This window comes from Hydra vulgaris, chromosome 11 (genome assembly GCF_038396675.1).
Source record: "Hydra vulgaris chromosome 11, alternate assembly HydraT2T_AEP".
Classification (NCBI taxonomy): Eukaryota; Metazoa; Cnidaria; class Hydrozoa; order Anthoathecata; family Hydridae; genus Hydra; species Hydra vulgaris.
Genome location: NC_088930.1, coordinates 45,042,169 through 45,186,347, shown reverse-complemented (window position 1 = coordinate 45,186,347; position 144,179 = coordinate 45,042,169). Strand labels below are relative to the sequence as shown.

The window sequence follows — 144,179 nt, the reverse complement described above, 5'->3', positions numbered from 1 at the left end:
ATATATATATATATATATATATATATATATATATATATATATATATATATATATATATATATATTTAATGTTAAAATCGGTTAATTTGTTTTTTTATTGCTTTAAAAAAATAAAAGACGTTTCCCGCTTGCGAATCATTGTATTTTATGAACATCCGTCACTGTTCAGTACCAGTTTTTTTTCTGAATTATACAGACTACTATACGGTTAATTAATATTGTAAAAATAAAACAATAAAAATAAAAATTATCATTCGATATTTTTTTTTCAAAGGAGAACAGCTAGTTTGACCGAGCTTTCAATAACATTTCTAAAGTTCGGTCATTATATTCCAATCAAAAATCCGCAAAAAGTATGTTGAGCAAACATATTTATTTAGATGACTCTTGAATATACTAAATCTAAATTACTTTCAGAGTTTCGAAGCTAATTTAAAGTTTAATAATATATAAAATTTTTAAATTTTTATAGATTATTTTTATAGACGAATTATTCCAGAGCGGTGCAATTAAGTTTATTTTTTGATTGCAAAACAGAAGATCGTTTAACAAGAGCTATCATTTTTCTTAACTTGAATATTATGCCGGATGATTAAATAAGTAATTGATCAACAGTTTCATCGGTTGACGCCTCCTCCTCGCTACATTCTTTATCATCTGAGCTAACGTCTCCTTTGTCATAAATGCATGCAATTTCTTCTTGATCGTCAGATGAAATATTTCCATTAGATTCGATATCGCTTTCATTATAATTATTGTAATATATAAGATCTTCATCTACATCTGCTGTGCTATCTAATAAGTTATACGATGGTTTAGTCCACAATTTGATTCCATGGTTCAAAACAAGATTTTAATTATGACAAATGCATGAAAGTCGTAAAGCAATAGATCCCATCGCCTTTTTCATATCTTCAACGTTGTCAGTTGTAATTGAAATAATTTTAGGTTCAATTTCAAGTTTATTAATTTCTTTTTGTACAAATGCTGTAAGTCTATTACTTAATTGCCTTCCGTAAAACCTACAAAAGCAAACTATTTTTGATTTATATTTAAACTTTTTTTGTTAAATAATGCGCTGTTATGCAAAGCCAATACAATCCAACTCAATTTTTCCACAAATCTGTTGCTAATGCTATGTAGGTAACTGATTTAAGCTTAGCTTTAAGATCATTCTTGTATTGATAGTACCGCTTACTCAATCAATTAGCTATTGTCTTTCGATGAGGCGACTTGTAACCCAGTGAAAAATAAAACCGCGTCCCACATGGGTTCCGCGTGGGTTCCGTGTGGGATTGATGGGATTTATGTGGGACGGATTTTCCCATGTGGTATCCGTATGGAAATTTGTCACCTTAAACCCATGTGGGTAATCCCACATGGGTTACATGTGGGAAACATATGGTATTTACACACATTGGAAATCCCACGTGGGTTTCCTGTGGGATTTGCATGGGAATTAATTTAAAAGCTGGAAACTAAAAAAAAAATTTTAAATCGACATTGCATTGCGTTAGGGGTCGTCCATAAAGTACGTACGCCAAAAATTTTGAAATTTGACCCCCCCTCCCCCCTGTTGCCATGCGTACTTTTATGTCCCCGACCCCCCCCCCCTTAAAAGTACGTACGTTTCTCAAATACCCCCCCCCTCAAATATCCCCCCCCCATCCCTCCTTTTTTTTTTTTATTAATTAAAAAGTTTAATTAAAAAAAAAAAAGACGGAGGCTACCTTAGATACTTTATACTACCCCAAAGCTCTTTGCTTACGCATTTTAAAAATGTCTTTAAGTATAAATGCAAATAATAATTTAAATAAATTTAAAATTTGCCAATGTAAGTGTGTATTTGTGCGAAAGTTTATGCGGCGGCAATAGTCGACGGAGATCCAGGTTCGATTCTCGGTGAAATCTCGGAAAACTTTTTTTATTTTTTTAACGAATCAAATGTAAATAAACTATACTTAAGGTGGACGTTTTTTTCAGGCACCCCCTCTTTAGTAAGTAAAAAACGAGTCTAAGGTGAGATCAGTAATATTGAAAACAAAGGGTAAAACCCAGTGGGAGGGAGCAACAGCAAATTTTGTGCCCTTTTGCTATTTTAAGAAGCTTTTTATTTTAGCAAAACCTAGCGGTCTTTGAGACGCCATTGACACGTTTTTTTTGGGGTGACTTCGTCCCATCAACCACGGCCCTCAGGTCTTACTCAGGGCCAGTATATAAGGGCGGGCATGTGTGCATGGGCCCCCTCAGGATTTTTTGATGTTTTGATTTTTGATGATAGAACACTTTCACACAACGTGCAAACTTAAGTTTGTTAATATGCCAAATGAGGTGGCCTTGCAAAAAATTTGGATGGCGGAGGCCATCCAAATTTTTTTCCAAATCCAAAAGTTATAGCCATGCAAAATTTACACCCCTCTCATTTTGGGGGTCGGGAGGGTAAGCGTTTTAAGGCTTTTTGTTCACAGGCCTCCGCCATCCCGATATCTTGCAAGGCCTCCTCATTTGGCATAGGTATAAACAAACTTAAGTTATGAGTTTGCACGATGTGTGAAAGTGTCCTATCTGCAACATCAAAAAATTCTGAGGGCGCCCATACATGTGTGTGCATAGAGGAAAACTAGACCCTCTACTTCATATACCATACATCTTTTTATGTTGGCAAACTAGAATCTTTAGTCAGAATGTAACTTTTCTATTGATTAGCTGGTTAATTGTGATAAATTAGAAAATCGAAGTACGTACTTTTAAATTGAACCCTCCCCCCCCCCCCTCCCATACGCTTTGGTACGCTTTTTGAAGACCCCCCCCCTCCCCCCTATGAGCGTACGTACTTTATGGACGACCCCTTACGTTTATATTGTGTGAAAATATTTTATATTAATAAAGAGAATGGCAAGCAAGTATGCAAGTACCACGAATAATTTTCCTTTATAGTCTTCCTTTATAGAAATAAGATTAAGATTTGTGCAAATAGACGTATTATTAGGAGGATAATATAATAGTTATTTGAATATAGATCTTGAGTAAATTATTTGCAAACAGTTAACTGATGCAAGTTGAAATGTTGTCAAAAACAAATCTTGGATGCATGGGACACTGCAGTGTCCCACAAAGAAATGCAGGTCTGAAAGTCAAAGAATTCCCAATTTTCTTTATTAAAAAAAAGAAAAAAATAGGATGGAGATGGGTTTCTGTAACTTTTTTTATGCTCCAAATCTTTTAACTTTAGATAAAATAAGGTCCTTAAGACTTAAGGGACTTACGAACTACATTGAGGAACAAAAACAGGATATTTACAGAAACTTTTCAATTTTTAATCTGGAGTACCACAGTGTTATTGAGAATAAAGCCTCTGGGTCCAGTTTTCAAAGTAATATGATCTAAGTAATGTTTAAATAAAATAATATGCTTTAAAATGCATATAGTTATACATATAACTCCTGATAGTTAACTATATGTATAACTAGTTATACATATAATTATTATTAATATATAAAATATACATAAACTTATTTTTTAAGGTTATGCTTGAACAAATTAGTACCAATTAATTCAAATTCAAGATTTAGTTAAAGTTCAAGTTAATGTTCTTATTTATTCATTGTTTTTGTTAATTTTATATTTATTTGTTCAAATTTATCAATTAGTACTATATTTTACTACAGTAAGAATGTTTATCATTGTTGAACGTGATTTTATTAGTAACTTAATTTTATTTTCAACATATTTTGACAACACCCTTTATATTTTAAATGATGACAGCTTTACTTTTCTATTGATATTAAATTTATTATGTTTCAATAACTCAAATTGAATCTTAACTGAATTATTGTAAGCTTTGTAGGGGTTTGTTGTATATCAAATGGTGTTGTAAATAAAGTAAAAATAATATATATATATATATATATATATATATATATATATATATATATATATATATATATATATATATATATATACATATATATATATATAATATATATATATATATATATATATATATATATATATATATATATATATATATATATAAATATAAATATAACATTAAAACAATAAAATTGATACAAAATTTCACTTTAAAACGAATACCATTAACATTGCGATGATAATAGCATTAGGAAACTAGTATTTATGTATTATTATTACTATAAAATACTATAAAAATATATGTAATACTATAAAAAAATAGTTTTTTTCTTACACTTTCTAAAGAGAAATATGGCAAATTGATTACTTATTTTACTTAAATTGTAGGGTTATCTATGCATAATGATGTCAGATGATGACCCGGTTTATTGAACAACTTCACCCTTTATCAAACTCAGTCAATTTTTTGCCATCTCCCATTGAAAATGATGTCAGTTTTTGTTATCGTATTATGATGGTATATCTGAATTGTTAATATAATATAAAAAATGCATATACCATCAATTTTTTTCTGGTTCAATTATACATTTATTCTCAACAGTACTAAAAGTAAAAAAAAAAAAACATAAATTGTTCTTTCAGATAAGCAAGCTAATTTCTGAATTTAAATTGTTTTTCCTATGATCCTCTACAGTTTTAAGCAACAAAAGCAAGAAGTTTTTAGACCACATTGTTGGTGTAAATACCTCTAAAACCTGTTCATAGCTAGCATAAATTGTTTTACTTTTTTTTTAAATAAAATATTTTACTTTTTTTTTTAATTCAATTTTTTAATTGACATTATTTTGGTCTCAACATCCCCTCCCCATTGTCAATTATTGTTAAACTCACACTGCCCCTCTATCTACTGGCATCATTTATGGATGATCCCATAGCCTAAATACTATATATATATATATATATATATATATATATATATATATATATATATATATATATATATATGTATATATATATATATATATATATATATGTATATATATATATATATATATATATATATATATATATATATATATATATATATATATATATATATTATTTTTACTTTATTTACAACACCATTTGAGATACAACAAACCCTTACAAAGCTTACAATAATTCAGTTAAAATTCAATCTGAGTTATTGAAACGTAATAAATTTAACATCAATAGAAAAGTAAAGCTGTCATCATTTAAAATGTAAAGGGTGTTGTAAAAATATGTTGATAGTAAAATTAAGTTACTAATAAAATCACGTTCAACAATGATAAATATTCTTACTGTGGTAAGAATTAGTACTAGTTAACAAATTTGAACAAATAAATTTAAATTTAAAAATGAACAAATAACTTGAACTTGAACTAAATCTTGAATTTGAATTAATTGGATCTAATTTGTTCAAGCATAACCTTAAAAAATAAGTTTGTATAATAAATTTTATGTATAACTAGTTTACATATAGTTAACTATCAGGAGTTATATGTATAACTGCATGCATTTTAAAGCATTTTATTTAATTTATATAATACTTTAGATCATATTAATTTAAATACTGGACCCAGAGACTTTATTCCCAATTACACTGTGGTACTCCAGATTAAAAGTTTCTGTAAATATCCTGTTTTTGTTCCTCAATGTACTTCGCTAGTCCCTTAAGTTTTATGAACCTTATTATATATAAAGTTAAAAGTTTTGGAGCCTAAAAAAAGTTACAGAAACCTCCCTATCTCCCCCTTATTTTAATTTTTTTTTTTAATAAAAAAAATTTGACTTTCAAACCTGCATTTCTTTGTGGGACACTGCAGTGTCCCATGCATGCATGCTTGGTTTTTGACAACATTAGAACTTGCATCAGTCAATTGTTTGCAGATAATATACTCAAGAACTATCTTCAAATATCATATAAACATGTTAGAGAATGTTCATATGATATTTGAACATCACAAATTTAATAATATTGTTGTGATATGTTATATAAATAATTCCATAATAGATTATGATATGAAAATAAGATAGGATATGAAGGCAATGATCAAAGAATAAATTTACTTATAGAAATTTAGATGTTTGTTTATTAGTTTCAGAATATTATATTATGTGTGACCGCGGCCTTCTTTAATAACAAGCCTTGACATCGTGCAACAAAGTTGTTAAACTGAAGGCTAATTCCTAATACTGTGTTTACATTTTATTCTATTAACATTAGACGAAAGTTTGTTTTCGCGCTTTTTTAATAAATCTTTAAAATGTGATTAGTTTATAAATTAGATAGCCCAACATCAAGACGATAACGTTGAAAGGTTCAAGGCGTTAACATTGTAAGGTAATAATATTGTCAAACTAACGATAAGTTTTTTTAATAATTAAAATGCCTTAAAAATGCCTTTAAAATGCTGTGTATCTCTTTGCAAGTCGAACTCTGTCAACTACAACAAAAAAATCAATTTATACAACTACAATATCAATTACAACTACAACAAAAATATCAATTTATAAATTCCCGAAGAATCTAGAGGAGAGAAAAAGATGTAGTGAAGCTATCCCAAGAACTGGTTTTATTGTTACAGACTATACAGCATTATGTCAACTGCATTGGCCAAATGAAGCACCTTTTGAAAGCAAATATGGGAAGCAACGACCTTTAAACCCACCATCTGTTTTTAAAATATTCCGCCTAGTTGTTTAGCCACACCAGCAAGTAAAGTTAGAAAAAATGTAACTTCAAGCGGTTTTCGAAACATTTTACCAGATGAGTTAAATGATTTTCTAAAAGAGGATGAACTTATATTTGACAATATTCAATTTTTGTTAAGTGATAATAACGATGTTATTGTTTTCCAGCTTAATAAAAAAAGTTTGCACATACAATCAAAAATGTACAAACTTGGTGTTCCATTATTTACTTTAGTAATTTTCAATGATTATTCATTTGTAGCTAACCATAATGGCACAATTTGTAATATTTCATATTTAGCTGTAAACAAATTAAAGTTAATAAAAACAAAATCAGCTTTATTTGAAGCAGTTAGATTTTTGAAAAATAAAGAAAGTTCGCTTCAGTCAAATATTCTATTCGAACACCTTAATGCTATGAGAAAAGTTAATGTTGGTGAAGTTTTATATACTTCAGATATTATATGTAGAGCATATGAGTATTTTGCTATGCGACGAAGTTTATATGATTGTTTGTGTATTGACTACAAGTTGCCAAGTATAAGGACTTTAACCCTGTTGAGATATATTGATAAAACTTTTTTTTTGCTTGAATCAACTTTTTTTGGTGTTTTTTATTGTTGGTGATTTTTATTGTTACCATTTTTAGCAAAAAAAATTAAAAATACAGTTATCTTTCTAATATATAGATATATACTTTGTTATGGTTCTGCTTGTTATTGATACTATTTAATATTACATAAATATTCTTAATGAAATTTGAAATACGAAAAATATGATTATCTTTTAACAACTTTTTGGTTTTCTTTTTATATTTCCGTCTTTACTAGAGATTATTATTAGAAAACATAGACTGCCATTACACCCTACCTAATATAAAAATATATCAATATAAGTAAAAGTGAAAGTTTAATCGGCCTTCAGTTTTTACGACATTTTGCGCGATGTCAAGGCCTGTTATTATAGAAGTCTACATCATTGAAAAAGTAGGTTTTTACATTTTTGTTTTTGTTTTTTTGTTTAACTACTTATCCTTATTGATCACTTTTTTTCAGGATTCTCCTCAGGGGTTCAAGATCATTACGCATAATATGTGTTCAATTACGCATAATACGTTAGTCATTGTAAGTAATAAATTAGGAAATAATTATTTGTGAAATATTGTAGTCATTAATGACTTCAAACTGGCTAATAATTAAAATTGCTCGACTAATAAGGTTCCTTATTAAAATTGCTCTCTCTCTCTCTCTCTCTCTCTCTCTCTCTCTCTCTCTCTCTCTCTCTCTCTCTCTCTCTCTCTCTCTCTCTCTCTCTCTCTCTCCCTCCCTCTCTCTCTCTCTCTCTCTATATATATATATATATATATATTTATATATATTTGTATTTATTTTTTTTTTTTTAGAAAATGTTTGAAGAAAGTTAGAAGATACTAAAAACCTCGGTATTATACAAGCCGAAGCGATTTAATTAATTCAATTGACAAAAAACGGCGTGTAAATCGCAAAAGAAAAAATAATATTTTTAATATTCGTTTTGGATGTATTGATTAATAGCATTTATTTTAAAATAAATTCATTTTGCAACACGTTTTTTAATTTTATAAAATTTCGTCATAATAGTTTAAGGTAAATCCCACATAGGTTATAGGTGGAAAACATCACATGTAAAAGATCAAAAATGCTACACGTTTTGAATACCAAATGGGATAAAGTAGCAAATACCAGATTAAGTTAAGCCTCTCTGAAAGCTTCGATAATTAATTTCAAATTACTATTTAAGTAATTTTTAAATTAAAAGATTTTTTAAAATTATCATAGAAGTATTCGGACTTTCATTTGTCTAGTATTGACTACTTTTATACCATTTGGATTAAAATATGTGGCATTTAAGATCTATAACATGTAGTATTTTCCACCTATATCCCATGTAGGATTTACCACATAAAACCCATGTGGGATTTACCATATGAAACCCACATGGGACAAAATAATAATCCCCATATGGGTTACATATGGTAAAAACCCACGCGTATCCCATATGGGATTTACCGTATGGAATCCATGTGGGATTTACCATATGAAACCCACATGGGACAAAATAATAATCCCCACATGGGTTACATGTGGAAAAAATCCACGCGTATCCCATGTGCGCTTTTTCACTGGGAATGCGGAGCAAGAGTGTTTAAAAGGAGTTGCACACCAGGTTTATGAAAATCATTGAATATGCTATCTTGAATAATGCAATTTATTATGGCTTCATTTATTTCATCTCTGTTCTGCTTTCCGAGGAATTGATCTTGAGCAATTTTTTTTTTTTTTTTGAGAATCGTAAAGGTACTCCGGTTTTTATGAACATGAAAAATATGTTTCCGCAGATTTGACTCTGGCCCACATACAAGCTTTCCATTTTCTAGACACATCAAACAAATATACTTATTAGTTTCGGAAACAAATGAAAATAGTGACTTAATTGGGAATGGCTTCATTTTACAGACTGATTTTATAATTTGATCACCGTCAGTATTAGAGTTCGAACCTATAATATAAAAAAACCTTGTTATATTTCACGTATTAATGCAAATTAAAGACCGATTTCAAACATGTAAGAATGTGCTCCGCGATGGAGATCTTAAGAAAACTATATTATGTTCATATAATTTTGTAAAAAATTATTTTATAGAAGATAACGATAATAAAGGTTGTTTTACTTTATCAAATTGGCGACGAAGATAAAAAATTTAAAAAAATTAAAAAAACAAGAGGATTTAAATAAATATTTAAATATTTACCATGGCGATAAAAAACCTTAATCTACCAAACGTTCCACCGTTTTCATGTACGGAAGGTGCGGGCAAGTTATTTTTTAGCTAGAAACGCTACATTAAATGATCCGAGTTACTTTGCGATTCACTCATAGTTACAGATGATAAGCAAAAACTTTCGTTACTTCTTACTTTAATTGAAGGACAACACTTACGAAATTTATGAAAACATTATACCGCAAGATACGCTGATCACATACCAGCAAGCTGTCGACGCTTTTAATGTAATAGCACTTCAAACCCCAAGTAAACCCGAGCTATGAAATTTTTATCTTCCCTAAAATGGCTCAACGTACAGACGAAACCACTCAGCAGTTTTTTGTTCGATTACACGAACAAGCGAGTTTAAATGCGAGTTTGCCGATAAAGATAAAGAAATTAAACAACAAATTGAGCTTAGTACAAACATTTCAAAACTTCGTAAATACGGTGTTCAAAATCCTAATGAAACTTTACAAGATTTGTTAACTACTGCAAAAATATTCGAACTGATGGACAATCAAATAGAAGAACTAGGGAAAGATACGAATAAACAAAGCGAAGTAAATACAGTCAAGAAAATAAACTTACCACTAATCTGTAAAGAACCACATGAGATTATAAATAAGTCGCTGAAAAAAAATTGTTATTGATGTGGAACTGAATTCCCACACACTAAATTAGTGCGTAATTATTGACTAATGCATGTTTAGCTTTAGGGAAAACTTGCTACTCCTGCGGGAAAATTGGATATTTTGCAACAGTCTGTAAAAGTAAGAAACAAAAAGAACAGAATACAACAACACATCGAGAGAAATACCAAAGAAATGAACAAATCTATACGAAACCAATAAATAAAATTTACAAAGATATCAATGAATCCGAAAATCCTTGTGTAAATTTAAATCAAGGAGACTTGTACTCTGTAAATGCTAACAAGATAAATACTGACGCAGTCGAAAACTTCGAGGTAACGATTAGTATAGAAAATATACCAATAACCGTTTTAATAGATTCCGGAGCTTCTATCAATATTCTAAACTTTAAAACATTTGAAAAGATAAACAGTTTAATCAAAAGACCGCTTCGCTTATATAAATCTAAAACACAGATTATTACTTAAGGAGATAACAATCTAAAACTTAAAATTGAAGGGCAAATCAATGCCGTGATAGAAAGTCAAACGAAACCCCTTCAGTTCACATTCCACGTGATTAAAACGCACCACAAAAATCTATTATCTGGAAAGGACGCCAAATTAATCGGTTTAATACAATTGAATAAAGCTCTAGTACATACTGACGTCAATGAGAAACTTTTAAACAAACAAAAGACAATACAAAATAATTATGGCGACGGTAAACAACAAATTTGCCATTCCATGCAGAACATTAGCAAATTAAACAATACTCTCCTTCTAAATGTTCCAAAACGATTACAACCACTAATAAACTCATACAAAAGTTCTGTTTTTAGCGAGAAAATAGGAAAACTTTTTAACTACCAAGTTAAGTTGAAAATAAATGAAAGTATACCACCAGTCGCACAAAGAGAAAGAGCAATTCCTTTTGCATTTAGAGAAAAAGTTAAAGATGAACTTACAAAACTTGAAGCTTGAAGAAGCTTGAAAACTTGAAGAAGGAATAATTGAAACAGTAACAAACGAAGCGACACCCTGGATAAGTCCAATGATAATTGTTCCAAAAAATGACGGTAACCTAAGGATTTGCGTAGACATGCGAGCCGCTAACAAAGCTATTGGAAGAACGCCTTTCTCGACTCCAACCCTAGACGATGTTATTATAAAACTTAAAGACTCAGCCGTTTTCTCAAAACTAGATTTAATGAAGGCATTTCACCAGCTCGAACTTGCGCCGGAATCGAGATCAATTGCTACTTTTCAATCCGAAACTCAAATTAAACGTTTCATAAGACCTAATTTTGACGTAAATTCTGCGCAGGAGGAACTACAAAACGCTTTACGAAAGATATAGAAGGAACTCTTAATATTGCTGACGATGTTTTAATATTCGCTTTAAATGCAAAACAACACGATTCAATATTATATAAAGTATTAGAAAGATTAAAACAGAGAGGTTTAACTCTAAACTTTGAAAAATGCTTATTTGGAAAAGAAAAAGTCAAATTTTTTGGATTTATATTTTCAAAAGAAGAAATGCAACCAGATCCTGAAAAACTTGATAATATCAAAAACATGCCTATACAAGAAAACACTAAAGCTCTCCAAAGCTTTCTCGGGCTTATGAACTATTTAAAGCGTTTCATTCTACACTACAGTACAATTACTTATTCTTTAAGAAACCTTCTTCATAAAGATTCATCGTGGAACTAGAACTTTGAGTACCAGCGATCGTTCGATAAACTGAAAAACGCTTCGATCCCAACAAAGAAACTACAATCTTCACCACTGCAAGTCTTGTAGGCATATCGGCAATCATTGTACAAAACACGCCAAATAAACAAGACTTTAAACTCATATCTTATAATTCAAAAGCACTGTCACCCGTACAACAACGCTACTCTACGTTGGAAAGAGAATGTTTAGCTATAGTGTACGCCTGAAAACACAACAGGACATACCTGTTTGGACACCCTTTTAAAATGTACAACGATCACGAAGCTATTGTGAATGTTTTAAACAACCCAAATGCTACAGTACCACTTCGCATTGAGCGTATGACTTGACGATTACAGGGATATTCTTTTGATTTATACTACGTCCAAGGAAATCATAATATATCTGATTATCCAAGTCGACACCCGGTAGACTCTTGTGACAACGAAAAGCTAGAAAAATATGTCAACTTTACTGCTGAATACGCATGTCCTAAATCCCTTTCACTACTAGATATTCGAAGAGAAACCAAAGCCGATCCTATTCTACGAATACTCACAGAGCTAGTCGCCACTAATACCTGGTATAAACTAACACATCCAAATTGTCCTCCAGAAATAAGAAAGTTTCAAAAAGAGTTACTTGCTTACCGTAAGATTAGCAAAGAACTTACAGTAAATCAAACATCAGACTATAAGCAAATCACATAATAGTCACATGGGGCTCGAGAAAACCAAAGCACTACTTAGACAGAAAGTTTACTTTCCTGGCCTAGACATTAGGGTAATACAATATATAAAATAATGTGCAATTTGTCAAGCACTTAGTAAACAAAATCTATCAGCCAAACTATTAATCACACCAACACCATAAGAAGTTAAAAAAATTTTTGAGGTTTTTTAACAGTTCTGTTGACAAAAAAAAGAATTACTCAATGCTGCTCTTTTTTTTTTTAAATTTGATTTCCTTTTTTATTTTTGTAACTAATAATGTAATTTATTGCTAGAAAAAGACTCCCAATATCATGTTTTTACTTTAAGTTATTAAGAGCATTGTTGTGTATTACGTTGAGAAATTCTTGTATCTGTTCAGGATATTTTATTTTTATGCTTTTTATTTGATGGTATGTCAGAACATAATTAATGTTTTTCAGAAAGTTCAATTTCTTTCCAAAAAAAATATTGCTTAATACTTTAGATAAACCAAAATATTTGTTATCATTGTATTACTAAATACTTATATATAAATATATAAATATATATATATATATATATATATATATATATATATATATATATATATATATATATATATATATATATATATATATATATATATATATATATATATATATAACTTATCATAAAACTCGTATTATTTTATTTTTTATTTAAAAATAACTATTTTTGTCATGTTTCTGTTCTGTGTTATATTTCAGTGAACGTGATAAAGGTGTTAACTACCGTAATAAAACTACTGTAATAAAAAACCAATCAAATATACCAGCAGTTCCGTATTATCGGCAGGGCACACCCAGCACCGGGAGCGCAATTTTATTATGGGGCCTCCTATGTTTGGTTGCCCTCACGTATAAGGGGCCCCACAATAAAATGGAGGATATTTTTTTTTAATTATTGTTTCACTTTTTGATTTGTCACACTGTCACAAAGAGCCTCACCTGGGGGCCATGTGACAGTGGGTAAACGAAGGGGTCTTAACTTTTTGTAAAAAGATACATGGTCTCTTATATACCGTTTATAGAGTATGAAAGGTATATAGAAGACTTTAAAGGTATTAATTTTTATTTATAAAATTTTACCTCTAACAAGTTAACATGCTTATAAGCATCCTTGTTAATAGAAACACTCCTAAGCATGTTTACGGTCAAATTTTTTTACAAAAAAGTTTTATAAATGAATTTGGATAATAAATATTTTTGATAAACACTTAAAAAATGTTATTTTCCAAAATATACAAAGTGTTTGTTTTTTCGTTATAAATCTCATTTTAGATCAACAGCAAAACGTAGCAATATATACTTCCCCTTGCTTTTTTAAAATAAAATCTTATTTAGAACGTGTGTAACTCGCAGACGGTATCGTAAAAACATTTTAAGTTTTAACATTTCATTTCCAACCGCAGATTGTTGTGCGTTATTTACGGAATGAAAGTATATAGACATTTATAAAAATAAAAATGTCTACACACATTCAGTATGAAACTTTGTAAAGAAGTTATTATTGGAAAAATTATAAAAAAATTTTTTAATGAAACTATTTTTACTTATACTATATTATACTATACTAACTTTTATATTTGTAGCGTATAATATAATTAAATTAAAACTTAGTATATAAACATAATAGTAATAACTACAAATATAAAAATAAGGTAACAAAAATAAATGTATAACATTTAATGTGAAAATTATAATTACTCAATTCATGTTACATATGTTCGCTAATGTAACAGGATAAAGTGGAGAAATTTTGATGTATAAAGCTATTTTATTTTTTATAGACATTAGTTGCTTTTATAGCGCATATAAGCCATGCATGTCGATGCCCTGTAGATATATCTATAATACAACAGTTAAAAATTTGTTTCAGACTTTTAAAGTTTTTATATAAAACTTGTATAACAAAATACTCAAAAATGACGAAATTTTTTTTTTGTAGTTATTTTAGGTGCTCTCAGAAGTCCTTACGTTCTTATCACAGAGCACTGCGGGAGAGCATTTAGCAGGAAGTTCACGCCTCGTTCCGTACCAGTGTCGCTAATTGGGCTAGAGCTGGCGTCGAACCTAGGACCTCTGGGTTCGACGCCAGAACTCTAATCACTTCGCCACGACTGCTCATAAGCGACTTAATATGGTAAATTTGGCATAATGATACGGTAATTTTGGCAAGCTTACGGAAATAAAGAAAAATTCATTAAAATAAGGAATTGATAAATTTAAAATGTCAAAAGAAACTGCTTTTTACAATGAACTTATTACACCCAATTGGTGGTTTATGGAGTTGCAAGCCCTATTTTATTATTTAAACGCGACAAAAGCAGCCACCATTTATTGTATATTTTCCAATTATACTTCAAATAAGTGTTAACATGATTTCCTGCTAAATCGACAATTGCCCTAAACTGCTTTTCAATATGTACGTTCAGCGCATCCTTAATATGCATATAAACAAATATTGTACATGTATAATAAATGTACATATAAAAGAAAAAAAATAATATTTTTAAAATAATATCGCTTACCACTGCTATGCGTGATGCAACTGTTTATGAGAAGGTTATCTTGAGTAACAGTTATGAAGAACTTAAAATATTATGACAATTACTTATGTAGTTATTAAGTTTTAATATTTAAAGAACTGTGAAAAAGAAATGACTTTATTCCAATAATTACTACCTTTTGTAATTAAAACTCCAATTTGTCTGCTTACAGCAGCAGTTTAAGTGTCCGTAAGAATGTCTAAACCAAGTCGTTACAAAAATATTTGTAAATATGGCCATTAACAAAAAACATGGGCTAGAGAAAAATATTTATTCCGAGCTTTTTATTTATTGGAAAAGAGTTTTTATATACTCAATTTTAATCAAATTTAAAATCTATTTTCTTTAAAAAATTTAATAACAGTTTTATCTATTTGTAAAGATGAGACCCCCTTCTGTTTATACAGTTACAATCCCAACACCAAATCTTAAGATCTTAAGAGTCAAATATTAAGATCTTTACACAACTGTTAATTATTCTTTTGAAAAATAGTATTAATTTTCAGAAATGTTAGGGAAGGGTCACGTGAAAGTAATGAGAGTTTTATGAAAACAACAGGTTCTATCAAGATTAATCTTTGTAAATTTTTTCATGCTCGCTTTTATATCTTTTTTATTTTTTTCGCAAAGATTTTTTTGTCATTTTTTGTCATAAAAATTTTGTAATTTTTTTGTCATAAAAATTAAGTTGACGTACATGTTCACATTAAATTTCGGGAAAATCAAACATGTAAGTCCTATTTGGTACATTGTTAAAATGATAATATTTTTTATATATGCTAGTTCACGACAAGTTAACTAGCTTACATAAAAAGTTTTTTTTTTCCTTTAAAGACGTAAGATCGTGCGCAACCTCCGGGTCAAGCTTGAGGGGTGGGTGTGTCGTACCTCCCTAAGATAGTAAAACTTTAATTTATTGTTAGTAGGGAATTTTCAAATGGAGGAAAGCACAAAAAAAAAAACAAAATAAAAAACCTTTAAAAAACAGTATACATTAAAACAAAAGAACAAGAGGCATCAGATTCACCATCATTTTCTGTTCTTTTAACAATAAAACTGTTTTTAATTGAGCTTAGTTTTTAATGTCGAGATCAAGATCTGCAGGTTTTTTAAAAGAATTTTTAACTGACGCTAAGACCCTTCTGAGTAGCTTTTGTAATTTTTTGGAACTCCACCCCTTTCTAGAGAATAAAATAAGGGCACATTTGATTGCTGTATAAAGATTCAACCTTATATAGCAATCAACTTTTTTGTTTGATTACTGCTCAAGGTTGAACCCTTCAAAAAATAAGAAATTGTATTTTTTTTTTGTTTTTTTGTTGTTGAGATTTTTAATAGTGGATAGCCACCTTAAAACCCATTGGATAAGGACTGGTAGAACTACTGTTTATGCTTTTTTATAAGTTGAAATATTTGTCATCACCGAGTGAGATCTGACCGAAAAAGGTAGAAACTATTGTGGTGGTGCCGGTAACTTTTGGAATTATACCTGAAAAATTATCATGAAAGTAGCTAAAACACCAAAGTGCGTTTAATTGGCTCTTTACTTACAGAGAAATCTTTTTCTAATATAACATAATAAAACAGGGTGTTTTGAATAATTTTATTTTTTAAACATATAAAAAAAAAGCGTTTTATAAAAAATATTCATGAAAAAATAAATTAAACAAAATACACGATTTAATTTTAAATTGATTTAAATACGAGTGGTGTTGCGTGGTATTATACTGCAGCGTAGAAAAGTTTTACAATTTGAACACGCGACGATTCCTTTTATCAACAAACCAATTACAATTAACTAATCAATAGCCTCTTCTTTAACTAAAAATGTTATTATGTAGTTACGTATAGGGTTAGGACTATTGTAATTGTAATTGTAAAAATTAAATACAATTACACATTATTATACAATAATATTGTATTGTATTATTACAGAAACAATAAAAAAAATTTATTTAGGTATTGTATTGCTGTGATGAAAAACAATTACAATAAAGTTCGAGAACTATTGTATTGTATTGTTTTATTGATATAAAATTACAATAACGATTGTATTGTTTTGATGAAAACAATTATAATAGGTATTGTAGTGTATTACTTTACATTAAAGTAGAAAAGCTAACGTATTTTAACGTATTTATATTCATATCTGACAAACTTTTATTTTTGCTATTATTTATTTTTTATTTGCAATATATTGCAAATTTTATTTTTTACATATTTAGATTTCGCATCACCTATCTTGTCATGTATTTCTAAGCTCTAAATGGCCGCAAAATATTGCCTGTCTGATGATAGCCTTACTATTATAAAAAATAACATTTATAAATTATTTTATTCAGCCCTTTTATTTTTTCCTTTTGATTTTCATGCTGCAAAGGAACTTAAAATATATACGAAAATTAACTTTAGTAACACAAACAGTTAAACATAATAATTCTTCTTAAATAAAAATGTTAATGTCTTTTATTACAATAACAAAATCATAACTTTTGAACACAAAAAAAATTGCGCATGAATTTTAAAACGTGTCAATTTAAATTTAGTGTAAGAAAACAAAAATAGTAAAAATTACTAACTTGTTGCCCTCACATTTGGAGTAGGGATGGTAAATGTTTTAAGGTATTTTTGTATCCAGGCTCTAATCACCACAACTTTTATTTCTTTATCTACTTATAAATCGTTTTTATGCTACAGCTCGGGATATAGGTATACTACACGGCGGCGTAGTAAAGTATACTTTGTCATTAGACATACGTGGCCGAGGTGCCCAATTTCTGTTTCTTTGGAACAAAAACATTTTCTAAAAAAAAACAAAAAAACTCTTTAAATATATCTTAGGGCTCCTAAACCTTACGTTGGTTCAGTTGTTTGTGGGACCGTAAGTTTTGCTTTTACTGTAGCCTTACGGTAGCTAGGCCACTGATACTGCACGCAGAGAAATATATTTGCGTGAAAAGCTCTAAATTTTTTATGCCCATATAGAAGTACCCTAGTTGTTTAAAAACCAAGACTTTTAGAGTCAAAGGATATTCTTGAGCAGGTAGCAAAAAATCTTTACAAAAATAAAGCCTCCTCTTAAAAAGTTCGAGGCTCCTTAATTTTCAGGGTATGGTGTTATAGCCCCCATAATTCGGGACAGGTTTAAACTTTCTCTCCTTAGTTTTTAAATAATAAATGAATTTACGCAAAAAACTTGTAAAAAAGAACTAACAATTATGCCAATTATTTTCTTTTCGAATAAACTTCCCTTTCTGAGTCTCCCATGGGTATATGCGCCTTCTGCTAAATGCCTTATTTTAGCTTTGTCTAAACTAGTCCAGACCTTTCGAATGGTTGGCCAGAGAGTGAATATTTTTGAGACGGTTTGATTCAGAGAATGGTTATTAAAGCTAAAACTATCATGGACCGGAATTAGAAAGGGTTTTAATGTGCGGAAACCTATTATTGATATTTTCAAACTTTATAGGGAAGAAGTGCCTAAAACCGCACAAATCAAATGTTACGGGAAACTAAATGTTAGTACCTTAAAGTTTTACTTTTTTGCATTACTTTTGTACAAGATGCTGTCAAAGTTATTGTAAAATATAAGTAAATTTATTTACTTACTTTATATAAATTACTTTTAATTTACTTTACAAATTATATAAAATGTAAGCTTATGTAATTTAAATTTTATTTTATATAATTTATTTTAAATAAATATTTGTTATTACTTTTAAAATAAAAAAATCCTACTTAAAAAATATCATTTTATTTGTAAATTCAATTTATATTTGGTAGCATATTACTTTTATGTAATTTACTTTCATATGAAAGTTAATTTTTTTAATATAATTTTTTTTAATTAGTTACTTTTATAGGTAAATGGAAATTACAGTTTTAGGAACTTAAAAAAATTAATTACTAGTACGGAAATGTAAATTCACATGAAACGTTTAAAGTTACTTATGTAATTTATTTTTTGATAAAAATTAACTCGTGTAAGTAAAAAAAAAGTAATTTTGAGACATCTCTCGTCTAAATTCATCTTTCAGTTAAATTCGGGTCTTAAAAGTCTACTTCGCCGGTCCTTAGTTTTAAAATTAAACATCTTGAATTGGGAGAAAACAAACTGAAAAATCAGTTGAATTTGTTGAGTTAATTTTTTTTTAAATAATAAAAAGTTGTTGTGCAGTAGGTTACACTAACAAAATAGAATAAAAATCGAGAACATAAGTCTTCCTAAAGATGTGAAGAAATCGTAGCAACGTAGCAAGCAATGGTTTCTAAAATGTTCTAATCCTTATGTTTGTTTGGCACACTGGTGGGTTACTTTGCATCTTGATTTAGTATTGGTAAATAAATATCAAAGTATCAGTATTTTTTTTACCCTAAAATAACCACAATAAAATGTAGATAGCAATGTAAGGCATCATTTTATTTAAATAGAGATCTAAAAGAATATAATAATAAAGTAAAATCACCTAAAAGACATGTTTTGCAGATATTTTTCCGCTGTTTTTTTTTATTAACTTTCAAAGAAACTGTAGGATATAAATTTATTGTTTAATAACATTTTCTTGAACTCGCGTATAAGAAATAATAGTTTGTTTCCCCCAATTCACGTGACTCCGACTGAATGGATACTACAGGTGCGGATCCAGGCCACCCCGTAAGGGCGGGCGATTTTATGTTTTTTGATTTAGTGGATCCTGACAATCTAGGAAGTGGGAGGTTTTTATACTATAGGATATAAGGGCTGATGAACCAAAGCAATTTCTTTAAAAATCTATTTCTGAATATAAGAATACTGCTTCATACATCTGACTACAAAAACTTTGTTCCAAAATCGGATGCTTCTACTGCAAAAGACCCAGAAATTGAACATGAAACTATCATAGATTATGGCTTAAACAAATATATTAAGAATGGACCTGCAGACTTTAAAAATAGAACTGGATGGTGTAGTAATCAACAGCCAAGTGCATAAACATGATCTTGTAACATTCGACAACAAAAGGGTGGACCTCAAATAACTAGCAATCTGTTTACAACAAAAGTTTAAGTCTAAGAGCTTTTAAGTTTAAGAGCTGTTTAAGCTGTTTATGCGGTAGTGGTGAAGTGGTAGAGTATTCACCTCATAAGCGAGAAGTTCCAAATTCAATCCCCACCACGTCCCTGGTAGTGACGCACTCAACATGTTCCTCCGCGAAGTGGCCTTATTCGTCAAGACTCGTGTTTCGAAGTTATAGAGTTAAGAGAGGGTTGTAACCACAACTAAAGTAGCTTTTATGACCATAAGGAGGTGGAAAGTCAATCATGATTCCAATGACTGTAACAAAATATAACAAGAAATTGATTGCAGCCGTGGCGCAGTGGTTAGAATTTTCGCTTCCTGAATCCAAAGGTCTGAAGTTCGACGCTCTAGCTCAATAAACAATTGAATCATATAGCAATTGACATATAGTGACATATAGTGACAATTGACTTATATAGTAATTGATATATAGTATAATAGAAATTCTCAAGGATTGTGTGGTAACGTATGACATCATATTTATCATTTAATGTTTCAAATAGTATCGCAACATTTATTTAAATAATTGTGTGGTATCGTTTCCGTAATTTAATTACTTATCTAGTATTGTTATTTTAATTCAACTGATTATGTGGTATTGCTTCCGTATTTTAATTTCTCATCTTGTATGTATCTTGTATCTTGTAGCTTTAATTAAATCTGGCGTGGCATCGGAGTTCTCCTCTGGTATAGTCTTTTGATCTGTGTTCAACATTTAACAACTAAAGTAAACCAATCATCATTCATTATGCCTCATTATCATTCATTATAACATCATTAACTAAAAATTATTAACTAAATCTTACTTGTATTTTTTTGATAATAAAACCAAAGGGTCACATTTAATTTTTTTTAATTGTGACTATGCGACCATTCGATACCATACCATACTTTTTATTATTGGTATCGTGTGGTATCAAACCGATACTGATGACATCGACATTAGTATATAAGCGGTATCACACGATACGAGACCACACTTGTCGGTATCAACTTACATAATACCGATTATCTAGTGTCTAATATACAATAAACTTTAATGATGATAATTATTCAAGTAAATAACAAATAAAACGCTTAAGGTTCTATTCTTAGTTTACTTTTATCTTAATCTATATTTATGATCTTTCAAAAAAAAAAATGATGTAATGATGTTTATTGATAACACAAATTTATTTTGTTCATCGCAATCCATAAAAGGATTTGTAAATGTATTAGTGCTGATTTAGAAAACCTAGACAACTAGCTAAAATTAAATACATTATCTGTGTAATCAGAAAAAACAAAATACATTTAACCTTTCTGGTCCTTGTAGAGTTGATGTAAGCCTTGGAACCTAGAAATATCTAAAGTTTAGATCATCATGCTTAAGAGTATATATACACTTCTGAAAACTAAACTGGTTTTACCTATATATATATATATATATATATATATATATATATATATATATATAGTAATTAAAAATGGTGCCAAATTTATCGCTCAGCCAAATTTATGTAATTTTAACCTATTATTATTTTGTAGGTTTGTTTCAAGAAAATGGTCATTTTAAGCTTTTTTATAAGTTTTTCTTATACAAAAATAAATTACTCTTTAGTTTATTTTTCACGCTGAGCTTGTATTTGTAATTAAATCAGTTAAAAACTACGGAGACAATTAACAAACTATTTAATCTAGACGAACAAATATTTAAGTACTACATTCAAATGCAGAGAATAAAATTAACGTTAAAAATCTTATAAAAACTTTTTTTTGGGTTTACATTAATCATTTTTTTAAAACTTCAATAGTAATTCAAAAGAAAATAAACAAATTCTTAATTTTTGTGATCCATTGGAGTAAAATTATATATATTTTTTTTTTGTCGTTTATACAATAGAGAATTTTTTAATTATATAGAATAAAGTAAATAAAGAAATAAATTTTTTTGTTTATTAGTTTTAGAAAAGTTTAGGTTTGAATGATTTTGGAGATTAAAATCGAGAGTTTTTTAATGCATCTTTATAAATAAGTACATTGGTAGATCCAATCTACCCTGATAATGCGTTTTTGTAAATAGGAGCAGTACTTATGTACATCCCATCTACCCTAATAACGTTCTTCCATAAACTTCAAATCTTGGTAAAATTGTTCACCTTGCTTCTCATTAACAGCCTCAAGTTTTTCTGAAAAGCTAACAAGATGGTTATGCAAAAAATGTAGTTTAATACTTATGTAAATCCCAAGTGCTTTGTAGTTCTCTGATATTTTCTGAATAACTTAAGCGTCATTACTTGAACATGTATTTCTAAGAAAGTTCTTGACAACATATTTGAATGATAACCAAGAATTCTTTTCAAGGTCTGACATAGTCTTAGTGGACTGTTCATCTTTGATAAGCTGCCAAATTTTAGGACCATCAAACACACCGCCTTTGATTTTTGCAATTGAAAGTCCAGGAAATTGTGAGGTGATATACTTGAAACAGTCACCTTCAGTTGACAATGCTTTTACGAATTGTTTTATGAGACCTACTTTTATATGCAGAAGTGATAATATTATTTTCTTCCTGTCAACAAGTGGCTTATTTAGAACGTTAAGATTTCCTGGTTTAAGATCTGATCGAATACCTAATACGAACTACGCTATATAAAATTGCCATTGTGTATAAGAACATACTTCTAGCTCTGCTTCGAGCTATTAATAAACTCCATTCATCTAGATTTGTAGTCTGTAAATTTGTTCTTTGTATATTGAAAGCCCTTATTACCTTCAGTTATATCTTCGGTAAACCAGGAATAATATTGTAAAACACAAATCTGATGTTAAATTCAATGTACTGCAGAAATTTTCTCTAGTTCAAAAATATAATACCTTAATATAATATTTTACTCCTTTTTCAAGCAAGTTTTTCTCATTTAGTCTCATTTAGTCAGCTAAGATTTCTGAAGATTTATTTGAGAAGCCCAAACTACGTGCTAAATTATTTAACTCATACTGATCAAATTTCCTATGAATTGAATGCTTAAGAATACTATATAAGGATATGTATATATATACAGGGCCGTCCCAAACGGGGATGTAGAGAGTGTCCCCCCCCCCCAAAAAAAAAAAAAAACACAACTATTATATATGTATTTGAGTTAGCACTTTTGTATACTTAGCATTTCAGTTGACAAGTTTTGAAGTATAGTTGGGAAATGCCAAATGTCAAGGACTTTTTTTTTTGTGTGTGCCTCTAGTTGGCAAAAAACACATACGACCCCCCCCCCCCTCACCTCATGAGAGGCCTTTAAATTTGGTGCAGTTTGAAAACACACTTTATAGAAATACTTTACAAGAAAAAAATGCAATTAATCACTATTTCGTTTATTCAAAACATAACTACGGAACACCTTGGAGTGTTTTTAAAGTATATCCGAATATTGTTTCTTGTTATTTGCTTATTATTAGAGTTAAAAATTTTAAAAACTGTTTTCGCATTTACACATTTGTTTTTTATGTTCTTTGAGAAATATTTATTTAAATTAGCCACGCTTCTCATGCTTTTTTTAATTCTTGCTATATTTCTAAAAGTTATGTGTTTAATATTCAAAAAAAACGTAACTCTTTTTCTGATTACTTAAAAGATAATTGTTAAAGATGTTTCAATGGCTCTATTTTATTCAAAAGAAAACTTTAAATAATATAAAATATGTAATGCTCTCACTTCCTATTTTAGACATCTAAAATAAAGATATCAGATAAATCTTAACGATGTGATCGAAATTTATAAACTGCGTACTTTGCTGTGTCAACAAAGTTTCTTAGCAATTTCAGAGTGGATTGCTTGAAGGTTAAACAAAGTACCGATATTTAACCGATAAAATAAAGCAAACAGTTAAAGACATTTAAAAATTTCAATATTGTTAAGTTAGACCATAGAATCTCTTCAAAAAATTTTCATATGCTTGATAGCCTAATATTTATACTTAATTTATATATTTTTAAACCTTTTATACGGGACAATCGATATTTCAAACTTTTTGTGCAAAAGAGCAAATTCAAATATAAGATGTGCTCTTGTCGAGAACATAACAAACAGCTAGAGTCAAAATTATTTTGGCGCTGCGTTAGGTGACTTTATTTCTCATTAAATGATAAATCCTTCCTAGTGGTTTTATGACGTGTTTTAGACGTCGAAAACACGTTTTGTGCTTACTTAGTAAGCGGTGTTCTATATAATAAAACTAACTTTTTGTTTGATTAATTGTATAGAACAACTTTTTGTTTTGCTTTACAAAAGAGGAGCTATATGTAATAATAGCCATTTTAAAAGTTTACAATTTAATACAATTTAAAATAATGAATGTAAATCATCTAAAACCAAGTAGAAGTTCCTGTAGAAAAACGGTTGTGGAAACTCACCTTAAGAGCGTTAAAATAATGGTATATTGGGCGTTATAATAGAGCTTTCATGGTAGATCGCTATGATAGGTTTATATACTTCGCAGAATGATGGAATAAATAATTATCAATAATATTATAGAAAAGTTTATCGTGAAAGATCAAAGAAAAACTGTTGTGATAATGTATAGTAGTACAAAGTGGGGTGCGAGAGGATGCGTCAGAAACAATGTAGATTTATGATGTTAGAGACATGTAAAATCCTGGAACAATGTAGAGTCAGTAAAATAAAAAGGTGTAATACTTGAAATATAATGGTTCAGTATTGACAACACATTAAGTAGCCGGAACAACATGGAAACCTAAAAACTGAAAATGATAGAGGCCGTTCAGATATTTAATCATAAATGTTGTTTTGTTTACTTTTTAAACAGTATTTTAAACTTTGCATGGGTTAAACAACAAAAACTAGACAACAATAAACTAAAACAGCTAACTATTTTGAAACTTTATAAAAACAAAAAAATTTATATATCATTTTCAATAAAAACAATCAAACAATCACGAATCAAACATTTTAATTTTCATTAAAAACAGACGAAATTATCCAACAATAGATAATCTTTAAAGTTGAAAAAGAAACAATCAGTTTCAAAGAAATGATCTATTTAGCGTCCTTGAGAAGAATTTTGATCGTTCAAGTTTAAAAGTTGCGTGTTATTTTTTCCATGAGAATTTGCTATACTTTTGAAGTTGATTTTCCAATGACATTTTCTGGTATCATTTCCTGGTCATTTCCGTGTCAAAACACTAGTCGTTTTTTTTTTCCGTATACAATTTGAGTAAAAATAGTTTGTATGTACAAACTTTTTTAAATAGTGTCAACGTTTTAATAACATAACTCTAAGAAAATAAGATTGATTTCAAACAAAAAAAAGTCGAGCATAAAAACATTCTTTTGCTGCTCTCCGTCATTTTTTTATTCATATACTTAAATAAGAACTCATCTTGTGAATTAACATCTTTCGTTAGCAAACTAAAATTGCTTCGTGAGTTCTTTCAAATAAAACACCTTTTTTTCTTTTCCCGCGTTTTAAGGATCCTTCTAATATACGGTCCGACGTAACATCGTATGAAGGCTTTTCCAATACAAGCTCAAAATCTTCTCCGTCTTTTCGACTATCAGCAATTACACCCCAAATTACAATTTTGTTTTCAGATAATGAAATATGCGCGTCAAAAATGCGCACTTCACATGTACGGACGGTGTGTCTTATTGTACACCTTCTTATTTTACCAGGTATCCCTTCTAATAAAGTAATATCCCAGCTACTAACGCATGAACTTGGTTGGCCATCACTCGGGTATAAATTAACTTTGAACAAGTTTCGTTTTAAATCAAAGCTCTTCGTCTGTGGAATTTGTTTTTCAGCTAAACTTATGTCAAAATCGTCCCAAGAGCATTCTGACAAACGGTTAAACTCATTTAAAGACTTTTTCAGCAGAAAACAACCATTTACACGTACTGTGTTTATAAACTTGTTTTTTTTTTTAGCCATTTATAAGTACTTTGTTAAAATAAACTTTTGTTAAGTATTTTTATTTCTATACAAAAAATAAGTTGTTCACAAGCCATTTTTTTTCAATTAAAGAGCAGGCTTGTTTGCACACGCCTGCTCATGAAAAAAAATTTGTGGAATTTTAATGATAACTTTGTCGAACCAATAGGAACGAAGAAAGATTTTTTTACACGTTTGTTTAATTTTTTATTCGAGTGTTATAGAAAATGTCGGGTTTGTAAAACACATCTCTGTCTGCGCCGAACAGGTTTTGAAGTTTTTCCAAATATTGTTAAGTGAACTTCATTTTTTCACTGAACTAATCCGCAATATGACAAGAATGCTTTGTTTTTTATTTTTAATTGTGCAACGAACAAATAGTAAAAAAAATCCGATCTCAGAAAGAGATAAAGAAATAAAGAATTTGTTAGAAATTAAAATATTTACGTAACAGCTTCGAGTAAGTTACTGGTGTATTTCAAAAGATTTATTATCTGGTAAAGTTTACTTATTATTTTTCCAGATAACAAAACGTGGTTAAATTTATTAACTAAATTTTTTTTCTTTTCAAATTAATTAGCTTTCATTCTAAGATTTAAATATAGTTTTTTTAAACAGTGTCAGTCAATAAGAAGTCAAGCAAAATGTGTACGTTTATTGAGATAAACGTGTCAATCGTCGAGAGAAATAGGTTAGTTGTTAAGAAAAGCTACTTTTAACACTTTGTCTTTAGTTTCTAAAAACAAATTACGGTACTAACATTTAATTGATTTACGAAATAAGCGCGCATAACGTCAAATAAGTAATGCTTATATAATTATTGTTAAATGACTCATTTTAAACTGTATAGCAAACAGTAATTTAAAAAACAACTAAAAAATAACATAAAAAAACTATTTAAGTAGATAATAGACTTTTTTTAATTATTACTGTTAAAGTAATGGCTAAACATAAATAGAAACTTTTGAGTCAACCAGATTATTGCGAAGCAATTTAATATTGCTTCTTAGTAACTATGTTTTTAAAAACAAAGTTGTTAAGTAATTTAAACAAAAATCAAAGTTGTTAGAAAATTTAAACCATTTTATCAATTCTTAAGATATCAAAGTGAAATACTTTTTTTTTGTGATGATAATACTTCGTATGTATACTTAATCTAATCTCAATCATTTTTATTCCACTACCCCTCTACTTTCCAAATATCTGGATAAAAACTAATTTATGTAATAGAAACTGCTTAATGGAAATTTGTGTAATAGAATTTATGTAATAGAAACTGCTTTTTCTGGGGAAATTTTTTTATTTATAATCGGTGTAAAATTTTTAAAACGCACATATTTTAAACATTTCTTCTAAGTAGATTTGAATAAGAGACGCGTCATCGTAAATTCTTAAAATAGTATCAGTAGAATAAAAAATTGCTTTGCAAGCATAACTTTCGTTAAAATCTACTCGAGATACGTAAATAGAGCGGATATTGCTATTAATTTTATAACAATAATAATATGTCATTTTTAAAATTATTTAAATAACTCTTCTTGTCATGACAAAGTAAACGAACAATAAATTTCCTGGCGACAGTTCGATATCACACACTCGCTCGCGAGACGCTTAAGTAAACAACTGCTGTTTACAGAAAAACATTTATTGATTGTTTTACAAAAACGTTTAGTTGCAAAAATAAATTTTAAGAATAAGTTTGTACGTTTCGACTTAAAGATACTTAAATGGAAAACTTTATTAAAAAAGTTTCCCTTCGACAGAATACTACCAGTACAAAAGATGTTCGTAAAAAAGGTTTTACATTAGTTAAAGACTCTCTTTACCATTTTAAAAGACTTTCGACGTGTTCATGGGATGATTTTGATATTAGTTTGGCAGAAGATAGTTACTGTATATCAGAAACATTAAATATAAAGGAAAACAAATTCATTTTAAACTTGTATCCTAGTGAAGGACAACCATGCGCGTGTGTATGTACCTGGGATATCACCTTGTCAGAAAGTGTCCCAGGAAAAACTAGAAAATGCAAAATTTCTCATAGAGTTCGATCTTTAGAAGTACGCGAGTTTTTTGGTCGGATTTCTCTCATAGATAAAGAAATAAAAATTTGGGGTACAATAGCAGATAATCGAAAAAATGGAGAAGATTTCGAACTGATTTTAGAAAAACCAACGCATAAAATATCAAACGAACTTATTCTTGAAGGTTCATTAAAACGTGGATACTTAAAAAAACCCGATTCACTTGAACGGACACATGAAGTTATTTTAGTTAATTAAATTGATTTTTAGATAACCTTATTGTTTAACGCGTCATTAAGATTTTATGCTTTGTAAAATTAAAAAGCATCAGTTAAAAAAACTTTATAATAGCAATGCTGGCATGTGCTATTTTATATAGAAAACTTATTTAGAAAACGAAAAAGATTTGTAAAAATGTATTAATTTATTTAAATAAATGTTATTTTTAAAATTTAATCAGTGAAATCTTTTGCGTCATTCAAATCAAAGTATATTTAAAGTTTTACTTTATTTAAATGAATCAAAACCAGCTTGAAATATTCACGTTTTTATAAACGTTGTTTTCTGTAATAAAAATTTATTTGTAATTATGTAAACGTTTGTCACCACTATCGCGTAAAATAACGACGCTCACGTTTAAAAAAAAATTTTGTACCGAACTTCATTTTTTAATTATGCACCATTATAACGCCCTAATGTATTTGAATAAAACTTTTATCAATGTAGCTCTATTTTTAATCCGAACTCAACTTTTTCTTTTTTTAATCCGAACTCAACTTTTTCTTTTCACAATTTAAAATAAAATTTTACATTCAGTATTAAATATATCATTAATATTTAAAAATACTTTCTATCTTTCTATAAAAAACATTAGAGACAATAGCAACTAAATAAAAGTTAAGTAAACATTTTTGTCCACTCAAACTTTTTAAGGTTAAAATTAAATTATTTTTTTAACTTTTTTAAAAGATTTATTTTCTTTTGTTTATATAAAGTTAAAGTTGTAATTAGCTCCATGTAATTAGCGTGAGATAAATTTTCTTACGCGAAATAAATTAATCTCACCTCAAAAGGTTTGTACCACCTTGAAAACCTTTTGTAAAATTGCGAATGAAATGGGCTTGATGATAACACTGGAGTCTACTACTTGCTCCTGTCATCATTTTAAGTTTTATCATTTATAAATGTATACATATAAATATATTTATTTACAAATGTATTAAAGTTATGTATATGTAAAATGTTTATATAGTGACGAAATAAAATAAAATAAAGCAACGATGTTAAGAGTTAGGACGGGGGCGAACACACTTTTAAAAAAATTATTATTATCATTTTAAAAAAATCTACTTTTACTACAATATTTTCTTTTAATAATTTTATAATTTTATATAGCGCTATTTAGCTTTATTAAAGTACTTTATATTTATTTAAAAAATTGTAAAATTTAATAACTAAACATAAAAAATTAAATAATAAATCTCTGCTGGTGCTTTAATTTTTTATATGTTTTTGTAATTTTCAATTTTACAAACTAGTTACTATTACTTTTCATGGCTGTTGCCATGACTGGGTAGCAACAAAACAAGTTATTACTTCTGAAACCCTATCGTTAATCGCAATTTAATGATACAATATCTGATCGTTAGACACAATTCACTAAGTACAGAGTCCACATCCGTTTACATAAAAGTGCAGGAGTCTTACACATACGGAATACTCACTTTAATGTTGATTAAGTTAATATAGGGTAGATGAGGGTATTATGAGCTCCTTGGTAATATGGGCATGTTGATTAAGTTAATATAATATAAAACTTTAATAAACTTTTTTTACGTTTTAATAAAATCTATTTATTTTAAATGAATGTAAAAAATCAATTCTTATTATTTTTTAAATTTACCGCAATAATTAATCTTTAACTGTCAAAATAATTGGATATTAAAAGCTCTTCAAGAAAATCAAATATTGGTTAGTCTGATTATAAATTACTAAGACAATTATTAAGACAACAAATATGACTGTAAATAGAGATAAAGCAATTTTGATTGCTGATACTTTGAAAATGTTTATTGACTAGCATCATATCATAGAAATCACGTGTTAACAAATATCTCCCGGCAACAAAGCTATTATATGCAAGGAGCAGACTCTGCTTTTATAAATTAATTTGCCGCTTTAAAAACATCGTTTTTATTAGCAAAGAAAAGATGATAAGTGCCGACACTAGACATTTTAAAAAAATTTTTCTTCGCACATTTATTTGCGTTGTCATTTATTTGACGACTCTTAGAAAAATAGTTTTTTTATTAAGGCTTTCTCAAAGTCTGTATAGGAAAAATTAAAAATTTTAAAATTTGCAGTTGTTGAAAATAATGTTAACAAACCGGTTTGTGGTAGCATACTTTTTATCCTTTGACTTGCAAAATGCCATATATCAACGTATAGATTCAAAGATAAGTTAAAGTATGAATAAAACTTCATATAAACAGCAACGAGTGCTACCAATAATGAGGGGCGAGGTTTTTTGTTTATGAGAGCTAAGTTCCACTTAGAAAGAAAGAACAGGTTTATTGTTAATTTAAGTTCGTCAAAAGAAGCATAATTATAAGAACAGTTTGTTTTTTTTTTCAAGAAAGAAGATCTTTTAGATCTACATCTTTTTATTTTTTTGTTTTTTCTAAAGAGAAGATCATACGAGGAGCCTATTTGCAAAGCACGCTAAATCCGAGGAAACTGATTTTGAGAAAACAACGAAAAACTAAACAACTCTTACTTGCCATCAACGGAAATTGATATTTTCTTTGTCAATTTTTAGGACCAAAATTTTTTTTATTGGTCTAATATTTAAATAGATGATAGATTTTAGTATATAAATTGTGGATAGAGAATTAACTCAAAATTTTTATTTTTGTTACTTAAAACACTTTTTGCAGATGTGCTCCTTATATGGTCATTAGCAAGATACTTAACATTTAACATCTTAGCCTTTTTAATATCTTTCTTAATTAACAGTTACACATTTTTATATAATGGTTTATAACGTTTTCCAAAAGTTCCGTGTTCAGAGATCGGAAGAGAGGTAGGGTGGTATTTTTTACTTCTTCTTTCCCATCTTTTTCAAAATTTAAAAAAATAAATTATACAATATAACACAAGTTATAAATAAAATTTTTAATTTGCTCCATCAAATAAAGTTTAGCGCTGTGATCCTTGGCGTTTACTTGGAGCTTTAGTTATAAACTCAATTTGTAATTGTTATAAATAATCAAATTTTTAAAAATATTTTTCAGACATTTCTCCTGTTAAAAAAAACTTTTTAAATATAAGCCTTAATATTGTGCAAAGTAAATAACTCTAAAGTAATTCGAAAACAAATCAAAACGTTTTTAACTAGTCATGTATTTAATAATAAGCCTAAAGTAATAACTATAGATTTAAGGAAATGTAGGTAATATACAAAAAGTCACCAAACTATAATATATAAAGCCAAAACATATAACAGTATCTAAATTCATCAGTATTATTGATGTGCCGGGTACTCGGTTTGGACCCGGGGACCCGGAAATTCGCCTGTTTTCCCGGGTACCCGGAATCGGCCATTTTTTTGCAGTACCCTGCACCGGGTATCTTAAAAAAAATTTTTAATAAACACCTTTACCTTAAATGCTGTAGCTATATGTTTAAGTGGTATTTTGGGTTGTGTCGAAATATTATTAACAGGATTGCTTTTAGTTTTAACTTCAACCAAACTTCGTGATATAAGTCTAAGAGTGTTATGGAATCAATAACCACAAAGCCCTGTTTACTCAATGTACACGTGTCTTACTGAAACCTTTTTTTTCAGTTTATTCACACTACAGTTGAGAAGGTCAACTCTTTTTTTTTTTTTTTTTTTTTTGCAATTCTTTGTCTCTCTTAATCTTTTTTTCCGTAACATAACTTTTATAATCAATATAAATTATATATAATACCACAGTTATAAAACTAAAATTAGTTAGCCAAAACAGTATTTTTTGAAGTTGATAGAGTTAATTTTAATTTTAAAGCATTCTTGATGATTTTAGCGTTAACAACGTAAATCGGCAAGTTAGGGATCGTCCATAAAGTACGTACGCTCGGATGCGGGAGAGAGGATCTGCAAATAGCGTATATGAGATGGGGGAAGGGCAGGGGCAAATTATAAAAGTAAGGAGATACTAAATTTGAAAAAATTTAATAAAATGTTGCGTAGGTAAGTAGGTTAAAAGCGTATGTACTTTTAGGAAGGTGGAGGGTACTCAAAAAAGCGTATATCAAAATACGGGGAGGGGGGAAGTTGACATAAAATCCTACGTACTTTATGGACGACCCCTTATTCAAAATATTTATTCAAATTTTTATTCAAATTATTTTGTGAAAAAACAATTCAGCGCAAGAGATTTCTCAAGCTTTTACTCAACCTTTTTGATATGGACTCTGTGTCAGGTACCCGGATTCGGACCCGGTTTTTCTTCTGAGTACCAGGAATTGGGGACTCGGCATAAAGTGGTTTTAGCACATCTCTAGTATATATAACTTTAGTTAAGCAGGTTGTTTTAAGGAGACAATGTTTTAAATATTTGTTTAATATAAAACTTATATAAATCAATAACTTATTTAATACGTCTTTCTTTTCTTTCTTTAAAAAAAAAGTTTATTTACATACATTTATTTCTTAAACTGGAGTATTTATCATTCAAACTATCAAAGATAAGTGATAATATTTAAAGAAATAGATATATGTGAAAATATATTTTTAAAAAGGCTCTTAGTAATTTCTAATGTTGTTTTAAATAAATATTAGTCAAAAACAATTGAGAGCTGGGTTTTTTAACATTAAGTGTGACACTATTTATATTCTTATAAAATAATTCATTTGGTAAACTCAATATAATCCGAAAAGTTTCTAGCCCTATCTAGGAATAAAATAAGGGATGGTGGAGGGGTGAGGGGTAGGGGGTTAAATTTTAAAAAGTACCGACTGCTTTCTAAAACAAAAAATCCTACTCTAACTTGAAAATCGACATCTTTGGGGGAAGAGTATAACACCTCCACACACCCCCGTAGAGTCGTCTCTGCATGCTGCATTTGAACAATCTTGCTACAAGAATGGAGAACATGAAGTTTATTGAAATTGTATGTAGACACCAATGGTGCTAATAAACGGCATGATGTATCAAGCAGCTGTTTTTTAAATTCTTTCGAAGAAGTAACTGCAGGTACAAAGTAATAACTTGGGATAAAAAAAATTTATGTGCGAAAAGCAAAACATTTGTTACTTGCTTTGTTGCATTAATATTTAAAAAAACTTTATATTTATATCAATAGTAATACAGTGTAGTTTCACCTTGTTAACACCAAGTTGTTTCACTTTATTGGAATTAAAAATCCATATATAACCTATTTTAAAGATTTTTAGAAACCTTTGTCTACGACGAATAATATAAGTTACTAGAAGTAACTGTTCTAGTAACTTATATTATATATAAGTTACTAGAACAGCAAAACCTGTTTTAGAGAAACCAGAAGCCTAACTTAGAAATAAGTCAAGCTGTTTGTCATGTGGAATGAAGTTGTACGTTTTTGAAAGAACCATTAATTTTGACATTTTAAAAATATTTTTGCTTTTATACTATAATAATAAAGCTAGAATTTTTCTTGGTTCATCTTGCTTATCTTTAAAAAAATAACTTTGAAATAACTTGCGACTGGCCCACTCTGCATGGTCAGCTTTACTAAGTTTTAAAATGGTAATACAAAAGTAACATTATAATGTTTTACTTTTATTCAAAACAATGATAATGTTTTTTTTTTCTTTTTTTAGGTGCTTAAAGAAGTCATAACGGTCTCATCACAGAGCGCAACGGAATAGCATTTAACCAGGAAGTTCACCTTTCCTTTTTTACCAATGATGCATATGCGGTCTACCCGGCTTCAAACCATGGACATCCAGTTCCGAACCTCTAACCACTCTGAAACTATAACCACTACACCACGGCTCCCATTTTAATACTCCTATTAACTTTACGAATCATTAGTTATTTATTTATTATATTGCACTGAATACTTTATGTAGTGCTATGGATTATAATTGGAAGTAAAATAAATTGGAGGGGATGTATATTTAGTAACATGCACAAAAAGTTTATAAAAGTAAGGAAACTTTTATTAATAAAGTTGAATCCAATAAAAAAAAAATTACTGCCAAGTTAAAAAAAAATACATCTAAACGAAAACTTTTTGTTTAAATATCACATTATTTACTTTAGGATTGAAATTACTGAAAATATTAGAACTCTATTTAAGACAAGAAATAATTTAAAGCATCTATGCTACTTCATTGTTACATAAACGAATAATTAATATGAAAATATTATTAAGTAAGTTACATGGAATTTTGAATTGCAGATCCTTTGTTTTCACCAGAAATACGCAACTTAATTTATTATTACCTGTTTTTTTCATTGGAATTCGGGAAATAAATTTACTTAATAATAATAGGCGTTTAATATATTGTTTATATTTTACGTCGATTTCTTTGCTTTGATTTTAAATAAAAGTTGAACGTACATGAAATACCCAACAAGTTTTATAGTCAGAGCGAGAGAACAACATCAATCAAAATATAAAAAAATAAAAAAATATAAAAGAGATTCTCGATAACTATATATATACGATACCAACTGAGATTAATTATCTATTAAAACTCAGTCAGAATGTTGTTTTATTGTCAAAAAATTGAGTTTTGATTTATTATTTTAAAATTGTTTAAATTTTTAAATTTAAATCTTTTTTTTAGAATAATCTTTGCTTTTAAGATAGGGGGGCAAGTTATCAACATTCGAGGGCGATTTAAATGACTCCGAAATATCCTAGCAAAAACGAGTTTTCAAGCACCGCCATTAGATATTTGCCTGTGGTGAGAGATTAGATTGCAATGTACCCAGTGGGCACGGGACCGAAAAAAGAACATTCAAAAGACGTCCAAAACGTTTAAAAGATATCCAAAAGATGTCCATAACGTTCAAAAGACGTCTTTTTTAGATCCCGTGCACACTGGGTACTGTCTTTTTTTAATTTACGTTTGACTGACTGTTTTTTTGAAAATAAAACAATTTATACAAGTTGTAAGTCTTTTTTAGAAAACTAAAAAATGTTTTTAAAAAACTTTTTTTTTAAACGTTTTCAAAAAACTTTACTAAAAAACTTTACTTTACTAAAAAACTTTACAAAAAACTTTACAAAAAACTTTACCTATCTTAAAAGCAATATCTCTCCTATAAGCTTTAATAACAAGTTTAAAATAAATAAAAATGATAGCTATAATCTTAGAGCGAATATGTCCAACACATATAAACTGCCTCGGATAATAAACAAATATTCAGAGTACAGCATTCTATATCGAGGTCCAAAAGTATGGAATACTTTTCAAAAAGGATTCAAAGGTACGGTAAATTCGTTAAGTTCATTCAAGTTTTTAACAAAAAAAGAAATTTTTAAAATATAAGAAACGTTTTTGGTTAATGATACTTTGAATAATTTCTCATAAATCTGTTTTTGTTTTATTTCTACTTTTGTTGGTTGCTTATCAATTTTATTAGCGAATTACGCGTTTTATTACGATATTTTATTGAAATTTTATTACGCATATTGTAACATATTACGATATTTTTTTGAAATCTTGTTATAGGGGCTCTATGAAAAGATTGTGATAACGTACTGTCATCCTCATCTTCTTTGAGCCCCTATCTGTTTTACTTATTTTATTTATTGAAATTTTATATTACGAAGTTGTAAAATCTTATATTATATTAAAACAGAGAAAGAAAAAAAAAAAAAAAAAAAATGTATAAAAAGTTGTATTAACTTATTGATTAAAAACAAACATGATGTACAAAAAACACGTTAAAAGGAGTCATAGGGGAAAATATCATTTATAAGTTAAAAAAATAAATCAAAATTATTATATAATTTATATTACATATACAATTTCGTAATTGCTAACTTGCTTAGTCGTTTATTTGATAAAACAGTCTCAAATTTAGAATCAAAATTTATACCAGATATATTAGGCTCGAATCGTAACAAGCCTTTAATAATACTATAACGAAAAATATAACATTAAATGTGATAAGCAATAAAAGCAATTCTATGTAGTTACCTAAACCAAATAATAGTTTATGAGTTGATTATCGAAGCAATAACGTAGTTACGTTTATGCATTTTTTCTAACCTACTTTGAAACAAGGAGTCTTTGCTGGTTCATAAACTTTATCAAAACATTTCAGAATCATGTCTTTTAACTGATGTACACTAGCTGGGTGAGCCTTAGATAAAAAGAGTTACTTTTAATTTTTACTTAATTTCTAATTTTCACAGTATAAGTTGGTGAAGGTAGTTATTCAATGTCTGCTATTCGATCACTGGTTTGTACAATATTAGCCAAAGCTGGCAACTCTGCTTCTGCTTTTTGTGCTATATTATTAATTCACGGTTTGTTATTGGCATTATAACTTTGCTAGACTTGAGTTTCTTTAGAAAAAAAATTGGACAAAACTTGTTTTTCACAGCGCTTCGAGTCGGTTAAACAATGCCTAAAAAGTTTATAAGAATTAATGCAATTTAATTTTATAAGAATTAATATAATTTAATTTTATAAGAACTATTGCAATTTAATTTTATAAGAATTAATGCAATTTAATTCAAAATCAATTTAACTTGGACTTATTAGCTTGTAAAACTAATTTTACAAACTGTTAAAATAAGTTTGAACTTCTATCCAATTTAATTTCACAAACTCTATTTCAATAAAGTTTTTAGAAAGTACGAAGTTTGTGGTCATAGTAACGAAAGCTTTTAATATCTAAATTCAAGCCATAAGTTACAAGCATGCTGTTATAGTTTTTGAATTTCGTGATTCGATCGTTTAGGGTAGAGCGAGGCAAGTTGGGCAGTTAAAATATCTCAAAAACCACGCGTCATGACAAAATATCTAATGGACGAAAGTTAGGGAATTAGAATGTTAACACAATGCGCAACAAAAGATTGCTGAAAAGCTATAGAGTAAGATACACGGGCACTTTTTCTATTTTGGACCAAAAAAGTAAAGACTAGTATACTTATAAACTTTTTTATCTGCCATCACTTAAGTGTTGATAATTTACCTTGTCTAGTTGGGGTAAGTTGAACGCTTTAAGAAAAATAAATAAAACTGAACTATCGAACAAAAAGAAACAACTTTGATGAGAAATAGTAGAGCGGTACATTATTTATATATATTTTCAAAATTAGTAAGTTTTAAATCGGGCTTCAAAATTCAAGATAGTTGTGTAAAATTATGTATTTATATTTTATGACGCTTTCTTACTATTTATTTTTTTCTCTTTTTTTACTTACGTCACTAAAGTGTATAAAATAAAAAGTTTATAAACTATACACACGCTTACTGTTAGTGAAGGTTTATTGATGAATATTTTAAAATTTTAGAAGTTCAAATTATCTATCTAATATTAAAAAAGTTATGTAAATTCCACCGTTCATGAGATCTGTTAGATTTAATAAAAATTGCTCAACTAGCCCCACTCTAACCTACTTAGTTTAACAATAAAACGACCGGTTTTTTTATAACTATAATTTATGAATCTAACAGTCAGCTATCTATGTCCATTTTGCTGCATGTGTTTCTAATTATTTGTCAATGTATCTTCTAAAGCTTTCTATTAAATTATTTAGTTTTACAAATTTACAACCTTAGCATCATTTAATGAACAACTACATATATGTATGTATGTATGTATGTATGTATGTATGTATGTATGTATGTATGTATGTATGTATGTATGTATGTATGTATGTATGTATGTATGTATGTATGTATGTATGTATGTATGTATGTATATATAATGTATATTATACTAGAATACAATGCAATAAAAAAAATTTATACATATAATTGAAATATTATTGGTAATAGAAACCAGTTTTTCAAGCGATTTGTGACGATAACAAATCCGTGTTATCTTATGTAACAAAGTGTTAAAAATAATGTATATTAGCGTTGAGCCTAACGCTAATATTATTCGAATTGAATGGACTTTTTTTAACTTTCCAGCTGACGTCTGACTCCTTTGCGCAAAGTTCGAGAAGTCAGACAAGAAAACTTTGCATTTTGCGCTAACGTACTTATCTACTAGCGCTAACGTTCTTATTTACCGGAACAAATCTTTCGGCATTTCTCTGATCTTAATAAAAAACAAAATAGTATTGCGTACGCAATTTGCGTAGGTTTTTCGTATTAGGGGGTTTGTATTTATTGTAAAAAAAGTAAGGTTTAGTTCAAGTCATGTTTTTAGTGTTCACAGTTGCGATATAATAATTAAAAACAAAGATAATTTAATCTTATCTATTTATTTATCATATATTTTTTTTATTAAAAAATTTCGTGTTTAACGCGAAGATTTTTCGGCATGATTATATAAAGTTTTCTCCGACCTTCAAAGAAAAAAAGTCAGATAAAACAGTAAATTTCATCCTCAGAATAGAGCATTTTCTACACTCTTTAGGGGCCGTCCATAAAGGACGTCACCATTTATTAGGCATATTTTGACCCCTCCCATCCTTTGTCACCGATTGTCCTTTTTTCCTATACCCCCCCCCCCTTCCTTGAAAAGGACGTCGTAAAATTGAGCACCCGCCCCCCTCCCTATAAATATCGTCAGAATCTGATTTAGGTGTTTCCACGTATGTTTTTGTTCTTTTGCCTTTCTGAAAAAAAAAATTATTTGATATTACTTTAGTCTTGTCCGACATATTAAATTTAACCAAAGTGTATCATGGGAACTTGCCTCACTCATCATCTATCTAAGGATTTTTTAAGTGATCATAAACTAATATGATTGGAAAAAAGCAGTCCGGTTTGTCTGAAATAGTTGAATCATTTGGAATATGAAGGCCCTCCGTTTCGAGGGATGGTGCTCTAAATATTAGAAGTGATATGAAAAAATACAGAAGGAAAACAATTCTTGCTGGTAACGTATGAAATGGATACAGTTTTCAAGCCATCTTCTGACTTGCTGATTAGAATAAGTGGAGGCAGAAATCGACAAAGAATAACATGGAAGTAAGAGCTCTATTTTAAAGCGCAACATCCGGGATCTTCACATTTCACAATTTGCGTGAAATATTGACTGGTGCGCACATACTCGGCCACCGTTGGAGACTGGTCAATCATCAGACCTGAAAAGACCGAGGCACAGCTCTTTCCAGCAAATTCAAAGTTCTATTTCTCCAAAAGAAGATCACTGTCCTGCCTTAAACTAACTCCTTAAGCTTTGTATATATATATTGTATTTTGATAAACAGTTGATATTAAAAATGAATTTGAATACCTTTAGAGTCTAGATGAGGTCCATAATGATCATTAAGTAGGATCAATCCCGTCAACTCTTTACTCAGTGGAGCCATCCTTCTCTTGGCTCGATTAAAAGCACTCCGTCCTTGCGCATTTATCATGATGAATAAGGCATCCAAATCATTTATAAGGAAATGAAGAATTGCTGTAAACAAAATAGATATTTAAGGTGGCACACAACTGAAAAAAAACAAGTTTTTTGAAAAAAATCAATTTTTAGATTTTTGGGTATTTTGATTCTATAACCATTCCTTGAACATATAAAAAAAAAATTAGTCTCAAAAATGATATAAAAGTTGATTTAATATCATTTTAGTAGATGACACTTGAAAATAAATTCCCTAACAACGCCTTAGCAACCATCAGTCATAGGAGTTTTTCTGAATTCAAAACAGTAAAACACCATCACAAACTTGGTTTTAATTTGTTATACGCAGACTCTTGTTAGTTTTCAGTTTTAAAAGTCATAATTCAAAATTTTATTTACGAACAAGAGTGTTTTTAATCTGTTAATGTTAGTCTTTTATACTGTAACTTTTCTCTCATTTTATACCAAATAATTTAAAAATTGATTTCAATTTAGTTGGAATAAAGTTGTTTTTAAATGAATAAACAAGGAAATAAAACTAAACAAAATTTATCAAGAAGGATAAAACGAAAATGGAATGGTGTTGTTGGAAATAAAAAATCATCTTCTTCTTACATCTTATCATCGACGATGACATCGTCCACAACTCAAGCAGCAAGTAGCTGTTCTAGTGAAAGGAAAATCAAACCCAACTACTCGAATACATTTGATTCTGGAAAAGATAACTATTTTGTTTTTATTAATTTTTCAATTCTTAAAGAACTTATAGCTAAAACTGCATGCAACAACTGCTTTCAGCCATTACTTTTAACAGATGTTGATTCCAGTAGAAAAGGATTTGCACATTTGTTTCAATTAAAATGTGAACACTGTGATTATGTTAAAAGATTTAATTCATCAAACAAATCAATAAATGCTAAATTTGATGCAGTAACAGCTAACTCACCATATGATGTTAATATTCGTGCAATAATAGCTTTTCGAGAAGTAGGCTGTGGTTATGGAGCTATAAAAACATTTTCATCTTGCATGAACTTAAAATGTATATCTGAAAATGGATTTCAAAAATTAAACAAAACTATTATGGTAGCTTATAAAAGTGCTTCAGAGAAAAGTATGTTATTAGCGACTAAGGACTCTAAAAAAGTTGACATTGCTCAGGATATACCATGTGTAAGAGTTTCAATTGATGGTACATGGCAGAAACGCGGTCACAATTCATTGCACGGTGTAGTTACTGCGATTTCTGGGGATAAATGCATTGATATTGAAGTTTTGTCTAAGTACTGCATGGGCTGTAAAATGTGGAACAGTAAAAAAGGAACTCCAGAATATCAGTGTTGGATAATTGATCATCAATGTGAAATAAATCACAAATCTTCGTCTGGAAGTATGGAGTCTGCAGGAGCAGTAACAATTTTTAATCGCTCGGTTAAAAAAAATAATCTAATTTATAAAGAGTTTCTAGGTGATGGAGACACTTCTTCATTCAAAGATGTCAAAAACTCAAACCCTTACCAGGATTTTTACATCACTCCAATAAAACTTGAATGTGTAGGTCATGTGCAAAAAAGATTGGGTACACGACTTAGAAATTTAGTCAAAGCACACAAAGGCACTAAAACACCTTTATCAGGTAGAGGTAACCTAACAGAAAAATGTATAAATTCTATGCAAAACTATTATGGCATGGCCATTCGTCAAAATGTCAACAACTTGTATGCTATGAAAAAGGCAGTTTATGCTATTTTATTTCATTTTACCAACTTTGAAAACCAGCAAATGCAACATCAGTTTTGCCCAAGAGGATTGGCAAGTTGGTGCAAATATTGGGCTCTAAATAATACAAATTACAAATCAAAATCATGTATACCTATCTGGATTAAGAATCTTATTTTACCAATCATCAAGGATCTTCAGGCTGATGATCTTCTAATTAAATGTTTGCATGGAACGACGCAAAATGCCAATGAAGCATTAAATTCTATTATATGGTCTCGCGTACCAAAGCACACATTTGTTAGTAAGTCTACAATTGAAATGGGAACATACTCAGCAGTGCTGCATTATAATGATGGTGCTAATGGTGTATTAGAAGTTTTAAAATACTTTGGCTTGAGTGGAATTGTTACATTAGCTTCGTCAAGTAAAGTTGACAAAACCAGAATTCGACATATGAAGTCAAAGTCAACGGATAAAAGTAAAATGCAGAGAAAAAAAATAAGAGCAGTTAAAAAAGGTTTCATAGACGATCAGCAAATAAAAGAAACAACTGATAGTTACATCTCTGGTGGATTTTGATAATTTTTATGTTGTTATATATTTTTTTCTTATTTTTGCTTTTTTCTCAATATGTATTTTTTTAAACTTTGAAACACATTTTCTCATTAACAAAACAGAATTACATAATACAATTTTCAGGATTTGTTTATCATAATATAATACTTCATTTAACCCTCAGAATTTTCATAAAAAGTTATAGAAAGTGAAATATTGATGTTTATAGTGCTGAATTTATTGATATTTCATATATATATTAGGTGATTTTGTTAGAAATGCAATATTTCATGAAATAATTTAAATTATAAAAATTCCCACGGTCAAACAGGGTGAAATATGATTAGGAAGCTATGTTGAAAATTTTAGTTTCAGTAGTTGAGGCAAAATTAAGTTATTAGGTTTTGAAGATTTACTAAAAACACATGTTTTACAACCCATTTTTGGCCATTATGGATAATAAAATTAATTAAAAAAAAAAATTATCTGTTTTTTATTTTATTTTAATATAAAATAATTGTCATTAAAAAAAAAAAAATCAAAATTTTGATTATTTACAAAAAAACTTGTTTTCAGTTGTGTGCCACCTTAAATTAGAAGAAACAAAACTGTATTGATAGATTGCAATAAAAAAATTGGAAAAAGAAGGCTATACCAGTTTCGATGACTTTAGCATATCGTGGATTTTTATCTGGTCCACAATCAACACTGAAGACAACCACTGGCTTGACCAACTTGGTCAAAGGATCTTTTGTGATAAAATCAAACTCTGGCAGAGTCAAAAGTCGTTCAAAGTCTAATCCGTGAGCATACGCTGTCGATGATGAATGCTTTCCAGATCGAATAGCAACATAAGTGGGACCGGAATAGGAAACCGCGTCAGATTTTCCAAGCCCATCTGGTTTGATTGTAATACCTGCGTAAACGTACGGGATGAGTTTGTGCTTTGCAGCGATAACCCAATCATGATAAGGAAGAGAAACTCAATATTCCATATGCATCAATATAAGGGGTCATCCATAAATGATGTCAGTATTTTTTCTCAATTTTTCGACTCCCCCTCCCCCCTTTGTCAAACTCTGTCAATTTTTGGCCAAACCCCCGTTATATATGATGTCAGTTTTTGTGTACTCCTCCCCCCCCCCCCCCCTAAAAAACAATAAAAATGCTTAAAAATCATTGATTTTTTTTCTGACTAAATTATACATTTATATAATAGTAGATCTCATCAAATTATATTATATAATAGTTGATATCTCATTAAATAATCAACTAAGCAAATAGTATTATATATCTTTAATATGATCTTCCCATGGGTTGTTGAAGTGATCATCGATTGAAACAATAGGTAGTGAATGCTCTCCGCGCCCTAAAAGGATATCGTATTCTTGAGTAGGGTGGCCCTAAAAACAACTTTTTTGAAAAAAATCTGCTCCCACCCCTTAAATGTGTTCTATATAATACAAAAACACTAGGTTTAAAATTTTGTTGAATAAAAAATATTTTTAGAGGTCCCCCAAAACCCTTTAATATTTAACGGGTCCCTAATATTTAAAAAAAAAAATTTTCTCGAAAATAGGTCAACCTGGTACTCAAATGAAGCGAAATTATATAAAAATTTCAAAAATAACATTCATTTTGAAATAATATAGTTGTTTTAGGTTTTACTACGTAAAAATCTTGTTTTTTAGCAAAAAATGAAATAAGTGAATTTTTCATGATAATTGTGATAAATAAGTTTAAATTTCAAATTTATTTTTCAAAATGAATATTATTTTTGAAATTTTTATATAATTGCGCTTCATTTGAGTACCAGGTTGACCTATTTTTGAGAAACTTTTTTTTTGAAAATATTAGGGACCCGTTAAATATTAAAGGGTCTTGGGGGACCTCTATAAATATGTTTTTTTCAAAAAAAATTTAAACCTAGTGTTTTCGTATTATATAGAACACATTTAAGGGGTGGGAGCAGATTTTTTTCAAAAAAGTTGTTTTTAGGGCCACCCTATTCTTGAGGTACAATCAAATTCGTTGCGCCAACTTCATTTTCATCTAACCATTCAACAGTTTCCGAACTCCTCTGCAAGGTGATGACTGCCAAAAATTCTGTCTGACGCTTGGCAGCGATACGAACAGGTTGGACTTTTTTGATTAGAGGGAGTGTTATAGCAGAAGAATGGATGGAAGCGTGCTTTTTCAAAATAGCTTGAGAGGCAAAGTAGGTATTGCACTTTTTACAGATTCTATCAGCTAGGCTAGACTGAATTGATGGACAAAGCGCATCATACGGCAAAATTAGAAATCCTTTGGCAGTACGAGGAAAAATATTTTCAACGTTTGATGCGATGAGCATAAAGACGATGAAAAAAAAGATGGAAACAATTCTTTTGCTCCTTCTAAGACATCAACTGCTTTGAGCCCGTCTCTCGTTTAGTTGACTGGGACAAGTGGCGGAAGAAATCTTGCTCTAATTAGAGTAAAGTAAGAGCTTCTAATAGTCCGACAACAAGAACGATTTTCACATTTCACAATTTGAGTAAAATATTGACTTGTACGAAGATGATCGGCAATCCAACGTTGATCTTGTAATAAAAGGCTCCTTGACTCTAGCTCTGATTTGTCTGGATCAATATACTCTGCAATGGTTGGATAACCATCAATTTGTAGATCAGATCAAATATCAGCCAAAGCCTGTCCAGCAAAACCAAAGTTCTGTTTTTCTAAATTTTCATCTATTGTCCTGCCTGAGTTAAAAAGATATGTTGGTTATTATAGGGTTAAAATTTATATTAATATTTTTACAAATTAACTTTTGTCAATGTAATTACCTTGAGAATCAAGATGAGTTCCGTAATGTTCGTGCGGAAGAAATACCCCAGATAATTCTTTACTTAGAGGTGCCACTCGTCGCTCAGCTCTGTTGAATGCACTGCGGTCTGGAGCATTCGTCATGATGAAAAGAGCGTCAAGGTTATTTTTCAAGAAATGGTGAATCCCGATTTCAATTACTTTCTGGTACCTGGGATTTTCGTCGGGTCCTCCATCGACGCTAAACACAACGATAGGCTTAACCATATTAGTTTAAGGATCTCTGGTAGTAGAGTCGAATTCTTTGATATTCAAGAGCCGCTGAAAGTCAAATCCATGAGCGAAGGCGGTCGAGGATGCGTGGTTTCCTGATCGAACAGCAATGTAGGTAGGTCCAGAATAAGTAACAGCATCTGTTTTCTGAGACCATCTTTTTGATCGTAATTCCAGCGTATACAGATGGTGCAAGCTTGTGTTTAGCAGCCACGACCCAGTCATGGTCCGGGAGAGTTACCCGGTACTCCAAATGCATCAACAACGGCGCCTATTTTTTGGCTGCTGTGATTCCAATTGGCGCTCTAGCCTTGTCGTCTTGGCTAATGAAACACACTTCATCTGACCCTAAACTGGAACAAACTTTTTCCACATATTTTATAGTTGAACTGCAAAAGAGTACGTCAACATGTTTTAAATGAGATTCATTCAGAGGACTGCTCAAGCTAACAGGGACTGTTTTGACGTGCCTTTTGCCTTCTAATGTTCCGTAACTTCTTGGAAGTAGACGAGTATAGAGGGCGCTCTTGCTGATTGCTCTAAATAATAAAGAAATATATTTGGATATAATCAACTTTTTTACAGAAAACGGGATTTATTTAATAAATTATATTCAAATCAAATCTTGAAATTAGTTGTTAACATTTCAAGGATATTTACAATAATGCAAGTACTAATTAAGAGTAAAATTCTAACAAATACAATATTAACAAACATAGCTAAGCTATCATTACCCGAAGAACCTCTGACCAACGTCTTTCATCAGCGGACGAACCATGGAGAACAATATCCATAATCGCCTTCAATGGAAGAGGTTGATCTACTTCTAACGACGGTCAACCAGGTTTCTTTCTGACTTTTAGTTTTTCTTTGACTTCTGGATGCTCTAAGCAGATTTCCTCCATTCTAGCTTTTTTCAGTTCTCTAGTTTTCTTCTGTTGAGCTTGATCATACTTTTTTTTTGGCCAGTTTTTTACATAGATGAGCTAGTTTCTTCTTTTTCTTTTTCAAATCATCCTCTTTAACTTCAGCAATGAATCCACTTCTCTTTCTAGTCATCAGTCCAGCAACTTCACAATTAAAAGCTGCAATCTCAGAATGGAGTCGATCTTGAGCCTCTGTTCTTGCATTTTTTTGATTTTTTGTGGTCAACAAACTCAAAGTTAATGCACTTAGTTGATCATCAATAACAGATCGCTTACTGGTGGGCTCAACAAACTGTGAGGAATTCTTGTCAAATTCAAGTGGAGTATACGTGGGGACAGACTGTTTTGGAGTATTGGCCCAAAATGATAATTGCTTGCTCTTGAACTTCATTGCCTTTTCATTAAATAAATTAATTAAATACATTACTTTTGATTCAAGATCCTTATGCACAAGTTTCTCTTCTTTTAATTAATTCCATATACTATAGACTTCTTTCTGAATATTAGCCTTTTTTATCGGAATGAGCATTTCCATACGAGACCATCAATAAGTTAAGTAATGCGGTTTTATTTATATTTTAATATTGATTTATTAGTATTGTTTTCACCACAATCAGAATAATGATTTTGCTCATTGTTAGCGCAAGCTTTTTAAAAGAGTTTCTTCAACCCGCCAGGCAGAAAGCGTTTCGAATTTTCGATAGACTTTACGTGTTTGCATTGCATCACGTTTTACAATCAACTAGAGAGCAATTAGAGTTTCATATTTGAAATAACAACAATTTAATTTCAAAAAATGACAAATTTATGAGTTTACATTTATGAGTTTACGTTGAACCACATTTTATAATCCGCTAGGGAGCGAATAACGATTGTGAATTTTATATATGGTAATATATTAATAAAACGAAAGTAATTTTTATTTTACGTTGGTAATTGTTATTTATTTAATGTCTCTGGGAAACTTATTATATTAATTTATAATATTATATTATAAATAATTTAATAAAATATAATATCAAATTTCCTGCATTTAATATTAATTTCCTCACAAACAAAACATCATTTCTATACTATTTAGTAGATGTAAATACCGTTAAAATCTGCTCATTAAAACTAACAAAATAATTTAAAGTGACATCATTTTGGCCTCAACACCCCCCTCCGCATTGTCAATTAGTGTCAAACTTTCCAGCACTTCCTCTTCCCCTATATTTACTGACATCATTGATGGATGACCCCTAAGAGCTTATTTGCTGGCAGTGGTGATTCCAATAGGGATCCGAGCTTTATCGTCTTGACTTATAAAGCACACATGAAGACTATTTTTATCCATCTTTTAATATACAGACAACAATGATCTTTGACACTTTTGCCACGCTTTGAAAAAGTATTTAAAAAATATGCTTTATGTAATGATTGATGCACAACCAATTCCCTTTGGACAACCATTTGTAATATTCGCTTTAGACAATCATTATTAATTGCTACACAAGAAATTCCCTTCGGACAAATATTTGTAAAACTTTATCTAAAAATCATAAATATTATCAACACTAAGTCCTTGGGGACAAATTTCGCAAAAAGAAATAGCATGAAAACCCGTAGCGATCAACTAATTATATATCTGATACGAGAAACTACTAAGGGTTGAGCAATATATAATTAATTGTAATATATTTAATATATTTATATATACAAAAATAAAATTTAAATAAATATCAACACGAATTTCTTTTCTATATTATGATAAATAAAAGCATAACATTCCCTTACGTTTACTTCATAAAAACACATATTTACATAATAAAAAAATTATATAAAGTGACGTCCTTTTCTGACGACTCCCTCTCCCCCTTGTCCTTTTTTGTCCTTTTAATCTGGACCCCCTTCCCCCCTATTTGCATGACGTCCTTTATGGATGGGTACTTACTAATTTTCTCTCAAAAACTAAAAATAGATATTAAAAAAATTTAAAAAAGCAGAGAAAACACAGTAGCGCTCACAGTCAGTTCAACGATTGGGATAAAAGCATTAGATTATCAAGAAGGAGATATATATGACGCATTGTCAATTGTCGAAATGAAGCTGAAACGTTTGGAAAACAATTGAAGGGCAAAATCAGGGAGGCAATTATAAAAGTAAGGAGACATTAATTAAAAAGAAATAACATAAAATGTTGGGTAGGTAGGTTAAAAGCGTAGGTACTTTTAGGGAAGTGGTACTTAAAAAGGTTTGTAGCAAAATACGAGAAGTAGAGGGAGGGTCAAAATAAAAGCGTAGGGGAGAGTGGGGTATTGGCGAACACCTAAGCGGGAATGCGAATTAAAGACACCAGTTATACAAAATTGATCATATTTATTGCTTATCAATTAGTTTAACTACTCAGTCACAAACCCTCAAAAGGAATTTTTAAAAATCTTATTATAAAATAAAAATTTATGCCAGAAATAAAACCATTGGTGTTCGGAATTACCCTGCCTACGTGGGGTAATTCCGAACACATTGGGGGGCAATCACAAGCACTGTTGTGTAATAGCGAATAAAAAGCTAATTGTAATAACTAAATCTAAAAACTATATTATGCAACAAAAACAAAAAAAAGGAGTGACTTTATTTCCATAGAAGCTACAACAGAGTGTTACTCAAGAAAAAAGTTGCATAAAATTATCAGAAAAATTTAAAATAAAATTATAGTGAACAACATCCGCAGCTTCATTACACTACTGCACGTCTGGAACTGAGCATAGGATCCCTTCTCAGCAGGTAAAAAAAAATTGTCGAATTTATTTTTTTACAATGCTGTTTTGACCATGTTCGGAGTTACCCCGCGTTCGCCATTACCCCACTCTCCCCTACGTACTTTATGAACAACTCCTTGCCGTAGCGCAGTGATTAGCGCGCTTGCCTCAGAAGCGTAGAGAATTTTTATAAAATCGGTAAGGAAAGAGGCATGAACTTCTTTTAAAATACTTCTTTATACCATCCGAGAAAACCTTAATTACTTCAAGAGTATTATCAATTTATCAAAAATACATAAGTTATAATTTTTTATTTGATATATTTTTGTATTAGTTATTACTGCAAAAGTTTACTTTATTTTTTCTTTCTGATTATAAAGATACTTTAAGAAGATCTTAAGTTTTTTCGGAGTCGTACTCTGAAAATTTCAACAATTGGAGTCGGTTATCAAAAGACTTGGTAATACAACTTATTACCAAGTTATATGACATCATACAATCAAGTTATATGACATCATACGATCAAGTTATATGACATCATACAATCATCAAATGCAAATTCTTTTAATTGATTTTTATTGCAATCATTTTAAATGCAGCTTTAAATCCTTGAGGAGATACTTCAATGGAAGTAAGAGTTATTGTTTTTGGAGATAAAAAATTAAAAGCAATTATTTGTATATGGATAAAATGTTTGTTTAATTCAATTGCTATTTTATTCAAATTGTATAAAATTTCATCATTAACTTTAATACCAGGTATCTGGTTTGGTCATAATGCTAAATCAAGCGTGAATTCTCTTAAAGCTTGCCAAATGCGTTTCGAACTAGTTTTAGTTTTTTCAAGTTAATCGAGGTATCTTTTCTTAAGCTTACTTTTTAGCCTTTCGAATTTATATAAACATTTTTATTTGATTTGGTATAAGTTTAGTTTCTACATTTATGGAAAAAAAAAAGAAAAAAAAAATGCAAGTCGTTTTTTGAAACTAATGATTTTTATGATTTTCTTTATAATTCTTCAAAAATATTCAATGACGTCTATATGCATCTAAATTGCTTTATTTTAAAAAAAAGTAAATTTAAAAATTTTTGTTTTTAGGCGTTTTGAAAAAAAGCCCTCACGTTTTTTTAAATAAATCCTATTTAAGGAGACATTAAGGAGACATTAAAAATATCGTTCATTATAACATTAAAGAAATCTTTGATTCAGAAACTCTTGTCGAGCGGCAATTAAATACTTCGTTTTTAAATAAGTCATTATAAAAATTTGTATTTGACGTGATACTGGAGACAATCCAAATTAAAATCACTGATTAAATAGCTAAATTTGTTTTTGTGGTTACTTTTTTTGAAATTTTTTTATTTAATTAAGTATTGAAACATTCTAAAACGCTAGATGGTGTACGATAATAGTAATTTAAAAGTATATTTTTTACTTTTTTTGGTTAATTTTTCGATTTTCTTTTTCGATAAATCTCTTAATCGCCATCAGAAATGGTTAAGTCAAGTCTTTTAAATAATAGTATATTTTCTTTTATTAAAATAAAAATCCTGAGCGTTTTTTTGTTTCCAGCGTGGAATAAGTCGAGCTAAAACCCGACAGCCCAGAGTATTTTAACTGCCCGGATAACAGTTGGTACTTAAATAAGAAAATCTAGAAAATCCAAAGATATGAAGTGTATATTCAAACAAAAAAAATGATAAAAACAACTTTTCGAAAGTATGAATATTTATATATTAGACGAGCTAAACATATTTAAAATTAATATCTTTAAATAAAATTAATATCATCAATTAATAAGATTATTTTAGAATATACAAATCTTATAAATGATTTCTTCTGAATTTCTCACTGTATTTTTATTTTAATTACAACTTTTGTGAGTTTTTTTGTTCTTAATACTATTTATTTTATATTATGCTTATTTTAACTTTTATTTTTAACTCCATTGTCAAAAATTTAATATTGTAAAATGCTATTCCGCGGTGCTCTTTGATAAGATATTAAAGACCAATGACGTAATAATATAACTAGATGCATGACTTTCCGCGTTTTCCATATAACTAAGTGAAGCCAGCATCCACCATTTTGCGGTACGGCAAAAGTATATAACGCGAATATAAAAATAAAGCAAAAACTAATAATTTAAAGTAATAATTAAAATTTGAATTTAATGAGACTGTTTCAACGAATTTATTGACAACTATTTTTAACTTTATTTTGTATATATTTATAGTGCTTAAAAATTAAACTCAGTAAATGCGTTTAAAACTAAATGCATTGTGCTAAATAAAATAAACTTTATAAAAATTCATTTTTATAAAAAAAATTAATTATGTGTTCGGAAAAAAAATTATTTAAAAAAATTAAATATTAGGCTCCTTACATTGTGGGCCTGAGGCAATTGCCTCAATGATAATCCGCTGCTGCTCAGGCTTACTGTTACAAAGAACCCCAACGCCTACTTGTATATACTAAACTCTAATTATTTAAAATACACATAATTATGTGCAAAAACGATGTACTTTTTTTATTGTCGCAAGATTGGATTTGTGTTGCAGGAGCCTATTCACCTTCAAGTGGTTTAAAATTGTTCATTTGGGACACTAAAACGTAATTTAAATTTTGCAAAGCAGCGTGGTATTTTTAAATCTAAGATAAGAGACACAATGTCTTATTACAATAACATTACCACGGATATAACAAGTTACGCCTAATTAGCCGTAAAAACACATTTTGTAATGTTACCATTAAAAAAGTTATTCTTACCTTAATTGTGTTGAACTTAATTACTTTTCCTATACTGTCGGCTAATGATCAATAAAGTAAATTTCAAATCATGAAACTTTACTAAATTAAACCATATTTCAACAGTAACACGAACTAAATTGAAATTAAAAAATGAATTAACATAACAGTAATATAATATCTAAATAGCAGGAATAACGAAAAAGGAATAACGAAAGAAATGAACAAAAGTATTTAAAAGACACAAACTAGAATCTTTTGAAACCTATTAGCAAAAAATTTCCTTTAAACAAAAACTAATAAAAAGTAAAAGTATAAACAAATAAATGGTGAAACGTTTTGTAAGCTTGATTTAAATATAAGTATTGCAAAAATAAGTCACATAGTGACAGTTGCTAACACTTATTTGTGAAGCACATCACTTCAATTATAGTTCAAGAAAAATAACGTTTTTGTTTGATTTCTAACGAAGTCCTGCTTTTAATCCTTGAATAACTTTATTTATACTGTATTTGTTTCTTCATTCATACTATATTTATTCACACTTTTGCAAACAGGTTTGAACTAACGCTTTTAAATTATGCCCTGTCAACTTATGAACTTTTTTTTTTTAAACATCTTTGCTTCCAACAAGGCTGCAAGCAACCACTAATTGAAGTTGGAAGTTACTGGAAGAGAAAAAATGAAGATTGTAGAGCAAGATAACGATTGACGGACGACTTAAAGGATTGCAGATTATATGAACCAGGAAAGCAAGATGAAGAAAACAAATTCCAAAGAACTGATGTTTGAGGAAAAAAACTAGACAAATAAGCGTTTTTGTAGCACTTAGGAACAGTCACAGAAAAAGGATGAGACTTAATTGAATGACGAGTAACACAAGAATGAATTTTAGTAGATAGCACAAGAGACGCTAGCTCTTTAGAGCAGTGCCCATTATAGTATTTGTAGAAAAGAGAAAGAGAAGCAACATTACGACGATGTGATAATGGTCGGAGGTTGGCTGCAAGAGCAGGTCCGACTGTTTACAATGCATTCTTGCACCTTGTCTAAAAGAGAATGGGCATCATTAAAAGATCCGCCCTAGATATGGCAAAAGTATTCTATACAAGGCCAGATTTGAGATTTATAGAGATAGAGAATAGAATCCGAAGTAAGAAAGTGTCGAGCTCGATAAAGAGACGCAACCTTAGCAGATGTTAATTTTGCAACTGATTTGATATATGGTTTCAAAGAAAGATCAGAAGTAAAAGTTAATCCTAAAAGATGAAAAGTAGATGACTCATCGAGTACATCACTGTTCATAAATATAGGAAGATTTAACTTATTGCGATAACGATTGGCTGAAAATTTTTTTTATCTATATTGAAGTTCACCAGCCACTGTGAGCCCCATGCTGTAGCAGAAGTGAGATCCTTTTCAAGCTCAAATGCCCCCTCCAAGCAATCAGAGAGTGTTGGTTTCTTATCACGACAAGAATAAATGGTAGTATCATCAGTAAACAATGCCACCTTAGATGAGAATATCTGGAAATATAAATATAAATAAATGGTAGTATCATCAGTAAACAATGCCAACTTAGTGAGAATATCTGGAAGACTGTTAATGTAAATTAAAAAGAGTATAGGGCCAAGGGTAGAACCTTGAGGAACCCCTGAAGTTACAGAATAAGAAAAAGAGTGCTGTCCATCGAGGACCACTTTTATACTACGATTGGAAAGGAAGGATTTAATAATCTTAAAGATGTTGCCAGATACACCATTTTATACATCATATACAAACTTTATTAAAAGCTTTTGAAATGTCAAGAGCGATGGCCTTAATGCACGATAAAACCTATCGGTTATTACTGTTAGCAAATTAGCTGTAGAACGAGAAGATTGAAATCCATATTGATGGTCAGAAAGTAAGTTATTTCAAGATGAGAAATTAAGTGTTTGTTATTTAAAGATTCAAAAACCTTGCTTATGATAGGAAGAAGACTAATGGGACAGTAGTTAAACGAATCAGATTGCTCTCCAGAATTTTTAAAGATAGGGATAACAGATGCCACTTTCCAGCAGGCTGAAAAACAAGACTATGATAAGCACTTGTTAAATAGTTTTGAAAGTATAGACGATAGTTCTGGAGAACACTTCTGCAAGACAATAACAGGTATGTTGTCCGGGCCACAAGCTGTAGAAGAGTCTAGGCAGGAAATCACTTTAGATACAGAAGCTGGAATGATACAAATGTCAAGCAATGGATCAACCTGTTTGTTGGCAATATCTTGTAGAACGCAACTAGTGGAATCAAGAGATGATATTGATGAAAAGTTTTTAGCAAACAATTCAGCTTTGTCTTTAGGTGAGGTGACAAAGTCTGAACCATACAAGAGAGATTAAAGATTTGCCCTTATTATTAATACTATTAAAGATTCTCCAGAAGTCACGAAAGCCTAATTTTTGTGAAGAAATAGGTGATTTCATGACCTGAGATTTGGTGGGCTTTGGTGTTAGACAAAATCTTTTTACAATGGTTTCTAGCAGTAATAAACAGACATCAATTTTCTGGAGAACTGTTTTGCTGATAGATATGGAAGTAACGGTTTCGATTGGCAATCGCAGCAGCACAGTGTGAGGAAAACCACGAGGAGAGTGAAGCTTGACCTGGAATCGTCAAGAGGGAACAAAAGATTCCATGCCAGCCTGAATCCACAAAATTATGTAAGAAGCACATTTGTTGACAGGAAGACGAAAGATTTCTACCCAAGGGCCATCCTGATGAAAATTACGGAAAGAATCCAGGTCAGCTTTAAGGTAGTTGTAAGAGGTACAATAATAGGGGGATTCAGGTGAAGAAGAAGAATGAGATATTAGTTTTAGAGAGATCAAACTGTGATCAGAAGCACCTAAAGGTGAATGTGGAGAAACTGAGCACTGAGAACTAGTACGGAACCAACAGGATATTTCCAATAACTTTGAAAACCAACAAGTAAAAATACAAGTTTTTCAGTTGCTATTTGTCCCTCCATAATCTACAAACCCAGTAAATTTTCCAGATTGTTTATTGTAGATTCTATGTGCTTTGATATGCATAGAATCCATAATTAATGCTGTAGCTCTGTACATTGCATTATTCTCAGCACGTGCTTTCAATTCATCAAATACAGCATTATTGAAACGTCAAAACGCACAGAACTTAGGTGCACTAACTTAGGTTAACTAACATTTACTTGAGGTAAGGACAATACATTGTCTTTACCTCAAGTAAAAGTTAGTTAACCTAAGTTAGTTAACAATGTTATGATATATTATAACATTGTTATGATATATCATAGCATTGATGATCATAACATTGATATTATAACATGCTATGATATATCATAACATTATAAAACTTATTTTTTGTACTTATGTACAATGTACATTGTACTTATGTACTATTATTTTCTACTTAAAACATTTTTATTCTATCTAATAATAGAGAGTTATTGATAACTCTCTATTAATAGAGAGAACAAAAATGTTTTAAGTGGAAAATAATATTAAAGTTTTAAACAACAAGCAACAGCTATAGTCAAATAATATTATAAGCAACAGCTATAGTTAGTTCTTGTTTAGATAAAGGATATATTGTATTTTTCATGTTACCCTCTCTGCTTTCTGGTTTTTTACTGTACCACAAGATGGTGAACGATGGCTTCACTTTTTAATTAAAGTCATGCATCTAGTTTTATTAATAAGTCATTGGTTAAGACTTTTATTATGGGAGCACCTTAACAACTACAAAAAAAAAAAATGTTTATATAAAAAAGTACAATGATCAACCAAATCAAAAACTTAGATCAGTAAAGACAACGGAACTTTTTTTTTCATCTTCAAAGTTTTAAGTGCAGCCGTGACGCAATGGTTAGAGTTCTGGCTCAGAACCAAGAGGTCCGAGCACAGTGGTAAATATGCTATGTATTTTCTCACATCTGCGGATTTCTTTAAAAAAGTAACCAGTCGATAATCTGCTCATAAATTAAGCCATACAAAATATCTAAATTATTTGAGTCGTTTTCTTCGATAATAGTATTTTGTAGATTAAGGATATAGTTATTAGCAATTTGTGTCAAATGTTATCCTGCATTTATATATATCATAATATTAATTTTCATTCAAAATGGCGTCCTCCAAAGCAGAAAGAAAGTATAAATGATCAAGACTGAGTTGAGATGCAAAATGAAATGAAAACTAACCGAAATACTAATCAATGAGAATTGAAATTGACACAGAAGTTCCCAACAAAATGTTGGAAATCATCTGGTTTTAATTGGATCAATTTTGATGGCTATTTAAAAGAAATTGGGGATTGTAATGCATTGCAATTCTTTAAATAAATATCAAAATCTTCAGCAGTATATCTAGATATACTACTGAAGACTTTGATATTAATACTCCTGTTTAATATGTTGTCAACAAAGAGTTTAATAGTACCTGAATAATGAAAAAACCCGACAACTTTTATAGTCCTAAAACATTTTAAAAGCATTATGAGGCATAAAATAAAAAATAATTTGAAAATAATTATATCAGTTTCTATAAGAATGTGGATTATTGAGGTAAATATTTTTTTATGTGAGTGAAATTTTTTCTGTTTATTTTGATGATTAACAAATAATTTGATAATTTTAATGACTTAATAGATATTAAATAAAAATATACGTAACTTAATCTTTAAGAATTAATTGCATTCAATTATTGTATTCTTTTTCTCCTGAACTGGTTAAATGTTCTGATATCATAATATGTTTTTCTTAAACTTGTGGCTGTGAAAATAAATGTTTTTACAAAGCTCAATTCAAGTTACGCGTTGTGCTTTAGTTTTCTTGATTCATCTGTTCCTACTTTCTAAATTTTATAAAGTAAGAACAGTTGACTGAAGATAATCAAACTAAAACTTATTTTTAAAGTTTTAAATAAGTTCACAATATTTACCAGCTAAGAAATGAACTGAAAGCTTTTTTGCAAGTAATTAATAGATTTAAAAAAAGGATTTTGATGATTTTTTGTTTTTGTGAGTTGACGTTTTTATAAAAAATGAAAATTAATAATAATTCAAAACTAAATTTTAAAATAAGCTACCAGTTTTCAGTTCTTTTCTTAACTGGTATATAGTGCGCGTGGAATAAGTTAAGTTTAACTTTATTTTCTGCTTTGTGTTTATTTAAAGATTCAAAGATTATTATGCATCTGTAAACCTACATTTACTGATACATAACAATAATTTTGCTACATATTTTGAATATCACAGGCTTCATTATAAATAAAATATTTTCTGTCAGATATTTCTTCTTAACACTGTCTAGAATTTGAGCAGACTTGATGCAAACTTAATATAATTGCTCGAATTATAAGAAACATAAACAGTGACAGCATTCTTTGTCTGTAATATGTTTACGAGGTCAAAATCAGAATGATATAAGCTAGACTGCATCAGTCGATACCATTTCTGCCTATTAAAGATCTGTTTTTAATTATTGTTTAATGGATGAATATTTTGATTTTTTTCCTTGCATTGAAAGAATCACATTATCAACTACATAACCCTTTAAAATTTCTTCCCCAAGAAATAGAACAACATAACTAATTGTCCAAACTATTGCAATTTAGAAAAATAAAATGAAAATAAAAAATACCTTTGACAAACAGCAGTAGCATTCTTAATATAATTTTTTTTAATAACATCTAACATTTAATATTTTGTCTAATGCATTTTCTTTACAGCATTCAAGAGATAAAGTTCTCCAAAATAATAAACGTGGCTAATGATTTGTATAGAAGCCAGAATGCATGTATAATTTAAAGCAGATCCTTTTCCTAATAAATAACCTATAGATTACATTGTATAAGAATTATTTTATGTAAATAACTAAAATATTTTTAAAATATTTATCATTAAACTTAATGCATACTTGACACTAATCGCTTGTTGATCTGCTGCTTAAGCCATACCTCAAAATTGGTATTAAAAATTTTCTAATTTTTAAAAAAATACGTAACTTAATCTTTAAGAATTAATTGCATTCAATTATTGTATTCTTTTTCTCCTAAACTGGTTAAATGTTCTGATATCATAATATGTTTTTCTAAATTTTCTAATTTTTAATACCAATTTTGAAGTATGGCTCAAGCAGCTATTCAAAGTTTCAACTTCTCATATTTTAAACTTCTAATTTTTCAACTTCTTATATTTTAAACTAGATTCTAATAATCTAGATTTTAATAGTTTAAAATATAAGAAGTTGAAACTTTGAATAAGTAGTGAAACTTTGAAATTTATTATTGGAAAGTGCTCTGAAACTAAATCTTTTAAATATTTAATGACATTTCCTACAACAAATCAAAGATATAAGATAAAAAGTCTTAAAATCTTTTACATTTTTTTTTGTGGATAATTAAACTATCCCTTTAAAAGTTTTGAGTGAATAGTTTAAGGGCGCTACTTCAGTTTCTCCCCCCCCCCCTTTTTTTTTTTTTTATAGCTGATTATGAAAGAGAATTTTATGCTGATTAAGAATCGTATAAAAACATAGGTCTGAAAATCAACAAAAAGTGCTCTAATTCGCTGTTAAAGTTTAAAAAATTACACTAAAAAACGCTAATATTCGCCATTTTTTAAAACGTTTTACATCAAAGTTTACGTTTTGAAATCAATCGGTTAGAAAATCTTTTTTTAATTATGCAACCCGGTTTTTATTGTCGTCAAAATTAAATTATATTTAAATTAAATGTTTTTAATAATATATTTTGTATATTTTTAATTAATTTTTTAAAAATTAATTTAAGATTTTGCTTTTTAAATGTACATAAATCGACTGACAAATAGGGACTGGCGCAATTAAATGTACATGCAACGACTGAAAAATAGGAATTGGCGCAATTGAATGTACATACATTGACTGACAAATAGGGATTGGCACAACTAAATGCACATATATCGACTGACAAATAGGGATTGGCGCGATTAAAAGTACATGATTTGAGACAGGGTTAGGGTTTGGGTCAGAGATAAACCAGAAAATGATGCGCTCAGCATTTTTAAATAGTTTTGCTTTACATTTTTGATAGAAACCAGGCTTTTTTAAATTTATCGTTGAAAAGAATTTTATTTATAACTGAGTATGAAAAAATGGCGAATATAAGCGTTTTTTAGTATAATTTTTAAACTTCAACAGCAATTTAGAGCACTTTTTGTTGGTTTTCAGACCTATGTTTTTATACGATTCATAATCAGCATAAAATTCTCTATCATATTCTGCAATAAAAAAAAAGGGGGGGGGGGGAGAAACTGCAGTAGCGCCAGTTTAAGTTTCATCATTAGAAAAAGATGTAAAATAAAATTTTTGATAAGTATTCTATTTCAAACATAAGTGGTAAAAGCTAAAAAAACAACAACAATAAAATATGGTAAAATTAAAAAACATTGAAATCAAATTTTTTTAAATTTGCTTTGTAATTGTTTATATAAAAAATTACAAAAATCCATAATGGGCGCAAAGTCTTCGTATACTAATCGTTAAATACAGGAATGGCTCCCTATTTTGATTGGACGAAAAAAGATTGCTTTCCTTAGTCCGAAAAACAATTTTTTCTTGTTGCCGTATTTAAAAAAAGTTTATGCCTTTGTATGGATATACACATATATATATAATATATGTACAATATAAATGCGATGGAACTCGCTACTAGATTCTAGTTTCTAATACGCAATAACGATGGTGAGTTTTAGTACAGTTTTATTTCATTAAAGATAATGCAATTTTTCTTCTTCTAAAAGACATAACTTTTGTTTAGGCATCTGCTAGCTTGTCTTCAAACAAGTTAAAGCTTAATCACCTTACGATCAACAATTATAATCGACATAATGCTTACGAGTTACAGAAACAGTTTATTAAATCTGTTCAAGATTATTCTATCAAAACAAGCCAGTCTCCTGTAGATATAACTGATGATGTATTTTCTCTTAAAAGTTTACCACCTAAACATCAGTTAATGAAATGGTCCACTGAACTATCTATGCGCAATAATATTGCGAGTGGAATCCATTATATAGAATGCAATCTAGAAAAGTTCATCTATGAAAGTGGTCAGCATAAAACTCTATAGAACTCTTAACTTAAATGTCACTAGTTGTCATTAGTTGAACAATAATATTTTATGAAGCTAACAAATTTGAAAATAAACTAAAATTATCATTTTAGTAAGATGTCATATATATATATATATATATATATATATATATATATATATATATATATATATATATATATATATATATATATATATATATATATATATATATATATATATATATAATTTTAAAAACACTTATCAAAATGTTTTCTACAATTTGTTTCACCTTCAGCAGGTTTATCAAGAAGCTTCCTGATGATCCTGCTGATAGTAAAACAGACTGTAGAGGATATTTAGATGAGTGTTTTTACTAATTTAAACCAAAAATATCTTTTAAGTCACCCGCAGTGACTTAAAAATTACCAATGGAAAGGAGATTCTGGTACAGTTCGGGATGTTGCTCAATGCAATGATTTGTCAAGTTTTGTGTATCAGTTATTCACTTGCAAATTTTCTGATGGATATTTTGTTAAGCTTGGAATTGATGGTGGTAAAGGTTTTCTCAAGTTTTATCTAAGCATTGTTGTACTGCATTAAGAGTAGATAGCAGCTTACCACCTCAAAATCAACCTCTCATTCAAAGGACTGGTAAAGACACTAGTTAAGAGATATATTGTTGTTGTGGTATCAGAAAATTTGCCAGAAACTTACTCCAACATTGAACAAATCTAGTCATTGAATAATGCAAATAGAGTTGAACTAATTTTTCCTTGCAAACATAAGGCTTAAAAACATTGAGCACTCAAATTTTAGAATACACTAGCTTACATAGTGTATTTTACAGTTAGAATAACTAGTAGTTTTTCAATAATGACATCTTAATAGTAAGATAAAATTTAGTTATAGAAAACTACATCATTTAAAAACTTAATTTAATTTTAACTTTTAACCTACATGTAATTAACTTTATTAGTTAATAAAACAATTTAATAGAGAATCATTAGTTAAACAATATAATTTTATGAAGCATATCAATTTAACTTTTAATTTTATTTTGAACCAACAAACCTCTGATTGAAATTATTGCCATAGCTTAGAATGTAAAAGTATTGCCTTAGTAGCAGCGTGTAAAAAATTGTGTTGCTTTGTTATTGTAAATGTATAATAATACATGTTAATTATTATAAATGTATAATAATACATGTAAATTATTGCAAATGTATAATAATACATTTATAATAATTAATTTGAGTGTTACATACAGGTTAATTATTAAACGCAATAATGTAACAGGTAAATGTAATAGGTAAATGTATTATAATACACTTACCTATTAGATTTACCAATTACAAATCTGTGTGTAACACACAGGGTAACTATTGTAAATGTATTATAATACATTTACAATAACAAAACATACTATTATACAATCAATAAGTTAATAAAAAACACTGTATTTTAATAAAATACAGTTATAAAATTATAAAATTTTTTATTATTTAATTATTTATAAAATCAATAAAATAAAAGTTAGTTAATAAAAATAAATAAAATTTTTATTTACACATTGAATGTATAACAAAAAATAATATAAATTTATGTTTAACTCTCTGTACATGTTTTACTTAACACTCTCGGTATATGTTTTACTTAAGAGTCATTTTTTGTAAGAATCAGGCAGTCAATGGAAGTGACCTCCTCCAAATTGCTTGAATTTTTTGTATATTGATCAGAATATAGAGAAAACCTGTTCGGGAAAAAAAAAATTTTCAAAAATGTTTCGTTCACTCGGAATCTGGGCTTAAATTTTTGAGATTTTTTTAAAAATTTTTAGAAATTTAGTTTTTGCGACCTTTGAACCCATTTTTTTGGCTAGGCAAAAAGTTGCACATAGCTTTTGTAGTTAATATCAGACGTAACCCAAAAGCTCTCTCCAAAAAATATAAAAAAGTTGCGTGACACTGTGCGGTTGGCTAATTATCATAGTTCAAAAGTACAAAATCAATCAGTTTTGTCAATTTTTAATCGGAGTTAATTCTAGCGGCGAAGTGTTGCACACAATTTTTCTTTTAGGATTTGAAATTATCAAAGGTATTGAGTCTAAAAATGCAAAGAAAGTTATGTGATACCTAAGGCCTATTAATATATTAAGGCTTAAAATTGGAAAAAAATGTTTTAGTATACTTACAAAATGAACCATTACGGCAGAGGCGCTTAGTTTTGTAAAAATGTAAACATATCCAACTGTCAATACAAAAAGGTCCTAACATAATAATAAAAAAAATTCGTGTGATCTTTAGATATTAAGTTAAAAATAAAGGTACAAATTGTTAAAAATGATTAAGTACGAAGAGATATTTTTTTGGACACACAGATGAGGTTTTCGCTCACAATAAAATTTCTATCATCCAAAATTAGCATTTAGCATTACACAAAACATTGCACGTAATGTTAAGAAAAAATTTAAGCGTTTCTGACTATGATATAGAAATCATAACAATTGAAATAAATAATAATAAAAAACAATACATGATCAGAAGTGAATTATTTAAATTTACGTCATAACCAAATAACTTGTGGTGATCGAATGGAAGAAGAATCGCTGATATCACGATTGTGGAGAAACAAGTTAGTGGGCGGTTGTTTACTTTACCATAAAAATGTCTTAACTTTATTTTAACGATCTTTAAAATTTGCATAAATAGAGTAGATATTTTATCATTGCTATTGAGAAATAGGTACTGCATAAATAGAACTTGTTTTTAGTTGAGTATGAAACAAAACAAATATTTTTATGAAAACTGTTGTTGCTTTTCAAAAGGAAATTGTGGATCATTCAAAAAACATAAAATTATAAACAAAATGTTCTACATTCATCAGCTTGGAGATGTTGATATTAAGAAACACCTCATCAACTTAAAGGTAATTATGTATTTTAAATTTACGCAGACTGTAATATAATTTTTATAATTACATACTTTATAACTTCTCTGCAATAAGATTTTGAGACAAAGTTCTTTAAACAAAAAAAAATAGCTCTTTTTATTAATTCCTCACTCTTTTAATAAATAATCACTAAATTAATCACACTCTTGCAATATTGTATTTTAATAATAACAAAAATGTATTTCAAACGTGTAAACATTTTTCGTGAAGAGTCAGATTATAAACAATGCTTTAAATGACACACTTAATAATTGTTTAAAAAATTGTTTTTAGGTCATGCGATTAAACGATAATAATATTTGGGAAGAAAATGGACTTATTGCAAATAGACTTAAAAGAAATCTTGAAAAGGATGAACAAATATGTGCTTTTCACCGGTACACGTTTGGTATTGCATGGAGTCCTCCAAAAACATGCTTTCATCCTCACCATCTAAATATAAAAGGAAAAAAATCTCCCGCTTTAAGGGCGTCACCAATACATGTCGTCATATCAATATCAAAGCGATACAATGAAGTATTTTCAGTTGGTGCAATGCTGTGTTTTACCCATTTAAAGCAAGAAACTGCTTTATCTAGAGTCAACGAAAACACCAATTTATGTACAGAAACACAAACACAACAAGAATAAACATATATGACACCTGCTACTCCAGATGAAGAATTTGATCCCGGTGAAATTAATGTTTCACAGGAGATTTTGGACGAATCTCTAAGAAGCCGTGAGAGTGTAACTGAGGTTCTTAATGCAAGTCCAATAAAATTTAGATTAAAAAGGAAGTTCGAATATCTGGAAGATACTACTAAAGATAAGTTAAAACGCAAGTATGTTCGCCTAGAAAACTTATTAAAGAAAAAATTTGCGGAAGCTGTTGCTCCTGGACAAGAGGAAATACTTATAGATTTTCTTAACAGTAAAAATGTTGATGAAATAAATAGCCCTCTCCCAATTGAAATTATTCGTGCTCAGAAAGTATATAAGCAAAGTGATTTCATGGGAAAGTTAGTTATCCTCTCATTATTAGACCATACCAAGTATACCAAAAAGTTTATAATGAACACATTTGAGTGTACCAAACATCGTATAGAAACAGCAAGAAAATGGCATGCATCTCATAAAGGGTTGGCATTTCCAGAGAAGAAAGTATTTGTCCGATCTAGTCTTGATCAAACAAAGTGTGAACATTTCTTAGACTTTATATTTACAAGCGGTATTTGCATGATGTTGCTTATGGAATAACCAAATTAAAATACGACAGCGGTGAAGAACAAAAGATAGTGCATGCAATACTGACGACAAAATATAGCCACGCTATCATGTTCTATCGAAAAAGTTGTAGTGAAAACAATTATATATCATTATCTGATTCAAGTTTGTGGAAAGTATTGCATGCAATAAAACCTTCAAGTCGAAAAAGCTTAGCTGGATTAGATGATGTTACTGCTTCAGGCATGAATGGTTTTCAAACATTACAAAAATTGGCACAAATATTTAGTTCTAAATTTCTCGAAGCTGCCCTTGAAAAAGGAAAAAGGTATTTAAAAACAAGTTATCAAACCAATTGTAGAGTCAATGACTCAAACATTTCTTCTCATAGCTCAAAACATGCCTTATCAGATCCATCTGAAAAAAATCTTCAATCCAACACAGAGATATCAGAAGTGGTATGTGCCGATTGCTATGATTTGTGCAAAGCTATCGAGATGATCAAAGAACTAACAATTCAAAATTCTGACGATGCTGATTCTATTTATGATTTGGAAATTGCTGTAAAGGATGTATTCAACTACATAAAACACCTGATGAGAGATTCTCAACAGAAAAAGGCAAAAATCGAAGCTTTTAAGCAATTAAACGATGAAACTGCTTTCTGGCTTAAAGATTTTTGTCAAAAAATTCTTCCGGTTCGATACAGAGAGGGCCAAAGAGAGTATTTTGGCAAGAAAGGAATGAGTTTACATGTGGATATATTCTTCATAAAAATAGCAGAAAAGTTATTCAAACGTGTTTACTTTACTTCAATGTATAGGTGTGATCAGGGAATAGGTGATGTTGTTTCGTTAGCCACTGCAGTTTTAGACCAATTCAGAATTGATCAACCGCATATCAAGAAAATGTTTACCAAATCTGATAATGCCGGCTGCTATCAGGGAAATCTTTCAGCTGAAGCAATCTACAATGTATGCAAAGAGAGAGATATAAAGTTGCTGAGATATGATTATAATGAACCCTGTTGTGGAAAAGATCAATGTGACAGGGAGAGTGCAGTTGTAAAGACAATTTTAAGGAGTTACGTTGACTCTGGTAATAATCTTTTGACTGCTGAAGATATACACAAGGCTATGCATTATAGTTTTGGCGCTAAAGATGCAAAAGTAGCAGTTGCTCAAATTAGCAATGATAAAACTGTAGTTACTGGACCAAAGATTAAGAACATTAGCAACTATCACTCATTTGAGTTTGGTGAGAAAAGTATGAAGATGTGGCGTTATTTCAATATCGGTGAGGGAATTGAACAAGAGTATGGAAATCTTAAAATTCAACCCTCGATTAAGTTGTTGTTGCCTTATAGCAAAACAGATAATTCAATTAAGCGTAACAAGTCACTTAAGGAAAAACAGAAAAGAAGTGACAGGCAATTATATTCATTAAGATTTTGCAGTGAAATGAATTGTACTTTATCATTTGAAAGCGATGCTGAGTTAGAAGAACACATGCTATCCGGTCTTCATACAGTTCCGAAATCATTAACATCATTGGATAAAGTTCGCAACTCGTTTGTTCATAAGATGAAAATTACTTCACAACTAAATATGCCAATTTCTTCATCCTCTAACAGTGCTTCCGTAAAAGAAAAACCACATTGCATGAACATTTTTCTATTGCAAGGTTGGGCATTACCAGTTCGAAGTTCTTTTAGATTTTCAAATCAGCAGAAAGAACTGTTGTATAAATACTTTATTCGTGGAGAAGAATCAGGTAATAAAATGAGCCCTGAGCAGGTTCACATGCAGCTGAGGAGAGAACTTCCGCCTGATCAATATGTAACTAGCCAACAGATAAGATCTTTATTTTCAAGGTAGGCATTGTTGCTATCAAAACTTTTGCAAATTAGATTATGCTTCTGACTGTTAAATAGTTCTTTTACAAATATGAAATTAAAATTTAGGTGAAAGTTATAATTTTGTGTGTTTGTTTACATATGTTTAAAAATATGTACAATTGATATTGTTATAGATTTAGTAACCTGAAAAGAAAAGGTAAGCTGGTAGAACCGACAACAGAAAATAATGAAAATAGTCAGGTTAACGATAACAAAGAAGTTTATGGCGAAAATGATGACTTTAATCTGGCAGGAGACAATGAAGATGATAATAAATATGAGGAAGACATCGCCAATCTTGCAAAAGAAATTTGTCTTGTATGGAAAGTGAATGATTGGGTTGCTATGAAATATATGAATATATATGAAATAATATGAAAAACAATGGAATATTGGATATATTGTGGAGGTAATATTATTCAAAGTATATATTAGTTTCAAGTTTTTATTTTTTTTTACAAAACAGTGCTCTAAAATAAAAGGAATATAAATAAAATGTAAAAATAATTTCAGAATGACATTATATAAGACTTTACAAGTTTTATTGAATGTAAGCAAAATTAAACAAATCATAAACTCTTTATTATATTATTTTAAATGTTGCGCTAATACTTTTAGGTATCTATAACTGGGATCAGAGTTAATTGTATGATTAACGGGCAAGAGAAGAATACTTTTCGCTGGCCAGTTACTACCGAGGAGATAAATAACTAAACTGATAAAATTATCTGTTTAGTAAATGCTCCTTTTCTAATCAGTGGTTGTGGCGATTATTCGTTATCCGAAGAAGACTATAATACAGTCATATCATTATTCTTAGAGAAACTTACTGCAGCAGAGTAGAAATTATGTGTGATGTGGTGGATAATGTGTGTAAATGACTCTATTAATAAATGAAAAACTAATTTTTAAATGGAAAAACATTAAAATGTTTGATTTATGTTTTATTTAATTAGCAATATAGTTATCTTGATGTTAAATTTTTGTTCAGTTTTTAATTCATGTTATATCATGCGTGTGACAAAATCACACGAATTTTTTTTATTATTATGTTAGGACCTTTTTGTATTGACAGTTGGATATGTTTACATTTTTACAAAACTAAGCGCCTCTGCCGTAATGGTTCATTTTGTAAGTATACTAAAACATTTTTTTCCAATTTCAAGCCTTAATATATTAATAGGCCTTAGGTATCACATAACTTTCTTTGCATTTTTAGACTCAATACCTTTGATAATTTCAAACCCTAAAAGAAAAATTGTGTGCAACACTTCGCCGCTAGAATTAACTCCGATTAAAAATTGACAAAACTGATTGATTTTGTACTTTTGAACTATGATAATTAGCCAACCGCACAGTGTCACGCAACTTTTTTATATTTTTTGGAGAGAGCTTTTGGGTTACGTCTGATATTAACTACAAAAGCTATGTGCAACTTTTTGCCTAGCCAAAAAAATGGGTTCAAAGGTCGCAAAAACTAAATTTCTAAAAATTTTTAAAAAAATCTCAAAAATTTAAGCCCAGATTCCGAGTGAACGAAACATTTTTGAAATTTTTTTTTTTCCCGAACAGGTTTTCTCTATATTCTGATCAATATATAAAAAATTCAAGCAATTTGGAGGAGGTCACTTCCACAGTTTCAGGAATTTGCCTGATTCTTAGAAAAAACGGCTCTTAAGAATAACATAAAAACAAATTAACAAAGTTAGTAAACTATAATACTACAAACAAATTAAAAACAATAGCGGTAAATAAAGTTTAGGTAAATAAAACCTAAAATCTAAGACTTTTACAGGAATGGTTCTCTAATTTGATTGGTCAAAATATTTGCTCCGATCTAAAGAATATATTCATAATATTTTATATACATGTTCCATATATAACATATACAAGTCACGATATCCGGCAAACGAGAAAAAATGTTTTTCGGACTTTGTGAAACAAAATTTTTTCATCCAATCAAAATAGGGAGCCATTCCTGTATTTAACGGCTTCTCTTCGTATGAAACACAAATAGTGAGAATCAAAAAGCACATTCGTAGTAGATAGGCTTTGAACCATTTCCTAAAACACTTGGCGAATGACTAGTATAAACTCAAAACTAAATTTTGAGTTTACAACATGGTATTTTTTTATTTTCCTATTGTATATTTTATAATAAAAGCATCAAAAAGTACATATTTTTTGATACATTTTTGAGTATCTTTGCTTGTTATTAATACTTAAAAATACAAGTAGTAAACTCACAACAAGCATTTTTACAACCATTAAAATAAAAGTTATAAAACTTCAATTTTAAGCGCTTAAAAACAATTATAATCGTGTGTTTTTTAATAAGAAATGTTTTTCTATCTTTTTTCTGAAATTTTTTTTAAAAAACCACATCTGATTCCGTTATATATCTCCCTAATTGATATCTTTAAAGTAACCTTTGTTTAGTGAATATTTTTACAAAATTTCAATAAAAGCGGGCAAAATTTTGCGGGATATATGTCATTTTGGATTATGGAGTAGAAAACTTTTAACGCAAATTCTATAAACAACCACCGTGGAGTTCAACGCTAACCCTAGCCCACTGAGCGACATATATATAACAAGACAGAACGACAGTATAAAAGAAGGCTTGAAATTTTCATCGATGTCTTGTGATAAGCAGCCGTGGTAGCGTTTTTTTTAAGTTTTCTGTAAAAATTAAAGTAATATATATATATATATATATATATATATATATATATATATATATATATATATATATATATATATATATATATATATATATAACAAATGGTTTTGTTACTTATTTTGACATTAACATAAAAGCATAAAAGTAAATATTATTTAGCATGTCGGAAACTTGTAGAAGACTAAAATTGTCTTGTCGTCGAATACCTTTTAATTAAAGAGTAATACTGATAAACAACATTTAGTTTATGGTTCGATCTTAATTTGATTTTTTTGTATGATTTTATTATACTAAATTTAGTACTTAATAATTTTTTTGTTTTTGTTTTTGTTAAATTTTTTTGCCAATTATAACAAATTTTTATTTTTTATAAATAAAAGTTGAATTGGCTTCAAAAAGTCAGAATACATTAAATTCAGGATCAGAATTTTGAGCTTAATTTTTCATTGAGTTTCGATTTTTTCGAATTTTTCATTTTTTCGAGTTTCGATTTTCTAAACTACATATTGATTTATTTTTTATATATTTTTTTTTGCCAAATGAATTAAAATAAACATAAAGTTTTTTTTTTTAAAGTGTAATAAGCTTTGCTGTAGTATTTATTAAATTTTTTTTAAAAAGTTCCTTATGAAATGGTTTAGTACCTAACCTAGTTATTACTTTGGTATAAACACTATACTATATATGATACAAGTCAATTTGATATGGTATAAGTTAAATATCGAGTACATTCATAGCTTCGAATAGATTTCAGTATGATAATTGAATAGGGTTTGTTATTGTAAATTAGCTTTAAAACGTGTTTTTTACGTCGATATAGAATTTTATTATATGTGTACTCGCCTAGGCTATATTCGCGTGTACGAGATAACTGTTTATAAAAGAGAAATATGTGTTTTAAGTTGTTTTGTGATAAAATTCTTGTTTTGTAAAATAGACCTCCATTTTTATATATAAATTTTCGTGTAATGAATTTAAATGAGCTTTCCAAGAGATATTTCTATTAATTTGATCTCCTTAAAATTTAGTTCCCTAAAATCTTTTAATGTTTATACTTTTTTAATTTTAGCGAGGGTAGAATTGTTAATAACGCATTTTTTTTGTTGCTTTGAATGAAATAAAGTGTATTTTGTTTTTTTATGTTTGATGACAACTAATTTGTTTGAAATCATTTTTATACAGATCGTAGATGTTTGCTAAAAAATAAAATAAATTTCTATCGTCTGCAAACATTATACCATAAAGTTTATTAAAAACATTTGAAGTTCGTTTATATAGATTAGAGGAGCGAGAATCGAACCTTGTGGAGCATCACATGCTATTTTTTTGTAAATTTTGAGGAGTAACTTTCATCTGTAGTAACTATTTTTTGTTATATAGGCAGCTTTTTTTTAAATACATTTAAAGGAAATTAAAGAATTTATGTCTTGTAAGTACCTTAATTTTTTTTCATAATTTTGATTTCATGTTATTTTTTTAGTATCATGTCACTATAATTTATGAAATAAAAAACTTTCTAACCTAACCTAGGTTTGACAACTTAAAAATTATTTACGTAGCAAAATTCGTTATTTTTTAAGTCTTCGAAAAAAACAAACAATAAATACATATAAGTAAACAAACAGTTATTTTACTCACTTTCGGTTTCCGACTTCGCAAAAGAAAAAGAAAATTTCATCAAACGAAAAAAAAAAAATAATAATGCGCACAAAAATTTAAAACGAATTAATAAACTCATAAAATCGAAATAATGGGGTTGATATATAGTATTAAACAAGACACAACGCATGTCGTTGATGATATGAAAGACATTTTAACGAACATTCTTAAAATAGTAATAAGTATGGTAACGCTGCTGCAAGATATCGAAGATGTAATTCTAGAGCTAAAAGATCTTTCCGACATGCTTCACTTCTCTATTAACTCGGTTGATCGATCAAAAATTAACGAGCGCTTAAACCAACTAAAACTTGGAGCCGAAAACCTTGGTCAACGAGCCAGAAAAAAACACTCAACTTTGGATTTGATTGGAATGATCATCGAAGATGGAATTAAACTGCGATGTGCAGAAAAAGACTGAAGAAAAAAACCGAAAAACGTAGTTAAAACCAAGCAGTCGGACGCTTACTATAGAAATTAATTTCATTATCTGGTGGAAAAAAAAAATTGATACATTATAATATTACATTTTTAAAATATAAATTAAAGTAATAATATAAAATTATTAAACTGTTTTTCTTTGTAAGTTAGAACGATCTTTTTCTACTTAGTTAAAATCATGAAATTCGATTATGAAAATTTGACCGCAATTCCGATTAACGGTTACAGCGTAGTTTAACTGAAAGTTAAAACTTTGAAGACAACCAAATAGCACATGTTATGATGCGGTTATTTAGCATAGTCAATAAGTTCTTGCAACGACAAAGGTTTCCATTTCCCTTCGGTTGAATGAAATACAACGTCGCGATCAATGTAAATAACACATTTTCCAAACGAATAAACCGTCTTCCCTTCATGCCAACGATTAGGCAAAGGAATAAAAATCAAGCCATTCTCAACAGCCTAAAAATTAATATTTATCAGTACTTTTCACTATCTTTAAAAAAAAAAATACATTAAAAAAAACTTACAGCTTGCTCCACAAGGTCCTTGAAACGAGTCGGAATTGAGCTTGACGTTAACGCTTGAACCTTTAATAAAACAACTTTTGAAATAAATAGTGTTTAAAAAAAACAACAGTTTATTTCTTTGTTTCTCAACCGTGCTTATACCAAAGAGTTACAAAATACAAATTGATTACCTTTTCAGAAAGAAAAGGTAATCCAAATACAAATTGATTACCTTTTCAGAAAGAAAAGCTTGCTCTGCTTCACGTCTAAAACAACAGTTAAAAAAAGAGTCTTTAGCTACCATATGAACATCATCGTTAGTAGTATTGCTTAACCTTAACTAATACTACTAATAACGTCTAGACAAAAACACCAATAGCATGCAAGAACATCAGTAAATCGTAAAATAAATAAAAAAATAAATAAAATTATTCAAAAAATCAACATAATCAGCAACAAAAAAACATGTTACACATTCAAGCATAAATTTTACGTTGGACAATCGATAATAGTTACCAACTTGTTAACCTACGTAGCTTTTATATTTTCTCACCATTGATAAGGAAACATGATTAAAAATTACAGAAAACAAATTGATGTCTACCGAAACTTGCTACTACCAATTTTGAAAGTAAAGAGAATAAAATCTGTTCACACTTGTTTTCTACACATCGAATTCATATAATAAAATCGTCGGTTAATAGTTATAGAAAAATGATGTTGTAATTTTCGATAGCACGTGCACTTCGTAGAAGTCCAAAAAATCAATTTTAGATAATCGAAAATTAACTGAAATTGATTATTTGGACGAAGCACATGTTTATATGACAGGTTCCTAATATTAAAAGCAAAATTCTTTGACAACAGGTTGACCTGGATCACAAAATAGTTTAATAAAAACAATTTAAAAAAATACTCATTTTTATATTTTTAGAAACATTTTTTTTGGGTGATTCAATTTTCGATCTAATTATATTAAAGAACTACTAATTGTGAAACTTCTGGTACTTTGCTGTCATTAGTGGTCATTAGTGTCATACAGTGGTCATTAGCTCGACGGCGATTAAATAATAGATTAAATGAATGAACCCTAAAACCTTAAATCTACTTTTTATGCGTTATTTTATTTTATATGGTTAATTAGTTATTTATTTACAAAACATTTCGTAAATTTAAAATAAAATCTGAAACTATAAAAATAAAACACCTTCTTTCTGTGAAACTATAAAAATAAAACACCTTCTTTCTGTGCTTGTTAGATAAGCTACATTTTCCTTTGCACCAGGTTGCATGGTTCCACTAACAGCTTGGTTCATCAAGGCCAATGCTCGATTGAACTGCTCTATAAATAAAATTAAAACTGATAATAGTTTCTTTTAAAATGTTGAAAAAACTGTTACCAGTCACTAATAATGACCAAGATATGTATATAACGTTAATGTGTATAATGTGTATTGTAATTTATTGCGTTATTCAAGTTTAATTGTTGTAGTTAAGTCTTAATCTTTTGAGGACCGTAAGTAACCATATGTCTTACAGCTACTTTTATATTTATTTACCTTCAAGAAAATTTTTGTTCAAAACCTACCAGCTGTTCAGTGATCAAAAATAGAAAGAAGGCTAACAGTGTTTGTGTCAAATTATACAATTAGTAAAAATTGAAAATAAAGAGTTATTGCAATTGTTACAGTTTTAGCGACTCTTGTCGCTTAACAGCCCGAAACGGTTTTTTTTTTAAAAAAAAAAAGAGGCAAAAAGTAAGATTTTGCTTATCACAACCGGGAAACACAAGCAAGCAAGGAATAATTGAGTAATTTTTCCCAAATTTTTTGAGCAATTAATGATGCTTCCAATATGCATTGTGCATATGAACAACTTTGGAGAAATTATCAGTTGACAGCGCATGTAACCGACCCATTATTTCAAACAAAATTGCTGAGAAAACAAATGTTAATATTAAAAGAAATCAGTTATTGAAATGTCACTGGAGAGCTTGTGAAATCAGTGAGAGAAGCTTTAGTAATATTGCTAATTGCTGGAAAACAACAATATATATGAGAAATGATTTAAAAAAATGTTGTTAAAAGTACTGATGCTTTTATTAGTATTAATGTTGTTAATGTTGTGAAGTAGTGCACCCATGGAAAAATCGAATTTGGTTTTGTTTGAATGTACACAGAAATAGAATCTGTTACTATGATGGACAAAAATATTGATGCATAGTTTGATGGCATTATGTGGACTGCTAAATATAAATGTTGTTGCACAATACAGGTAAACTCAACCAATACATCAATTTAACAATATGATCAACTCATGGGTGGAAAACAGTTGTTTGAAACCATATAAAAATGGATTATCCTGTAAATCATGTGTTGTATCATTAATAAAACAGGACTAATAGAAAAATAACAGTATATAATATATTTTATATGTATATATAAAAACAGTTACTGTTCGTCTGCAAATAACTATATACAAATAAGTTTTACGGCTTCACATCCCTGAAATGTATTGGCTTTTGCACCCTTGTCGAGTGTGTACTTGTTCGATTTTGGGTACACTCTTCTTCAGTTACAAGTAATTTTGGACATATCATATTTATCACTATTGATAGGATCAAGTTTCTCATTATTGATGATGAGATCATAACATATACTATCTTCATAATTCATAACTATCTGAGGCTCAGATAGGCATTTGTTTATTTGGTTACAGTGTGCTAATGTACCTGAAAAATTATTCTTCAATATGATTGCAGTGTTTTGCCCAGCCTGAGATATAAATGAAGCAGGTTCAGATTTTGAATCTGGTCTTTGGTGATACCATAAGGGTGATCCACTTTAGCGCTTTAGTGAGAGGAAATCTTAACTGCCTCCCCATCATCTCAGAAGGACTCCTTGATCTTCCTGCATGAGGTATTGTTCTGTAACTTTCATTCTGCTTAAATATCCACATAATACCCCTTTATCTGGTGAATAAGCTTTTAAACTCATTTTGACTGTCTCTACCATCCTTTCAGCTGCCTCCATTCGATTGAGGGTGGTAAGGTGGGGTCTTATAAGGTAAGCAACTTATTTTCTTCAGCCACTGATATAAAGTGGTATCATGAAATTCTGCAGCATTATCTGATACCAAAACTTGTGGAACTCCATTTCTCTAAAAAATACTTTGTAGTACTGCCTTTACTGTAGCAGCTTCACAGTTATTTACTTTAATAACTTCAGGCCATCCAGAAAAAGAATCTACTGGAATTAAAAACAGTTCAATACATAGGCATGATCCATATGCACTCTGCACAGAGATCTATTTTCATTTGGCCATGTATGTAACGTCCTCTTGTTCTTTATCTTAATCTCAGCACAATTTTCACAGTTTTTATATATTCCTCATATTTATCAACATCTTGACAATAGCCAGGCCACCAAGCTTCCAACTTTAATCTATATCGAGTTTGGATTGTTCCATGATGTATTTCATCATAGACTGATTTGATGAACTTTCTTCTCATTGTTATAGGAGGTACAATAAGATCACCATACAAACAATTCCCTTTTCAATAGTCCATCGATTCTTATTAGATTTATAAGGTCTTTCTGCCAAAGAGCACCTGCTCTAATTATTGCTAATTCTGGTTTTGATTCCCATCAATGCTCTATCACTTTCTGTTTCTTTTATTATCTGTTCAAGATTCACAAGAAAGAAATTCACAAGTAGAAAAGACAATCTCGATAATGCATCTGCATGAGGAATGTTTTCTCCCTTTTTATAGCTTATATCGTAGTCAAATGCCATCACTTGCAAGGCCCATCTTATAATTCTAGAATATGTCACTTTAGGCAGTTCTTTATTACAATCAAATATAAACTCTAATGGTCTGTGATCTGATATTAATTTTAATTTCCTACTTAACAAAAAATGCCTAGCTCTATGAGTAGACCATACAATAGCCAACGCTTCTCTCTCTATATTAGAATATCTTGTCTCAGTGTCTGATAAAGATCGCAAGAGATACAAGATGACAATTTTGTAAAAGTATTCCGATATTGCTTTTTCACTGGCATCAGTTGTTAATTTTAGATCTTGATTGATGTCATTAACTTTTACCACAGGTTCTTTGCAAAGAATCTTTTTTAGCAACTCAAATGCATGTTGATGATCTTTCCTCCACTCAAATGTAACTCCATTCTTAAATTATTTAAAGGTAAAACTTTTTCAGCATATTTTTTAATGTATCGACCATAAAATTTTACTAGTCCTATAAATGACTCAAGTTCTTTTTTATCATTAGGAGGATTTAATTTGAGTATTTTGCTGACCAAATTACGATCTGGGGTAACTCCCTTTTCTGATAGTTCGTATCCTAAAAATTAAAGACTTTTTGTTTCATTCCCTGAGTTTCTTTTATTTATACTCATCCCCTTTCTTTCAATTCGGTCAAAATTTTTCTCAAATTTGATTTATGTTCTTTAGCATTTTTACCATCAACACATATATCATCTTGAAATATAATCATATTAGGAATAATATCATCATCAACAGATTCTATTGCTCTTTGAAATATCGCACTTGCAGTTTTTATTCCATCCTACTCATAGCACTCAGGGTTTTGACATTCATTTTGGGTAGTGATAAGAACAGGCATAGAAAATGCAAAAAATTTCTTTTAAGATGTCTACCAAAAAAGTAAATAAATAAATATAATAATCCTCACAAGGTAAAGTTTTTTAATTTAATTTTAATTTTTTTGCATATTAGTGTCAATTTCTTTAATTTAAGTTTGTTACTCTAAATTTATTTGAATTCTGGTTGAGGTTATAAAGCCATCCTTTATACCAAGTTATACCAATCAAATTAGGAGGCCCTACATATACAGTATACATATACAATGCTAAAACATTTTTTCATTCCAATGAATTTTCAAATTTCAGGTGAAATTCAAGTTTTTAAATTGATTTTTCTTCTTCTATTTTGAATGGTAATATGTAATGTTAAATATCTCCACCAAACTTAATTGTGTATTTTCACCTTATCTAAAAGAGATTAGACATCACTCAAAGACAGCCAAAATACACAAACACTGTTTTGTACAAAGATTAATAAAAGATTGATAGATGCTGCAAATAAAATTAAGAATAAAAAAATAACAGGGATGATAAAGAGATATAAGAATATCAATTTTTAACATTTGTAATTATTTATATATAACTAATAAATATTTATATATATTAATAATATAAATTATTGTAATAGTTATCAGCAGTAAACAACTAAGGTTTCTTTGAATTAAAACTTGCAACTGCAAGCCTCAAACTGTTACAGAAAAAGAGAGTGAAGAAGATGAAAATGATTATAGCCAAAAATAACAGCACCACAAGTAGAAGAAAACTAAAGTTCACCACCACAAGTAGAAGAAATCTAAAACATACACTTGAAACTGACAAGAATAAAATATGTACAAAGGACAATTTTTGACAGAGAAAAAAAAGATATCAGCCCAAAAGGAATCCCAGTCAGCCTTAAGGTAGTAGTATAAATCACAAAAGGAATCTCAGTCAACTTTAAGGAACAAAGTGCAATGATTAGGTGAAAGAAGTTTTGAACAACAAGTTTAAAGAACAAAGATAAAGTCAATTTCATCAGAAATAACACTGAGAAAAGACCGATCTAAAGAAAAAGGATAACAATGAAGAAAAAAAAGTGAAAATAAGGTGATTGAGTAAATTAGTGTTAAGTACATAACAGATAGCCTGTAGATTCAATCCTGATTTTATACAAATAGGTAAACTAATATTTACTAATTTTATACAAATAGGTAAACTAATATTTACTAATTTTATACAATAGGTAAACTAAACTGCTCAGTCCAAAGCATGTGACTATTGAAGTCTTTGTGAATCAACAAATAAGTGATAAAAAATTAATTTAAAGATCATAAACATTTGTAAAATATAGGTTGAAACGAATTTATTGTAATGGTAGATTTATGTTTGCGTATAAGCAGTTGCCTTATTCCTGTTAACCAACCCAAAGTCAAAACAGTCTCTTTTTTTGACAATGCACACTAAAAATGCAAACAGAGACACTAGGGTGTTTCATTTCCAAAAAATTTCTGTAAATGATTTATATAAAGGGGTAAATAATGATTATAAAACATCTCGAAAAACTTAACTGGAAGTTGTATTATTGTATTTTAATTATACTTTTAATTTGTATGAAAAAAGCTCAAAATTAAAAAAATTCAATCAATCAAGTCAAAATGTATGAGCTGGAAAAAAATTTTCAGATATTGTGATGAACTTGAATAACTTTGAGACATTTTAGCAGTAATTGCATATAAACAGCTGCTGATACCACAAAGACTAAAATAAAACAAAGAATGAATATTTTATGAAAATCAGAAATACAGCAATAAGTACCACATGGCTCATGACTCAACTATTAAAAATTTTTTAAAACGTCAAAATAAAGAACAATGTAATATCCTTTTGTAACAATGTAATATCCTTTTGTAAGTTGCAGATTAACACAGAAAGTAAAATTAAAAATTTTTCAAAACCCTTGAAAATTCTAAAAAATTGAAATCAAAACTATTTAAACTTTGCAGCATTATACAAAAAAAAATAAAAACATGTTGAATAAAAATTATTTTCATATTTTTGATTTTTTAATAACAAATAAAAATGAAATGCAGTTACCAAAACACCCAAGTTAGCCTTATTGCATTCTGAATGATCATTAAACCAATAACTAAACATTATTTTTATAAATTAAAAAAGTGTTTTTTGCTCTAGATAGGAATAGAAAGTTCTAAAGAGAAATCAAACCATCATAATTTTTACCTGGAAATGTTTGAACGCTGAACACTGTTTTGTAACTTCAATATTAAATAGGGAAATATTTTTTTTTAAGGTTTCTGAAACTTGAACCATCAATAAGTCTGAAGCCCTTATGAAAATATCCACAAGATCTCTACAATAGGTCCAACAATACATAAAAAACAAAATTTATTTTTTCCCTATCATGTTTAGAAGTTGTGAAACATTATTACGCACTTGTTCACAGAGCTTTGAAACTACAAAGACCAGATAAAAATTATAAATATTTGATTCTTTTCAGGACTTTCCATCCCTAATATTTAATAACCTTTAATGGTTGGATTAGAAGTGTACTCCGCACCAAACATTGACTTCCATCCAAGATACCTACATAGAAATGTTGAGCTGTAACACATATAAGTACAACACATAAGTACAACACATAGGTACAATACATATGTACAACAAAAATTTACATAATATAAAACATATAACAAATCAAAGATAAAAGCAAAATATTAGCACTACAATTCTGCATTACAAGAATACACAATGACAGTAACGCAGCTAGAAAACTAAAGAAAGCAAAAAAAGAAAACAAAAACATACAAAAAATGATTAAAATGGATCATATACATACTTTATATATTAATTGAATTTGTCTGCTTTGGATTGGCTTGAGACTTTTAACAAAAATTTTAAAAATTGTCATTGTTCTATTGAATAAGTTTTTATAAAGTTGTATCACTCTCAGATGTTCTATTGATTAAGTTTTTATAAATTTGTATCACTCTCAGATGTTCTATTAAATAAGTTTTTATAAAGTTGTATCACTCTCAGATGTCCTATTGAATAAGTTTTTATAAAGTTGTATCACTCTCAGATGTTCTGTTGAATAAGTTTTTATAAATTGTATCAGTTCACAGATGTTCTATTGAATAAATTTTTACAAAGTTGACTACTTCTCCTTCATTATTTTATAAAGTTGACTTTTCTGTTTCAATACTTTGCTTTTCTTCTCAATTTTCTTTTCGTTTTAACTGCAAAGATTGAATTATATTCACAACTACTTTTCTTCCAAATATTATCTGCAATTGTTTTTCCAAACTCTCCTAAACGCAGTGAAATAAGATTATGCTAAATATGTTTTATAGATTTTGTTAACGCTAATAAGTGATCAGCATTCAATATTATTCCTGTTTTGATTCTGTGTTAAAAACAGTATTTTTAATCTCGCCTATTATGATTTCAACATAAATTGAAAATAACTAAATTATTTGGGACCTCCTTGCTTGACTCCCACTGATGTTTTGAAGATGATTAAATGATCACCTCCTCTAACAATGAACAGCCATAGTACTCATATAATACTCTCCAATTACACCACTACCACTAATTTTGCTTCACTAATAATATACTCATCATAATTTATCTAGTTACTTTATCAAATATTTTGCTAGTGTCAATGGCATCTATATGCAAATTCTTTTTTGCTTTATAATAATTAGCTGACTTTTTCAATACATAAATAGCATGAATGCAGAAACTCCTTTTCTTAAAGCCATATTTGCAACTTATGTTCAGTGTATGTCTTTTGAGCCTCAGCTATAAACTTTTATCATATCATTCAAATATGATGCACAACACTCTGAATTGTTTGTGATTAAGTCTGATATCATATTTGCCCTGATTTAATTCAGATTGTCTCCTTTGGCATATGGCTTCTTTAAAATTGAAATGATTTCTCCAACATTGAAGAAATAAATAACTGTTAAATTATATTATTTTTTTGATTATTAATTTGACACATTGCTTTTCATGTGATATCATCTGCGTTTAATAAATTTTGTTCCTCATTCTCTCTGACGCTCTTTTATCTCTTAAATTTCTATAAACAAATATTTGAATACAAATGATTCAAAGTTAGAAGGAAAAGGATTTTTATTGTAAAAATAAAGAACTTGACATGTCTTAATTAAATTTGAAATAAAGATTCTCCATTACTGCTGGTTACAATTGCGGCTGTAGATTAGAGTTGCTGCAGCGAGGACTGAGCTTAAGCGATTTGTAAATGTAAAATAACTATGTAAAATTTTTTTCATTTATTATTATTATGTATTTGATATTTATACAAATGCATATTTATTATTTCCACAACTAAAGCAAATGGGTAGGTATTGCACTTCTTTTATTTTACTGAAGCACTAATTTAAAGAACAAATTATCAATAACTTTAATGTCTTATTTTCAACATATTCCATTACTATATATTAATTAACATGAAGCTAGAAATATCTATATATAAAAAAAAGCTATATATATATACATCTTTTTTTTTTATATAGATATTAGCAAGCCCATCTACATTTACAATACGTTTTTTAGACTTTGTCAAGAAAAGAACAGACATCTTTAGAGAACCAGCCAAAATATGAAAACAGTATTTCATATATATAAGGGATTTGTAAAGGTAGAGAATGAAATCAAGAAAAAGGAAAAAGTTTTGTATGTTTTTAATAGTAAAGTGCAGAAGCAGTGTAGTAGCTTTTTTCTGAGTTCGATCTCCACTACATTATTGGTAGTACTGTGCTCAACCTGTTTCTCCGCGCAACAGCCTTGTTTGGCAAGATTCATGTTTCTGATTTAAAGGGTTGTACAAACTGAAAAAAAAAAAAAAAAAATATGTACTCAACTATAGTGAGCCTCCTTGACTGTAGTAACCCCTCATCCTTGAGGGATGTGAACACAGTAAAAAAAAAAAAAAAAGAAGCTGGGTTAACTTTTTGATTAGTAATATTAAACTTTGATGATATTAGAAGTTTAGAATAACTTCTTGATAATTTAATTGCTTTGCTAAAATAATATAAACATTATCAAAAAAAATGGTGTCTAAAAAGATTCGACATAGTGGAGAAAATAAACAGTTTCAAACTTTTCAATGTTTTTTCCTGAATACTAAACCTATTTCGAACTTAAAAATTAAAAATTCATCCTTTTTCTATTTAAAAAAAACTGTTTATATATGATTGAAGATTAAAACATTTGAAACCATAGGAATACTTATTTCCAGACATTTTAGCTGCTTACCATTTTGTAACTTCATCATAATTTGGTGAATTTAGCAACCACTTTCGTAAAACCTGTAACAGTTTTGGAAATAAATGTTTCTCTAGTATGCTAACCATATGATGGACACTGATAATATCTTTCCATGCCATGACCCAGTGAAAAGGCTCTAAAAATAATTATTTGAAAAAAAAACTCTGAAAATTAACTATTAGCTACAAATTAAGCTCCTATAACTTTTTGAAGTTATGTAATGTACTAAAACTTAAATGAGATTCGTTATGGGCAAAATATCCATTACTTTTATGTAACTGAGTTGTAACATTTTAGGTAACGATACGTAACATTGTAAGGTAATGTTACATGCAAAAAATGTTTGGGCTAAATTTTTGGGAGTACTTTTTGATGAATTTTGTTTGTTTACATAATCGATCTCTTGCGCAAACAAAAACAAAAAAATGATGTCATGCACTGAAACCCTTAGGAATAAAATGTGCTTAAATAAATTAAAAAGCCTGTAGATTGCAACGTATATTACACTGACTTTTAGGCCTACAAAAAAATGGGGAAGGTGAGCTTCAACTAAAATTAAAAAGTTTTTCTTGATATTCATTTATTCTTTTGTTTTAATCAAAAAATTTAGCCCAAACATTTTTTTTATCATTCTCTTTAATATGAACACAACATTGGTTTGGGTTCCCTTTGAATATATTAAATTTTAACAATCAAGAAAAGGTCTTGACTTAAACAAAACATCTATTACAGAGGACACCTTTGTTTCAAGAAGACCAATATGGTCTTCTTGAAACAAATATGACAAATTTCATCAAAAAGTACTCCCAAAAATTTTGTATAGTTTTCATGTTTATTTTTATTTTTATTAATAAGCAGTAAAACATAACATAAAAACGCGAGTAACTTATTTTAAAGTACATTTAAATCTTCTAACCTAATAAATGTAAATAGTTTTTGAATAAGCATAAATAAAAAAACAACAATATATTAAAAAATATTGAAAAATCTAAACTAAAGAATAACTGACGTCTATTAAGAAATAAAGTTTTATTTTAACTTTTGATTGAACGATCTTTTTAATGACAACGCTTTTTTTTTAAAAAGAAATGTCACGCATACTCGTTATGTTTTCTACGTGTCTGTTTTAAATCCTTAAATTTGAGCCTGATATAGGTTTGTTTTTTTTAATTTGATTTTTTGAACATTTAGGAATTTTAAACCAATTGGGATTTCCGCGTTATACGCGGTGCCATCAGGCTGGCTAACACCCTGATATATATATATATATATATATATATATATATATATATATATATATATATATATATATATATATATATATATATATATATATATATATATATATATATAATTAATTAATTAGTAAAAAACACTTATCTAACTTTTATCTTCTACTTCTTTTATCTTCTACTCTTTTGCAAGAAAAATTTGAAATAATTACTCATTTGAATCAAGAAAATTTATTAAATAAAAAATCTGAATTAATTTCTAAATGTAGGCACGAAAATAAATACCTCTTAAAAAATTATAAAAACAAATGACCAAATTAAACTATCCCCATTCCAAAGAAAATTATTTCATAATTACTTTCTGTAACTTCCCGTTAACAAAAAAATATAGTAATTAAAAATTTTTTATAATAATTTATAACTTCCTGTAAAATATTTTTTTCTATAAATTGAATTTTTTTTGAGATTTAGTAACTCTTCCTGATGATCCAGCAATGGTGAAACTCCGAGTAGAAGATAAAAGTTAGATAAGTGTTTTTTACTAATTAATTAATTATTGCTCTGTTCTTTAAGAACATTGAGCACTCTATTTGTAAAATACACTAACATAATTTACTTATATATATATATATATATATATATATATATATATATATATATATATATATATATATACACACATATATATACATAAATATATACATATATATATACATATATATATATATACATACATATATATATATATATATATATATATATACATATATATATATATAAATATATATACATATATATATATATATATATATATATATATATATATATATATATATATATATATATATATATATATATATATATATATATATATATATATACATATATATGCTATTCTTAGCAAAAGTCAGAAGCCAAGTTAGTTAGATTGCATGCAGAAAAGCGGACAGATATTGCACTGCATGTAAGAATGTGCAAGTTATACTATTAATTGGTTATAACTAATTAATGTGTTAAATTTATAAAAATAAGAACATAAGAAAAGTTATCATTTAATACACATTTTCACTTGTGGGTTTATAAAAACGCGTGAAGTATTATGGTTGTATTATTGACCAAGTAAAACATAATGCAATGTAACAAAATCTAGATATGAGACATAATTAAAATGTCTCAAATATCTTTAATTTTTGATTGAGACATAACTTTGTGAATTAAAACTTTTTTTGTGCTAAATTTGTAACAAAAAAAAAAAGGAAAAAAAAAAGTAAAGAGATTGACATTTCATACAAAAGTGGATGGGAAAAAAGTATTGCTATTTTTGGATGGTCACAAAAGTTATGTGACTATTGAAACAATTGAATTAGTAATAGAGATAAATATTGCAATAATATGCGTTCCACCTCATAGCACACATTGCCATCAACCACCTGACACACATGTTAATAAAGAAGTTAAACGCAGATGGTCTGAGGCCTTGTCTAACTACTAAGCTGAAAAAGATGATATTTCTTTTCCTTGTTGCAACTTTCACAATATTTTTAACAAAATATAACTCAATATACAAAAAACCGGATTGACTGTTTATGCGTTTTACCATTGCTGTTTGCACCCCCTAATAAATACAGTATAAGACTTCAAATACAAAAAAACAGAGGTGTTTAATAAACAACAATTCACTAGAGACCCAAATTTAGACTATTGTACCTTCTCCAGGCTTGGACAGGAATGGCGAGCGATCAAGCACTATTGTCGACCACAGAAACGATTTTTTTTTTGACAACTTGACCATGACTGTTTAGATGTTTTAGAAATGATTTTAGAAATGCGGCAAAAAAAGTAACACTAGGCTAAACTTAAACTAGGAAGAAAATTAAAAAAATAATAATGAAAAAAGAAAACAAGTCCTTACGAAAATATATAAGCACTAAAATAAAACTCAAAAAACTCTAACATGAAGCGAAAATTACATTTTTAATTATAATTGAAATAAATTAGTTCAAAGTTTATCTTTTGAAATGTTTTATTAAAGTTACGCAAAACACTTTTACAAATTTTTTTTTAATGATTGTTTAATGAATGAAAAAACTTTATTTAAATCATTAAAAAGTTCTATATATATTATTTTTAAATTATATAAACATTTATTTATTCTAAAAAGGTGCAAATAAAAATTGTTTAAAAAATAGTGTAGTCATTTTTTAAACAATTTTTTAGTCAATTTTTTAACAATTTTATAGTCTTTTTAAAAAAGTAATTTTTAATCATTTCATGCTCTAATTAGTAAGTCAAGTTAAAAAAAAAAGATTTCAAGCATCTTTATAAAATAATTGTAAAATAACAACAACAAAAAAAAAGCAACCAGAAGATTTAATGTAACTTATTCATAATTTAAAATAACTTAAAAAAAGTCTTTTAAAAGGTTTTTAGAAAGACGTGGAAAAATGGTTTCAAATGTTTAAATTTATTACAAAAAACACATGCCTACATAAAAAAAAATTTCAATATAACTTTTTTTGTTAATTTATACAAAATGCATTTATATTGAAGAACCATTATAATTAACTTTTTATTTTATTTAAACAACAACAACTAAGTTATTCATAACGTAACAATTTTTTTTTATTGCATTCAAATTGTTAAAACATCAAAATAACTGTGGTCAAATTGTAAAGAAAAAAAATTATAAGTGTGGTCAGTTGCAGCGTGTGACTGCACACCATTCCTGTCCATACCTGCTTCTCCGAATAAAAAAGCAAACCTACTGACTCAAAATGCCACATTGCTCTTATTACATCTCCAGATAATGTTAAGTTTATAAAGGAGCCTCCTGCTAAAAAGGCTGAATTAAAAAATGTTAAACAGAAGTCAAAAAAAAATTATACAAGATCAGTCAAAACAAAAACAAAGAAGTCTTTTTTTTTTTTCCAGCTGATTCTGATCACTCAAGTTCATGTAGTGGTTTTATTCTAAACAATAACCCTGACAACCCTCAGAATTAGGGTCGGCATTCAGCAATGCAGACCTAAAAGTGTTTAAGGTGGGTAAAAATTGCCGACCTCGTTTCTATGCTTTATGGTAAGATCTTTGTATCAAATATTTTTTGCCGACCTCTAAAAAATTGAGGTCGACAAATTATTGCCAACCTTATTTTCCTAATTCTGAGGGTTGCACTGATAAAGACTTTTGTTGTGTTTGTGCAGCTGTTTGGGGAGAAGCAAATAAAGATTAGCTTAAATATTTAAGTTGCAATGGGCAAATGAAGGATATTTTGGAGTTGATACATGTGCAAATTGTGTGCAAGAAACATAAAAGTTAAAATACATATAATTTATATGTATTTTTATTATAATAAACATCTTGTAAATTCTTAAATAGTTATAGTAGTAATACAACTTTTGTTATTACTTTAACGAGCTATTTTGTGCGCTAGCGCGGTTAGACAGTTTTGATTTATGCGAAAATCATTATTTGATATTTTCTAGAAAAAGTATAACAATTGATGCCATTTTAGATGTTTTAGAAATCAGGTAACTTTCATTAATTCTATCTTAACGTTATCTGTAGGCTACTTCAGCTATTCTATCTATAGCTATCAGTAGTTCTATCTACATCACTTAGAGGTTGTTTACTATTCTAGATTAAGAAAATCATCCTACTTTTACCTCAAAAATATTTTTTTCAAAGTTTTTTTTCTCTTAGATAAGCTGCGTTTACCACTAGTAAGGAATTTTGCCAAGTAAAAAAATTGCCCAAGTAACGCATTTTTTAATTAGTTTAGTTTTACTGACAAATTGGCCCTTCATGACTTGATGATGAAAAAATCAAGTTCTACGCAAAAGAAACTTTAGAATTTATTTTGATTCAATACATTACCAAAGTAGAGACCTTAATGATTAAAAAAATGTTTTTAAACTAGAAAAGTTTACTTATTTATATGCAAATTCATTTTGTTAAAGTAAAACCTGATGAACTCTAATTAAGAAGCCTTACCCTAATTAAAAGAGCTTAAACCTAATTAAGAAAGTTTTCTTTTAACCTAACCCACAAGCTTGTGGGTTACACTTGCAGGTTTTAAGAAAAAAAAATTTTTTAAAAGTTAAATAAAACTTTTGAAGCTTTAAAATGTAAAATTTAAAAATTAAAAGTAAAATGTAAAATATAAAAAAACTACCTTTAAAAGTTAAAATACCTTAAGGTACTTAAGCAATCTAGTTAATTGTTTTATTACCTTTGAAAGTGTAACCAATCAAGTCATAACAAAATGTAAAATATTTAAGAATGTAATTAAAATACATCACAAATATAATTTTTTTAACGCTACATTATGCCTTAACTTGTTTTTTTTTTAAACTTTTTAAAGTGTAACCAATTGAGACGTTATGTAATGTTAAAAAATCTATATTTAAGACATAATTTAGTTACATCTTTAATCTAGATTTATTAATATTACATTACGTCTTAATTGGTTACACGTTAATAAGTAAAAAAAACAAAAAAACAATTGAGGCATAACATATCGGATTGAAACTTTTTTTCTCGTGACTAAGAAACCAATTAAGACAAAGCATTTTACAATAAAAACAAAATTAAAGATGATAATTAACAATACGGCAATAATAAACAAACATTTACTGCATTATCAAGTTTATTTTCTTAATATCTAATTAAAAATTAGAGAATGTAACATTGTTACCAATTGTAATCGATTGAGACATAAACATTTTGATGATTGAGGCGTAACTTTAAAATGTTACAGGTGTGCATGTCATGCCACTGATGACAAAAGATTGTTTCCCATTTAAAAATTTTTAACCTTAACATTTTTTACTTAAAAAAATTGATTTTAAATAAAAAGTGAGTTAAAATAAACAACCTAAAATCTGTTGGTGAGGATTTATTTTGAATTCGCTCATACATTGTTCAAGTTTTGGGTAAATGCTTCTTATCAAGAAAGCTTCCATAGTGCCTCGAGAAAATACCTTTTTGAAAATTAAACAAATAAACAATAAAAAAATCAATTAACACCTGCAACAAAAAAAAATCTTTGCGCATAATATGTTTAAATAAAAAATTAACATAAACATAAAAATATAAACATAAACATATAATATTTATAAAATACAAAAATTATAAACTAATTATAAAATAATTAATTAAAAAATACTAAATTTATAAAACAATTATTAAATTCATAAAATAATTAATAAAGAAAGGTATACACATACCTTAACCCAAGGTTCTAAAATAACTTTAGCAGATGGGTCTGATGGATACCAGTTAGTAAGTGCAGCAGATAGTTTATGTCGTATAGGTGGGTACAAGGGTTCAAGTCGATCACCTGAATTAGAAAATGCACTGACTGAGATTATTATTGTTACAAAAATGTAGACATAGATATCTAAGAATTTCTAAAAGCTGTCCAGAAACATAATAGAGTCTATTATGTTTATGATAATAATAGAGTCTATTATGTCTATTATTAATAGACCATTTAATAGACAAGTTTATTCCACATCCTATTTCTATACTTATTTACTTCAATATTCTTTAGTAAAAAGTACAAAAATAATTTATTTAAAAATTACGCTTATAGCAAAAAAATTTAAATGCAGACTTCTTTTGCAAACTGAGGGCTTATTAAAACCATTTATTTATTTCAAAAGAAAAAGTCTGAATTTCCTACTTTAAGAAAGAAATTTATCTCTTTAATTTATCATTTTAACTATTTTAATTTATCATTTTAATATACTTTTTTTGTTGTTGCTATAAGTGAAATTTTTAAATTATTTTTCTACCGTTTACTAAAGGATATTGAAGTAAATAAATGTGCAACAAATGTGCAGATTTACCTAATTGATAACATAAAAATAATGTATTTCTAACACAAACAGCAATTACATGATATTTCTCAAAGCGTTTTCGAAAAACCCAGTAAACGAATCACGGGTAGCTGTTTATGCCAAATAAGTTAACTCTATCTGTTTGACTTTTTTTGTAGCAACATTTTTGCAGTAAACTCTCAACAAAATCTTTAAATTAAGCTGTTTTTAATACCAGTTTTGGTGGATTATTAAACTATGACATAAAATTTAGCAAGTAAGAACTATCAAAGAGGAAGGGAGGAAGGGTGGGGGGAGTTGATGGTGCTAAGAGTTAATAACTATATGGTTATAAATATTTATAGAATTTTTTTTTTTAAATTCCTCAACTTAAGCATCAATAGCTCAGAGTGGTAACTCGAAACAGTCACCAAAGGTTCCAATCCTCTGATTAGATATGAAAAAATTGATTTTTAATCGTGCTAATTTTTTTACAATACAATAACATAAATAAAAAAATCGATCCTTAAATATACAATCCACAAACTTAACTTACCCAGTCAGCTGACACTTACAGATGTTTGTACATAACTTTATATAAGTGGATTTTTTACATTTAAATATTACTTATTTTTTACATAATTACATCCCTATTAATAATAAAGTTCCTTTTTATTGTTATTTATTTTATTTATTTATTATAGATACAACTGCTTCAGAATAATATTCTGTGAATCTAACAAATAATTTGTAGAATATGGCAGTCCAATTGTTTTTCAATATTGGTATCGCTATGATAAGTGTTTATCAAATCTATTTTTAAATTGAAAGACATTATTAGCTTCGACAACTTCTTTTGGTAGTTGATTCCAATATGTAGCGATTCTATTAGTGAAGAAGAATTCTATTTGGCAAATGTTAATCTTGGTTTGCTTGATGATGGGGTGTTGACTATTTCTAATTGCTCCTGCAGAACCTTGTAGCTGATGCGAGTGTGGTTTAATATTGGGACCTGCCAGTTTACTTTTATAAAGCTATTTATAAAAAAAATTATATGCTAATTGATTATTTTAAAATTATAATTTTAAAATAATCAATTAGCATTCCTCTTATTCTTCTATCTTTAAGTGTAGTTAAACCAAGAACTTTGAGTCTTGATTCATAATTAAGTAGTTTAGAAGCTCGTTTTTGAACTTTTTCAAGATTTTCAATGTCTTTTTTTCTATAAGGATTCCATGCTGAAGAAAATGTTTCAAGATGGGGTCTTATAAATGACGTGTAAAAAATCTTGAATGATTTTACATTCCAATAAGAGAAAGTTTGCTTAAGCATTCCGAGAATACAATTAGCTTAATGAAATTTGCCATTACTTCTGGCATATCATTAATAAATATAACAAATAATAGTGGTCCTAAACTAGAACGCTGTTGAATTAAATTAAATAAAGCTCTAGGACTTCCTACATTGTTGATGGCAAAACTACAACACATTCTGGTCTAATATTATGATCATTTAAATTCAAGGAAGGATATGTTTTAGAAGGACAATGACCCAAAGCAAACTTCAACCTTTGTGAAAAACTTTTTCAAAACCAATGAAATTCAATTAATCAAATAGCCTTAGCAAAGTCCTGACCTTAATTCTTTTGAATGTCTATGTAAGCTCATTGATCGACAAATTTCAGGTTGAAATTTAACAAGTAAACGTGATTTAATGAATACCCTGAAAAAAAGAATGGGAAAAATCAACATTATTGTGATTATGAAGCTTGTGGACTCAATGCCTTGTCACTGTCAAGCAGTAATTAATGCTAAGGACTTCCCGACAAAGTATTAAAGCAATACTTTAAAATAAAGCATTTTCAATTTAAAAAATGTTTAAAAAAAAAATCTTATTCAAGTTTTTTTTTTGTCCAGATACTTTTGCACACCCATATTTTAATTAAATGAACTTTTAAGATTAAATTGCTTAGATTTAGTAAAAATTCTGTTGTTTTTAGATTTGTAATAAATTTTTTGACATTTCAGTGAAAATTTGAAAGAAATTGGACTTTTCATTCAAAAGTTATCTCAAGTTATGCTCTTGTCCGGTTACTTTTGCATGCTACTGTATATATAATTTAGTAGAAAATTACTTAACAAAAATTTATTATTATTTTACACTGTGCTTCATCAATAAAGACTCATTAGAAATGATTTCTGAACACAGTGTAATATAATAAAATACACAGTGTAAAATAATAAAAAAATTTTGTTAAGTGATTTTTTTACTAATTTATAATTGCTCTGTTTTTTTAAGAACATTGAGCACTCTATTTTGTAGAATACATTTATATATATATATATATATATATATATATATATATATATATATATATATATATATATACATATATATATATATATATATACATATATATATATATATACATATATATATATACTTATATATATACCTATATATATATGCACTCTATTTTGTAGAATACATTTATATATATATATACATATATATATATACATATATATATATATATATATATATATATATATATATATATATATATATATATATATATATATATATATATATATATATATATATATATATATATATATATATATATATATATATAAGAAGATAAAAGTTAGATAAGTGTTTTTTACTAATTTATATATATATATATATATATATAGATATATATACATGTAAATATATATTTAAACAACTTTAAAATGTATTCTACAAAGTAGAGTGCTTAATGTTTTTATAAGAACAGAGCAATTTTAAAGTAGTATAAAATTACTTAATAAAATTTTTTTATTATTTATTATATATATATATATATATATATATATATATATATATATATATATATATATATATATATATATATATATATATATATATATATATATATATATATATATATGTATATATATATATATATATATATATATATATATATATATATATATATATATATATATATATATATGTATATATATATATATATATATATATATATATATATATATATATATATATATATATATATATATATATATATATATATATATATATATATATATGAATTGAAACTATTTGAATATATTTTTATATTTGTTATCTTTCTAAACTTTTTAAAAATAAAACTTTGATGTAGACTTGTTAACAACAAATTAACAATATGTAAAAAAAAAAATAATAATAATACCCATTAGAGGAAGCCAAGGATGTATCCAGGAATGTATAGGAACAGGGTCAGTCAAAGGATTCCAGAATTCAACAGCTGCCTGAAAAATAAACTTTCTATTTTTAACTTCAAAGTAATACTTATAAAAATAATTAATCAATAAATAAAAATAAAATATTATTTTCAAATATTTTTTCAAATATTCTTTGCACAAATGTGAAATACTAAAGTTATTTAGTATTCATACATATAATATTTACATATATACATATAATCCTTTTTTTATTTAATAATATTAGTAAATTATTAAACAAAAAAGCAGTAGTTACTTAAAACAAAATGAAAGACGTTAGAGAAACTGAGAGTTTTTAGTAAAGATCAATTATTTACTGTTAGAGTTGGGTTGTTAAAAAATATTTAAAGTTTTCTCAAATCCTTATTCTGAACCATGAAGAAACTGAACTTGTTCAAAAATGTCATTTAAAGACTTAATGAATAAATTAATTTAATTTATTTACTTATTTCAGCAGAAGCTCACTAAACAAACTGCATTTGCAAATCACTAATTTATTGAATTAATTACTAATTTATTGAATTAATTAAAAACTAATTTATTTGCAAAATTGAAATTCTTGAAGGTTATAAAGATTGTTTTAGAAGTCATTTATTGATTTGAGATGTAGAACATCAGATAATAACTTATCATATAAAAAGTGATGGTAACATAATCACACAATAACACAACAGAAAAACACAACCGCAAAAAATAACATTCTTTAAAAAGCTACTATTCTCAGAAATGATATCTCAAAATGTTTTTAAAAATCTCAAGTTTTCAAAATAGCTCTAGTCATTTTCACAGCTAATATAGCAGCAGAACTTATTTTTCTTTTTTTTAACAATACTATCATGGTAGTATTCTACTTACATTAACTCGACCTTGTATTCAAAATGAAAGCATACAAAAAAAAATACAATGCTAATTTTACATAAATTACATACAATCTGTATCATCCTTATATATCCATGATTTAACTTTTTATCTAATTTGTCATTTCACAAAAAGAATCTATAAGACTTCAGCAAACTCTTGATATCTCATGTAGAATTCAAAAACTTAATAAAAATTAAAATGGTTTTCATTTTATTATTTTACATTTAACAATAATACCTAAAAGATTTTACTATGAGTAAGATGTAAACAGTGAGGTAAGGCCTCACTTTTTCCATCTTACCAAACCTCACTTTTTTAATATTCGATTATTTTCTCTATCACTATAAATGTCCTATTCCTTGAGTGGAATAATATCATATCTGGACTGGCCTTGTAACAATTTTAACTTTTAGATAGCACGCTTCCACTTTTAACAGCAAGAGTCGCATCATTAAAATACAAATGAAATGTAAAATGTGACACTAAAAGATAAGAAAATCCCGCTGCATCATTTTCACTTTACTACTAACACTATCATATTCAATACTCAAATGATTTTGTTACATGATCTTGTTAAATGAACTTGCTGTGCCTACCAAAACTCTTATTATTTAAATTAATAAATAAATTAAAATTATAAATTAGTGTCTTCTAAAAAGTATTCAAATTTGTATTATATTTATAAAACAACTTATAGCTCACCTCTTACACTTTAGTCTATGTTAGTTATTGCACCTGTATGTGTCTTTATATCAAGATGATCTTTATATCACACAAAAACCAGTAGCAAATAAGAACATATCACAGCTAAGTTTTTAATTTTGTCACATTTTAGTTTCTTTTTAATAATTTTTTTACATATTAAATGAACTCTAGATTTTATAAAATTGTGTATTTAAACATTTGACATTAAAATCTCTCGCGACCTCAGAATTTTGCTACGCCACCCCATTTGGAGTCGTGACCCATAATTTAAGATATTTAATTTATATTATAATTTATAAAGATAGTTTAATATAATTTAATAGCAATTTTAATAATAATATTTATAATAATATTTAATAGCAATTTTATTTTAAGTTGAAGACAAAAAACAAACAAAACAAAAAAACAAAAAAAAAGATTGTTAGAAAAAATCTCAAGCATGCAATTTAAAAAAAATTATTTTGAAGTTGGAGAATCAAGAATTGTGGGTTATATAAAAAACAGGTTGGTGCTAGTAATTTGAGCTTAGCCTGATTGGCGCCTATAGTTTGATTTGAACTTGATTACTCAGATTTCTTTAGTTTAAAGTTGATTTAATAGTATTTTAATTATTCCAATTATTGCCAGTGCATATATTTTAGAGCGCGTTTGGTTGATTTAAAAGGGACCTAAGGGGCTCTTGAAATGTCATATGTAAGAAGTTTTATGTTTTTTATAAAATAATTTATATTTATAAAATTAATATTATAAAATTAATAATATAAAATTAACAATATAAAATTAATATTTTCAAATATACTTTTAGTGACATACATTGAGTAACTTAAATAGAGATTGAAACATTTGAGTGTTCATACATTGGTTTTTTTTTAATTTGAACAGACTATCTGCCTTATTTGTTAAAAATTTTCAAAACAATTTTTTTTTACAATTATCACAGCTATTGTTCTTTTTCTTTTTTTTATTATTTTGATAAAATATTATAGAAATATAAATATTATATTAAAATATTATAGCTATTAAAATCCCTCTTTTAAAGCTAAAAACTTTTCCATCAATCGCTTTTTTTTTGCTCATAGAAAATGTTTTTTCTTTTAGGGTTTGAACATGTTTTTCAAATAAAACATTAGTATTTTTTGATCTATTGTAAGCAATTATAATAACAATAATATAATTATAATATGTATATAGTTATAAGAAAATAGACAAATAAGGAAAAAATATTTTGTTACAAAAGTATTTGTTATATGCAATCTAAAAACATTTTGATTCTTTTGCAAAAGTTTTTTCACTTTGATATTTGTTTTGTTTCTTTATTTCAAATGTAAAAAATTAACAATGTATTTGGAGGATTTTTGATTTTTTTTCTCATTTTAAATTAAATCCAAAATTTTAGATAGATACTAATATTTATTGAAACATTGATTATAGTTTAAAGATTCTCATTCAAAATGTATTAAAATTTTTACAGTTTTTTTCAAAAGCAGTTTAAGTAAAAAAATTGATTTTGTTGTATTTTGGTTGCTGTGTTTTATTATTACAGCATTATGTTTTATCATCTTTAACTCTAATTACATAAAATGAAGTAACATCTATATCTTGTTTTAATAACTTCTTCAAAGTTTTAACAAAAGTTTAGCTTCATTTGTAATACTTAAGTTTTACTTTTCTTTCTTTTTGGAAACTAAAAAAGTCTTAAAAAAAGTTATACTAACAATATTATTTAAAAATTCACTTTTTTTATTACAATATTTCTTCTTTTTCTTCTTCTTCTTCTTAGTAAGTTATAATTGAAGTTTTTTAAAGTAGAACTTTTTAAACCCAAAAATTAAAATAAAGTGAATAAAGTGAAAAAGACAATAAAAGAATTTTTAGTATTTTTGAATCTGGTCTTAATAAAACTTTTTTTTTTAAATAATTATTTTGTTGTTTTTTTATTTAACTTATATCATTAAAGTTGTTTAAATTACTTTTAAAATATTAAAAAACTGCCTTGGTGATTATATACTTATATAGTTTACATGGAAATTATTTATGCAATTCTAGCTAATAAAATTTTCTTATAAAAAAAAGACAGTTAGCATATTTTAATATAATACACCATTTGCCTTTACACTTTCATATGCGCCATTAATGTACACGAGGTTCAAATTGGTCAGAATGTCATTTCTATTACATCTTTTTTTTAAGTCTCCAGTATAGTCCTAATAGTTTGAAGTCACCATCATTACCTATACTCCTATTACGAATTGATTATTTGGTTATATTTAATGTTTGAAGTCATGATCATTATCTATGCTCCTATTATGAATTGACTATTTGGTTATATTTAATGTTTGAAGCCATGATCATTACCTTTGCCTCTATTATAAGTTGATTATTTGGTTATATTTGATGTTTGAAGTCATAATCGTTTCAAATGCTCCTATTATAGAGTTGATTATTTAGTTATATTTGATGAATCTTTTGGCTGAATTAAGCATCACCATAGCCATTATTGTAACACCATCAGATGTCATTTCTACAAACAACACTGAACATTTATCCCAAACTTTTCTCTTTGAGTTCTGCTGGATCTAATATGACATAGATTCAGAGAACATTCTTATGTACTATCTAGATCTTATTTATTTTCTGTGTCTATAAACTACATATGTACAACTATTTGTGATGGTCTTAAGCTTACAATAAGTAAAGTACAAGCGATTCACTTAAGTTTAACTTATTGTAAGCTTAAGACAATCTTTCATATATCATAAGACCAAATTTCATGGATTTATTAGCTTAACCACGTATAATTAAAATGGAAGTTTAAGTAATTAAAATGTTTTAAAACTAGACCTTTTTTCTTTATACATTAATGTGTAGTAATTTATAAATATAATACATGAAAATAAATATAATACATGAAAATAAATATAATACATGAAAATAAATATAATACATGAAAAAAATCAAAATCAATGATTAAAAGAGTATGATCAAATTAAAAACATAACTTAAAACAAAAAAATTGTTTTATACTTGTAACTTTGGCAATATTAGTTGATCTAATATGTTTGCAACTACCCAGTCTGGAATAAGTTGTACCCAAGCTTCTAATACAGAAATTAAAGGATCAGGATTTTTAGCTTGCCAAATTCTGTTTTTGAAAAAATAAAAAACAATAATAAAAAATAAAAACACAAACATTAGAAATAAAGAAAAAATTAAATTCTAAATTTTTAATAGTTAAATTCAATGAGTCCAAAAACAGCTTTAAATTATTTAACACAAAAAATTTATATTTATTATATCATATGTATGGGCAAGCATTAAAAAAAAAAATAATAATAATATTAAATTAAAATTATAATTTAAAACAAAAAGGTTTTTATTAACATTTAATGATTTGATTTTTTATTAAACTTTTTAATTTTTAAAAATTCTTTTTAATTCTCTTTAAATTCTATTTACAGATATAATTATAATTCACTCTAAACTATTATGGTTATAAAAGTAAAACATGAGCGCTGGCAACATACTAAACAAAGATGCCTTATGTGGGTGATTGCATAGCTATCAACCATTACAAAAATATCCTATATACTTTAAATACATAAACATCATGTGTATATCAATCAATATTATCTTAGTGCGTTGCTACAACATCACTTGCAAAACAAGCGCAACTTTTAATGGAAGATGGCAAGTTGTCGTGATGATGATGATGGAAGATGTCTGAGAAAAGGATCATGACTTCAAACATTAAATTACAAGAAATTACTGAAATATATTACTGGAACAAATTACTGAAAAATATTACTGGAATAAATTTCTGGAACATAATACTGAAACAAATTTTTGAAACAACTACTGAAATAAAGTTTACATTAATCAATCATTCAAAGCAAAATCATAGCTGACACTGCTCCTAGATAGGGGGTTTAGGTTGAAGATGAAGGTTTTTTGATGGATCTTTTCTTCACAGAAGTATCAGGTGGGTTTAGTAGATTGTTGCTAAACAAAAATTAAAATCGGAGCTGTTTCTAAATTGAGAATATGATGATTTTTTTAATTTTTAATAGTGAAAGTATTTTTACTGTCATAACCTTGTTGTCTTTGGTGCTGCAGATAGCTTAAATAGAACCTATGGAGCAGAAGTAATCTTATAATTTAAAATTATAATGACAATGTATAAATGTAGGGCTGGCAGAACAGGCAGAGCTTTGGGGCTTCAGCCCCCTCACTTTTTAAAATATAAAGGGCTTTGGTATTACAGCTCCCCCTCCCCTGCCCATCAACCTTTAAGTTTGTTATTTCAAAATGTTTAATCTTGATAGTAGCGAATGACGCCAAATCAACAAAAAACCACTACAAAATTAATATTATTTTAAAATAATAACAGTTATATGTTAACAGCTGTGTTACCTTTTAATAACATTTTATCCTATAAGGTTAACAAAATATTGAAGCGATTAAAATTAGTTTAATAGAATGTGAAAATTTTTTTTAGCACCCTCCCTCCTTATAATTTCCTTCCACCATCCCTGTATTAATGTATTATTTTTTAACAATTTTTTAATTAAATTTTGATATCAAATTTAATATCCCAAGAAAAAAATATTTTTTACAAATTTAAATCCAAACAATAGCTACAAATATTTTTAATAGTTTAAAAAGATACTATTATAATTGTCTCAAAACTTCTCATACTTCCAACATAAATTTAAAAAAATAGGAAAAAAAGAGATTAAAAAGACATTTATGAGGAAATTATAGTAGTTTATATATACAAGTTCTTCATCTTAACCAACTGGTATCCAATTCATAACCTTTATACTCTCATTGAGCTGTATGTTTCAGCCCTTCTTAGTTTTATTCCATGAGAAAGATTACTTTCCGAGACATTAAACCTCTTGATAGTCTTATTAATGTTTTTGTGAACAGCTTTTAAGGTTTGTTCTGATGCCAGACCAAGAGACATCTGATGGTGGTCCAAATAACCATTCGAGTGATATTTAATGATATGGTACTTCCATCCAAGTGACATACTGATGTTAAACCTCTCTTCAACATAATTATTTGTATAGTCCATGGAGTCGATGGAAGCTCTAATTTTGTAACCATATGACCAGGTTTGGACAGGAATGGCATGCGATCGCACACTGTAACTGACCACGCTTATAAAATTTTTCTTTTCAATTTGACCATGGCGGTTTTGACGTTTTAACAATTTAAATGCTATAAAAAAATTGTTACGTTTCATTCCTGTTACTTTTAATCATTGATATTTCCTAAAGTTTTTATTTTACGCAAAGGTTTTAAATGAAATAAAAAAGTAATTATAATGATTGTTCAAAATAAATGTATTTTGTGTATATTAACAAATAATGTCATATCTAAATTTTTTTATGTAGGCATATTTTTTTTACAATAAATTAAATTTAATAATTTGTTTAAAACTATTTTCCCGTGTCTTTTAAAAATTTTTTGAATGATAATTTTTAAATTACTTTAAATTATGAATAAGTTAAATTAATCTTATGCTGCAATGGAATGATTTAACTGCTTTATTTTTTTGTTTCTATTTTTACAAAGAATTGTTCAAAATTTTTTTTTTAACTTAACTAATCAGAGTATAAAATGATTAAAAATTACTATTTTAAATAGACTGCAGTATTTTTTTAACAACTTTTTTTTTGTGCAACTTACAGGAAAAAACAAATGTTTACACAATTTAAAAATAATATACATAACACTTTTTAGTAATATAAATAAATTTTTTTCATTTATTAAACAATCATTAGAAGTAATTTGTAAAAGCATTTTGCATAACTTTAACAAAATGTTTCAAACAATGATATGTATTTAGACGCAATTAAAAACGTAGTTTTTTGAGTTTTATTTTAGTGCATATATATTTTCTTTTTCGCAAGGAATGGTTTTCTTTTTAAATTTTTCTTGTTTTAATTTTCTTTCTAGTTTAGCTAGCATTTCTTTTTTTAGCGCATTTCTAAAATGTTTGAAAATCATCTGAACTTCTAAACAGTTACGGTCAAGTTTTCAAAAATTAAAATCATTTGCATGGTCAGCAATAGCGCTCGGTTTAGATGCAATGATGTTCCACATGTTGATAGTTTAACTTTACCCTGTTTTTCATCCCCAATTGTTTTTAGAATTTTTGATGTTACCTGTTCAGATAATTGAAGATCTTTTGACATAATAATTTTTTCTAAGTTTTTAGCAGTTGATTTTCTATTCCAGGGGTGTCTAACACCTCTTTCTATATAGTAATGCCTCAATATGTGGAAAACAATCTCCACATATTGAGGCATTACTATAAGAACTTGAATTTGGACTACTTTTTTTTCCAGGGGAAAAATGGGGTCAATGTACTCCCTTATGTTCATCTCTATGTTACTTCTAGGGTTTCTTGCCAGACTACAGATTGGACATTGAGATAATTTAGACACCACTTGTATTCTGTCAAGCACTGAAATAGTAACTCTTCCTCTTTGCCAGGAGATTTCTGCACTTTTAACATTTTTTCCTTTTGCATTTAATAAACTAAAACCATTTTTACAAAAAGTGAAAGATTTAAAATGACAAAAAAAGACAAAAAAAAAAGATAAATGCCTCTTTCTTATATATTGTAGTTTTGCACTTCAGATACTTTGCAGTAGGAAAGGAGTTCACTTTAACATCAAAAACTTTATCTATGCTTCCTTACTAAATTATTTAAAGCAATTTGAGCTAGATTTTGAAGGGGTATATATTGTTTGTTCTTGTTGCAGCATCCAAAACAGATTATACCTTTGCACTCCTGATAATTTCTTTTTCAATTCATTTACTTTTTTTCAAACCTAATTTTTCCTGCTAAAATACGTGAACACACACTTTTCAAATTTAAAATATATATGTTTACATATATGTAAATATATATAACATATATAATTCTGAAAAATAAATGTGTTCTTGTTGTCAAGAACACATTTATTTTTCAGAACAACAAAGTTTCGGTACATAATTAGTAACCAATAAAAAAAACAAAAAAACATGAAATTTTAATTTAGGAGTGGGTACAATTTTAATCTTTGGCTACGGTTACATGAGTATGTCTTTCTGATATTTCTGCCAAAAAAAATCACAGGTACCTTCCCCTTCAACCTAAACCCTCTATCTGGGAGCAGTGCTGATAACAAAACAGCGGCAAAATTACTCAACTTTAATTTTCATTTCACCATAAATTTGCATTTACATTGCAAGTTACATTCAAATGTATAAAACAAATGTTGCATTATGCTACCACAAGGCTACCACATTAGGTTACCATTAGGTAAATTGAGATTCTTTACAAATGGTTTTTATTTTATGGGTGCCAAAAATATAATTTTTTTATAAAAGCAAAATAAAATCTCCAAAGATTCATTTGATTTCAAAGTATGTAAAAAAATTGTCAATGCACTTCATTCTTGATACACACTACCTAATTGGAGAATCATTAGAAAAGACTTAAAAGAAAAACAGAATTTAATTCCAAAACAGAAATAGATGGTAAAACTGCGGCTAAGTCAACATAAAGTAGAGGACTCAATAAGAGTGATGTCAATCATCAATATTGAAAGTAGTTTGTGTTTCTGTGTTAAACATTAAAGTCGATGTAAAAGCAATAAAAACTTTCACATATTAGTTAACAGTGATAGTTAGTAAATAACAAAATCTGTAAAACATAAACTTGGATGCACAGTAAATTACTTTGTAACTGACAATGCAGCTAATATGAAATTGTTGAATAAGTGCTGAAAAACAAATTCTGAAGAAGATTAATGTGTGTTAATGCAAATAGTTTATTATTTCTATCTAATGAAAAAGTAAATAAAACTTAGCTCATTTCCAATATTTTGGTTCTAATATTTCTGAAAATTTTCCAGATATAGAATTTAAGAAATTTTTACTAATAATATTAATGTAAAAAGTTAAATTGGCTTCATTCGATAGAATCTATTTGTATAGTGAATTTTTTTTATGAAATGTATCGTCAATAAAATGACAAAGCCTCTAAAAATTTAGGATTTTGCCATTATAAGGGCTATTAAAAGGTCACTAAATACACCAGCATCTAATGTAGCAATAGAAAGAATTATTCTAATTAAATTATTCAATTCAAATAGTTCAAACTTTACCATTCAAAATTGAGAAACAAGATTAGAGCGGTGTGTTGAGTTCCAGAAAAAAAAAGGTCTTCTACAACTCGTCGCTGTGATTTGACAAGGTTCTAACTGAAATATTTAAATTAGGAGAATTTAGAAGAAAATCTTTTAACTTTTTTTTTAATAGTTAACTAAAATTATTTATATTATTGTTTCTATATTTGTTTATGTATTCTTTTTTTGGTTGGTATAAAAATACATAAATAAAAAATAAATATATAAATATTTATATATAGACATTAAAAAAAAAAGAAAAAAAGATTTATTTGCTATTCTCCTAATATAAAAAAAATCACTTAGAACCTTGTCAAACCAACGCGACGAATTGGAAAAGTTCCTGTTATATGCAACTGGGAATGGTCCGGTAAATGGACTGTATAAAAGCTAGTTAACATCTGCGAAAAAGAGCATTAAATGATTATTTATTGACAAATACAGATGAATTAGAACAGTTCATTCAAACAGAATAGAATTTGTGTATTAACGCCTCACAATTGTGAAGAGAAATCTTCTTTGTAAAAATAATTTTCATGTAATTTACAAAAAAGTATTTTTCCATAGTACCTTTTGCCATAGTAACTTTAAGTTATTGAGAAAACTTTTGTTTTTTTGTACAAATACAGCATAAAAAAAAAAAGAAAAACAATTATGAAAACTATGAAAAATCATTTAAGTGAAGCATCTACTTCAAAAATTAGAATTTAAACCAAGAAAAAAAAGATTTGAGATTTTTCACAAATGCAAAAAAAAATATTTGATTATTTTTGACCCTACTTTATTTCATTTCAATATACTTTTTTATTTTTTATGAGTAAAAAATAAAAAAGTACAAAATATTAAAAAACAAAAATAGAATTGTATATTATTAGACTATTATTTATTATTGTTGTTTATTATTACTATTTTTAATGCTGTAAAAACTTCAAATAAAGAAATAAAAAAACTATTTTAAAAAACAACACAAATCACCCAATAGCAGTGCGAATATGTGGCATCCATATCTCCCAAATTATTCTTTCAAATGGGTTCATGCTGTACAAAAAGGTTTTTAATAAACATACAAAAGCAAAAATTAAAAGTATAAAAAAGCAACAAAAAAAAAGTAAAAAAATTAATATTTTATTTTATCAACAACAACAAAATCAAAAAAACTTGAAATGACAAAAATTTAATTTCATAAAATATTCCAAATACCTTCTATTTTCTTTTGTTTTTTCAAACTCTATATTTTTTTGTTCAGATTCAAGAACATTCTTCCACAGTTTGACATACTCGATACCATGTGTTGGTTCACTAAAAGGTTGCCAGGAGCTGAAATGGCGGGCTAGGAGTGGAAAACCCAAGGGAACTACTAGTTTATCCAAATTATATAACTAAAATTGAATAAAAAATGAACAAAGTTAGAAAAATTAGAATGAACTTTATATTTAGAAGCACTTGTAAATGAATAAAATATTGAAAAAACTAATATTACATTTAACTAATAATATGTTTTTACCCACAATTCTTTATTTGGTTAAATAAATTTCACCACATGAAGAATTGTGGGTAAAGTTCACAAGCTAAAGCTTGTCAAAAAAGTCTCCCCCTCAATGATTATTCAATAAAAAAGAATTTTTTTCTTCCATATTGAATTTGTATCAAATATTATATTTATAACAAGGAATTTATATTATTATTCTTAAAAAAAAAAAATTATCTATTAAATCAGAAAAAGTGCAAGTCAAAAAAGATCAACCCTTGACCACCCCTTGAAAATTTTGCTAATATAAAGTTAATAGTCAATTTGCCAGCCCTTTGCATTAATGACTGCAAGACATCTTTTAGGCATTAAATCTACTAATTTTTTAAATATTACGTGTCAAAATTTTTCCACTCCTTTATGAGAATTGTCTTTGATTGAGATAAACTGGATGGTTTTTGTTAAGCTACTTTGATTTTAAAAATGAATCCAATTGAATATTATGATTCCATAAATTTTCAATTGGATTGTTTTTTTTGAACAACTGAGTAGCTAAATTTTATGTTTTGAATCTCCATCCTGCTGAAAGATAAAATTACAAGAGATAAGCTACTCTGGTGTATAGTCACAGTTTTTGTTTTATAATATCAGAATAAACCTCTTTAGTCATTATTCTGTTGATGAATTTGCGTCTGACAACACCACTCTAAGCAAAGGAACCCTAAACCATCAATTATCCTATGATAAAAAGGAAAAAATAAGTTAGAAGTATATAGAATACTGCAACACTTTAATAAAGCTTAATGGCACCTCCTTCATGTAACTGGTATTGTACATTTATGATTCAAGTGTTCACCATTTTTTTCTCTATTTTGGTACTATATTATTAGAACTAAACAAACATATTTTTGTTTTATCTGACCATAAAACTCATTGCCATTGATCAAGAGTCCAAATACTCCTTAGCCCAAGTCAATCTTTTCCTTTGATTCTTTTTACTCAAGAAAGGTTTTATTAGGGCAACTCTACTGACAAAACCTTTATTTTTCATAGTTTTACTATGATCTGTTTGTAAATCTTTTGCTAGTTTTGGTGCAGATAGTCCTCAATCTTGTTCAACTTTCCAAGTTATTTCTCTATAAAAGTCTTAGCTGGACGTCATTTTCTTGGCAAATTTTTGATGGTACCCATTTTTTATATTTTCTGATGATATTTTCTACACTATTATGCTTAACATTTACTATTTTAGAAATAGTTTCATATCCTTTTCCGCCTTTATAGCGTAGGATCAATATTTTAATTAATTCCTGAATTTCATGTCTTTTCACCATGATTTTATTATCAAGAATCTATAAAAAAAACCTTTTTGTTAAAAAAATTGTTTGAATAACATTAATCAATCAAATTTGTTTGTTTACACGTTTTTTCCTGCAACTTTAATAACTCATACAACAGAAAAATTTAAAAATAAATTAAGGGATGATTTGATTTTTATTGAATTGATTCATTTGCTAAATCAAAAAAACATTTTTTGGATCTGATAATTGTCTCGAAACAATCCATATATGATTTTTCTGATTCAAAAAAAAAAAAATTTCCAAGTAATAAGGCACTAAAAAATACAAAATTTTTGTGACTCGTTGTTCAGTACAGTTGCATCTTGTTATTCAGTACAGTTACTGTAACTGTTCCTTCATGCTAAAATTATTCATTTAGTTTTTTTTCCTCTCTAAATACATCATTAATCTTTGCTTTGAAATTTTCTCCAATCTTCATGTTTTCCTAACTTTTTTTAAGTTTTTTTAATTTTCTGCCGACCATTTTGTTGTTCTTGTAGAGTCCAACTCTCTGAGGTGGATTTCGATCCTCTCTTTTTATAACTTGTTAACTTGTTAACCTGTTACTTTTTGAAAGATATCCTGTTGTTGCAGCCTTGTTGAAAGATAAACTGTTGCTTGCAGCCTTATTAATAGATATAGATATAGTGGTATACTCATCAAGGCTTATGTTGTATTTTAATTTTGAAGTTTATCCTTGATGCTGACAATCATTGTATTTCTCTTTTTATTATAATTAGCGTGAAAAAATTTCATTAAGTCACAGTGATTGCAGGATAATTTTTTTACACTGTTTGCATTCTGCCACTAATTTTTTAGCAAGCGTATTTTTGTGTTTTGCAGCGTATTACTCATATATATATATATATATATATATATATATATATATATATATATATATATATATATATATATATATATATATATATATATATATATATATATATATATATATATATATATATATATTATATATATATATATATATATATATATATATATATATATATATATATATATATATATATATATATATATATATATATATATCACCAATACTGTCAACATAGTTGAAAACAATAGTTGTTTGTTAATGTGTCTATTAAATCTACTGTTTCAATTACTTTTGCAATCAATAGAGTTATATTTTCATTTAAATGTATATTTTAAACTGTTTAAAAAACAAGTAACCTATTTAAAAAAAAAAAAAAAAATATATATATATATATATATATATATATATAAAACAAACTTTGTATTCTTCATAAAAATCATCTTTCAGTGTTTGAAAACAATGAACCAATCCTTCTACAGTTAAAGGTTCATCTTTATCAGGTTGAAAACCTGCTTTGCATCTAAACAAAAAGATTAAAAAAATATTTTTAAAGAATATAACTGCTTTTTCAAATGTAAAAGATGACTTTAAAAGGAAGTTCTATAAGCAACCTTCAAAATAGTTCAAAAGTTTTCAAAAAAAAATGTCCAAAAATTAACAAAATAATCAAAAGGGAAACATTTTTCGGGCTAAAATTTGGGGAAATTTGAGGATTTAAAATAATAATTATATTTAAAAAAGGATGTGAAACCAGTAAAACTATTCTAGTAACCTGTCAATGATTCTAAGAACATGTTCCAGATTATTTATTTCTATATCTTCATTTTGTACAACTTTATCTAAACGTTCCTTTTCATATGTTAAATTCACAACATTGTCTTTTTCAAATCGAAGTCTAAAAAACAAATTACTTTTGTTATTTTTTTAATGTAATTCAATATTTTAAGTTCTTCAAAATTTTTAATTTTTTAAAATGATTAATCTCATCATCCGATTTTAATGACCAAATATTTCATTTTTCGAAGCTATTAATGTTATCTTTTAAAAAAAAACATGGTAAAAAAATGTTACAAAATATCTGTAATTGTACAACAAATATCAATTCACCATAAAAAGCAATAATCAATGTCCAAAATAACCAAATTTGAAACACAATCCAAGAGTTTTATATATATTTTTTTCTACTTTTATTAAAGTACTTATAAAATTTGCAGTTAACTCTATTTAAGAAACAATTTTCTAATAAAAATGTTTGTCAATAATGCAAATAAGCAATTAAAGTTGAGAAAAATTCTGTAAAAATAGTCAAAACAAAATAATCCAGTTCTTTAGCTGACCTCATAAGTATTTCATTATCATAGATACAAGGTGTAATCCATGGTGATATAATACCAAAAAATATAAATACATGAACTAATGTATATGAATTACAATATATTGATACAATCAACATCTAAATAATTTTTGGATGATTTAAGTTGCAATACTAACAATTGTACAATGTTTTCTTTTCAACAAATATAAAAATTTTGTAAAATAAAATGTTTTTATAGGCTTGAAATATTACGATTAAAATTATTTCATTTGTATTGAAACTATCTGAATAGTAATACAAATAAATTTATAACAAACTTTCATGTAAGAAACTTTTAAAAATAAAATAAAATAGGATCTAATACAAATTATAATATACTTTGTATTTATGATTAAAATAATATATGATAGAAAATATGAAAGTAAAAGAAAAATGAATAATAAATAAAATCATTTACAAAAATTATTAAATATAAAACTACTATGGCAACATTGCATGTAGTACTCACTGTCTGTCAATCTGAATAATTTCAGATTCAGCAAGATCGACTAATAAATTTAAATTGTATAGGAGCTCAGGAATGTCAAAATCCTTGTAATCATCCCCAATGATACCTTGCATTAAAAATTATTAATAATATAAAGATAAAAAAATTGAAGTTTATTGGATACTTTATACTAATAAAAAAATTCAAAGTTTTTGACCGTATCAGAAAAGTTAAAACTCAAAAACACCTTTTTTTTCTCCTTCCCCAGGTTTTGCATGCTGATGGCCTATTGCATTATAACCTTGTAAAACTTTTGTTTCAGGTCCAGTCATATCAACAACCTAAAAACAAACAATAATTTAAATTGAATATTTAAATATTCAATTTAAATTATAACTTAGTCTCCAAGCTCAATTAAAACACTTTTTAATAAAAAGAATTTATTAGAAATAAAATAACTTACTTTAATGTTATTTCCATAGGAAAGTAATGGCGCCAGCTTTTGAGTGGCGCCACTTTTCTGAAAAAAATTTTAAAATATAATTCTAGTTTTCTAATTTTAAATTTTATACAGATAAAAATTATGGAGCTTTCAAGATAACATACCTTTACTTCCTCAGCTGTTTTGTAAACATACTTTGGCTTGCCTGATTCCTATTATAAAATAGAAGTTCTTAAATCAGATAAAAAATATTTTGGCAAAAAAATTTTAATTAGGAAAACATCAACAATAATTTTAATATAATTATAAATTAATCATAATTCCAAAAAAATTTTTTACAAACAAATGTTAGACATCAAAAGAAGTGTGGAATAGTGAAGTCCTTTGACATCCTAACCCTCTAAAGGGAACAAATACTATTCATTTATTCTATAAGGCAAAATGATTAGTGGTTTGGACATAGAGACCAAGCACTTACCTCTAGCCTTAAAATAGAGATAGATTGTGTTAGAAGTAAAAAGAAATTCGTTAAAAAACTCATCTTTTTAACTTTTTACTTTTACAATTTTTAATTAAATAAAAAGTACTTCTCCAGTTTTTTTCCACTGATGTAGTTTTTCTATTTCAGCTTTAATTTCTATTTCTTCAGTTTCTTCGCTGTCGTATACAGGCTAAAAATAAAATAGTTAAAAAAACTTCATTACACTTAAAATACTGAAATATATGTGTTATATAGTAAGCAAAAAATCAAAAAATATTTGTTTTAATTTTACAAATATACTTTACTTCTCATAGTTAAAAACACTTTCTTTTGTTATATATATATATATATATATATATATATATATATATATATATATATATATATATATATATATATATATATATATACAACTTATTATATATATATATATATATATATATATATATATCTATATATATATATATATATATATATATATATATATATATATATATATATATATATATATATATATATATATATATATAATTTTGGTGTTATTAAAAATAACACCAAAATTAACTTGGTCAATAATTAAACAAGTCCCCGCCTACAGCAATGTAACAAAAAAATGCTTGCTTTGCTTTCATGAAAAACTTCGCATAATATCATACAAAGGTACGCAAAAATTATTAAATAAAAAAACAGAAATTAATTCTAAGTGCCGTCACGAAAACAAGTTCTTGCTTGACAACCACGAGCCCAAAGATTAAAAAACCAAGCCACGCTTGCAAATAGTTATAGTTTTATAATTGTTTTTGAACGCCACGATGTTTATTAAGTATATTTTTTAACGAAAAAAACAATGTATTTTTTACCTGATGATTGCTAAACGCATGAAACTTTTAGTAGTAAAAATCATGTAGTTATTTTTATTTAATCTCGTCAAAAAATCAATTATATATATATATATATATATATATACATATATACGCATATATATATACATATATATATATATATATATATATATATATATATATATATATATATATATATATATATATATATATATATATATATATATATATATATATATATACATATACATATATATACATATATATACATATATATATATATATATGTATATATATATATATATATATATATATATATATATATATATATATATATATATATATTTATACATACATACACATATATTTACATATATATCTATTTATGCTTGCATATGAAGACCTCAGTGGAAAAACCGGCGTTGTCACATTTAAAAAGTATTGAGAAAGTATTTGTTGATCATTAATAAATGTCTTTATTTAAAGAAAAAAAAAAAATTTTTTGTATAAAAAATTACAAAATGTTTTGTTTTGAATAAATTTTAAATAAAATAATTATAATATAAAATTTTTTAAATTGCTTAGTTTCATTTGCTTTAAATAAAGACTTTTATTAATGATCAATAAATACTTTCTCAATACTTTTTAAATGTGACAACGCCAGTTTTTCCACTGAGGTCTTCATATATATTCATAAGAGTGTTAGTATTTTTGTATAACAAAAATATTAGTTTTCGTATAAGCAAAGCAGGAATTTTTTTGTAATGTTGTTGTATGTGGGGACACTTTTTATAATTGACTGTGTTAATCTGGATGTTATCTTGAGCTTATCTTTTGTATCTCATAAGTATATTGAGAGCACAGTTTCTAGTTTTTTTGTCTTTAATGACTGATTGCGGTTCACCAATTTAATTTTCTGCATGCCCTCTGTTGAACCAATGTATGTTTTGCCAGGTATGTTCGGAGAAGATGCATCACATTTGTAAATAAGGACTGTTCTTTTACAATTATCATAAATAATCTTGAAAATCCTACTACTAACTGCACACTTTCACACTATTTCTAAATGAACATAGTTGTCTACTTATTTCACTTTTATATTTTCTGCAATTTAGTGCAATCTGAATAAAAATTTTGAATTTTAGAAGTGTGCGCATCCTAACTGATGTCTACAATATATTGCATTATAGAGAGACTTGTGTTGAACTAGACTTTTATCATGTTACCTCTTTTTGACTTTTTTTGTACATAAAAAAAATTTACGAATATTACTTTTATATTCAACATTAATTTTTTAAATAGTACAGGAGAAAAGTTTCAAGTTCAGCCAGCTACTAGTACCATGTAACCTAGTATGATAGTGGCAATGAAAATCTTTCTATAATTTCCTATTAATTATCCCTTCTGTTATCTCCTATTAACTAGGGTAGAGCTCAGTTTAATGATTATAAGATTAACTTATTGTAAGATTTCCTAAACTCTGTGGTAGCTCTAAGAAAGACTTCTATCAACAGCTGTAATATGCCATGTTGTGCATGGAAAGTGTCCCTGTTAGTGTTGTTGGTGTGTATGGTTGAAACTACATAAGGAGCCCTTTGAAACAACTTTAGGTTGATTGGCAAGATCAATTTACTAACTTTAGGTTGATTAGCAAGATATAATTTACTTTTATAGTGCTGCTAGATATTTTAAAATAATCAACCGATCATCAACCAATCATTAACCGATCATTAAGTGTAGTTAAACCAAGAACAGGTTTTTAATTGACAGTTAAGTTTATGTAAAGCAGGCAGAAGCTTTATAAACTTCAATTCTTTCAAAAGTCTTTTTTTCTGTAAGGATTCCATGCTGAAGAAAATGTTTCATGTTGAGATCATACAAATAATGTGTATAAAATCTAGAATGATTTTATGTTCTGTGGGATGGATCTTTCACCAAAATATAAGGAAAAAACTAGTTTCAAAAACTTACTTTTTTTATTGAATCTAATGACTTTATGTCATCTGGGATTTCAACCCTTTTGTTCTACTTGTCATCGAGCTAAGTTGCATCCTTTTTCAGTTCCTTCATGTTCTAAAAAAAGTGTTATTTAGTCTATTTCCTCACACAACTTTGAAATTCTCTCTCAACTTTATGTTTTCCTGATTCATACAATTTTTTGTCTTCTGGCAAGCATTTTTTTGGTTCATTAACTTTCTTCTTTGCTTTCTGTTTTATCATTATAGATAATGAAAAGTATTGCCAAGGATTATCCGGGATTTAAATGATTCAGTTACTGCACATACTGTTCATAGATAGTGCAAAATAATCAAAGCATCAAATTTAAACCATTCATTGCTGTCTCTCACTGTGTGACCACTCACTGTGGTCAAACCACAACTGCGTATACAAAATAATACAATTTGCAAAGTAAAAAAATTATTTAAATTGAAAGTAAAAAGTGTTCCTCAGAACATTAGCCAAGGATAGGGTTTCTAAACAGTAACAGTAAAACAGCTGTTTTTTAAAAAAAATCAAATGCTTTTTTTTAAATGACTGTTTTTACTGTTTTTTTCTTTTTTAAAAAAAAATTAAAATTAAAGCAACAAAAAATTAAAAACTTTTTTCGTTTGCTGTAAAGATTAAATTCTATTTCAATATTATAATGAGTTTTAATTGCATAAAGCTTCATTCAAATCTAAAAATGTTGGAATAAAAAAAAAACTTTTTCTAAAAGAAAAGTTTCTTTAACAACACGCTCATTAAAACAATTTAAATGGTAATTTGATTTTATTTTTAAATAATAGTTTAATAAATAGTTTTTAGATAATTTTGGATTAAGTAACTTTATTAAATAACTTTAGTAGTTTGGATTTTTTTTAAAAAAACTAAGCACACAGGATAGTAAAAGAAAATTTTTTATTTTAATGGTTTTATTTTACTAATCCAGTACTTAAAGTTTCTTAAGAGTTACTTAAGAGTTATCGGGTTTCCAGCACCAGTTTCTTATTTACATTAACTAAAAAATAACTGCATAGTTACCAGCTATGAATTTTTTTTTAACTGTAGGTAAAAAAGCTACTTAATATCCTTATTTTCAAAATAATAAAATGCTCAGAAAATTATACAACTACCTTAAAAAATCACTTAAAAAGTCACAGAACTTGTTTAGATAAGGCAACAGATGAAATTATGATGAAAGAAAAATGACAAAAAATGATGAAAAAAATAGTATATAAATAACACAGAAGAAAGAAAAATGACAAAAAATGATGGCAACTTCTATGTGCAAAAGAGTCTTAAAAATATTGTCTCTGATTTGGCAATGGATGGCATTTTGATTTGAGCCATAGCAAGAAATAAATACATTTGCTAGTAAATAGCTGAAGATGGATTAAAATTCTCCTCTAACGAAAACAATGACACTTCTGAAGAAAGATTTTGATGAAAAAAAAAGAAAAAAGATTGACACCATAAAATTAAAAGTAGCCAATAAAGTTAAGTTTAGCATGACTGTTGACAAGGTTACTACTTTATAAGGACCAAGCTATTTTGTTAATATTCACAATAAAACTGATAATATCATGTATAAAATGAGATTAATTTGAATTGAAGGTTCATGCAGTGTGCACAGTATGGTAAAATTAATGAAACAACATTTAAGTTTTTTTGAAATACCAATGAAAAAAGATTTGGTTTCATCAACACAGGATGGAGCGTCTGTAAACAAGATATATTCAAAATTTAGATGTTATTGGTCGATTTTGTCTTAATCATGGTCTTCATCTTGGAGTATGTGACACAATATATAAGGAAAAACATGATATTGAAGATTTAAGCGGCGCCTGTGATAATGATAAATGATTCTTTTGATGAACTTGGAAGTTATAAACGATAAGTGTGAAGATGATATTTACTACAACAGCCCTTGGAATTAGGGTCAGCATTCGGCAATGCTGACCTTGTTTCAATGTTTTATGGTAAGACCTTTGTATCAAATTTTTTTTGCCGACCTGATACCAACCTCTAAAAGATTGAGGTCGGCAAATTATTGCCGACTTCATTTTTCTTAATTTTGAGGGTTGCTACAATGATTTACTTAAGAACTCATGCAAGTTGATAAAATATAAACTATTAAGTGTCCGGAATCAAGTTTTTCAATCAAAAGTTGAGGTTCTATATGGAAAAAAAATTGAACTTCATCTTGATATAAAAATTCTCTGGAACAGAACACCAATAATGTTTAAGCCATTGATAAAAACAGTGACGGCAACACAAGAAACTTTATTAGAATTTAGGGCAGATTTAGTTGGTGGGAAAAAGTTCTGAAAATTAATAAATGTCTCCTCCTATGTATTAAGCACCTACGAGTACTCGTTTATAAATAAAAGGTTTTCCAAATTAAAAAAATAGTAAAACAGCTGTTAACAGCATTTTTTTTTTAAATTCTAAAACAGTAAAACAGCTGTTTTTTAAAAATCACTGTTTTTCAGAAACCCAGGCCAAAGAAATGTTAACTTTAAAAGATTTGGTTCGCCAAAAAGTAATTGGTGAATTGAATTTTTTTGACAACAGTTGACAACAAAAAAAGTGACTTATATTGTCTTACCATTTTATTTTCTTATGAAAAAATGTTTGACATTAAATGCTTAGTAATGCAGAAAAAATTGAGAGAATCTGGACTACAAATTGTGGAGATACAAATTGTGGAAAAGCAGATGAAAAAGGAAAATTCTACAAAAAGTTGTAGTTAGACATCTTTGACAAAAGAATAGTAAACCACAAAGTTTATATAAAAAAATTCAGTCAACTAAGAATTAGGTGACAATTAAAAGTTTCAACAAGATGGTGAACTACCCATACCCATTACCTTTATAAAGTATGGTGAAAAAATCTTTCCGACTGTAATTGACAAAAAAAGTTTGACTGCCACATAAGGCTGTCAAATAATTGGGGAGCTTAAAAGTATAAATGTGACAATCTTTTTGAGACTTTATTCTAAAGTCGTCATGCAAAATAATGCAAGTTAAAGCACTTTTTTTACTTTAGTTCAAATTATTATAGAAAACATATAGAGAATTATATAGATAAAATATATAAATATAAAGCATAAAGAAAACATATAGAGAATAAGCATAGGGCAAAACTTTGTTCAGAAAATAGGAGATGGATTCTGTTGTGTCAAAAAATAAAATAACAATCTCTCTTTGAAGAGAAATGGTTTTTGATTCAACTGATCAAAAGAAGAAAAAAATATGTTGAGCTTGGATTCAGTTTGAATAAAATTATTATCAGTTTAAATATAAATTAAACGTAAATTCTTATTTGACTGGAATTTGTAATTCCAGTAAGATTCATAATTAACATATATTCACATCTTAATGGAATTTGTAGTTGCAGGTACGGTAGTGTTTTGCAAATGCGTTAGTGGTGTAGTGGTAGAGCACTCGCCTCATAAGCAAGAAGATCTCAGTTCGATCCCTACCACGCTCCTAGTAGTACCACGCTTAACTTATTTCTCTGCGCAGCGGTCTTCCTCAACTTTAGTGGCCTTCATGGCCTTGGAGAGGTGAAATAACATAAATAAAAAAAAGTCAAACATATACTTTAAACTGAAAAGTAAGGCTATCAGTAATAACTTAGATAATTCTTGGTTAAATGGTTAACATCAAGTTATAAAGTTGGGAAGTATAAAACAAGATATGAATTTATTTTCTTCATATTTGTCTTAAGTTTTTTCTCAATTTTTTTTTCTTTTTTTTTTTTTCTTTTTTGTATAATAATGGACTGAAAAAGTTTAAAAACATATATATTGTAAAAAAAATTATATTTAAGATTTTATTTATAAAAAAACTTTTTGGAAATCCTGAAAAACTAAAAGTTATAAGAAATATCTGGGATTCCAGATATATCCGAAAAAAGATAATCTTTGAAGATGACAACACCTACTGTTCTATTTGCTGCATAGAGCTGGGCACCTACAAAGAAACTGAGAAGACTTCATTAAAAAAATAAAATTCATATAGTTTAGAACATTGTCAAATAGTTGGACTTGGTATTTGTAACCATTGCAACAAAAAAATCCACATTTATTGTACAACTAAAACAATAATAATACAATAAAATAATACAATATAATAATAATAATACAATATAATAATAATAATACAATAAAATATATTAATGTTATAAAAAAATAATAGTAATACAATAAAATATATTAATGTTATTAAAAATTAATAACTAATACTTCAAACATGTTTAAACAAAAAACTTCACATTCAAGTAAATTAGAAATTTCAGAATTATGAATAAAGATCTACACAAACTTAGTAACTAAAGTATAACAAACTAAAATCTAAAATAACTTAGTCACAATTTAAACAAACTTTTTTATATTATAAATTAACATAAATTAAAATAAATTAGTTTTTTCAATTTTTTTCAACATTGATTATAATTATAATACAGCCATTTTGTCAAAAAAAAAAATGTTCATAAACTGTTTCTTAATTTGTGGACTATTTACTTTTTATCAAAAATTTTCAAAGATGGAAGAAAGTGATTGTGTTAAAGAAAAATATTTAGAATGAGATAAAGAAAAATTAAGAAAGTAAAAAAAGAAGAAAAAGAAACATAAAAAGAATTAAAAAAAAAAAAAAAAAATGATTCCAGAAAATAGTCAAATTTAATCGGTAAATAAAGACAAAGCAATTTTACCCAACTTTTTTAACTTAACAGTTAACAACAATTTACAATTATTACCAAAGTTAACAACAGTTAACAGTTTTTTACAGAAAATATAAGTTTTAATCAAATCAGCTTAATAAGCTAATTTTACTTGTAAATTTAAATTTAATATATAATAATATACAATAATAATAATAACAACAACAACAACAACAACAACAACAATAATAATAATAACAATAACACCTTTATTAGAAAGCAATTTCAAATATATTTATTGTTCTTCTTGAATTTGAAGTTTACAAAACAATAAAATCTCTTGAACAAAAAATCTTATAATACTAATGGGTGTTCCTTCAAAAAAAGAACTCATCAAAATGCAATGGCACATGTACAAATTATAAAATAACAGACATATGTCTTTGTGTACATGTAAACCAGACAATATGTCTTTACGTTACAAAAATAAAATACACAGAGTTAAAGCCCTAAAGAGTTCCAAAGATTCCACAAACACAACATTAATTCAAACCAACAAATTCAAAAAAAGAGAGCATTTCAAAAACTTAATTGTAAAATGTAATACAAGAACAATATCAACTAATTCTTTTATTAGTTGATATTGTTCTTGTATTACATATAAACAAACACTAGCAAAAACAAGGAAAAAATCATTTTTAAAGAGGAGAAAAAAAATTATAGAGGTAACAGTATAACCAGAAAGAGCCCCTGGACCTGTAATACAAATAGATAAAATAAATTTTTCATGAACATAAGATAAATGAAATTAATCTACACACAATTTACCCATCTACAATATTGTTAGAGAAAAAAAAAAGTTGTTAAAAAGTTAAAAACCCTTAGAAAAAAATTATTACTTATTTCCATACATGATAATATTATCAAATCAGCCTGAAGGAATATTATCAAATTACACTAGAGAAATTAAATCACCATTGAAAATTTACTTTTTCTAGAAATAAAAAATTAAATGAAAACTTGAAAGCAGATTAAAGTTACTGCTATTTAAATTTAAAATAGCAGCCAAGTTGCAATGTATGTATGTATGTATGTATGTATGTATGTATGTATGTATGTATGTATGTATGTATGTATGTATGTATGTATGTATGTATGTATTTATGTATGTATGTATGTATGTATGTATTTATGTATGTATGTATAAGATTCTCCAACTAATGATGAATACCTCTCTTGATTTTTTGGTTTCAGAACCATAAGCACCAATTGCAGCTCTTCCGCCTCTTTTAAATGCTTCAATCGGTTCAGTTATACCCTTTAAAAATTTTTTTTCAAATATTTAGCAATTGAAACTTTTAATAACTAATGAATAATATCATAAGAGTTTAAATCATCTAACCTCTCCACGTTTTCCAAGACCTTTGCCTTTATAACCCATCTAAGAAAATAAAAACTGTAATTAAGTTACAATACAAAATAAAAGCAATAATTTTAATCAAAATTTTAGATTTTACCTTTTCAAGCATTTTACTTCCAAAGCCAGTAGTATACTTTTCCCAAGCACCAAAGTTCCTAACAAAGTAGATTCTGAGTAAGTTTTGCGTTATATCATTATCAATAATCTTAATATAATACCAATAAAAAACGTTACATTACAGAATACTTTAAGACAATATTAATTTTTTTATTTTTATCTTTAAGTGTAATACTTGCTGTTTATAACTGTTTTGCTTTTGAAACCTGTAAAAAAAAAGTATAAAATGCTTAAAAAAATAAACTAGTATAAAATTGCATTATTATTTTTTAATACTAAATTGTTGACCTTTTTTTCTCTCCTCTGATTTTACTGGTATATTCTTTTCATCATCTTTTTTCTCGTCAGCTTCACCTAAATTTATTAAAGGTTCATCTAAATTATAGGTATTCAGGTTCATCTAAATTATAGTTAAATCTGGTAAATAAAACATTTAAACAGAGCAACACAGATTTTCTATTTGACTAAATATTTGAAGTAATTTTAAATGCTTAGCATAAAACAAGTCTTTCAAGTTTGATATTATTAAACAATTGTAAAAATTGGAACAAATTTGCTAAATAATAATAACATATTTGAATAAAAATCAAGACAACTCTTTGAAAAAATTGAAAATATGTAAGCAAACTATAGACTTATAATAGTGCATCATAATTGTGTTAATAATTTAAACAATTGAATGAAAAATGTTTGTTATATATATAAATGTTTGTTAATATTGTTATATATATATATGATTGTTGTCGACTTGAACTTAAACTTGACAATAACAGTAAAGACAAAAAAATAAATTTTATTATTAGTATTAATAATTTATTATTTATGATATCATTATTGACTTTAATGACATCATTATTGACATAACGATAAGTGATTGAAAGTATTTGCTTACAAACATTTATCATCGTCATTCGAAATGATTATTAAACAAAAAACTTTTAAACTTTTAAAAAGATATTTAATAAGTTTACACATTTTGGATATAATTAAATAAAAAACCAGTAATAATTATTTATAATTAGTACTGTTATGAATGATTTATAAATGTTATGAACTTATTATGAATTAATATCTCTCTTTTTTGCATTATTATTATTCTAAAATTTCTATTGTATTGACATGTGACATGATAAATAAAACCTTAATAGTTATTATTTCAATTATTTGTGTTTATAAATTTATTTGTAAAACATTGTTTCAATTATGTGTTATTATTTCAATTATTTTTATTTTTTCAATTAATTGTATTTCTTTAAAAAAAAAAAAAAATAATAAAAAAAGTTTTGGTTGAAATTTAAAATTATTTTTACGGAGAAATATTTACATCCTAAAAGATTTGAAATCCAAATTCTTCAACGCCAAACAAAGGATGGATTCACTGAAATTCTCAAAAACTTCTTTTTATATTCAGACATCTGAAGAAGAGCTGAGAATACTAATAAACTTAGTATTGCCGAGTGTTTATCAATACATATCCAATACAATAACTTTTAAAATTGAAACTTGAACAATTGAAGTTCTTATGTCCTTGTAGGTTAGATTAAAAAACTAAATATTCACGCGGCATCAATTAGCAACATGCATACCACAAACCGGAAAAATACTAGACAAATTCATTCAAGCTCTCCAAAACCTAGCAAGAGATTGCAACTTTAAAGCAATAACAGCTGATATTTAATTTGATGAATCAGAGATGCATTTATTACTGGTTTAAACTCAAGTATGATATGCCAGAGACTACTGGGAAACAAGATCATCACATTGACATTGGCTTTTGCCCAAGCATGCTTCTTAGAGTTTGTGCAAAAACACTACAAGCTTTTAGTGTTTTTGCACAAACAATTGAATAGATCATTAGTTGCTATTGAGTCTGAAAATATATTAGCAATGATAAATGCTGGGGCCCCTAATTTCCTCTCACATGCAACTTGGAAGGTGGAAATAACTGGGCAAAAATTTCCTGCATTAAAAGATACTTGAAGCTCAGACAACTTTAACAACAAATACATTTTTAATTAGTATCAAATCCCATATACAAAAAACTTTAAGAGCACATTAATGGCATCGACATCTTTCAAGTTAAAAATCTAAGGCTATTGTATAGTAAATATGATTTATCAAAATCAGAAGTATGAAGATATCATTTTGTCAATATTACCTGACTTATGTGCTAATATTATTCTTGGCCAAGCTTTTATGAAACAGCATAGAATCATAACAATACCTTTTGGAGGAACATTACCTCCATTGTCAGTTAGTAGGCTAAAGAAATCGAAAACATTACCTCGAACATTATTTTTAAACCTTTCTAATGATTGTTGTCCAACTGCAACTAAATCTCAAATATTTAATCATGTTAATAAGCTGTTCATTTAATCCGAAATTAAGAAATTACTAAATGACAAAATTATAGAACCAAGTAACTTGTCTTAAAGGGTACAAATAGTAATTACAACAAATAAAAGACACAAAAAACGAATGTGTGTTGATTATTCCCAAATAATAAACAAATTCACATACATTGACTCTCTACGCAGAATAGATAACCATTTTAGAATAATGAATTAGATTAACCATTTTAGACTAATGAATTATACCATTTTTTCAGTACTCTTGATCTTACAAGCGCTTATCATCAAATCCCACTCCTACCAGAAGACAAGCCAAATACAGCATTTGAAGCTGATGGCAAACTGTATCATTTTACTCATTTGCAGTTGCAAACAAATGCAGTTGTTGTTTTTCAACAAAAAATTCACAAATTATAAATGGGAACTCTTTAAAAAACACCTATGCGTATTTAAATAATATTACGGTAGCTGGTATGACTCAAGCTGAACACAACTTTAATTTAAAGAAATTATACAAAACAGCCAAGTAAAACAAGCTTAATTTTAACAGCAGCAAAAGTGAAATCTCAGTTAGTTTAATCAATCTACTTGGGTATGTTGTATCTTAAAATAGCATAAAACCAGACCCAGAGGTTGGAACCCCTACTTAATTTACCAGTTCCACAAAATAGTAGAGCATTACAAAGAAATATAAGTCTCTTCTTCTACTATTCAAAGTCTATTTTTATTTACTCTGAAAAAGTATGCAGATTATTATAGTGTTCAACATTCCCATTCAATGAACAAGCTACAGACGCTTTCAAGCTACTGACACTTTCAAGTGACTAAAAAATAATATTTCAAACACTGTATTAAAAATTATTGAAGAAATAATTCCCAATTTTGAAGTAAGATCCCAATTTTGAAGACATAAATATATATATGATCTTAAGATTAAATACATACATACATACATACATACATACATACATACATACATACATACATACATATATAAATATATATATATATATATATATATATATATATATATATATATATATGATATACATGCAAGTTATTATCAAAATAATTGTAGTGTTGTGGGCTAATAAAAATCACAAAAAAATTTTTTCTATGTGTCTTTATTAACATGAGAGTATGTTTGATATACAAAAGTAAATTTTTTAATTGGAATATACACTGCGACCATTTTCTATAGACGCATCTAGAATTTAGCGGATTTACAGTGTTACCGTGGTAATAAAATTGTTCTAACGGTACTTTTGAATAAGTATATGTAAGAAAATAATGATTCATTATGCATCTGATTTTTAATTGTCTTGATTGTATTAAAATAATTAAATTTTTAATATTCACGTGGCAATTTTCTATAGACGCACTAAAGTTTTTACGAGTTTCGTCGCAAATTTCTTATATTCTGTAGTATTTTTTATTTTGTGAGTCGAAATCAAGTTGAACTTAACCAAATGCCGAAAGGAAAGGTCCTTACCGATATTGAAAAAGGTCCAATATTGGCTTATCATCAGAAAAAAGATCCGAATCGAGAAATTGCTAGAAGATTGAAGAGATCAGATCACGTTACCCGTAATTTCTTGAAAAATCCAACAGATTATGCAACAATAAAGCGGAACCAAAGAAATATAAGGTTTCAGGCCGTGAAAAACGCAGAATTGTTCGACTCGCATCAAATTCATCAAAAAGTTTGACAACAATTAAGTCAGATTTGGGTTTAAATGTTTGCAAGGAGACGATTAGGAAAGTTCTTAAAGACACAAAGATTGGGAACAAGTATGAAATTTTAGGTTAAATTCTCATGAATACGTAAGATGTCTAAATAGCTGAATTTTTTTTTTTCAATACCAGGTGATTTTTTCGGTCGAGAAAAAGTTTAACCTTGATGGGTCTGATGTTTTTAGTGGCTACTGGCATGATTTGAAGGAGAACTCTAATAATTTTCGACAAGGAATTTCGGTGGTGGATCTTTGATGGTTTGGCTTGGGTTTTGTGCAACAGGAAAGTTAAATTTAGCATTTACATCTTGCAAAATAAAAAGTTCTGAATACATTGATGTGCTAAAATTATGTTTGATTCCATTTAAAAACAAATATCAACGCAAAAAGTTTGTTTTTCAACAAGACAACGCCAGCATTCACTCTAGTAACGAGACTAAAGCTTGGTTTAAAGCTAAAAAAATTGAGCAAATGTGGTAACCTGCTCGCAGTCTAGATTTGAATCCTGTTGAAAACATCTGGTGAATCATTGTAAGACGAATCTATGCTTACCAGAAGCAATATAACTCTGTGGCAGAGCTAAAAGTAGCGGTGTCAGAATGCTGGGAGGATATGGAGCCAAAAGTGCTGGAAAACTTGGTGGGAGGTATGGCAAAACAAATTTAGCAAGTAATTCAGCGCAAAGGAGGCCCAATCAAGTATCAAAATGTGATAAAAACATTTTTTTTGATAGTTTTGTTAAAAAATGTCAACTGCGTCTATAGAAAATAGTCAGCTATCTTTTGAATTTAATTCATTTATGATTGACCTCTTTTCAAATTTGATTTCTTTTCATTATTTTTTGATACTTTATTTATAATTTATTAAAATACACTATTAAAATAAAGTTAAGTATGTTTTTAAGACATAATCCACATGCGCCTATAGAAATTGGTCGAAGTGTATCTATAGACGCAGTCATATTATTGACATTAAAAGATGGAAATTAGTAATGCGTATGTCCTCCATTACACTGGATCACCTCAAAAATTCTGCCTTTCATTGACTCCACTAGTCGTTGAAGTGTAGTTTGATCCAACTCGGACCATGCTTCAAGGATTTTACACTTTAACTCAGTAACAGTTTTAAATTGGTGTCCGGCTGCTTTAGCGTCATAAACTTTTCTTGATAGCATTCCCCACACATTCTCGATTGGATTTAAGTCCGGGCAACAAGCTGGCCATTCGAGAACCGGGATGTTGTGGTCTTTAAACCATTTCATAGAATGCCTAGATGTGTGAATTGCAGCATTATCTTGCTGAAATATGGCATTATTGTCCATGTTTTCATCCATATAAGTTATGAGAACATCATCCTACATTTCTGTATACTTTATCGAGTTCATTTTAGGTAAACCACAACACAGAGTCAATTTTCCTGAATAAGAAAATCCACCCCAAACCATTAAACTTCCTCCTCCATAATTTCGTTTTGTTTGTGGGTCATTTATTCCTCTTAGATCATGCCAATAACAACTGTAAGAGTCCGGACCATCTAAATTGAACTTTTTTTCATCTGAAAATATTACGTTTTGCCACTCATGAGTCCACTGCATATGGTTTTTAGCAAATTGTAATCTAGCAACTTTATGGTGTTTTTTTAACATTGGTTTTTGTTGTGGTTTCTTCCACTTTACGTTTGGTGTTGTACATAGAATATGTGCAACATGTTTATAGGTGATAGGCAATAATAATTAATCCTTAATTTGTGTTGCATTCAATTTATTTTTAGTTGCTTCGAAGCGAATTCGATTAATTTGCCGATTTGTTAATACTTTGTTGCCGTTTGTTGCTTTTTTTACACCGTAATTGTCACCTTTTGCAATGTAGTTTTGTACAACATGGTCAGATCTTTCAATTTTTCTTGCTATTTCTCGTATAGAAAGTGCTGGTGAGATTTCTGAGCCACGATATAAATTAATTTGTATTTTTTCAGCATCTGTCAAATACTTTCCTTTAGGCATTTTGTAAAATGCAATAAAATTGATACTGGCAGAGCAAAAGATCAAATTACACTAAAACTTATCAATTTATTTGTGTAAAAGTGATTAAAAATCAATAATTACCGTTATTAACCTGATTGCGTCTATAGATATATTCCAATTAAAAAATGTGCTTTTGTACATCAAACATACTCTCATGTTAATAAAGACACATAGAAAAAATTTTTGTGTGGTTTTTATTAGCCCACAACACAACAATTATTTTGACAATAGCTTGCATGCATATCAGTTGACAATATACAGAAAAAAATTAAGATAAAGAGAAAAAAATTGATGCTTCTAAACGAATATGCCTCAGTGTGTATATATATATATATATATATATATATATATATATATATATATATATATATATATATATATATATATATATATATATATATATATATATATATATATATATATATATATATATATATATATATATATATATACACACTATATATATATATACACACTATATATATATATACACACTATATATATATATATATATATATATATATATATATATATAATATATATATATATATATATATATATATATATATATATATATATATATATATATATATATATATATAGGCTTGGCCAGGAAGGCGTGTAATTTCAAGCCTTTTTATGATCACACAAATAATATCTTGTTTTGACAATTTGACCTCAGTTTTTAACAAATGCGCTAAATAAAAGGTTTTTAATTACATTATAAATAAATAACTTTTATTATTGACGCGTTTATCTTTACTAACATTTTTATATTAGCAAAATGCTTTTAAATAAAGTAACTAATGATTTTAATTAAAGTATCAATGAAAGTTGTATACATTTTTATTTATATCATTTAACTATATAAGATTTTTTTGTAATTAAAATAAAAATAAAAGAAATCATTTTCTATAAAATTTTGTTTTATATTAAATTCGACGACTTTAAACAACGATGGTCTCTTTAATAAATTTATTTATAAGTATGTATTTTTAATTATAAATGCCTTTAAATAAAAAAAATTGTATCAACTTTATAAATAAACAATTTAATTATTTTTCTTTTGTTTGCATTATTGCAAAGAATTGTTAAGGATCTTCTTTTAAACTTTTAAATGTGTGCATTTATTTAAACAATGGTTAGATGTAAGTTATTACTTTATTTAAAAAAGGATTTCAAATATTATATTATAAAAACATTAGTAAAGATAAATGATTCAAAGTTATTTATTCCAAACGTAATTTAAATAATGTTATCGTTATAGTTTATTATTTATTATAGTTCTATTTTTTTTATTTTAGTTTTAGTTAAGTTAATTTTATTATATATATATATATATATATATATATATATATTATATATATATATATATATATATATATATATATATATATATATATATATATATATATATATATATATATATATATATATATATATATATATATATATATATACACACATATGTATGTTTATATATATGAATAAAGAAAATATCTTTATATTATCATTATTAATATTGTATACTTGAAAGAGTGCTTAATAGATAAACTAGAGCTATATAGTATATATGTTACTGTTACCCGCAGTACCAGGAATTAGCTAAATGCTAATGTTTTCACAATTATTAGCCAACTAAAAACAAATTAATAATATTATTAACCTAACTACTAATCAATTTTCGTCCCTTAACGATCTAAAATACAAATATAAACCGTAATGTCCACTAAACAAATCGTAGCAAAATTAAACTTTTACTACTTGCCTGATGATTGTGATAACACATGAAACTCAGAGTTGCAATATTAAATATATTATAAACATTAGCATTTAGCTAATTCCTGGTACTGTGGGTAACAGTAACATATATACTATATATATATATATATATATATATATATATACATATATATATATATATAAACATAAATATATAAATTATGTTAATGTATTCTACAAAGAGAGTGCTCAATGTTCTTAAAGAACAGAGCAATAATAAATTAGTAAAAACACTTATCTAATTTTTTTCTTTCTTCTACACAGTGTTTCTCCATCAGTAGGTTCATCAAGAAGAATCTTCCTGATTCTTCCTGATGAACCTCCTGACTTTTTTTTACTAATTTATACATATATATATATATATATATATATATATATATATATATATATATATATATATATATATATATATATATATATATGTGTATATACATATATAGTACATGATTTCGGCACCAGATCCCAATTTTGAAGACATAACTATATATTTGATCTAAATATATAAATATATATATATATATATATATATATATATATATATATATATATATATATATATATATATATATATATATATATATATATATATATATATATATATATATATATATATATATGTAGTTCTTAAAATATAGATGTATTTCATTTATATATAAAAACGGAAAAAAACACATACTGAAACTTTTTAGTCCCTGTGTAATAAGTTGTGTTAATAAGATATACAAATAATTCTCGACCAGGAGGTAATCCACTGTAAAGAGTGGTAGCCCTCCTACATCAAATAATGGACTGTCAATTTTTGGCAGAAGAAAATTGGCCAGCCTTTGGACAAGGAAACCATTCTGCAACCTCGAAAATATTGCATGAGTGGTGTGGCAAAATTTCACAGTTTCTGTTATCACTTTCTGATAGAATAAATAATATAGAGAAAAACGAAAAACAAAAATATGAGCGCTTGCAACTTTTAGAGTCAGAAAAAGTAGTTAATGTAGAATTAATAAATCAATTGAAATTTAACATTGCGCAAACTAGTTCTTTAGTCAAACAATCAAGCACAAATGATTGGATTCAAGTTCAAAAATCAGGGAAACAAGTTAAAAAACCAAACGATCAACTTATAATAGCAAATTCTACTATAAATGAATTAAATGAACGTAAAAAGAGAGCTAAATATATTATTACTTATGGAGTGTCAGAATCTGATAAAGTTTCTTTAGACGATAAAGTAGTTGAAATTAAAGCGAAAGTGTTGGAAATATTTACAGAAATTGGAGTTCAAGACATAAATTTTGAAAATGTGAGACGATTAAGAAGTAAAATTTCCGACAAGCCAGGTCCGTTGTTGGTTAACTTGGCTGATTCCAATCTACGAAACAAAAAACTAATTTCATCCAAAAAATTAAAATTGCTTCCAAGTTTTAAAAATATCTACATATCTCCAGATTTAACAGATGCTGAACGTCAACAGGATTTCATACTCAGAACAGAACGAAATAAACTTAATAATGCCCTTAAGGAGACGGACCCCTTTTGGTATGGTATCCGTGGAAATCAGATCCAAAAATTTAAAAAGAAACCAATCGAATTTAGGCAGTAAGGCTAATCGTCTGTTATCTATGAGTAATATTGAAAAAATAAATTGCATGTACCTAAATGCCACATCTCTTGACAACAAATTTGATGAGTTTAAACTAGTAGTTGCAACTTACAATCCTACAATTATTAGCATTACTGAAACATGGTTCAAATCTACTTCTCTCTGCAATTTGGATGGTTACTGTTTATATAAAAAAGACAGATGTGATGGTCGTCGAGGTGGAGGTGTATGTATTTATATTGATTCCAAAATAATTTCATATGAACTTAATGACAATGCATTTACATTGAGTCAAATAGAGCATGTCTGGGCTGTTGTCCAGTTTGGCCATGATAAATATCTCTTTGGATGCATTTATAGACCTTGTGATTTCATGAATATGACGGATATTGAAAATGTATTTAAAACTGCAAGAGAATATGTTGACCTAAAAGATTTTAAAGATCTAATTATAGTTGGAGATTTTAATTTTCCTGAGATAAGTTGGTCCAATGGATCTATAAACTCTATTAAAAGACCATCAGGCATTGAGCATGATTTCTATCGAATAATAAATGACAATTACTTATATCAGCATGTAAATTTACCAACATATCAAACAACAAATAAATCTACCGTAAACATTTTAGATTTAATATTCACCACTCAGTCAGCAAATATAAGTGCCATCGATAGAAAATTTGTTTTAGGAAACATAACCAGAGGTCATTTGATACTATGTTTTGATTTTATTTTTAAAAGTAAAACAAAGAATGTAAATACAGAGGAAAATAAATTTGTATATAGAAAAGCTGATTATAATAGTATTGGAGATTTCCTTACAAATGTTGATTGGCTTCAGTGTTTTCATACCAAAAGTGTTCAAGAAATGTATGATGAGTTAATTTATTATACTGAAGAAGCATGTAACTTATATGTACCTATAAATACATCATCTAGGAAAATGTGGCTAAACAAAGACCTAATCTCACTCATTAGAAAAAAGCAGAATTTAAGATACATAAATTGTTCAAGTAAATGGAAAAGCTCAAATCTTTGTAGTAATTATAAACAATTGTCAAAAAGAGTTTCAATTGAAATTTCCATAGCAAGACGAAAGTATGAGTTAATGATTGTTGATAAAGCTAAAAAGAACCCAAAATTATTATATAGATATATGAATTCTCAACAATATGTAAAAGACTCTATAAAAGCTCTGAGGCAACCAAGTGGTGAAATAATTCACGATCCTAAAAAAATCGCTGATCTACTGAATATAAACTTCCAAAACATTTTTGTAAAAGAAAGTAAAAATTGCATTCCATTTTTTAAAACAAGAATAAATGATACCACCTTTAATTTAATTCCTGAAGATATTCATTATGATGATGTTCTTGAAAGGCTTAAAAATCTTGATCAAAACAAAGCATATGGAGTTGACAAATTACATCCATATATCTTAAAAAACTGTGCTACTGCTTTTGCTCTTCCTCTCACACTAATTTTTATGGAGTCAATAGAAAAAACTCAACTACCAAATCAATTTAGTTCAGCAAATATAACTGCACTATATAAAAAAGGTGACAAAACTGATTCTGGGAATTATAGACCTATATCACTTCCTTGTATTATTTTTAAAATGCTTCAAAGAATAATAAAAAACAAGTTAGAAAAATATCTTCACGAAAATAATATTATAGCTAATGAACAGCACGGGTTTGTTAAAAACAGGTCATGCACGACCAATTTACTTGAAACTCTAGATTATATTACAAGAAACGTTGATCAAGGAATTCCTGTTGATGTAGTTTTACTTGATTTTGCAAAAGCATTTGATACTGTTCCACATCAAAGGCTTATCTCGAAACTTAAAGCATATGGTATTAATGGCCTGGCACTTAATTGGTTTCAAGCTTTCCTGTCTAATAGAAGGCAGAGAGTCGTTATGGGAGATTATGTTTCAACTTGGGCCGAGGTGTACAGTGGAGTTCCTCAAGGCTCAATATTGGGTCCACTACTGTTTATACTCTATATAAATGATCTTCCTGAGTCTCTAAAAAATACTTCAAAATTGTATGCTGATGACACCAAAATCATGTCAATTAGTTCTTCTGATGAGTTACATAATAAACTTCAATGCGACTTGAACTCTGCATATGCTTGGACACAAGACTGGTTACTTAATTTTAATATTGAAAAGTGTTTAGTTATGCACTATGGCTTTAAAAATAAACGATATCCATTTTATATAAATAGTTGTAAACTCAATACATCGGATTCTGAAAGAGACCTAGGAGTGATTTTTTCAGATAACTTGAAATGGAAAAATCAGGTATTATCGAGTGCAAGCAAAGCAAATCGCATGCTGGGCATTATAAAGAAATCGTTTGTTCAATTTGATGCAGAACTGCTAAAATCTCTTTATCTTACTTTCATCCGACCACTTCTTGAGTTTGCTGTACCCGTATGGGCTCCTTATCAAAAACAAGATATTGTCATTTTAGAAAAAGTACAACGTCGTGCCACTAAATTAATACCTCAAATCAGTAAATTATGCTATGAAGATCGACTAGCTTGTCTTAGAATGCCCTCACTTGTTAAAAGAAGACAACGAGGGGACATAATACAACTGTATAAAATTTTCAATGGTTACGATAAAATTGAATTTACAGAAAATCATTCCTTTAAATCAAATTGTACTCGTGGCCATATCCTAAAATATTCAAAAGACTTTTCGAAACATAAATACAGAGAAAACATTTTACTTAATCGAGCTGCAAATTACTGGAATGCACTGCCAGAAACTGTTGTCAAAGCTACTTCAATAAATTCATTTAAAGCAAGACTTGATCGATGGGAGTCAAACCATCACAAGACTCAGCTGTCAAAGTGTGTATAAAATCACACTCACTGGTAGCAATACCAGTCACAGCAGAAACTAATACTAATACTAATACTAATATAAATGTATATAATGTTAATATATAGTCATGTGCATACATATACACAAATATTTATTTTAATTAAGTTAATTTCTTGGTTACCTGCAAGTTAGTTTGGCCAAGAAGTTAATGCGTGCAATTGTGTAATGAAGACTCTGTATTTAACTCAAGGTCAAGTATTAATTTACTTTTTATTCTTTCAAAAGTTTGTTGTAGTATGTGCAACATCTGTCGTATTTTTCAAATGTTGAATCAAATAAATTAACACTACTTAGGGTGGACATTTTTTTCAGCCACATCCCTTTAGTAAGTCTGTAAAAAACAAGTCTTACATGAAATGAGTAATATTGAAAACAAAGCCTAAAAGCTGCAAAAAATAAAACTCAAGTTAATTACATTACCAGCGCTTTTTTTCTGACAAACAAAGATTTAAGTTTCCAAGTACCATTTATTAAAAAATATATACTGTTACGCTTTCATGTGCCTTATTACAAAAAAGTTAAACATACACCTTTTTTTTTAAATTATAAGGAAACTTATGTTTTCCCCTTTTTTGATATCGCACAATCTGTTAATTACATGATGTAACAGTTATAACAAATTTTTCTAAACTATTATTTTTTGCAAAATAAAACTTACAAAATATAAATAAAGATATTGCAAGAGCTATATTGAGAAGAATTATATTGAGAAAAGTTATATCAAGAATAGTTATATTGAGAAGAGTTATATTGCTTCAAGCATAAATACTTGTAATAATAGATACAACTCTGTTATTAATTTTTCAATACTATATATCAAGGGAGTTTAGATAACTTCATTATATATCAAGTATATTTATTCTTGATAACGAGGGTATCTAAACACCTTTAAAATATTTAAAAAATTTATAATAGTTTTTTATTCAACTACAAAAAAATTAACTCTAAGACTTCATTTAAAGTTTGTAATAACTAATGCTTTTTCATATTTTTGATAAAATCCTTATAACAAAACAAACAAAAAAATTAAACATAAAAAATGACGCTATCATAAAATAAAATTTAACATGTACTAAGGTTTATCCTTGTTACAAGGATGATTCTACAGTCAGAATCTAACATACTCTATAGAAGAAATTAAAACTGTTGTAAACAAGTGCATTACCTGTTGTGAACCGAAACCTTGATTATACAAACCACCTATTGCTGAGCTTATACAAATAACCCAACCATTAGAATACCTTAAAATAGATTTTAAAAGCCCACTTCAACTAAAAATTGTTATATCTTTACAGTTATTACCGAATACTCCCAATTTGCATTCACCTTTCCCTGCTCTGATACTTCTTCAGTATTAAAATACTTTAAGAATATGTCCTATTTGTTTGGGATGCCTGCTTATGTTCATTCTGACAGGCAGCTCTATAATATCAGAAGGATGTACTTTCTTGCATACCAGAGAAGTTGCCATGAGCAGAACAATGTTTTATAATCCCAGAGGAAATGGACAAGTAGAGCGCTTTAATGGAATAATTTTGAAACCAATAACATTAGTTTTCTAATCAAAAAAGTTACCTGTCGAAAACTGGGAAACTGTGCTACAGGATGCTTTACACACAATTCACTTTTTACTTTGCACTGCAATAAGTGCAACACCTCATGAGAGGTTCTTTAATTTTCTGCGGAGATCTAAAAAGAGACAATCTACCCCAACTTGGTTGTTAGAACAAGGAAAAGTTTAAAAAAAACATATTCAATCCAGTAAATATGATCCCTGAGTAGAAGAAGCTGATCTAATAGAAGCAGAACCTTAGTATGCTAACATTAAATTTCCGAACGAACAAGAACCTACTGTACCCATTAAAGACTTAGCACCATTAGGAGATAGTAAACTTTCTCACTCAAGTATTGAAATTGCTGACAATAGTAATATTGACACAAAGTATACCTTGCAACTCAATAAACCCATTACTACAGATAAGAAAAAGTTTGCTTGATCCAAAATCTAATATTTAAACTCACCCGCAAGTGCAAACTAGACATCTTCCATGACGATCTCAACAAAACTGGAAAACGTTACAAAAAGGTACAGTTTTACAGTTTTACTTTTACTTTAAAATTGCGTTGCACCAATATCTCCTAAACTTTGATTTATGACTATATATTTATTTGTTTTAAAAATCTTATGTTTATTAAATAGTTTTGAAATTTTCATTGAACAATACGTCTTAGTGGCTGAAGTGGTTAGGTTGCAGCACTGTGAAGTAAAATACCAAGGTTCAAATCCTTGCTCCTCCACATTATTATCATTTTTTTTTTTAATCTTTTTTGATTTTTTTGAAATAAAAAATAAAACATTTTTGAAGTTTTATAGATTTTTACTTTTATTAAGTTTTACTTTTATTTAAAAATTGCATTGCAGCAAAATCTCCTTAATTATGAATTAAAGCATTTATTTGCCGTTATATAAAGTTATTTTCGGTCTTTTGTTTTTTTTAAATAGTGTTAAAAATCAACAGTTTAGTGTGTCTTAGTGGCTGAAATGATTAGCTTGCTGCACTTTCGAAGTACAACATAAGTCTTCAAATACTGTCCCTTGCATATTAATTTTTTTAAACCTTTTCAGTTTTTCTAAAATATAAATTAAAACATTTTATAAGTTATATTGCTGATATATGAAGATATAATATACTACAGGCTTTGTTTTTAAATAAAAAACGCTTAATGCATTAGCTTAACGCGATTTTTGACGTCATAAAATTCTCTTTATTTTTTTATTTTTTAAAGACATTAACTTTTTTAAATTACTGCAATAATATTAATTACTGCAAAATGAGTTAAATGTTATTTAAAGGCTTTTTTACTATTACTATAAGGGAATGTTTATTTTCTTTAATTTTTTTTTTTAATATTAAATAATTAAATTAATCTTTTTTTCGACATTTGCATAAATGAATTAAAATATGTTAAATTTTTGAATTTTTAAAATGATTATTTCCTTAATTTCTAACTGCGGCTTTGCAACTACAAATGAATTTTTATTTAATAAAAATTAGCGAGTAACAAATAAGAAAATTACATTAATTTATTTACTTTATTTATCAAAAGTTTATTTGTTTATTATTAAAATTATATCGCTGTATATAATACTGTATAAAATAATTGCTGCAATTTAACTTGTGTTACAAAAAAAAAGTTTAACTTATGCTTTGTGCAAATTTTTGATGCACTCGTTTCTTTAAAATTTAATTTTGAGTGCAAAAAAAAATGTTTAGGAAGAAGAAAAATAATTGCGATAAAAATGAGCTAATTTTTTTTAGAGCAAATAAAATTTCAATATTGAATAATATTTATTAACAGAAGTGTGGAGTTATAAAAAAAAAGTACTGACTCCAAATCCAGTCATTGAAATTTTCAGAGTACGATTCCGACTCCAACTTTAAAGCAAAAATTTTGAAAAATTCTTTGAGGTTTAGTATGAATAAAAGGTTATTTGAATATTTTGTACATGCATGTGCAATACCAAGAAGTTTTACTTTTGGAGTTAGAGTCACGATTTTGTTTAGCGACTCCGACTCTACACCCCTGTTTAGTGCTATTTTTAAATAAATTTGACAGTTAAGTTAAACCCAAGCATTAACTTAAATTTTAATAAACTTAAATGTATGTTTAAATCTATTCTAAATTAAATTATATATTTTTTTTATCAGAATAAAATTATATAATTTTATTAAATTAGTTTTAAATTAAATTTTATATTTTTTATTAGAACTAAATCATGTTTTTATGATCTTTGCTTCAAGCTTAAAAAATCAATCATTACAGGGTCAGATCATTATATTTCAACCAATTTCAAGAAAACTTTGTGGGGTACCATCTCTAATTTTCCTGATTTTTACATATCATTATCTAAATGATGTAAATAGGTTAAATGCGCAATTTCAGAGTTCTAAGTGCAACGGTTTAGAAATTATAGCCTTACAAACACTCTCAGGTAGCCCCCCTCGGTTCCTCGAATGGTAAAAATAGACAACTTTAAGGCCTTATAACTTTTTTCTAACTTTCAGCAAGTGGCTCATTTTTTCTAGAACTATTTTCTAGATATTTCTGTCTTAAAATTTGTGATTTTCATTAGCTTGTATCATGTTAGAAAAAAACTACAGCCTCCTAAACTTTGGAAAAATTCTGAAAAATGCTAAATAAAGGCAAAATGAAGTTAACCGTAGTATTTTTCTATTCATCAACAAGTCCTTACATGTTAGTTTTCTAATTAGCTACAATGGTCTACAACAAATTGGCAAAATATAAGCAGATTGTTACATTTTAGAAATCAATTTTATCTAAAAATATATAGTCCACTTTACTAAAAAGTCCCATTTTCAGCCATTTGGGGATGGCTCGTAAATTTTTCTAACACTTTGTATTGATCTGATATTAACAGCAAATAAGGCCATTAGATCTAACTATATAAAAATGTAAACATCATAAACTTGTCATGTTCACAACAAAAATGGCAGCATTTTTTATTAACCCTATATTTCAATTATCAGGGCTGAATAGTGTTATTGGAAACCAGTGCCCCTCCAACCTGCTTTCTGGCCCATGTGAGGGATGTAGCCTATCATAAGTTATTTCTTAAAAAAAAAGAGATATGGTTGGTTACTTTCTTCCTGATCTGGACTTTATACCGGATAGGAGCACAACTAAAGGGGTAATAACTATATAGAGCCTGCATTATTTTTGAAAGGTGACACTCAAAAAAAAATTTAGTTAATCATAAAATTGCGATTTAATCTTTATTATGATGATTTTTTTATAGTTGATTGAATTGCTAATAATTCAAGGCAATAGTAGGAAATCAATATTGTAATCAAGCCATTACAATATTGATTTAATGTTTTGTTTAAATAAGTTTTTTAACAAAGTATGAGTTTCAATTTTATTAGTTAATTTTAACTATTTATCTAAAAATGCAATGATTCTATATAATATACCCTTTTGCAAATGTAAATATATAAGCATTTATAACTCAAAATAACTTACCTTGATATTTTTCTGTTCAATAAACTTTGCTATTGCAGTTTGTTTCCATTTTTTTCATTACATTATTTGTATGTGTTTTTAATTGTTGGATCTTATGTATGTATGTATGTATGTATGTATGTATGTATGTATGTATGTATGTATGTATGTATGTATGTATGTATGTATGTATGTATGTATGTATGTATGTATGCATCTATACATACATACATACATACATACATACATACATACATACATACATACATACATACATACATACATACATACATACATACATACATACATACATACATACATACATACATACATAAATATATATATATATATATATATATATATATATATATATATATATATATATATATATATTTATACATATATATATATATATATATATATATATATATATATATATATATATATATATATATATATATATATATATATATATATATATATATATATGTGTGTAATCAAATCATTATTGAACTTACTTCTCCTATATAACTTCATAGAAAATTATACATAAGAAGGTTCAATAATATTTCATCTTAATTAAATTTATTAGATAAACATGAATACTTGTTCTATTGGTATTGAACTAAAGTTAGATTGTCATAAAAATACATACTGCAGTCAGTCTGAAATTTCAGAAATAGTAAATAAAGATAAATACCTGCTGACCTTAAGAACTGGAATAAGAAATATTCATTTGCATACAGTTTGCACTCACCATAGGTTACAATTTATTAATTACAATTCAACATACCATAAATCATGTTGTGACCCGTTCTCAATTCATTTAAAGATTGTTAAAGGAAACCTGACAACTGTCACTCTGGAGCATAATCAACTGGACTCTAATTTAATTCCTGGGAAAAAAATATGTTTTGGTTGTGCAAGAAAAATCAAGAATGTTGAAGAAGTTGACAAGAGACATGATCCAGATTACATATCACCTGATAACTCTGTCACACAAATTGATACTATAAATCCTTGTCTTGTTAAATTTGGTGTGTCTCCTATTAAAAGATCATCCAGCATGAGTATGCTACAAATAGACAATAAAATAAAAAAGAAAGTTAAGTTGCTAACTGAATCATTGAATGCATCTGAACGAGATGAGCTTCAAATTAGTATGCTCAAAAGTTCCTCTTTAGATTTTATTGTAGAACAGCTTAAACAAAAGTTTCGTAATGAGATCAATATTTCACAAAAAATAAAATTGCTCACTTTAGCTCCAGTCCATTTGACTATTCAGGAAACAATAAATGAATTTAAAACAGCACAACATATGGTGAAGCAAGCTAGAGCTTTGCGGGATGTTAAAGGAATCCTTGGTGAGAGATCAACAGACATAAGAAACCCTAAAAAATTGACTACTGAAGTTGTAAATCAAATTGTCAACTTTTATGAGGATGATAGTAACAGCAGGTTATTGCCAGGAGCAAAGGATTACATTAGCATAAAGACAGTTGATGGTAGACAGCACATTCAGAAACGACTCAGACTATGCAATCTTTCAGAACTTTACCAGAAATGGTTAGAAGAATCAAAATTTAATGGTGTAGTAAAGGTGGGACTGACATCATTTGCTCTTTTAAGGCCACAACATTGTATTGTTGCAGGAAAATCTGGCACGCACACAGTCTGTGTTTGTATTGACCATCAAAATCCAAATCTTATGGTTAAATCATTAAAAAATGAAATTAAGTCAAAAGATCTGATGGCCTTAGCTGTATGTTCAATAGAAAATAAACCATGTATGTTTCATGAGTGTGAGAAGTGTCCTGGAAAAAAGAGAAAAAAAGTTAAATGAACTGTTATTTCATTTGCTGAATCCCCTATTCAGCAAATGAAATAACTTATAAGCAATGGTTGAAGACTGATAGATGCTCCTTGGAAACTATAGTTAAAAGTCCTGATGAGTTTCTAGAAGAGTTAACAGACAAGTTATATAACCTCACAAAACATCATTATGTCAGCAAATCGCCGACATTCTTTTTAAACCAGCTCAAAGAAAACATAAAGCCAAATGAATGTATTATGCAAATGGATTTTGCTGAAAATTTATTATACAAGATGAAGTTCAGTCATCCTATTTTTCCAAAAATCAAGCAACTCTCCATCCATTTGTCATATATGTGTAATCTTTAAATGGAAACCAATCACCAGAAAGCAAATGTTATTGTGTTATATCTGACAATCTAATTCACAATACTGAGGCAGTTTTCAGTTATGTTTCCAAAATCATACCAATTCTGAAAGAGGAATATCCACAAGTTCAGAAGATCAATTATTTCACTGATGGTGCAAGCAGCCAGTATAAAAATAGGTTAAATTTTCATATCACAATATTTTTTAAAAATTTTGATAACAATTACCTATTCTAGACAAACTATTTTCAGCCCTTGAAATGATGTTTTTGAAATTGGATACAAAATTGATAATCTTTAACTGAATAGGTTTTTTTCTTATTGTATTTTAGGTTTAATTTGAAAAACCTGTGTTATCATGAAAAAGACTATGGACTAAAAGCAGACTGGCATTTTTTTGGGACTGCACATGGAAAAAGTGCATGTGATGGAATAGGTGGTACAGTGAAAAGAGTTATTCATAACCTATCCCTTCAAAGGCCAATTGCCAATCAAATTTTGACACCGAGGGACATGTTCTTAGTTGCTAAAGAAAAAATTAAAAACATCAGGTATATATCATGCTATTGTCAAAGTGTATGTACATTTAGGTTATGATATTTTTTCAAATAATTGATGTCTAGTATCCTATATCATAATAGGCATTTAAACAAAAATAATAAAAATAACGTATGAATGTTTAGTTATAAAAAATCAAATAGTATAGAAAAGGATTCCTTATAACAAGACCTTACTAAATACATATTTGGAAATAGAATTATGATTTATGTTAACTCTTTTTCAGATTTATCTACATTTCTGAAACCGAAACAGCTGCTATTACACATGAAGTGCTTGCTAAACGATTTGAGAATGTTCCTGCCATCAAAGGTACTCGCTCATACCATTATTTCTCACCTCAATCATGCTGTTTAAAAGCTTATGTAACATCAATGAGCAGTACATTTGACTCTTTTCACATGCTGGAAGATACTTGCATTAATACACAAAAATCGACGAATACTGATATCAATATTAATGATTGGGTATTAGTGAATTATTTTGGTGAATTCTTTCCTGGAAAGATAACTGATCTTAAAGGTGACACAGTTTGTATTAGCTGTTTACAAAAAGCAGGCAATTTTTTCAAGTATCCAACAACCACAGATATCCATTGGTATCCAGTTAGTGACATTATTGCCACGTTACATGACCCTGAGCTCAAAAACACTAGAGGGTTTTACTCTTATCTTATTAAAAAAAGGATGAAATGAATTATCATATATAATTGTTTTCAACTACATTATTATGTATTGCCATTATTAAGGGAGAATACAAGAATTTTGTAAAAAAGATAACTATGCTTTTCACATAAACAACAATGCTGGGCTAGAAATGGTTTTTATAGCAATTATATAAAATTTTGTAAAACAAATTAAGGATAGTGGGTTACATCCCTCACATGGGCCAGAAAGCAGGTTGGAGGGGCACTGGTTTCCAATAACACTATTCAGCCCTGATAATTGAAAAATAGGGTTAATAAAAAATGCTGCCATTTTTGTTGTGAACATGACAAGTTTATGATGTTTACATTTTTATATAGTTAGATCTAATGGCCTTATTTGCTGTTAATATCAAATCAATACAAAGTGTTAGAAAAATTTACGAGCCATCCCCAAATGGCTGAAAATGGGACTTTTTAGTAAAGTGGACTATATATTTTTAGATAAAACTGATTTCTAAAATGTAACAATCTGCTTATATTTTGCCAATTAGTTGTAGACCATTGTAGCTAATTAGAAAACTAACATGTAAGGACTTGTTGATGAATAGAAAAATACTACGGTTAACTTCATTTTGCCTTTATTTAGCATTTTTCAGAATTTTTCCAAAGTTTAGGAGGCTGTAGTTTTTTTCTAACATGATACAAGCTAATGAAAATCACAAATTTTAAGACAGAAATATCTAGAAAATAGTTCTAGAAAAAATGAGCCACTTGCTGAAAGTTAGAAAAAAGTTATAAGGCCTTAAAGTTGTCTATTTTTACCATTCGAGGAACCAAAGGGGGCTACCTGAGAGTGTTTGTAAGGCTATAATTTCTAAACCGTTGCACTTAGAACTCTGAAATTGCACATTTAACCTATTTACATCATTTAGATAATGATATGTAAAAATCAGGAAAATCAGAGATGGTACCCCACAAGCCATTGGTTGAAATACAATGATTTGACCCTACAATAAAATAAAAACAAAATAAAAATAAACTTTTAATTTTATTTGAGTTTTTTTTTTTATCTTAACGCTTATTAAATAATTTAAAAGTTAAAAAATGATAAAAAGCCGCTTAACCAAAATCGCTTACTGCTTACATAAAATTGCTTAAGGCACACTTAAATCGCTCTATGCGCAATGCTTTTAAACAAGGCCTGATACTTTTACAAACAAAATGGAGAGAGTTTTTAAAAAACTTAAAATTGTAATAAACATTAAAACAAAGGAAGAAATTTTTTGCATATATGTCAAGATAGAGATACTTATGTTATATAGTTATTAATGTGCTTAGGTAATTAGTTAAGTCTTTTTTTTATAGAAAAACGATTTAGCATTCAAAGTTGTACCAAGACACATAATGCTAATGGGTCCAAAATGCTAGTGAATATTAATGCTAGTGAATACTTTTTGATAGCCAATTATAGTAAGACAATTGATCACATTTTTATTCTGTTGAAATACCAAATATGTAAACTTTTCAAAAATTAGTCTGTTCTTTAAAAAAAAATTTAACAACAAAAATGATTAATAAATTTACTTTATAAAAAATGCTAATAAAAATAGAAATTTAAATAGTATATATCTATTTATATCAACATATATTTAAATCACGAAACCCATACACCACCTTATATTTTAAAACTAAAAAACTGTAAATCATGTTTTTGTAATTAACAATTTGCAAAATTTTTGTAATTAACAATTTTCGAACAAATTAATTTTCTGAAACATTTAACTATGTAGATTTTATCTATAGACTTTATCTATATATTATATATACAAGTTGTTGCAAATCTGCAATTATGCTCAATCTGGTTATGTTTACAAAATCAAAGAATTTACTTGTAAAAATCAAATTAATTTTTATTAACACTATTACAAATTAAACAGTTATTTTTTATTTTATTTCTTTATAATTCGTCTTTTTTTTTTACTATACTTTAAAAATGTGTTTATCCATAAACTTATGAGTGAATCTATGTGTCCATAAAAATGTGTGCATGAAAAGATTCATGCAGTTAAACATGACTGTTAACTTATAATACTTACTATTATCTTTTTCATTAAACAATCCTCCACTGACAAATCCCATTGGATCAACATAATCAGAAACTTCAAATTTCTTCCTTGATTTTCTTTGCATGTGACCATCATTTTCATCATCAGAATTTGCCCATACACCGTATATTGCCTGTTCTTTTGTTTGTTTCTTATGTTGACCAGGATAAAGCTCACTTTCCAAATCAAAATCTGTAATTTCAAAACTTTCAAACTCTTCATCAGAGGCCATATTAGAACAGAACTTTTAACATTATTTAAAAAATAAAAATGTTTTAAATTAACATTATTCATATATATATATATATATATATATATATATATATATATATATATATATATATATATATATATATATATATATATATATATATATATATATATATATATATATATATATATATATATATATATATATATACAAGAACATTACGAGACTACTGCATGAAATTTAAAATTTGTTGATTTCAGCCCTTAACTCCCATGTTAAGGGCTGAGTAGGCCCAAAAATTAGTGCTTTTTTGCTTCCAAGCTCCAATCAACGTAATTCTTTGCAAAACATTCTCATTTGACATAAGCATGAACAAACGAAAGTTTGGAGTTTTCACAATGTTTGTAAGAGTCAAAACCCAAATATCTAAAAAATCCTGGGTACACTTCTGATATATATATATATATATATATATATATATATATATATATATATATATATATATATATATATATATATATATATATATATATATATATATATATATATATATATATATATATATATATATATATAGATGTTTGAGTTTTGACTCTTACAAACATTGTGCAAACTCCAAACTTTTGTTTGTTCTAGTGTGTGACTAAGCTACCCTACATACCCCTCCCCCAATTGGGGAGGCCCCAGCGATATTAGAGGGCCTATTTGCAAATTTTAAGAGCCCTTTTATAAATTAAAGGAGCTTATTAAATTTACTTTATTTAATGATATCTAGGAGAAAATTTTCAAGAAACTGAAATTTTTCATTTACTGTTGATCTTAAAATTTGCCGTCTGTGTGCAAACTTCGCACATGCCACCAGCCGGCACTGTGTATATATATATATACATATATATATATATATATATATATATATATATATATATATATATATATATACATAATGTATATATATATGTATATATATATATACATATACATAATTAAAAATGAGTTGTAAAATTGGTATTAAATTTGTTATCTAAATCTAAGTCATCAATATTGCATGCATGCAAAGTTTCTAAAATAAATTGTATTTGATTTATTTAACATATAATAAATAATAAATAAAGCTCTTTATTTTAACTTTATATTACATGATGCAATAAATAAATAAAATATTTTTAATGAACCAAAAATTTTAGGGTGGTTTTATTTTAAGAATGTTAAACAGGTTTCTCAGTGATGCTGTTTTTCAGAAAGGAGTCAAGATATATTTTCATAAGATCTAGATAGATTCGATAACGATTAACTGAAAAAAATTGAGCTTTATCTGAGTTAAAGTTCACTAGCCACTGAGAGTTGCATGCTGTAGCAAAAGTGAGATTTTTTTTTTAAGCTCAAATGCCCCCTTCAAGCAATCAGAGAGTGTTGGCTTCTTATCAAGACAAGAATAAATGGTAGTATCATTAGCGAACAATGTTACCTTAGATGTGAGAATTTCTGGGAGATCGATAATGTAAATTAAAAAAAGTATAGTCTTGTTGAAATGAACCAAATTAGCTGACTGGGTTTGAGATAGAAATGAAACTTTTTTAGCTGATAATTATAAAAAATGACAGTCTTGTATTGGTTGGCTAAGCGTAGGACAAAACTAGCAGTATACAAAGCACAAATGTTTAGGCATATAACTTCTGCCCCAACTATTTATATATGACCATTTTACAACTTAATATAGATACTAATTTTACAATTTAACATAGTTCTTGAGCAGAGTTCATTTTACTTTGGTTTCTGCACTATAAGTTTAATTAGAGTAAAAGATTATTGGCAGTGTATGAGAATATCAACAGAAAGAATAGCCTGCAGTAAATTGAATTAGGCTATTTAAGTTAGACAAGGCTGCTGGTCATTCTGGTGTATTTATATATTGAGTTTTAGATCTTTAAGGTTCAGTTGTGCATGAAGGTAAAAAATTGGATTGTAAAGATATTTATAGGATACATATTGGATAGTAAAGATTTTTATAGGACATATCAGAACGTGGTTTGTATAAAGTAATAAAATTGTTTGACCAGGTAAAAAAATTTATAAAAACTATTGCTAACAAAATAAGTAGTATTTTTATCAATAACATTAAGATTGACGATGTCAAGCATTTTGAAAGAACTAAAAGATCATAATCAGATGGATGTATGGCGTGACTCTAAAGGATAGGAGAATATATTTTAACATATTTTGTAGATAATTGTATATAAATTATATGCAATTGTGAATATTATTTGCAGTAACTTTTTATATTACGATATTTGTTTTAACCCATCTTTTTTATATAATTTTAATACAAGTATTATAATATGACAGTCGCTTATATATTTCCATAGCTTGGACCAAGATTATGCAAGTAAACAATAATTGAAAGAAAACCCAATAACATTGGCTTTTTTGTCATATTTTTATATATTTCATAATTTTATAATACTGTCATAATTTTTTTAAAACTCTTTTCATAATACTTTTCATAACATTTTTCATAATATTCATAATTTTCTTTATATTAAAATTTTTGTCATAATGTTTAATAATAATAACTAACAATTATGTACATTTATTTGCAGTAATATTAATTTTATATCGTTATGTTTTAATAATGATCTTTTTTTCATTTTCTTTTTTTTACTGGCATCATACTGCCAATTAAAAAAATTTAAAACAATTATAATATAATATAAAATTAATATTACTGCAAGTAAATAAACAAAATTATATAATCACGCTTTTATGATATTATCATATAAAAGTTTTATGAAGTTAATAATTAGTAATATAAGAGGTTTACTTCACTTATTTTAAGATAAGTGAAATCTTTGATAAAATAAATAAATGAAGAACTGCTTCATTTATTCATTTTAACATAAGTAATCTCTTTAATCAATTTTTCTTCAAGAAGCAATAAACTTCTTTAAGAAGTAAAAAGTAAAATTCCGTTTATAATAATTGGAGGAAGCAGTTTTACAGCGAACAGTGAAATAAGAGAATTCAAATTTATAGCTTGTTTAAATTTTTACGAAATTATTTAAGCAATAAGAAATAATTTAAATTAAAAAAAAAATTTGAATGCAATGAAGAAAATTTTAGCCACTGCTATTAAAAAAAATTATTATTATTTTGGCCGGGACTGCTCAAAAAGAAAGCACGTTTAAGTTTAACTACGCTAAAGCTGGTCAATCGTTCGTTTTTGCCAAAGCCGTTGTTTGTTGAACCATGTAGTAATTGCGGTAAAACATAAAATAACCGGATTATAGATAAAGTTTATAAAATTTGCAACAAACGATATCTTGATCAGGAAATTAGTCTTTATTGAGAATAGGTATCAACTAACAAGATTTCAAAAAATTATAAAAAAATATTAGGAAAAATATCGCAACCTTTAATTAAATAAGAACAAAAAATCATTACTACAGCCTGCATAATCACAATCCGAAACTGAAAAATCTAAAATGGTATCCTAGTTAAACATAGTTATTGATTGGCTCGGAGACAAAAAAAAAAACTTTATTCTATTTTGATCTAGATGCCGACTCCATACTAACTTTAACTATTCGAACCTATTATCCTAATAACATCGATTCATGCATTGGAAACTAAGATATCCGTTTCAGAAACTTTCTTCCGACAGATATTTTAGTTAGTAGGAAAGTAAACACTAAGGGCTTGATTCAAATAATTTATTCCAAGAACCTCGAGTCTACATTTCCAAATGTTCATGTTATATAGCTAATGTTTTCGAGTACCGCCGTTGCAAATTATTTAGGAGAATTTGCTCAACACCTAAAAGCGGATCAAAAGCGCTCCACGTTCAGCAATCGGATAGTTAAAAATTCCGGCACCATTAAACCTTCACATTGAAAGCGAAATTATAAAAAAAAAAAGTTGACTGTGAGATTCAGATTGCTTTGTTTTAGCTTAAACCAAACTTTAAAAACTTGGTTTTTTAAAGCTAACCATGTTAAATTGACTTTTCGTACTTTGCGATTGTTAAAGTAAAGTTGACTTAAAGTTTTTTTTTTTAAAGTTTTTTTTATTATTTTTTTCATGTAATTAACCCTTAATTGTTTAGAAACCCCTACAGATTGAGAAGTGCCATAAGATCACACTATCTTCGGAGTTTAAACGGAATGATATAACAGATGTCACAAGTAAATTTGAATCAGAATGACTGCTAGTCGAATCAATTTTTTTTATAGGCTGAATAACAGAAATTTCCATCAAAAACATAACTAAAAATCATATTTGAATTAACTTCATTAGTATAATGTGATTGCATGTGGTGAAAATTTATGTTCACGAAAATTTTGAGTATTGTTTTAGGAATGATTTGAGCGCTTCTAACTACGATAAAGAAATTGTAACTGTTGAAATTATAAATAATCAAACTAAAAACATTTTACTAAGCTGTTGTTATTGGTCACTTGACGGCGTGAGCGAAAACTTGAGCATGTTCTTACAAAAAATCATTGAAAAAGGAATCAATGATAAAAAAGAAAACTATATAGTTGGAGACTTGAATATGAATTGTTTTCTCTATAATGACGACCGTAAAATTAAGAACTTTTATAATGCAATTTTTGAAACAGGGTCAGTTACTTAAATAAATCGACCCACTAGAGAAACTATAAACACACCAACTCTTATAGATAATATTATAACTACTGATATTTTCAATAACGATATACAAATAGGTATCATAAAAACTGACATATCAGATCATTTTCCTATATTCCTAAAACTTAATGAAACAAACCCAGAAAGAAACATTAATACCAAAAAAGTAATACGAAAACACACTTATAATGAGACTAATATTTAATTATTTAAAGACCAACTATCATTACTTCATTGGAAAAACATAAATCTTGATGATAACGCAAATAATATT

At 27.6% G+C, this 144,179-nt stretch overlaps 1 protein-coding gene and 1 long non-coding RNA gene across 2 annotated transcripts; one reads left to right on the top strand and one right to left on the bottom strand.

Moving 5' to 3' along the window:
- Positions 1–7,172: 7,172 nt before the first annotated feature.
- Positions 7,173–8,172, top strand: LOC136087275 (uncharacterized). Its single transcript, XR_010641681.1, has 2 exons — positions 7,173–7,711; positions 7,990–8,172. It is a non-coding gene; the product is annotated as an uncharacterized LOC136087275 (long non-coding RNA).
- A 62,110-nt stretch (positions 8,173–70,282) lies between these two features.
- Positions 70,283–139,317, bottom strand: LOC100199563 (tuftelin-interacting protein 11). The gene is made up of 25 exons (XM_065808959.1): positions 139,042–139,317; positions 116,440–116,505; positions 116,327–116,357; positions 116,132–116,189; positions 116,017–116,055; positions 115,846–115,932; positions 107,231–107,314; positions 106,808–106,855; positions 106,665–106,721; positions 106,449–106,542; positions 106,223–106,328; positions 105,172–105,294; positions 104,817–104,919; positions 101,960–102,138; positions 101,735–101,797; positions 95,598–95,715; positions 90,956–91,034; positions 87,145–87,257; positions 86,793–86,898; positions 80,673–80,820; positions 77,914–77,972; positions 72,007–72,109; positions 71,000–71,033; positions 70,789–70,848; positions 70,283–70,720 (listed from the first exon to the last, which is right to left on the bottom strand). The coding sequence occupies exons 1-25, from the start codon at positions 139,280–139,282 to the stop codon at positions 70,547–70,549; spliced, it is 2,373 nt and encodes a 790-aa protein (XP_065665031.1). The 5' UTR covers positions 139,283–139,317; the 3' UTR covers positions 70,283–70,546.
- Positions 139,318–144,179: the final 4,862 nt, after the last annotated feature.

Coding starts and splice junctions, on each gene's coding strand:
- LOC100199563 (XM_065808959.1), bottom strand. CDS start 139,282: ATGGCCTCTGATGAAGAGTTTGAAAGTTTTGAAATTACAGATTTTGAT. Junction 102,139..104,816: donor ATTTTTATGAAGAATACAAA/GTTTGTTTTATA, acceptor ATTCAATTTTAG/TTATATAATTTGGATAAACT. Junction 72,110..77,913: donor TTCTAATCCAACCATTAAAG/GTTATTAAATAT, acceptor TTTTATTTATAG/AGCAGTTCAATCGAGCATTG.